The 139,628-nt window shown below is 62.4% G+C and overlaps 1 protein-coding gene, 1 long non-coding RNA gene and 1 pseudogene across 31 annotated transcripts; 1 reads left to right on the top strand and 2 right to left on the bottom strand.

Annotated features, from left to right (window-relative positions):
• Positions 1–33,880: 33,880 nt before the first annotated feature.
• On the bottom strand, positions 33,881–129,856 carry TSNARE1 (t-SNARE domain containing 1). 30 transcript variants are annotated; one of them, XR_014842897.1, is made up of 18 exons: positions 129,776–129,856; positions 102,888–102,974; positions 102,072–102,195; positions 96,354–96,503; positions 95,010–95,507; positions 92,203–92,398; positions 91,469–91,732; positions 90,830–90,907; positions 89,975–90,044; positions 82,156–82,246; positions 79,579–79,653; positions 79,051–79,110; positions 68,667–68,828; positions 54,318–54,390; positions 52,638–53,096; positions 49,673–49,755; positions 47,729–48,447; positions 44,084–45,195 (listed from the first exon to the last, which is right to left on the bottom strand). XR_014842897.1 is itself a non-coding variant. In XM_085020999.1 (17 exons), exons 8-17 carry the CDS (start codon positions 90,897–90,899, stop codon positions 44,659–44,661), a joined length of 1,680 nt encoding a protein of 559 aa, XP_084877125.1. In that variant the 5' UTR covers positions 90,900–90,907; positions 91,469–91,732; positions 92,203–92,398; positions 95,010–95,507; positions 96,354–96,503; positions 102,072–102,195; positions 102,888–102,974; positions 129,776–129,856; the 3' UTR covers positions 44,084–44,658. The 30 variants fall into 30 exon arrangements, 17 of the variants coding, with proteins under 17 accessions (XP_084877121.1, XP_084877122.1, XP_084877126.1 ...); XM_085020999.1 differs by lacking the exon at positions 47,729–48,447; XR_014842889.1 differs by lacking the exons at positions 91,469–91,732; positions 92,203–92,398.
• LOC146403636 (spastin-like) lies at positions 58,610–60,922 on the bottom strand (annotated as a pseudogene).
• A 192-nt stretch (positions 129,857–130,048) lies between the features above and the next one.
• On the top strand, positions 130,049–132,093 carry LOC146403635 (uncharacterized). Its single transcript, XR_014842898.1, has 2 exons — positions 130,049–130,961; positions 131,195–132,093. It is a non-coding gene; the product is annotated as an uncharacterized LOC146403635 (long non-coding RNA).
• The last annotated feature ends 7,535 nt before the right edge of the window (positions 132,094–139,628 follow it).

Below are 139,628 nucleotides of genomic sequence, written 5' to 3'. Positions count from 1 at the left end.
CTGGGGCCACCTGGCCCTGGATAGCCATCTGGCTCATGGCCTCCCTGCCGCTCCAGACCGCGCCGGCTGAAGGTCACTCTGACACCTCACTCTCGGGTGGGGTGGCTCAGAGTCCACTGCTGCCAACGTCAGCAGTGTCACGGGTGTTCTCCTCCTGGCCCCACGCTGCCCTCAGCCCGCCCGCCTGAACTCCTCACCCTGGAACACCTGCTCCCACCAGGGCCACCGGAGCAGTGCTGACAGGGCCAGCCAGAGTGCTGGGGCCCTGGTGCCCACAGGGAGGGGCCAACCCCCAGATGCTCCAAGGTCAGGCAGCTGAGCGGGAGCAGGGGCAGAGCTTGACCTCCTCGTCCCCTGCAGCCCAGCTCACCCCCACCCCCAGTAGGCAAGCACCTTCTCTGGGCTCAGGTTCCTCACCTGTAAAATGGGGGCCACAGCCTTGGCCCCTAGCCCTCAACTTGCTGGACCACAAGCCAGTGTCCTTAGGCTCCCTGGCCAGGCAGGAACAACTGGACAGGTGCTCTCCCTCCACCCCCAACCCAGTCGCGCCTTGTCTCCAGGGCTGCCCTGTCCCTGGCCGAGCCCCTTCCCTCAGAGCCTGGCTGGCAGGTCAGCCTGTGGGCTCAGACCGTGCAGCCACTGGCACCGTGTCCTCCAGCCGCCCCTCGAACCGCCAGAGGGCCCGAGGTCGCACCTGCAGCCGGGGGCGCAAAATCCAATCTGCTCCCGACACCTCCTCCTGTGCTGTGGCCTGGGCAGCCAGCGGCCACCGAGGCAAAGCTGAGGCCTGGGGGTCTGCCAGCCCCCACCTGACCCCCTGCCACTGCCCACACCTCAGTGGTGTCGCATTTCTCATGTCCTGGGGAGGAAAGCGTCGAGAAACGCAGAGCTTCACAGAATCATTTATCCTGTGAAGCAGCCTTTGGGACAGAGCAGCTTGGATCCGGATGATTTAGAGCCCCCTCCACACAAGACGGGGGAGGGGGAGGCGGGAGGGTGGGGGGAAGGGCCGGGGGAGGGTCGGTACTAGAGGCCGGAGGGGCCACCTGAGCAGGAAGCAGCCTCCTACGGACTGCTCTGAAATTTTTGAGGCCATGGACTCTGCCTACGCTGGGCGTCTGGGGTGCAGTCCCCACCCCATGGGGCCCTGAGCTCTATAGAGGCTTGGGAAGGGCGCTGCTGACCCGAGCACCACGCTATAGGGCCCGTGTGCCAGCCTGGCACCCACCCCACCCCAGAGCAGGGGGGGCTGCCTACCGCCCCCTCCCTCCCACGGGGCCAGGCTGCTCCCAGGGGCCTCTGGCTCCAGCCCCTCCTATTTAGCGGTCCCTACCCCACCCTCTCATTCCTGCGGGAGAGGCAGAGCCTGGGGGCAGCTGGGGCCAGACTCTTCTGCCCAGGACACTCTGCTCCATGCCTGTCCCTGGGCAGGGCACCAGGAAACAGAGAAGATATGATGTCACATGGGGGGGGCCTTCCTCAGGTGAGCCAGCAGGCGGGGAGGGCGGGGTGGGGCGGCACCAGCTGGGAGGCACCCCGGGCCACAGGCCAGGCGAGCTGGGCCACCCATCTCACGCTTCACGCCCACTTTGCCACCCTCACACGCACACAATGCACACACCACTGCCACCCCAGCCCAGCCCTGACTCAGGGGTCCTGGAGCCAGAAAGCTGCCTCTCACCCACAGATGACAGATGGGGCCGAGTGTCCAGCGTGACTGGCTAAGTGATGGCACTTTATTTGGAGGGCTCAGCAGGGGCTGCCGGCGCAGAGGTGGGGCTGGGGGGTGGGCACACAGGTGGGAGGCAGGCAGGTGTGAAGCTCTGCAGGCCCACACAGGCCAGGTGACAGCAGCGATCTGCAAAACAAGAGGTGCCATCAGCTCCCTGCCACTGGGGGGGCAATGGCGGGAGGCCCCCAGTCTCTTCACTAGGCCTCCCTCCCTGGAGAGCCAAGAGCTTTCCCACAAGCAGGGCTGGCAGAGTGGGGGTCTCCCTGCTCATCTGGGGGCGGAGGCTGGGCAGTGAGTTTCAAAGTAGCCAAGATCTGCCCAGGGAGGAAGGACCTGGATGTCACAGATGAGAAAGCAGAGGTCCTAGGAGGCCAGCCGCCACGGCCACGGATGCCAGCGTGGTCAGACTGCCCGGCCTCGCTGCCCTCCCAGCCTAAACGCCTGCCCCACCCTGCCCCACACTCCACCCTGCCCGCCCCACTCTCTCCTGCTCCTAGTGTGGGCACCCTCTTCCACCTGCCTCCAAAGCCGCACACCTGGAGCTGGGAGCTGTCCCTGTCCCCTCCCCACCCCCCCCCCACCGGCTCACTGCCCATGAGCTCCCGTGCAGCCTTGGGGTCTCAGCCAATTGGCCCTCTTCCTGACATCTCCCCCGCAGCCCCATCCCATGGCCCCTCCAGAATCTCGGAGGGTTAGGGGTTAGGGTTAGGGTTAGGGTTAGGGTTAGGGTTAGGGTTAGGGGACGGAGGGCCACCTGGTCCCACACAAGCCAGGGGCACCCCCATGCCACGTCGTAGCCGGGGGCCAGCGGGTGAGGGTGCCTTCTGCTTTCTTCTCTGGACCTTTCCACGTCGTCTATGTTTATAGGGAGCATGTCCTTTTAATTTTACTTTTTTTTGGCTGCACCTGTGCCATGTGGGAGTTCCTGGGCCAGGGTTCAAACCCCCACCACAGCAGTGACTATGCCGGATCATTAACCCACTGCTCCACCAGGAAACTCTGAGCATGAATCGCTGTTGCACAAACATAGACGTCCTTCCAAAGGAAAAAACCGAGGCCCCTAAGAGGTCCAGCCAGGACGCAGTGCCTGCCGCCTGGCCACGGACAGAGGTGGCTGGAGACAGAGCTGTTGATTCCCCGAGGTCACGAGGCCAGGCAGGTCTTCTTGCGGGAGAGGCAAAAGGAGGGGGACCCCACAGGACTCTGTGATGACACCAGCTCCTGGCAATTGCCAGGCCCTCCTCCCTGTCCATTAGACCAGGTTAAGGCCAGGCAGTTGGGGCGGGGGCAGTGGGGGGCAGGGGCTTGGCTGTGCTCTCAGATGCCCCGTGCTCTGAGGCCGGACGGCCACCAGGAAAGTGGACAAATCTGCCTGCCTGGGTCCCACCATCTTGCCCAGCCCTTGGGTTAAGCATGGCCTTTCCAGGCTTCTCTTAAAATGCCAGTGCCACACCTCTGCAGGCTGGGGCAGGGCCGGGAGCAGGGAGGGTCCAGAGGCATCAGATTCAGGACGGCTGACAACAGCGCAGGGACGATGGCCCAGAGCTTTGGGGAGGAAGGATGAGGGCGCCTGGAACTGGGTGTGACTCAGGTCCACCGGCCCTTTCCGGCTGCCCCTGCGGCCGCCCTGCCGGGGGCCTGGGTCAGGGAGAGCAGGCGGACCCTCCAGGCTCAGACAGAGTGATCTGAAGCAGATCTGATCTCTCCCATAAGCCCCCAAGCCAGAGGGTCACCCCGGCCTCCCTTCCCCTCACCCCCGTCCATGAGCGAGGCCGGCGGCTCCATCCTCCTGGCGCCGCCCCGCCACCTCGTTTCTCGGCAGCTCCCGCGGCCATTGTCCCAAAGCGGAGCTGATTAGAGCACCGGTCTCATTGACAAAAGCTGGCTTTGCGGATCAGGGGCCTCTGTGCCACTCACAGCCCTTCCCAGAGGTCTGGGCACAGGTACTCGCAGGGTGGTGGGAGCCCAGGCCCACCGGGGGCCTGTGCAGAGCCCGCCTAGCCCTCTGCCCTGCACGAATGGCCCTGTGCAAGCTGGGAGCTCAGAGGAGGTAGGGGACTCACCCCCTTCCAGCTCCTCCAGGGCCCTGGCAGCTTCCCGGACCGGCCTCCTCATCCCCAGGGCCCAGGGCAGAGCAGCCCGCAGCCCGGGCACCCAGCCAGAGCCCCTCCACCCCAGCCCCCAGGCGCCCAGCCCACCGCTCCCTCCTCTGCAGACAGATCCTCGGCCATGTGGCACTTCAATGGATGCCACCGTGGAGACCTTTGGACCTGAACAGATGGGCGGATGCTGATGGAATTTGGAAGGTGCTGGGGGCCAGGAGTTGGGGAGAAGGAAGGCAAGGCCGAGGTGCTTCCTTGAGGGCTGAGCTGCCAGCACCAGGTGCCGCCTGGGCTGAGGGTCTAAGGGACATCTAGAAATGGCACCAGCAGGACCACAGCGTCTGCAGACAAGTGCCAGGCCGTTGGGGCAGGAGGGTGTCGTCTTTCCAGGTTTGCGCAGTCCTGCCCAGCCCCGACCCCGACTAGTCAGTGGCCTCGGCAGCCCCTTCCCTCTGCGAGGGACACCCCTCGGCCGCCCCTGCCCGTGGCCCACCCCCTCGCCCTGCTCTGGTTCCACCTCCGAGGTCCACCAACCCTCGGAGTACCCTCCCGCAGAGCCACCTCCTCCTGCCCTCCCCTCTGCTGCAGCCCCTCCCCGCCCGGTGCCCTGGGTCCACGTGCTCCGCCCCTGCCCAGGACAGAGCCTGTAGCCAGGGCCCTCGACCTGCCGGGGTGATGGGCGCTGCCTTCCCGCCCCTCCCCCTCTGTCCTGTTGAGAGGGGCGGGGCTGAGCCCTGGAGCAGCTGGCTCTGGATTCAAGTCCTCACCTTCCCAGCTGTGCGTCCTGTGAGCCACAGACCCCCCCGCCCCATGGTTCCCAGGCCTTTAAATGGGCAGCTGTTTGGTGGGACACTTTTGAGCTATTTACTCTCCCCCGGAGCAGCAAATAACCCTGAGCAGCCCTGGGCCACACGCCAGCCGGACACACAGACTTGCAGCCCGATGAAGTCAGCAGGGAGACGGTCAGTGAGGCCTCACAAAGAAAGTCCCCGAAGGAGGGGCCTGAGCAGCCAGCTGGGGTCCAGAACCAGGGAGGGCGCGGTCGGTGGCTGGCGGGGCCACTGCCTGTGGTGCTGCGGGCAGAGCGCCTCTCAGAGCTGGAGCAGGTGGCCGAGGGCTGGGCAGGCAGAGGCACCAGGAGCACCGGGTAAGTGGGTTGGGGGCTAAGGGGTAAGCAGACCCCCAGCCCCGAGCAGCGAAGTACATATGACCCATGGCGACAGTGGCACCCTGTGACCCCCGGAGCTGACCAGGGCTCTGAGCCTCATTCTCCCCACCCCGGGGTGTCCTCCCCAGTGGCTGACCAGGGACGGGCTGTACCAGCCACAGGTGGGCCACTGGGCACCCCCCTGCCTGCCCCACAGACCCTCCTCGCCCTGGGCACACGGCACCTCCTGGTCCTGCCTCGCCCTGCCTCCTCAGACCCCAGCTCCCTGCAGTGGCCGCCACCACGGGGCCAGTGGGGCCTCACACTGCCAGTGTCCCTCAGACACGTCATTTTCTCACCCACTCGCCACTCTGCCGATAGTGCACCCACCCTTGGTGATGGGCACCCCCAGCTGCCACGGAGACCCAAGCCCGGGGGCCCAGGTGTCCTCCTCCACCCCCGTGCCTGGATCCGCCGGCCGCCTGACAGCCAGACCGCGGCTCCCTGGGCGGAGGCCGCATGTGGGTCAGTCCTGCCCTGGGTGGAGGGTCCGGGGACAGCCAGGGCCTGGGGAAGGGGCGGGGGGCGCCCAGCGCCGACAGTCCGCTGGTCCTCACTGGTGATGCTCTCTGAATAGCGTATTAGAAATTCATACTGAATTCTCTTCTGTGGATTTAGCTTAATTATTCAATTTATTATTGTAATTACTGAGAGGCCCCAGGAAGCAAAACTGCTTGCTTTGAGCAGGAAAACAGTCGGGGTGGGAGTGGGGGGCAGGGGGTTCTTGCCAAGTGCACCCCCTCCTCAGAACACCCGCTCGCTGGTAGACTTTGCCCGGGGGGGTTCCTCCTGCCCCCGCCCCGAAGTCTCTCGTTCTGCAGCAAAGCCCTCTTTCCCCTGTCGGGACAGGCTGAGGACAGCCCTTCCAAGGGTCTGCCCTGCAGGGGGGTCAGGGCCCCTCATCGGAGGGGCTCCGGAAGGCAGGACCCCGCTTCCTTCTGGAAAAGCAGGAGGAGGACGGGGGAGGAGGAGGAAAGCCACCCGGGGCTCAGCTGCCTGCGGGGCTCTGACCAGGGCCCGTGCTGGAGCTCCCCGCGGCCCCCCAGCCCTGTGCCGGGGAGGGTGGGCTGGCCCACCTCACGGTCTGATGCCGAAGTTGATGACTTGTCCTTGGCCCCCAGGTGGCAACAACTGCAAGTAGGGGTTCAAACCAGGGCCAGCTCACCGCACTGACAGGTCTGTCCCTGCGCCTGGCCTCCTGCCCGGCTGTCGTGGGCTCGCACCCCCGTGGAGCCGCTCCCCCAACTGCTGTCTGTGTCCCAGGAAGAACAAAGGCCTCGGGGTCGGGGGGACGCGGGACAGGGTGGCTGGGAGGGCTGACCCTGAGCCCTGCCCCGATGAGGCCTCTGAGCCTCAGGAGATGCCCCCGCCCTGCTGTCCCTGAGGGCCTGGCATCCTGGTACAGCCCTGGGTGGCTGTGTGTCTTCAGTGGTCATTGAGAGGACAGTGTGACCCACTGGACGGGTGCTGGCTCAGAGCCAGGAGTCACAGCACCAAACCCGAGGCCAGTGCCAGTCGGGGAGTGGAAGGGTTGGGGGATGGATGGCAAGGGCCACGGGCTGCCCCAAGGCCACGGCGGCACCATGGCTGCCTCTCCAGGGGCTGGGATGAAGTGGCCCCCAGGACAAACCCCCCGTGGAGCCACAGGACCTTCAGGGACCCTCCCCCCCAGGCCACACTGTCCCCTTCTGGGTCAGTCTTGTCATCTGTGTGTAAATGGGACATACCTGCTGCTCCTTTGGGGGCTGCAGTGAGGATGAAATGCGGCCCACCCATGTAAAGCTCCTACTGTGCGCTCCAGGAATGACGCACGCGTAAGAGCACAGCTGCCCCACCCTGCCACGGTGACGTGCTTGTCCCAACACAGCAGCCTCTGAGCGGGGAGGGGGCGCTGAAGAGGGGTCTCCCCCCACACCCCCGCCACCTCGCCATGTGCACATACCTGCAGACCCACGACACACACCCAGAGACACACACACAACACACACAGATGAGACACATGTGCAGAGAAGCCTGGAGGTGAGATCCCACCCTCGCCTCCCAAATGGAAATCAGTGGCTTCCAGGTCGATATTTCACGGCTTTCAGAAAACATTAAAAACATGATTTGCTATGAGCCTCCATTTAGCCCCTGAAATTTTTTGTGCTCATGAAAAATACTTCATTGATTGTTGCCCGGATACTGCAATTTTCTATCTGCCGAGGCTCCGCCTGCGACTCCAACAGGGAGCCAGCGAGGAGCCAGGCCTGGGACCCAGAGAGCTCCCGTCCCACAGTAGGTCCACAGCGAGCCAAGTTCAACTGCAAAGAGGTGCTGAGGCCACAGGCGCTGCAGTCGTGGGCGGCCAGGAGGCTAGAGGGGCGGGGGCCCTCGGACCCTCGGACTCGCCTCCCGCAGGCTCCGCAGCCCCGCCCTGTAAGAGCCGAGGGCAGCCGGTCCCCCGTGCGCTGGGCCTGCTGCCCCCGGGGATCGGGGTGCTGACCGCCCTGCAGCCTGGCCCCCTCTGCCCCGCATGCCCAGGACATGGCATCCGGGTGGGCCGTGCCGCGGGCAGTGCTGGGGACCAGGCTCGCCATACCTCCCTCTTCCTGGCCTCAGCATGGGTTCCCGACCCCGCACCTTCATCTGCAGGATCCTCGGGAGGAGCCCAGCCTGGAGGTGCTTCTGGACTTTGCCGAATGGAAGAGGGTGGGCTCCAACCCAGAGACCCGGAGTCGGGGCCTGGAGCCGGCTTCCCAGGGGCGGGCGCGCTGGCTTGTGCTGCGGGGTGTCCCAGACGCTCGCCAGGGCTCAGGAAGCCCAACCACAGACCAGGCTTGGATCCTGGGCCCACATGGAGTCCCGACCGCAGACACACTCTGAACCTGACCCTGGTCCCAGCCGAGCCTTCACGCTCTAAACTGAGCAGGTGAGTGAGGCTGGCCGGGCGCCACTCCCCGACTTTGGAGCATCCCCGTCCTGAATGCCCACCCCGACCCCCGGCCCCTGTGTGCAAGGGCAGGACGTAGCTGAGCCCAGGCGGGTCATGGCTGTGAGTCGGGTAGGGGTGGCCAGGCCATCGGCAGGGGTGACGAGGGGCTGCACCCCCGTGGAGCTCCCTGGAGGCCGCCCCCCCCACCCAGGAACAGGCTGGTGCACTGTGGGCGTCTGGGCCCCTTCTGCGTCAGGGAGCCCGAGCCCCTCCCTCGGGGACTGCTTCTCTCTGCAGAAATAATAACCCCGCCTTTGAATAGAGCTTCTCCCTCTGCAACGTGCTGTTTATATTTAGCCGTTATCCGCCTCTGTCCTCAGAGCAACTCAGCAGCAGGGAGGGGGGCAGAGGAGGGCCCCACAGCTCTGCTGAAACCCACCCGGGAGGGGCGGGCCCCTGAGTCCCCCTGGAGCCCCGGCCACCCGCCCGCCGGACCTCGGTCCCAGAGCGCGTCTCTGGGTGTCGGGGCCGGGGTCTCTTCCGGCTCGGCGACCCCGCTGGAGATGTGTCCCTGCGTGGGCTCAGGGCTGCCCTGTCTGCACAGACACCCACAGACCCCCCTCCCTGCAACCCAGATGGCCTGGGGTCTGGCGGGTGGAGCAGGAACTGCCAGCTGTCCGGCCAGGTCTCAGCTGCCCCGCTCTCTCCCCACCACTCGCCTCTGAGCCGCTAGGCGCCCGAGACCCCTCTCGCCCTCTGTGCCCAGGGTGTCCTGTAGGGGGCCACTGTCTGGCCATGTTTCCTGGGCCTCAGCCTCGCCGTCCATCTCCCCAGGGGAGGGGGCCGTGGCTGTGGCCAGGCTGCTCCAGCCAGGGGACTCTGGGGAGAGAGTTCAGCTGTCCCCATGGGGTCTCACTGAGCTGACCTGGCCCTGGGGCTCCTGGCCAAGAAGGCCTCCTGGGTTCTCTCTGGCACTGGGCGGGTTCAGGGTACAGAGCTACCCTGCCCTGGGGTGGGCTCAAATCTGGGTGTGCGTGTGGGTGAGGCCAACGGAAGTGGGAGGGCTGGGTGGTCCCGACTGACCCCCAACCCCGGAGAAAGGAGGGCGGTGGGGAAGTCTGAGGAGGAGAGGCTGGAGGAATGGGGAACTCAGGCCAACCCTGCCCCCACCCCCTCCCCCACCCCTCCCCCTCCCCCATTGGGCCTGTGCTCAGGGAGCGTTCCCGCCCCAGGGCGCAGGCAGGGAGCCCCATTCCCACCCCAGGGCACAGGAGCGCTGGGGCGGCCCCTCCCCCTTGCCCAGCGCCGGCGCCCAGCAGGCCTCCCCGGGGCATCAGCACCTTTCCTCCCTCTGGCCTCTGGAGCCCACCAGCCCCTTCCCTACAAGGACATGGGACATGGGACATGGCATCAGGACACTGAGGTGCTCCCTGGGGCCCTCCCTGCCCTGTCAGCCTCTTTGGTCCCTTCTTCGGACCTCAGCACGTGAGGGACCCCTGGCTGGGACGCTGCCCTGCCCTGCATACAACGTGGGCCTCAGTTTCCCCTGCAGAACCTGGCAAGGAACACGCGTGCCACCCTCAGGCATCACACACAGGAAGTGCCACCAGTGCCCTGGGGCTGCCGTCACAAAGGACTCGAGCGGGGATGGGAGGGAACCAAACAGCGACGTCCTCGCCGGCTCTGGAGGCCAGAATCTGAAATCAGGCGTCAGCAGGGCCCTGCTCCCCCCAGAGGTTCCTTCCTGCTCTCCAGGCTCTGGGGGCTCCTCATGCTCCGCGGCCGTGGCCCCGTCCCTCGGGCTCTGCGTCCGTCCCCTCGGGGCCTCCTCTCTTGTCTCTGAGTCTCCTCATCTTCCCGGGACACTGGTCATTGGATCTGGTGTCCACCCTGCCCAGCGTGACCTCACCTTAACTAGTGACACCTGCAAGGACCATTTCCATGGAAGGCCACCTTCTGGGGTTCCGGGGTTAGGACAGTTTGGGGAGACACAGATCCACCTGCTACAGGGGTTGTTGCTGTTGCCATGGTCACCACTGCTCCCACAATGGCTAGATGGCTGGCTTTAGGCCCATGGCCTCGGCAGCACGGGCTGGGGGCTGCGGGGGCGGGTGGCCTGGGGGCGAGGCAGAGCTGCGCCTGCCTGTCTGCACACAGAGCCACACTGGCAGACTTGACTGGGGAGGGGGCCCTCAGGGACAGGCTTCCATCCTGGCCCCCACACCCAAAGCCCCTCCAGCTGCCCTATGGGCTCAGCCTTCTCCTCAGGCTAATGTGCTCCAGCCCCGGGGGCCTGGTAGGAGGAAAGGGAACAGGTCACTGCTCCTGGGCCCTGGCCAAGGGCCACCTGGTCTAGGGCAGGAAGCACCAGCAGGATAAGAGTCAGTCCTGCAGAGGGCATCATGCCTGCCACCTGTGCAGCCACAGCGCCTCTCAGGCACACGGCAGGCGTGCCCCTGTCCTGCCCGCATCCTGCCCCCATCCTGGCCACCCCCTCCACCCCAAGGTTCTAAGCCCCAGGAGTCCTCTTTGCTGGGCCTAGACTTTAGCAGCAGGAGCTCCCTGTGTCTTGCTTCATGTTCACGCCTGGAAGTCCTGCAGCACAAGATGGACAAGCTGACCACAGGGACGCAGGGGACACGTAATAGCCAGGCCACACCCCGCGCATCCCTGGGGAGACCTGAGACCTTCTGAGTCCAGGGCTCCCACCCATCTCTGGAGGCGGAGAGGACCCCTCAAGGTCATGGATGGCAACGCCCACGCACAGCAGCCCGGCAGTAACTGGGAGTCTCCCTTCCAAGAATCCAGCCCCGAAGTTCTGTGCAGACCAGGAGCTGGCTGCTCGCCTCCTGGCGGGTCCCAGGCCAGCCTTGGGGACAGTGTCATCCATCCACAGGCAGCCCAGCAGGAACAGGGCTCTGGACAGCATGGCAGATAGGGCTCCCACCCAGAGTTTGCATCTCAGCCTCCTCAGGGCAGCTCCTGCCATGGGGTTGGGGGCCCTTCCAGGAGAAGTCTGGAATCCGGGAGCCCTGGCCTCGGGGGCCAGCTGTGTAGCGTGTCCTCTGCGAGGGCTCCAGACTGTAATGACTGTCCATGGGGCTCCCCTTCTGACCCCACCCCAGACACTGTCACAGGCTATGGCGGGGATCACAGGTGACAATGGCAGGGTACGCCCGCCGGTGGCCACAGAGCTTGCCTGCTCCTCCCGAGCTGGACCCAGCACTGGACACCAGGATGCCCGGAGGAGACACGCTGGGCCAGCGCGAAGCTAGACCCCCAAGGCACCCGAGCCCTGACCGCCCCTCCAGCCACTGCCGCAGTCCGCCTGCTGTCTACCTCCCACCTGGGGGCCAGGAGCCCCAACCCCTCCCTCACCCCTCCCTGCCCCTGTGGGTGGCTTGGGCACAGAGCCAGCGTCGCAGTGGGGCTGGATCTGAGGGAGCAGCAGAGCGAGGGTGGCATCGGCCTGGCCCTCCGGGAGCCCTCACTCTGGGGGAAGCTCAGAACCGGCCCCTCCAGCCCCGGCAGGGCCTCAGAAGATGCAGCCCGGCCGACGTCTGTCTGTACCTCAAGAGACCCTGAGCAGCGCTGCCCAGCTGGACTGCCTCCCAATTCCTGCCCCGCAGGAACTGAGACAGTAAACGCCGTTGTTTCAGCCACTGAGTTTTAACCTAATCCCCTCATCATTACGGGGCAGCGATCACACAGACACCTGCTCAGCGCGCGGGCCTCAGCGGTCACTCAGGCACTGCACGCATTCTGTCCCCGTCAGCGCCCCAGGCCCTGGCCCCGCCCCCCGTCCCAGAGGTGTCTCAGCACCCCTTCCCTCCCATCTCCAGGAGCCCGGGGAGCTCCCTGACAACCCTCACGAGGGGCCACTGCCCACCCTGGGCTCCCAGCACGGCCCCTGCAAGGCCCCCCATGCTCTGCTCACGACTGTCCCAGGTCCCTTGCCAGCCATGACCTTGTGGAAGTCAGGGCTTCCCCAGGGAGCGTCAGGCGAGCCCAGCCCAAGGCTGTGCGGTCCAGGAGCACAGGGCAGCCCCGCCTTGACCACCACTGGCCGCCAGGGCCTGGCCCGCGCTGCCACAGACAGGGGACGCTGAACGGAGGGGTACAAGGAGGGCGGGCGGGCGATGGATGGGGTGGGGGCGGGGGGCGCTCACCCCAGGGCATCACTTTCGGGCAGAGGTGGTGATGACGAGGCTGACGGCCCGCAGGACGGTGACCCCGGCCGACAGGAAGTAGCACTTAAGCTTGCGTCTCTGGAGCTGGGAGAGAAACGGGTAATCCTTAGGCCTTGGCCCCCAGCCCCAACCCCGGGGGCTCGCAGGGGGCTGGGCCCACCCTGGGGAAGGGCCCGGGCAGAACCTGACCCCTGCGGGGGGCCCTGGGCCGGCCCTGGAGCCAGGCGCATCGGAGGAGGTGGGAGCCCGTGGGAGGGACGCGGCCCCGGAGGCGGCGGCCGGTGTTCGGTTCCCGGCTCGGCCTGGAGCTGGGGGTTTAGGCACGTCCTTTCTAGGGCCCTGGATTCTTCTGAAAGCTTAGGATGAGGCCACGGGCTCCGCGGACACGTGGAAGATGAAGATGACGCTTGGACCGAATGTGGCGGGGGTCCCCCATTCCCGTGCGTCACTGTGGTTACCTACTCACTGAACCACTCACGGGTCCCCCGTGAAGGCGGAGAAGACAGAGCTGTGCAGGCGACCCACGGCGGGGGCGCTCGGTGAAGCGGGTCATGCCTCCTCTAGGCCCCGGGCCGAGGGGCTGTGACTCCCCAGACAGGCCAGGAGCGGGCAAGAGACCCAGGGAGAACCTGGGGCTTCAAATAATCTGGCGGGTCAGCAAGGGGCCGGAGCAGGTGGGGGCCGGGGAGGGAGATGGGGGACCGGCCTGCCGAACACAGAGGGGTTCAGACAGCACCCCTGAGACACAAGAAGGACGGTGAGGAATGTGAAGCAGGCGTGTGACAGGTTGAGAGCGTCAGCGAAGAGACCGCTTAGGAAGCAAAGAGGAGGACGGGCGGGAAAGGGGAGACCGACCCCGGGAAGGACAGGCGCCTGGAGCAGAACCGGGACCTCGGGGGGGCAGAGGCCAGACCGGGACGGAGTCCTGAGAACCTGGCTGAGATGGGATGTTCGTGGGAAGTGACACAGCAAGGCCGGTGCCCAGGCTGCCCACCTGAGCCATTAGGTGGCTGCTGGGGCTGGTCACTCACTCAGCATCCATTATTCCATCCGCCCTCCATCTGCCTGTCTGTCCACCTGCCTGTCTGTCCACCCGCCTGTCTGTCCACCTGCCTGTCTGTCCACCCGCCTGTCTGTCCACCTGCCTGTCTGTTCACCTGCCTGTCTGTCCACCTGTCTATCCATCCATAGGTGCCTCCAGACTCTAGGGTGCCACCCACTCAGCCGCGGAGAAGCGGAGAGCGGGGGTAGTGGCGGTTCCTGGAGCAGGGGGCGCTGCCCTCTGGTTTGGGGGGCATTGGGTCCAGGGTGGGGTCTCAGATGGCTGACCAGCCTCCATCTCAGCTGCCTCAGGGTCACTTTGGGAGCAGTCCCGACTAGCCCAGCCATCATCAGAACAGCCCTGGCCCCAGCCTGGGAATAGGCATTGCCACCTGTGCTCTGGGCCAGGACCCGGGGCTCAGGGAGGTTAAGTGACCTGCCCCGGGCACCACAGCCAGTGTGAGAGGACCTGAGGTTCAGGCCTCCCTGTCCCTCCCCGCCCCCAACTACTGTCACAAGGCACACTCTGCGCAGACATGCCAACTGTGTGGGGGGACAGGGAGGGGCCTGAGGGACCCAGACACAGCCCTCAGGGAGCTCCCAGCTGGGGCAGGAGGTGGGGGTCAAGAACCCCAACCATCCAGGCAGGGGAAAGGCCAGGGTCTGGCCTCGGAAAGGGACACTGAGGCAGGGGCCCTTCAGGACCGGGGACAGCAGGACAGCCTCTTTTTCACTCTTCACTCACGGGCCATGGCCCGACGGCATGACAGTGGCGGGTGGCAGGGGTGGGGTCCTGTTGGCACAGGACGGTGGATGCCCAGAGAATGGGCAGGTCTTGAATTGCAGAGTCAGGATTCAAACACAGCGCCCAGCAGAGCCCGTGGGTAACAGTCCACACAGCTCCCAGAGGGGCCAAGAGTCCAGCAAGATATGTCCTTGAGTGTCCCCAGCCTCTTCGCGTACCCAGGTCCCCAAACTAGGACCCACGTGGACGGAGCCCCCGTGAACCACCCGCGCTGGGGTCAGGCAGGGCCGGCTTCAAACCAGTCCTCAGTCACGGCTCCGGGGTCCCAGCTCCAAATGTATGGCCCAGGCAGAGCCCAGCGACAGGACCCGGCACTGCCTTGTCCTCACCACCTGCCAGCCCAGGACTCTCAGGCCAGCCCTGCGCTGGCTGACAGCCAAGGGCCTCCTGGGTGTAATCCGTGCTCGGGCCTGTCCCTCCCCGGTCCCCCATGTGACCCCTCCATGCCCACCTCCAGGGTGAAGAGGAGGGAGGCAGGGAAGCTGGGAGCCGAGCGAGCAGCTGAAGGGACCCTGGCGGAGTGGAGAACAACCCCAGGAGAGGCAAGAGAGGCCACCTGAGAGGAGGTGGGCGGCAGGGACATCCCAGGGCCCTCGTGGCCAGGCCCAGCCTCTGCCAAGCCCCCGCCACCCGCAAAGCATGCTGCGTTTCTCCACTTCAAGGGGAAGAGGCGGGCAGTGGATGACAGGCAGGGCCCAGGGGCCGCCAGATGCTCAGGCTAGGACATATGGTGGGGGCAGAGGCAGGCCTTTGATGAGGCGCTCTGCAGCCCTGGCCCCCGCCCCTCCTGGCACAAGGCAGATCCCCTGCCTCTCTGCTCCTGCCCCCCAGCACCTGCCGCTTCCCCCACAGGGAGGAAGCTCCTGCGGGGGAACCAGCTCCTGCGGCCAGAGCTGCGAGCGGCATCCTCAACCCAGCGCAGCCCCAGCAGCTGAGCAGGACGGGGCGGGGGCAGGGCGGGGGCAGCCAGGCCCTTCCGCTGGCCTGGGCGGGGGCAGAGGCCCCACCTGCTCCCCCAGGAGCAGCCAGTGAGACCGGAGCCCCTCTGTGAGCTCCCGGGAGCAGGCGGCCACCTCCGGACAGCACCTAACTGATGGGTTGACCTTTCCAGCCCCGAGGAGAATGTCCGGACCACGTCCGTGACCTTGTGGTGAAGGGAGGAGGACGTGCGATGCGTGTTCCTGGTGACAGCGCTGCCCCACAGCGGAGAGGGGCCGGGAAGGGCCGTCAAGGCGCTGGGAGCTGGCACAGCTCATCTGCACGGCTGGAGGCCGGGGGCCCAGGCGGGGGCTGCGGGGTGGATGGGGGGCCCAGGGTGGGGTCCAGGCCCCCAAACCCCTCCCCTCCCCCTGGGAGGCCACCTCAGGCTCTCATGGCCTCACCCAGCGGGCACTGCCCAGCCCAGGGGTCAGAAGGACAGAGAGCCGAGAGGGTCGCCAGGACACAAACAGGGGCGTCCAGCCTTACAGGCTGAACTGTGTTCCCCAGACAAGTTGAAATCCTAAACCCAGGGCCTCGTTTGAGGATGGGGCCGTTCCAGGGGTCACCAAGTTAATGAGGTCACCTGACGGCGAGGTCACCTGTCCTTCCGAGCAGGGCAACGTGCGCTACACAGGGAGCTGGCGGTGAACACGCGGCCGGCTGCCCACGAGCCAGGACAGAGGCTGGAGCAGAGGGTTCTCCTCCCCGCCTCGGCAGCACCCCCGCCACCCCCGCCACCGTGACCTCGGCCTCTGGCCTCCGCCGTTTCGGCTACCCTGTCTGTGGCGTCGGTCACAGCAGCCCAAGCTGAGTGACAGACGGGTCCACCCCCTCCACTGGCCCCGGGGAGCAGCGACGGTCCCAGTGCCAGGGGCCTTCTGACAGTTCGCGGGCCCAGCAGCATCGCGGGCTTTCTCCAGTCCAGCCCTGGGTGCCCCCCCTGGAGCGCATCTGCCAGTCCACCTCCACCCTGCTCACCCCGGGCTGCCCTGCGTGCCCTCAGGCCCTGCTCCTGCCCTCCCAGGAGCTGGGCCGGGGGTGCGAGGGCCCAAAGGCCAGTGGGCTTGCGGGTCCATCACAGCCGTCACGTTCTGCAGTGGAGGCGGCGGCCCCACAAAGACGCTGTCGCAGCTGCCAGTGGCTCCAGAGGCGGTGAGCCCTACCCTGGGCACGCCCAGCCAGGGCCACAGGTCACTGTGGGGGAGCAAGCCTGGTGGACGGCCCAGAGTCCCCCAGCCCCCTGCCCGGGGCCTGTTCCCACGGGGAGGCCACAAGGGCCGCTGGGGTACACGCTCCACGCAGGGGCTCCCAGGACACTGAGCAGCCCCGTGGAGAGGTGCCGGGTGCTATGCGCTGACCACACCCTCAGGACAGCCCTGCGGGGGCCCGAGCACACCCATCTCAGAGGTGCAAACGCCGAGGCTCAGGAAGCACAGTGGGACCACGGTCCTCGGCAGTGACGTGGGGGCAAAGCTGCCTGGGGACCTGACAGGAGGGAAAAGCGGGGAGCACCCATGGGACGGGGCGGGGAGGCTGCAGGGGGACCGCAGCCCTGCCTCCTGCCCAGCTCTCCGCACACCCGGCTGACAGCCGTCAGCCAATTAATCACCCTTAAATGACAGCCCCACGCTGATGGATGGGGGCTGGCGGTGGGGAGCCAATTAACCTGAATTACGCTCTTGACTGGGGCCCAATTACTTCAGCTGTGTGGGGTCAGGAGCCGTCCTGGTGCAGTAATTGGTGAATTAACTCGATGGCTGGGGAGTTCCCCTCGTGGCGCAGCGGAAATGAATCTGACTAGGAACTATGAGACTGCAGGTTCAATCCCTGGCCTCGCTCCATGGGTCAAGGATCCCATGTGGCCGTGGTTCCAGCGTAGGCCGGCGGCTGCAGCTCCAATCGGACCCCTAGCCTGGGAACCTACATATGCTGCGAGCACGGCCCTAAAAAGCAAAAAGCAAAAAAATAGTCGCTGGCTGAGTAGAGCAGAGATGTCAGTGAAGCCGCGGCCTCCTGCCGGTCCCACCGGCCTGGCCTGGCTACCCAGCCCTGCCCCACTGTGGGAAGGGGGGTCCATGTGTGGGCCGGGGAAGGGGGCTGGCTCAGCATGTCCCACCCTGCGGGGCCTTCCACAGGTCCCTCCCTCTGCCTCCTCCCCTAGAAAACTCCTGCTCGCTCTTCAAAACCCCACTCCAACATCGCCCCCTGCAGGATGCCCCAGGCTGCACTAGGGCCTGGTCCGGGGTTCCTGGCCCCGCCTCCCTCTGCACAGAACTGGCCTTCTTCCCACTACAACTGTTGACGGTGACATCAGGACGATTGCTGCCCCGAGCCTGGCAGGGCAGTGGGAGTGAGATGACCAACAGGAGCGAGCGAACCAGCCATCCCGGCCATGGGGTCCGTAGGGCTCTGCGGACACGGCCCGCAGGCTCCACAGGCTGTGTCCACAGCAAGGAAGGGTGGACATGCCAGCACATCCAGTGGGCACACACACAGGTGCCAGCTCCCCCTCCCACGGAAACGAGTGTCCGGGATTTGCACCCGGGGAGGCAGCAACTAGGGCCTGGAGGCTGTAGGGGGTGGGCCTGGCTGAGCAGAGTAAGGAGGTGACCCTGGGGCCAGCAGAGGGGCTCGGCCACCATGAGAATGGGGACCTGGCTCCCACGGCCCCAGTCGAGCAGGGCCCGCAGGCAGGGAAGGCAGGCGGGCCAGGCTGCTCCCTCTCCGAGAGCCAGGCTCTGGGACCCAGCCCTGGGGGTCAGAGCAGAGGTCAGATGTCGGGGTGGCATCAGCCTCATGGGCCCTCAGCCCTGGCGGGAGAGCTTTCTCGAAAGACCCACCGGGCCAGGGAAGGCGTGACCCCAGGAAAGCTCACGGCAGCTCACAGCCAGGGACGCGGCATGCTAGCGCCCCGGCTGAAGTGTAGGCGTACACCAGGCACCCCAGACAGCTGGTGCGCACCCTCATCCCACGGGATGCGAAAGGCAACAAAAAGAAACAGAGTCGGCGCAGGGCACGGAGGGAAACTTCTGACAAGTAACGGGGTCCTGGGAGAGGACGAAAGCAGCGCCGGGCGGCACCCCCGCGAGCGGTCACAGGGGACCTGGAGGTGGTGGGGGCGGCCTCCAGGGAGACCAGCGCTCCAGGGTCCCCAGTCCCTCCAGTCCCTCCAGCCCCTGCAGCCCCCAGGCCCTGCCCCTCCACCTGCTGGCTGCACCTGCAGCTTTGCTCCCCTATGGCAGGAGGCACCCCTCCGCGGAGGTCTGGGATGGGCCTGGCGGGCGTGGGGTGTGGAGTCCAGCCCTTGTGCTTCCCCCACTCCCCATCCCCACTCTGGTGGCCGGACCGGCACTGGGAGTCGGGGAGCAGGGCCTGGAAGGTCCCCTGCCAGCTGCTCTCCAGCTCCTCAGCCACAGAAAGTCCTGGCCTAGTAATGGCCACGTAAAGAAAACACACACCCAGGGACACAGAGAAACAACTTGGAGGGCGATGGGAGGGCGCTGGAGGGCGCTGGGAGGCTGCCACCCCACCCTGCCAGCTCCCCCAGCCCCACCCACCCTCTTACTTCCTCCAGGGTAACCCACCCTGGGCCCAGCTCTTCAGCCCCCACCAGCCCCTCTGGGCTGCCTCGGGCAGTCACCTCCCCTCTCTGAGCCCTGATGTGACAACTGAGGGGGATGCCTCCCAATCCCCCAAGGTTCTCTGAAAGTAGATGCCCGCCTGGAGCCAGCATGGCTCATTTCCTTGTCCCTTCAGCCTAGAATTCAAGGGAAGCCTCTGTCACAGGTGTCCCAAGTCAGCAGGGCCCACGGACGGCAGGGTGCACAAAGCCTGGACCGCTTCCAGGGACCAGGGCTGGAGGAGGAGGCCTGGGTCCTGCCCCGCCTCTGGCATATGCTGAGACCTCAGGCCGCCTCGTCTTTCTGGGCTCCCTGCCCTGTGATCTGGTGGCTAGAAAGCCTTTGGACCCTGGAGTCCCCAACTCCAGCAGCCAGGGAATCCAAAGGGGTGGGGTGGGGGGGAGCAGGGATGGAGGGGCGGGGTGAGGAGGGGAGGGCACCGTGGACTCGGTGGGATCAAGTCCCCCCACCAGCCCTGCCCACCATCTGCAGGAACCCTGGGGGCTGACCCCCAAGTCTTTGGGAGGACAAAGCCCAGAGAAAGGCAATGACTCACACAGGGTCCAACCGAGGGGACTGGGTGGCACACCGTGCTGATCTCTGTACCCCAGTCCCCTGTATCCCTGGTCCCCTGTACCCCTGTATCCCTGGTCCCCTGTACCCCAGTCTCTTCAGTTCCCTGTACCCCGGTCCCCTGTACCCCTGGTCCCCTGTACCCCTGTATCCCTGGTCCCCTGTACCCCAGTCTCTTCAGTCCCCTGTACCCCAGTCCCCTGTATCCCTGGTCCCCTGTACCCCTGTATCCCTGGTCCCCTGTACCCCAGTCTTTTCAGTCCCCTGTACCCCGGTCCCCTGTATCCCGGTCTCCTGTACCCCTGGTCCCCTGTACCCCTGGTCCCCTCCTCAGAAGCCATCCAGCTCCCACCTGGTTTCTCAGAAGCCACTTCTCATGCAAATGTATGCAGAATCCATGACATCTCAGAAACATCTATTTGTATATATTTAGACTCTATTTCAAAAGAATTATTCAAAACCGGAGCCATTTGGACGGATGGGTGTGGAACGATTGTTTCTTAAGTGTTAGCATCAAAACACCATGTTTTCTAGGTGGACTGCGAACACTGTCATTACGAGATGGGCACATCCTGTGGGGGAATTTCAGAATTATAACTTGATTTAGGGGTTCTGTGTCCCAGGACACACATCCTGGGCAGTGTGGCCAGAGGGGGCCGGGCTCCAGACCCCGCTTACTGGGGTGAAGGGGCCAGGAGACTGGCCTCCGCGCGGCCCTCGGGGTGCCCAGGGGCACAGTATTTGTCAGGTGCCAGGCCCGCGGCGGGCGCCCCGCTAGTCGGCCCCTCAAACAGAAGGTCTTGCCGGTGAAGTTCACCCGGCCTGGTACCCAGGTGTGGCAGCCGCGAATCAGCCTGGCAGAGGCGCAGAGGCAGCTGGTCCAGGCCTGCCGTCAGGGCGCTTCTGCCGTCGGGGGCGGGGTCCACCGGCGGGACCTCCTCTGGGTTCAAAGGTGCCGGACAACAGCCAGCAGGCTCCGAACGGGCTCCTCGGCCCAGCAATCACCGGGGGCCCAGCAATCACACCGGGGGCTCCACGGAGGTGACAGGCACTCTCAGATGTGCCCGAGGCCGCTAACTGGGAGTGGTCAGGGCACAGCCGGCCGCCGAGCCCCCCGGGCCATTGGCATTGTCAGCCATGCTTCCTCTGGAGGCAGGATTATGGGGAACGTTCTACTTGATTTTGGGGGTTTGTGTTTGGGCTGCAAAGAGCGTCTGTAACAAAGACAAACGTGCAAACAAGGCAGCCTTTTAGGCGCTCGCTCCCGCTGGCTGCCGGACACCTCAGCCCTGCGCCCTGGCCTCTCTGCTGACACAGACCCCACGCCATGCCCGACGTCCCCTCTGCCCCCCACTCCTTCATCCCCCACTAGCTGACCCCCGCCCTGGTCCAGAGCTTCCCCAGCCAGTGGCTCGGCCCCACCCAACAGGGGCTGCCCAGGCAGGGCTGAGACAAAGGGAAGGGGAGAAGGGACGCCCTGTGCGGACACTGCACACCTGCCCTTGGCTCCCAGGACCCCTCTCCCCCTGGGAGGCCCACCCTGCAGAGGGCCCAGAGGCTGCGCTGCTCCCGGCACACGCCCACACCCCCACGGGCTCCCTCTCCTCTGCCCACGCCCAGAGCGACCTCCTCCCCCGGCCTCTCCTGCCAGAATGCCTGCCCCGCCCTGCTTCCTCTCAATCGCACAAACAGCTCCAGTGGCACCTTCTCCAGGAAGCCTTCCCAGACTCCGGATCACCAGCCAGGGAGGCACTGGGCTGCTTGAGCTCTGCAGACTCCACTCCTGCCAGGGCAGTGCTTGTCCAACTCCTCCGGGCCCCGCAGACCCTCGGGGAGGCTGGTCAGTGGAGGCACAGAATTGCCGGGCACTGGCCAGGCCTGGGGATGGGACAGGAGGCACGGGGCCAGGAAAAGGGTCCCTGAAGGAGATGCCAGGGCCTGAGGGCAGGTGGGAAAGGGGGCAGTGGAAAGGCCAGAGCACCAATCCAAGGTCCTGCAGAGCCTGGGGGTGGGGCACTGTCCAGGCCGCCCAGGTCCCAGAAGGAGCCTTCGCCACTGGGTGGGAGCTGGGGCTCTGTCCCCTCGCGGCTCGTCCCCGTTTGGGTTTGCTCCTGCTCTGCTGCCAAAGGTCACCCTGACTTTGTCCCTCAACCGGCTCGCGCCCAGGCCAGCTCCATCCGGAGAGAGCCGGACATGAGCTCGGGACGAGGGTCCCATCCCATTCCCCAGGGACAATGGCCTGTCCTTGCCACGTGTGAAGCCCTACTCTGCCCCAGGCCCTGGGCAGAATCCTTGAGAAGAGTGACAATAAACAGCATCCGAGACAGGCGCTGTTGCAGGCTTGGGGCACAGAGTGAATGCGAGGGGCAGCGCTGGTTGCTGGGGGCGAAGAGGGGGGCACATATGAGCAATAAACACAATCCATAAGTCAGCCCGAAGGGGGGGGTGCCAGGGAGGAAGACAACGGTGCCCCAGCGAAAGCAGAGGTGGGGCGGGAGGGCGGGTGGAGGACTTCAAAAGGCCCCAGGGTGGGGGCCCCTGGGAAGACATCTGGGCCGAGGGAGGGCCTTGGGAAGCATGGCTGGGCAGCGGGAACAGCCAGAGCAAAGGCCCTGAGGCAGGCGCACACAGGCGCGAGTGAGAAGCCCCGAGGAGCCCCGGGGGGTTGGTCCCCGTCCAGTCCCTGTGCCAAGTGTGAGTCCTCAGAGCCCCCGCAGCCTGGCCCCCTCCCCCAGGAACCCGGCCCAGAGCACCCAAAGGTGTGAGCAGAGGGAGAGGTGCCCTGGCAGACGGCAGGCTGCGCAGCGAGCCAGCTGCCCTGCACCTCCCGACGGCGGCCCCAGGCTTCCACTCGCCTGCTGGGGACGACCTCCAACTGGGGACCAGCCGGGCCGCTTCCTATAGCTCCGTGACCCTGGCCGGTCTCGAACGCTGAGCCTCAGGCTCCTCTCCCAAACGGAGGTCACCGCCAGGCCCAAGCGCGCGCTCTCGGAGCGCTGAGCCCAGAGCCGGGGGCGGAACGACCCCCGCGGGATGAGAACGGAGTCTCTCGGAGACAAGGACTCTTCCTCCTCGTCCCCATCACCCCCCACCCCCCACGAGGGGCCACATCGACCCCCCCCCACCCTCCGCCCCATTCAAGGAGGAGAGCAGGGAAACAGAGGGGCCACCCCTCCCCTGGACCCGCGAGGCCCCGCCCCGGCCTGCTCGCCGCAGCCAGAAGCACACTCTCCGGGGGCTGCCTCTGGCTTCAGGTCAAAAGGACCCAAGGGGAGTCCGGAGTCTGGGGAGGGAGATGCAGCGCCCGTGATTTACAGACGTGCTCATGACACGGCAGTGGCCCCGGTGGCCGGCAGAGCAGAAGGAAACGCTCACTGGAGGAGAACCGCCCCCATTCCGGCCAAGCCAGGCCACGGACGCATAATCGAACATCACCAAACAAGGACGAAGGCAGACAGGTCAAGACATAGGGTAGACAGCGAAGACGACGGAAAGGGGAAGCCACGGCCCGGATGTCTCAAGGATGCGGGATACAGTCCTAAAGAGGCCACGGGGGTCAGGAAGAACAAACAGGATCTGAGCAAGAAACGAACCCTGAGAAATGAAAGCCACAATTTTTGACGTGAAAGAGAGCTGACAAGTTACGCAGAAGATGCGACCCAGGTGTACACTGACAGGCGTGTCCCAATGAATCAGCCGCCGTCCCACAAGACACACGGCGGCCAGAAACAGGCGAGAGATGGAGAGGCTCGGGGTGCAGGCGGGGGGATAGCCGGCCCGTCAGCCCCCGGAACGACCGCTGCCGCTCTCTCACGCGCGTAGGCCCCCACGGACGCGTCTTGGGAGACTGCGAAACACTAAATACAAAATCCGGATCGCCCGCCGACCGGGGAGAAAAGCCAGACCCTCAAACATGAAGGCAGGTGGACACTGGGCTCCTCGAGAGCAACCCGGGAGCAGCCGGCCCTGCAGGGACAAGAGGCCCTCACCGGCACCCCAGACCTGGCACCCCCGTGCGGAACGCATTGAGGACAACAAAACCGGTCACCGTGATGCCAGGGAGACTTGTCCCAAAGGACAGCCGCCAGAAAGAACGAAGAGCCAGGAGGTCTGAAATAAAGGAGAGACTGGTAACGGGTGACGTGACCCGGGCCGTGTCAGCTCCGACCAGCACCAGCGGCTCACGTCCCAACAGCCCAGGCTCGGTGAAAAGGAAGCCCTCCGGGGGGCCGGGACAGCAGGGAGTCCAAGGCGGCGACCCGAGCTCAAGTGCTGAGTTCACCACCAAGGCAGGGCCACACTGTCTGTCCTTAGACTTTGTGGCAACATTTCAAGGGAAACAAACTAAAGATGGAAACAAAGTATAAGAAAAGACAAACTAATTTTTTAAAACTCAGTGGGTTACAGAGACCACACAAGAACCTGGATTCGAATGCTGGTCGTTAAAGAATGTTTTTGGAATCATCAGACCCCTTGAATGGAGTCAGTGATTCGACGGCAATATTTGATCAGGGTCAAATTATTGGCTGGACGGTTAGGCAGGAGGGCATCTGGGCCCTTGGTAATGCCAGGCTGAGGTGTCAAGGGTCGATGGGCATCATGGCCATTAAGTGATTCTCAGGCAAAAACGCACCAGGGACTGGGGAGCGTGGCTGAAGGGACAGGGGAGTTCTGTGGCCTAGCTGGGCCCTGTTTATGGAATTCGAAAATTTTTTCCAAACAAAAAGCTAAGAACTTTAGTACTAAAACATAAAGCAACTATTTCTTTGCTTTTCTCTTTACAGCCGCACCTGCGGCATATGGAAGGTCCCGGGCTGGGGGTCGAATCAGAGCTGCAGCTACAGGCCTGTGCCACAGCCACAGCAACACTGGATCCAAGCTGCATCTGTGACCTACACCAGGTCCTTAACCCACTGAGTGAGGTCAGGGATCAAACCCGCATCCTCACAGGTGCTATGTCAGGCTCTTAACCCACTGAGCTGCAACAGGAACTCCAAAGCAACTGTAAAAAATAACCAGAAATCAAAAAGATGAGGGAATTCTCCTGCGATGCAGGGGGTGAAGGATCTGGCATTGTCCCTGCAGCAGCTCAAGTGAGCCCTGGCCCGGGAACTTCTGCATGTCACGGATGTGGCCCCAAAAAAGAGCAAACAGATCCACAAGGACTGAAGCTCAGCCAGGGAAAGAACAGGTTGTCACACTGGATTTTCACATCCAGCCCTATGTTATTACAAAAGACATATCAAAAGCATAAAGGCACAGAAATACCAAGAATGAAAGAATAGCAAATATATCACGAAAACATTCATCAAAAGAAAGCTGGACGAGATCCACTGATGGCAGACGAAGTGGATTTGCAGATAAAGAGCACCGTGGGGGATGGACAAGGTCGCCTCGTAAGACGAAAAGCTTCAATTTACCAAGATTATCTCTCCATCCTAAACTTGTATGCAACCTAGAAAAAGAGCCGTGGAATACATAAAGCAAACATTTACGGGGCTGCAGGGAGACATTTACAAACTCAGCAAGGTTGCACAAGATGTCAACATATTTCTCTCAATTTATGAGCGGCGAGGCAGACCCCAAAAGGGAGAGGTACGGAAAATGTGAATCACCAAGTTAATAAGCTTGGTTTAGTGGACACCAACAGAACCGTCCATGTCTGTGTATTTCAAGGAGGCACCGTCTTCTCAAGGACGCATGGAAAACTTACAGAAATGGAACGCTCTGAGCCATTAAGCAAGCCCGGATGAATTTCACACGCGAGCAATGCTCTAAATAAAATGCATCTGTTGGAAAATAATGAAAAAGCACTAATATGAAATCCCCATGCATGTAGAAATTTTACCATTCATTTCTCGATACCTCCTGGGTCAGAGGAAAAGCAAGATGGATAATCATTTTAAAACTGGACAGACAGCAAAGGCATCATGACAAATCACAACATTGGGGTGGCCCTCCAAGGAGGACGTGGCCACTCGAGGTGCTGACGTCAGAAAGATGGACAGGCTGACCGTCCACGGGCGGAGCGACCACCTTTAGACATTCGGAGAAAGAACGAGCGGATAACGCAGAAGCGGGGCCGTGTGAGGAGCTGATAACAAGCAGAAACCCCTCGAAAAATCGAAGCTGCGCAAAAGAGAACAACGACGTCAAAGAGCCTGATGACCGGGGCCGACCTCTGGAAAGCCTGATGGAGGCAGAAGGGACCGGCCAGGCAACGCGCGGATGAGAAGGCACGGGCTCTGGGTGGCGCGGAGGCTTCCGCCACCGCGGACGGCCAGCTCCCTGTGCCACCACGGCCGAAAACCTGGACACGCGGAGAGGTCCCTCAAAACACAGGACCTCACAGAACAGACTCGAGAGCGACAGAGAAGCGGAACGGCCTTGGGCTCGGAGAGCGTTTCCTGTGGAACAGAGGATGCGGAAGAGAGAACGAACCCTGACTCATTCCTTGAGGCTGATGGAAACGTGCTATCGAAAGCAGACAAGGTTTGGGAAAGGAAGGAAACGGATTAATAAAACAGTGTCAAGTCCGGGCCTTCATCGTCAGTGTTCGCTATTACAGCCCTGGCACGAGTGGCTTCACGTGAGAAACTCTGTGCCTGCCATGCACCACACTGACAGATTTAAAGAAAAAGACTAAATAATCACCTTAACAGATAAAATTTATATATATTTGATGGAACTAAACACCCCACCTGAATTTAGGGAAAACAAAAAAAAAAGCTCTTAAACCCTTAGCAAATTTCCTTCATCTGACAAAGAATACAGTAAGTCCAAAATTAACATCCTTGATGGGGTAAAGCTGGAAGTATTCCTTTTAAACCTGGAGCCAAACAAGGATGCCCATGGCCCCTCTTACTAAGTCAGCACTCAGCAAGCTCCCTGCCCACACAGGGATCAGAAAAGAGAAATTAAAGGCACAAGTATCAGGACGGAAGAAATAAAGCTGTTATTATCGGTAATAACAGGATTATCTTCAAAGGAAACCTAACAGATTCTTAGGCAAAGCAGGGACATAACGAGACATTAACATCTGGCTGACGACACACTCAATTCACAAAAAGCACACACATTGCTATATGCCAGCAACACGCTGTGACATGAGCCATTTATAGAAACAAACAAACCAATATGCCTAGGAATAAATATTTTAAAAGATATGAGGTCTATATGGAGACAATCATGGTTTGAGTGTATTTTAAAACATTTTAAAAGACATAACTAAATACACCATGTTCACAGAGAGGCGGTCCCAGCATCACGAGGGCTTCAGCTCTTACCAGCTCAAGCCAGAGAGTCAATGCAATTCCAGTAAAAAATGCTAATGGGGCTGTTTATGGACCCCAGTAAGGTGATCCTAAGATCCGTATGGGCGCACCAAGGGCCAGGAAGACCAAGGCACTGCTGGGAGTCCTAAGGGTGGGGTCCACCCTCCAGGCAGCGTCACTGAGCACAAAGCATGGGGAAGCAATGCGGTCGCAGGATCTGCAGGGACCACGTACGGAAGCCGTCCTGGGACAGAGGCAGACGGACAAGGGGGCTCTAAGGACACAACGAGGCCACTGACTACCTGCCAGGATTATGAGAGCCGGAGATGGGTAGGAGAATGTGTCCCGTCCTTGGGACGGGGGTGGTCACGAGCGTGCAGAGAGCCCAAGAGGTGTCAGGAGACCCCACAAATGGGTGGTGGGGGGTGGGAAGCAGTGGTGGGAGGGGACATTCACAGCAGGAGAACCAGCAGTGCTACATACAGCATGCAGATTGGAGCGTGTGCACGCACGTGTGTGTGTGTGTGTGTGTGTGTGTGTACACATCACCAAGGAAGAAACACAAACAATCCAATTTTTTAAATGGGCAAAAGGCATGAACAGACTTTTCACAGCAAAGGAAACATAAATATAAACATATGAAAAATTCCAACCGCGTCAGTAATCAAGGAAATGCAAATGAACCACAATTAGACACTCTGTTACGCCCACCAGGCTGGCGAAGACTGGGGGCTCTGCCGCTACCAAACACCGGACCCCCAGAGCCCACGATTCCCTGGTGGGGGGTGACGGCCGACACCCCTTGGGGAGACAACCTGGCCTCACCTGGTCCAAGAGAACCATCCACGTGCCCAGGACCGGTAGCCCCGCTCTCCGGTCTGGACCCAGGGGAACCTTCCCCTGCTGGAGCGGACCTGGTGGAAGAGAGGAGGGATCCAGCTTCAAAGCAGGCACACTGGGTAACGTCGGCAGCGGTGAAAAGTGTGAACCAGCCGGGCACGAGCACGTGGGTGAGTCTTGGACATGAAGCAGGTGAAACAAGAGCAAAGCCTTGGGAAAAAGCGTGGCGAGTGTGGCTTGGTTTTTAAAGAGATTAAAGAAATAAGCACAACTAAGCGATCAACATGTTACCGATATTGTCTGCATAAAAAAACCCACAAAACTCTCTAAAAAGCAAAGGAATCGCAGACAGGAAGTTCAGGGCAGTGGCAGGTGGGGTGAGAACAGGGCGGGAGGGGCTGAGCTCTGCCCCGGCTTAGGGATCCCTCCGGCTGTCGTCTGAGGAGGCGGCTCGTGGCAGTTCAGTGCATCCCTAGGCTTCACATCCTGTAAACCTCGTGTTAAGTATCAAACACCGTATTAGAAAAAGATCATAAAAACGACGCTGCTGAGACCAGCTGGGGGTTTATAAGCTTTCTAGCTTTAACCACGCCAGCAACTTCACTGTCTGTGTACACAGTCCCCAGTCCCGCTGCTCAAAGATTCTGCCACACCAACACCATGGTTCTCGTTGTCCAAAGGTACCGTAGGAAGGTAGGATCCTGGCTTCCCCCAAACGCTGTGCCCCCCAGGCTCCAAAGTCCCCATCTCATAGAGATCCCAGAGGGTGTGTCCACTCGCTAAGGCCACCTGGGGTGCATCCTTGTTGGCCAGAGCCATGCCTCTCTCACCCGGAGCTCACAGCCCCTCTCCCCCGAAGAAGGCGGCCCCCAAAGTTGGCAGGGCTGGGCTTCTCTAGTGCCATGCTGTGCAGGTGGCCGGGTCCCTTCCCAGCTCCCACCTCTCAGTCCAGCGGCCGGTCCCCCCCCTCCACCAGCCTGTCCCCAGAGCATCGACACCTTTGCCCACCCCTGCCCTTCACCCCTCCCCGCTTCCCAGCCATCTCCAAAGTCCTGGGTCGGGATCTGACCTCAGAGGAGGGAGGCAGCCTGACGGGCCCTGGCCTGGGTCGGGCAGGAGGGCCCCCGGTCAAGCCTAACTGGGAAAGCCCCGTAGCCACGCTGAGCCCTGAGCCTGTCTTCCGCCCCGGCTCATGCGGGACCAGCGAGGGGGCGTCCTGCACACGGCAGAGGCTGGTGATCCTCAACCAGAAGCACGCGGTCCTCTCACCTTCCTGGTGCCTAACCCTCCTCTCTTCCCAAGCATTTCTGCCAACCTGTGGGAGCACTTGCTAGGTGCCAGCATGCCTTGGGCGTCTGGGCACAGGATGAGCCAGGAAGTGACAAAGGCTGCGGCCCAGTGTGGCTTCGATCCCCACGTGTCCACCTGCCCACCAAGTCCACTCACTTGCAATCTGCACCTGTGCCTGACAGTGCTCTGCACACGCAGTGCTCCTCCCTGACCAGCAGGGGCGCTAGTCCTGGCCAAAGCCATTCACGAAGCCCAACCTGGGGGGCCAAGGGGCTGGTGGGAGGCCGGGGTGGGGGCGGCGCTCCCCCAGAGGCCCAAGGCCCCGCCTGGACCAGAGACAGAGGCCGGGACTTGACCAGGGCCAGGAGAGGGCTACAGAGGGCGAGGATTCAGGGATGCAGCAGGGCTGGAAGCTCCCCGGGCAGAAAAGGCCTGGAGGAGGCAGTAGATGTGAAGGCAGCCGCTGGGCAGGACAGGCCAGGGGCAAGAGGAGAGGCGGTCCAACCCCGCGGGTCGCTGAGGTCAGCGTGTGACTGGGGCCCTCCCGGAGCCCGGGGAGTGGAGAAGCGGGGCGGTGGCTCCCCAGGTCCCGAGGGAGGGCAGGGCCTGGGCAGAGGCCAAGAGACGGGGGCATGATGGAAGCTGGGTGCTGGGGGCTGCTGGACCTGGGGCGCGATTCTGAGGGTGTGGCAGGTCCCAGCATCCTTCAGAAACGCATGGCCTTCTCCCAGCACCTCTCCCTCCCTCCTGCAGGACTAGGCACAGCAGCCCTGCCTGCCGCCCGGGGCCTGGCCTGTGAAGTGCTTGGTGGGTGCAGCACGGCAGGGGGTCACGCGCTCCCAAGCAGACACTGTCAAAGCTACTGTGCGATTCGACCCCGCTCTGGTCTCTGGCGGAAGCCTGGCAATGTCTGAGGGGGGCTGCCCATCGGCCTGGGTCCCAGAGTCAAAGCTCAGAAGCAAGCCACCTCCAACCCACTGTGGGCATGGCACAGGCAGGCACCCAACCCGGCCTTGGGCTCTTTTGTTACTGCAGCCAAACAGCCTGTGCTGACTGATTCAGGAAGGAACAGGACGAGCTGAGGATGCGAAATCCTGCTGCTAACTGCTGCACGATCCTCAGGGGCCCTTGAGGTTTCTCGGGCCGCTCACTCCCTTCTCCAAAGGGGACAGCGAGGCTCTGGTGGCCATTCCCACAGGGGACCGCTGGTGCTGAAGCCGGCAGCTGGGTGGGTGTGCGCAGCCGTTAGCGCAGGCAGGCCCCGAGTTAACAAAATGCACACGGACCCACTCACACTCCCAGCCACGTGCTCCCCTCTGATTTTCACATCTATTCTCCTGCCAGAGGCAAGAACATTCGGAGGGAAAAATGCAAATTTGGGGGGCATGGCGGAGCTCTTCGCCAGGCTAAAAACGGCGCAGTAACGAGGCCTCCCTTCCCCCAGAGCAGAAGCAAGTTGAAATTCCCTGAGCACTAACATTGCAAGTAGAGGGGCTCCAAGAGGTAACCCCCAAACCCTTTACCCAGCAAACAGTAATGGAGGCTGGACCAGCAGGAAGGGAAACAGCCATGAATGCCAAGGGCCACCAGCATGGCAGGAGCCTTGCTCGCGGTGACAGCATCGGGCCGGCTTAACAATCCCTGGATCACAGCCGCTCCCTTGCTCTGTCTTCCCTGCAGCGCCGTTTTATCTGCTCTGTTGACAGCATCATTCATGAGCTGTGGTCGGACATTCCTGATCGGCAGGGAAGCAGGGGGTGGGGGGTGGGCACGGAGTCAGTGTGGTCCAGGAACGCACTAACGTGTGAGGGAGGGAGCCGAGGCTGCGGCCAGCTGGGCCCCAGGCACTCGTGGTGCAGGGGGAGGTTCGCGGGATGCTGCCCACTTCGTGATGGGGCTTGCAGAGAGGCTCACCTGGGAAACAGGTAGAGCCTGGCACAAGGCGGGCCGGTGCGTAGTGACTGTCCTTTCCCTCCTCAGACGGGCAGGGTGACGAGGGGAAATCACTGCCTCCCAGGCCTGGGGTCTGAGCCTGGCAACAGAGGGCACAGGGGACCCCGAAGGAGGACTCGGGGTCCTGCCACCACGCCACTGCCTGTGGGGCTGTCCATGGTGCTGCCACTCAAGCCCGCCACTCCTGCCGTCAGCCAGAGCGCTCGGTCCAGGCTGGGAACATGAGGCCCGGGAACGCAGCGCGGGCGCACGATGGGGTCAAGCCGTGCTGTTTGGGATGAGACCACACTTCCCATCCAACCTCAGTCAGATCCCTGCTCTCCAGCTTCCGACCCCGGTTCACAGGGACTCATCCGACCGCACCTGCCGGGGCCTCTCAGGGCTCAAGATTCCCCCTAGTAAGACCTGCAAAGGAGAAACCAACCCCCCAAAGCCACAGGCAAGGAGGAGAGCTGGGCCCCCCTGATTCTGAGGCAAAGATGCTGAGGGGCGCAGAGTTCAGGGACCAGGGAGCATGGGTCCTGCTCAGGCCCTTCCCCGCCCACAGCCCTCACATCCCCTGGACGGCCCACCAGTCTTCCAGTTCGGGTGCAGCTCGTACCTGCCCATTCTGGGCGGCACTGCCTCGCGCCCCTGCCTTCTGAAAGCATCAATTAGGCCCGGAGCGCTCCGCCCTGGAGACAGGTCCACGGCTCGCTGCATGGCTGCACCCTTCAGTCACTCGGCAGCCGTACCCCGCCCCCCTGCATTCTTCTATCTGCAGAGCACGCACTTTGAGACACAGCTTGTTTGATGTCTGGGCGGTTTGTTTGGTTTAATTTTGTTGTTTCCCCTCTCTGCTGTCAAGAGGTAAACAGACACGCTGCTTGTCTTCCAGGGAGGGCTGGATTAATAATGCACTGGCAGCAGGTGGAGGCGGACGGCTGGCACTGGGGCACCCGGGTTTTCATCCAGGCTGTGCCACCAATAGCCTGTGTGACCCAGGCCCAGCCTCTGAGCCTCTCTAGGCCGCTTCACCTTGTGTGCGCATCGGGGCTGGGACCCTGCCTCGCCCAGCAGCTCAAGGTGGTGCCCATGGCGGAGGCACTCAGCGCCAGCAGGGACACCTGCACACGCCGGGCTCTGGACATGCAGGTGTCTCACCAAACCCCCCCCCCCAACCCGGGGAAGGGGATCTCTGTGGACACGTGAAGGACGGCTCAGAGATAGCACGTAGTTTCATAAAGTCACACAGCAGGTCCTAACGCAGCCGGCATGCAGGCTGGGGCATTGCCCCCACTGGAGCTGCTCAGGACAGAGCCCACTGGCACCCCTGTCGCTCCCTGCCGTCACAGCTGTCATTACTCCCGAGTGCAATGCTTTGGGATAGCCCTGGGGTGACCTCAGCACAGAGTCCCCAACCTGGCTCCTCCTTGCACTGGGTCCCTCAACCTCCCCGCACCCCAGCTTTTCATCTGTGTGGAGGGCACGCTGCCTGCACCACCACCCCACCCCCGCAGACAGCATGTGACCCCTCAGGCAAAGGAGGACCCCAGACCAGACACAGCCCCTCCCAGGGTGGGGGCGGGGGCGGTAGGGGGACTGGGCGGGGCGGGCAATGCCAATGACAGACTCGGTGGCAGCACAGGCTTGGAAGCCAGACAACCAAGGTACGAGCCCCGCCACTGCCAGATGTGACCTTGCTCGTGTGACGTGGCAGCAGCGGCAGCAGTGACACGAGCAGCACGGCTGGAGACAGGACAGGGGTGGCAGAGGTGGGAGGCCTCAGTTCACCCCACCATGGCGCCCACTCACCCCTCATCCTGTGGCCTCCAGACCCCTTAGACGTGAGGCTGGACTGGTGCAGGGGGAGCGGTAAGAGCCGAGCCTTTCCCAGAAGACAGAAATCCATTGCACGCAGAGGTCCCTGGTTTCTGGCTGAGGGGCTACGCCAGTCTGGGTCTCCCGCCCTTCTTGGCGGGGAAATGCAGGAGAGCCGTGGCCCCGCTCCTGTCGGCCTGGCAGTGCTGAGGTTTTTCAATGAAACCAAATCTGTATCTGTTTGCAGAAGGCAGGGCTCGGCCAACTCGATTCCACTGTGTTCCAAGCCGCAGGGCCGCAGCTGGCTTCCCGGCGCCCAGCATGCTGTGGGTCCCGGCACGGGGGCTGCCCCACGCCCCAGCCTTTCCCCGCCTACGCTCAGGAGCCACCCTGCCCACCCAAGCCCACTGCCCCTCTCCAGACCACCCCCACCTGCTGGGGGCGACAGCCGGGCCAACCGTTTCGAGCTTCCAGGGAGCTGTGTGGGAGTGGGGGTGGGAGGTGCCTCATGGGACCACTGCCCCGTTGCCCTCTGGCCACCCCCTCTGGCTCCTGCAGAAGAACCCCTACTCTACCACAGCTCCCCGGCTCTGACAAAGTCTAGGTGCACAGAAATGCCCGGGCGCCAGAAGCCTGGATTCAGATCCTGGCTCTGTCCCGTGCCAGCGGCACGATTTGGGGCAGGTGCTAGCTTTCTTGAGTGTCTGTCCTACCCCCACAAGCTGGGCAACAATGGGCTGTCTGTCACGGCATTAGGACAGGGGACCAGCTCCACACCCTAAGGTGTGGGCCCTGCCTCCATCTCCAGGCACTGCCCCGTGGGAAGCTCTGAGAAGGCCAAGCAGGCTCGCTGGCAGGAGGTGGACACTCACCCTGCACTCAGCCTTGTGCCACCTGCCAGGATGGCAGGGAGGGGCAGCCGTGCCCGCCTGGGGGAGCGGGGGGCCAGGTTGGAGGGAGGCCCGGGGCCTAACGTATCAGAGGTGATGCAGAACCTGTGGGGCTGCTGCCAAATGGAGGACCGGGTGTGTCCTGCTGGCGGCCAAGAGGCCGCGGGAGCATGGCGGCCCCGCAAAAGCAGGACCACACCCGTGTCATCCTCCCTGTGCTCCCCCCCCGCCCCCCCACCTGGCGCCTCCCTCCTGGCTCAGCAGAGGCTCTGGAAAGGAAGGGTCATAGACCAATGTCACGGCCACCCTGAGCCAGGCACACGGTAAGCCCTGACAGGAGAGGTGACAGTGGGCAGCGTGTGGAGAGTGGAGCTCTTGGGACAGAGGCCTCCCGGGTCAGAGGCCAAGGACACACGTCAGGACATGAGCCCCACCCTGCGGAGGCCTCTGAAGGAAAAACGAGCATCTCCGAGACGGAGACAGCTTTTCTCCGCCGTTCTCCCAGGGCCTTGCACCTTGCCCTCGCTCTCGTCCCCACCACCCCCAGCCCATCACCGAGGCCCCCACTCGCCCCCGGCAGCAGCAGCAGCAGGACCCCCACCACCCCCACCCCCACCCCCATCAGAACAAGTCGCTGTGCTAAGTGCTTCACGTGCAGCCTCTGAGGCATCGCGGGCATGTGTTTTACAGAAAAGGGAGCCAGGGAGCCGAGAGTCAGCGATGGGTTCAAAGTCACGGGCAGGCGATCCCTGCAGAGCTGGGGTTAGAACCGAGTCTGTCCTCGTCTCTTAAATGAACAGCAGCGCCGCCCTACTCAGCACAGCCTCTGAAGAAGGGGCCGCTTGCTGTGAAGGAGACGCTGGGCTGCCTCCGGCCTCCAGAACACTGCTGCTCTGGGCCACTCACTGGGGCTGGAAGGAAAACAGGTTCATTTGCATTCCATTTGCATACAGCTGCTGAAAATGAGCCCAAATTCCCTACCACTTCAAAACTGCATTGTTTCTGCCTTGAAAGGGACCTTCCCACGCACACAGCCGCCCCCCAGTCACCCCACCACGAGGCGGTGTCCCCTTGTCACCTCTCTGAAGGAGGCAATTCCCCACTCTCAGCCCAGCCCCCCCGCTCAGGGGTGACCTCAGCCAGGGAACAACCTTTCCCTGGAGAGGCAGGGGTTTCCACGGCCTCCAGCAGAAGCCATGGTGCAGGGCGGGGGCAGGGGGGCGACGAGCCCTGCAGGGAGATGCTGAGAGCCACGGGGCAGGGCAGGAGTCCCCCGTGAGCCCCATACCCTGGACAGCTGTCCGGCCAGTCCCAACATCCGGACTGGACCCGCCAGGCACCGCCTCTGGGAGCCTCCTCCAGGCCACTAACTCCCAGATGGACTGGCCCCGCAGGTGGGCGTTCAGGGGCCCTGTGGACGGGGCTGGGCTCTGCAGACCCGCCCTGGAGAGGGGTCCACACAGTCAGCGGCTGCGAGATTGTGAGGCGGTGAAGCCGGCGCCCCGGCCTCCTCTCGCGGAGGATGCACGGCTCAGGGGCTGGAGGCCTGGCCCCCGGGGTGCCCCTCTGCCCTGTGCCCGGCTCCCTCACCTGCCTCCCGCAGACCAGCAGCCACCAGAGGAACCCTTCTGGCTACTTGGTGCTCGTGTCCACACATGCCTGCATGCGGGCGCACACGCAACACACACGTGCACACACGTGAACTTCGTGCACCGCACTGCAGTATGTCCAGAGACAGGCCGCACCCCCCAGGGCCTGTCCACACCCATGTCCCCTGGGCTGTGAGTGGCCGTATGTCTGGCGTCTTGGACGAGTCTCCACTGTCTGGCCTCACAGGACTCATGTGTGCAGAGCGTGAGAAGGGAGGAGGTCCCCTCGGGGGGGCAGGCACGTCCAGCTTTAAGGAGGCCTCTCGTCCCTCAGAGCCAGTTTCCTTCCCTCCTTGGGGCCCAAATCCATCTGGGCCACGTTGGTTTAACCTCTGCCCTGCTATGGCCCTCAGGGCTGGCACTTAATCAGCCACCTCGGCAGCAGTTTCTCCCGGGCTGTGAGGACACCCCGACCTGGTCTACAGAACAGGAACGTGCCCCCCACCCCGCCGCCCATCCATGCCCAGCTGGACCCCCGCACCCACGGAGACACCACCTGCCTGAACAGCACAGCAGGGAGAACACGGCAGGGCCAGCGGTCAGGGCTCCAGCCACTCCCTGGTGTGGCCTGTTCTCCCTCTGAGCCGAGATGTCCCCACGGGTCAGGACAGGCGATGAGGCCTCTGCTGGGAGAGGCTGGGGGAGAACACAGCGGACCCTCCCCACTCAGCGCACCGGGCACCAGGGCAGCCTGAGCACAGCCCCAGGACCCACGCTACCTCCCTGTTGCCTGCCTGCAGGGTCCGAGTGCCACTGGGTCTGCTCCCCGCGCCAGCCCAGGAGCAGGCACGTGGTCCCACATCCCCCGGCTCAGGGGAGCGGGACAGCCCGCAGAGTCACGCGGAAGCAGCGGCACCAGCTCAAACCCAGGCCCACCTGGCCCGAAGCTGCCAGGACACTGGGGCAGGTGAGGCACAGAGGGGGAGTGCAAGGGCCCCCCCAGTCCCTCTGCCCTGCGCCCGTGACCTCTGCTGTCCGCACCCAGGGTGGGGAAGAGGCCAGTGGTGCTGACCCCCAGGCGTGGGGCTGGTACCAAGCAGACTGATGTAAACCTTCCCCTCGGGTCATTCGGCTGCTGGCCTTCCCTCGGGGCAGACCTGGTGCAGAGCTGCTGCGGGCAGGCAGGGGCACGGCATGGGGCGGGGGCCTGAGGCCCCAGTGCACACAGGGCCACCCTCCCACCCCCGGGGCCCCACCCACTGTCCCCCACAGCGCCTGGAACCCCATTCACTTGTACATGTCTCAGCAGATGGCGGGGAGACCCTGTAACAATTTGATGATGAAAATGAGGCTCTCCGGTGCTCTCCACACCCCGGGACTGGAGCTCACTCAGGCCTCGGCAGATCCAACTGCGGCTTATCTACCCCCCTCGACTCCCAGGGAAAAGGCAGCTCCCCACCCCACAAGGAGGCTCCCAGCCTGGCCGAGACAGCAGGCCCATGGCCCAAACAGCCTGGGGCGTGGCCTCTCGAGCTCTCAGGTCACAACAGCCTGTCCCGAGAACAGGTTGAAGGGCTCTGGCCAGAGAGCCCCCTCATCCTGCCTGGAGGTGCACACCAGCCAGGGGCTGGGCCAGGGTGCCGGCTGGGCTCATAGCCGGTCCTGCCCTTTGCTGGACTGGATGAGCTCAGAAGCCCAAACTCCCCAGGCCACCGTCTGACCCTGGCCCGGCCCACTAGAGAACTTCCTTCTTTCTGCATCTCCTGTCTGGGGACCCGCACCCCAGCCTCGCCTCCCAGATGCCTCGGACAACCAGCCTCATCAATGCCTGGGCGGGCTCAGGAGATGCAGGCTATCCAGAGAGAGACAGAGACAGAGAGACAGAGAGAGGGAGTGCGGACCCCGTGCTGGGCGCTGTCCTAGGTGCTGCCGCAGCCGGAGCCCTGCCCCGGGAAGCTCACCTGCTCAGAAGACAGCACTTACAGGACGTGGGAGGGAGGCGGGGTGAGGGGGGGGGCGGTGAGAGGGATCAGGGCATCCTCTGATAAGCGCACGTCTGAGTAAAGCCCTTCAGCAAAGGAGCAGATAGGACGTGGGCAGGATGCCGGAAAAAGAGAAGAGGTGACCTTGGCTGTGCACCTGCCGGGAGCCAGGACAGGCGATCCCTGCTCTGCTGCCGCCTGAAGCCGATCACACAGCTCTCACTGCAGGGCCCTGTGCCACTGAGGGTGTGAACCCGCGGGAAGGGCCTGGGACGAGCCTCGGGGTGAGGGCTCGCGTTGAACAGTGCCGTCATCCTCGGCCTCACAGCAGCTCCACAGGGCGGGGGCGGGGGGCGTTATTTCCCCCAAAGCCAGTGGTTTCCTGGGCTTTCTGCTAAATCACCAGCTCCGAGAGGCAGACTCCGCGTGGTCCACTCGTGCGGTGCTGGGATGACGACGTCTGTGTCCACGGGACGGACGGGTCCGTGATGTTCCCGCCCCGAACAGCGTCTCTGATTCGACCTCAAGTCACGTGTTTAGGAACTTCCCGTTTTTCTGTTCTCTGGGGAGGTTTGGACAGGACGGTCTTATCCCTGAAATCTGGGGAGAACTCATGAAGGGACCTCTCGGCCTCGGCGTTTCCCCGCTGTCTTTCCAATCCTTCCGTTTCTTGAACGGTTACGGAATCGCCGACCTACAGTCTTGAGTCAATGATGGCAAATGGGACTTTTCTGGGAATCCAGCCATTGACTTTCCAAGTTTCCAAGCCTGTGGGGCATAAGATTGTTCACAGAATCCTCTCACCACTTTGGAATTTCTGCTCTTTTCTGCCGGATCCATCTTACTGACGGTTTGTCTATTTTCACGGTCTTTCCACAGAAGACTCTCGGCTTCAGGCAGGCACTCTTATTATTTAATAGATTCTGCATTGTCTCTATAATCTTCTTCCTCTAATTTCTCAAGGTTTATGCCGTGGCCATTCTACTCTCATTTATTTTTTTTTAATATCTTAATTCATTCATTGCCAGCTTGTCTTCTTTTGCAGAATAAGCATTCAAGGCTATTGATTTCCTTTGCAGTACCCCCCCAGATTTTGATGTGCAGTATTTTCATTATTATTCAATTATGTCTTTTTTACACATCCATTCATGATTTCTCCTTTGACCTCCCAGTTATTTAGAACTGTTTTTATTTTTTTGCCTTTTTAGGGCCACTCCCGCGGCATATGGAGGTTCCCAGGCCCAGGGTCTAATTGGAGCTGTAGCCACCGGCCTACACCTCAGCCACAGCAACACCAGATCTGAGCCGCGTCTGCGACCTTCACCACAGCTCATGGCAACACTGGATCCTTAACCCACTGAGCGAGGCCAGGGATTGAACCCGCAACCTCATGGTTCCATGATTCGTTAACCGCTGCGCCACGACGGGAACTCCAGAATTGTTTCTCAACGTCCCAACATACAAGGAGCTCTTTCTTTACTTTTGTGCTACTAGCATCTAATGGCTGCATGTTCTCATAATTGCTGTCTTTCATGACTTCCAGATTCTTTGAAAGCTGTGGACACTTTGCTTAACGATCCACGTTGGGGACACTATCGGCAGCTGCGCCTGGAGAGGACTAGTTCTTTTGCTCAGTACAGGCTTCTGTCTGAGTGTCCAGTGAGCGTGATGACCACGGCTGGGCTGTCTCCGTGAACTCCTTGTCTCTGTGCACGAGAGGGAATCCTCCACTATCGCGATAGAGCCCCCCTGCGGGGGGGGGGGGGGCTCTATTTATCTATTTAGAGCTCTTTCAGGGGTACCGACATTGAGGGATTTTCTCATCTGCCTGATGAGCTGAACTGGTCACGGGGTAATCCCTGCTGCCCGCGTCGCTAACGCGTTTACATACGCTGCGTGCGGGCGGGCACACGTCTGTCCAGATGCAGGCACACTGTCTCCACGTCCCCTTCACACGCAGCCGGCCCCGCCGCCCGCGCCCTCCCTCCCTCTCTGACCAGCGAGTTTCCTGTAAACCTTCCCCTCACGTCCTTATGTTTTACGGACTCTCTTGTAAATGGCAGTGGTATTTTTCTCCTGCAACCTGAAAATCCTTGACATTTAATGAGCTCTTAATTCACATTAATTTATTTACTGGATATGATTCCAAAAGCTTGCCTCGGGGTTTCCGTTTGTCCTATTTTTTCTTTATTACTATTTTAGTTTCTCTTTTTTTCCCCTCCCTTTCCTTGTTCATTCAGAAAGGACTTTTGCCGGCTTACTTACAGTCTTCTCTCTCTTGCCCTGGTCTGGAAGCTATGTACACAAATACTCCTCTTCTAGAGGTTACTGGAAACTGCCTGAAATGTCCCTGCATTTTCCACCGCTGTCCTGTGTGCATGTGGGTCTGGGAGATGTTATCTCCGAGGCAGATCCTTGTAGCGACCGTGCGAGGGGGTACAGAGCTGCTCCGACACCTCAGGGCTCCTTGTGCTGCCCTAGAGCCGCACCCCCACCAGCCCACCTCCCGAGCCGCTTCTGTCTCCACAGTCTCGTCCCCCAGGAGGGCCAGGCCCATGGCGCCGCACCGCGTGGGACCTGGGAGCCGGGCTCCTCCCCTCAGCAAAGTGTCCTCAGGACCCTGCACCCTGTGGGTCCATCCTCACTGCGGGGTGGTATCTCCTGGCGTGGATGCACCCGTTTAATCATTTAGCCACAGGAGACATCTGGTTCCTTCCAATTTGAGGCTGCTACAAACCAAGATGCTGTGAGCATTTATTTGTGTGAGGTTTCGGGTCGACATGCCTTTTTATTTCTCTCGGATAACCATGCAGCAGTGCAGCCAACGGGAAGTATTTTGAGTATGGATTTAACTTAAGAAACTACCAAAGTGTTCTCCAGGGTAGCTGTACCATTGCGTGTTCCCGCCAGCAGGGCATGAACGGTCCGTGTTCTCTGGAGCCTCGTCTCTCGCTCCAGCCGTGCTGGCAGCCTGCGGAGCTATTGCTATCATTTCAGTTGGCATTTCCCTAAGGGCTGGCGATGCTGAGCATCTTTTCAGCTACTTACTTTCTATCCATATAAATCTTCTTTGATGAAGGGTCTGCTCAAACTTTCTGCCCATTTTCCAACTGAGGTGTTTGTTTTCTTACTGTTGGATTTGGAAAACTCTTTATATATTCAGGATACAAGTCCTCTGCTAAATATGTGATTTACAAACATCTTCTCCCAGGAAGTAGTTCGTCTTCGAATTCTCTTAACAGGGTCATTTGCAGAGCATACGTTTTTCATTTTGATGACAGAACCCTTGAGTTTTTACCTTGTATAGTTACTAACAGATGCCAAGATTAATACATATTTAATTTCCCTGTAAATGAGCTCAGAATAATTTAATCATTATTCATAACTAATTTTTTATCATTGTCCAGTTGTTCTGTCCTTTCTAAAAACTTATCTCCACAAATCAGACATTTAGAGTCATCATTTTTTTTTCTTTCATGACCACACTCACAGCATACAGAAGTTCCTGGGTCAGGGACTGAACCCGCGCCAAAGCTACCACCTGTGCCACAGCTGCAGCAAAGCCAGGTCCTTAACCCGCTGAGCCACAGCAGGAGCCCCGGTCGTAGCTGCTGTTCGGTGTGAAATGACTACGGTTTCCCGCAGTCTGCTCTTGGATCTGCCCCACGTTGACCGCTGTCTCCCCTCACGGCCCTCGGCCCTGATTTCCTTCGAGGGTGACTCTCCATCCTGAGCTCTGACCCTCGGAAGCACTTTTGGGGCAAGTCTCTTGCTTACATTTTCACTCGTATGACTGCATTTCACCCTTGTTCCCAAGAGATGGTTCTGCGGGGGGGAGGATTCTGGCGACAGTCCCTGTCCTGTGGCCTTGGTAGGTACTGATCCGCCTTCTCTGGCCTCCACCGCTGCGGCAGTGACTGAGCTGGGAGCAGGGCTGTCACCCTGTCCCTCCTCCAGAGGCTCCTCCTTGCTCCGGACACCTGCGGCTGCTGGTGCCTGTGGATCAGTCTGCTCAGGTGGGGCCTCTTCCCTCTCTCTGCCGCTGGCCTCCACCCACACCCGTGCGGAATTTGATTCTATCCTCTGCCACCCTTTCCAACTGCTTTTCCCTTTTTATGGCTGCACCCACAGCATATGGAAGCCCCCAGGCTAGGGGTCAAATAGGAGCCGTATCTGCTGGCCTACACCACAGCCACAGCAACACCAGATCCGAGCCACATCTGCGACCTACGCTGCAGCTTGTGGCAACATCAGATCCTTAACCCACTGGGCCAGGCCAGGGATGGAACCCGCATCCTCATGGACACTGTGTCGGGTTCTTAACCCGCTGAGCCGCAGCGGGACCTGCCCCCCTTCCCAGACTCCCCCTCCCGTCGTGCTGCCACTTCTGCCCCCACGTCTCCCAGGTGGGCTCTCACATCCTCTGGGACCAAACGGGCTCCCTGTGCCTCCACCGAGTTCGTTTCCAAAGGTTACCACTGATCTTTCCTAGAGGCGCCGGCTCACTCTTGATAACCTCCTTCCTGTGACTTCATCTTATCTTTAAATTATTTCCTGTAGGAACAACCTTACGTATCTGATTAATTCCGTGGGGTCTGCATGACTCCGCTGCGGCGCCCACAACATGGGACACGGACCGGGCAGCTCCAACGACTCGCCCAGCCCTGGAGGCTGGAGGTCCAAGACCAAGGCACAGCAGGGCTGGCTCCTCCTGAGACCGCTCTCCCTGGTGTGGGGACAGCCGTCTCCTCCCCATGTCCTCACGCGGTCGTCCCTCTGTGCGTGTCAGTGTCCCAATCTCTCTTTATAAGGGCACGGGTCACACTGAATAGAGGTCGTGCCGGAAACCTCACTGCACCTCCATCTAAAGGCCCAAACTCCAAACACAGACACCTTCTGAGGCTCTGAACTGAGGACACATGAATTTTAGGGGGACCTAACTTAGCCCTTCAGGGGTCTAGAGCTGTGGTTTTGTCACTTCTGCGATGGCTGGACCTTCCTCCTCCCGTTCAGGCCACAGCTGCCCACCACACACTAAGTGTCTCGGACTGTGGGCTCTTCCTGTCCTGAGGGTCCCCAAGGCCCGCGGGACTCTCCTCCAGCAAGGATCCCTGACCTCAGGGCCAGCCTCCCATCCGCCTCCCCCTCAGCGCTCTCCGCTGGCGTGGCTGGCGGGGGGGTGGGCAGGGACCAGCCTGGTCATTTTGCCCATCCCCTGGCAGCCAGCAGAGCAGCCAGCACGCGTTCTTCCACGTGGAGCTGTCTCCTAGCGGGGGAGCGGCTCCGTCTGCCTAACCTGCAATTCACCGTCAGCAGACCTGCGAACCCCCGACCCTCCTCGGCTGCGGCTCCTCCAGGCCGGGGCCCTGTCTTGCCCGGAAGGACGAGGCTCACGCACTTGCCGAGGGGAAGGGCATGAACCTGGCACCCTGACACCAGGGCCCAAGCTGTGCCCGGCTCTCACCACGACCCGGACGTCACCCCCAAGGCCACCCAGCTCTCACATCTGCTTGTTGCACGGGGTTGGGGGGCGGTGACCTGGGGCCTCCTCCGGCCCTGACAGACGCCACCTCAGCCACCCTCCAGCCTGCGTCTCTGGAGCACGGAGGCCTTGCAGTCAAGGAGCACTTGCCACAGCAACGCGGCCTCTGCCGTGGCTGCTGGGGGCTTCTCGGGCCCCGGACCAGGGTCCTTCTGTCTCCACCCCAGGCCCCTCTCCCTCCTTGAACTTCCCCAGGCACTTGCTACTCAGCCACCACGGGCCTCCTCCTCTCTGCTGCCCTGTCCCCAGGCTCCCACCTGGTCCCAGGTCCTCAGAGCTCTGTCCTTGTGCCCTGCCTTCCTCGGGCATGGAGCCGCCAGAGCTGGGGGGCACTGCGCGGTCCCCCGAGCCCCGCACTCAGCCCTCCAGGCAGGTGGCTCTCCTCTCCCCCACTCCCATCCCAGGTCCACCTCGTCCTGGGCACCCACTCAGAGTGTGGGCAGAGAGCCCAGAAGGGCATCGAGCGGGGTCTCACCCCCGCTGGAGCCCCTCCAGCAGTCAGAAAGCTCCCCGCCGCCTCCCGCGCTCACTCGCCCGGACTCTCCCCCCCAGAGATCCCATTCTAACCGGCTCCTATTTCAACCAAGACCACGGCCTCCTCCTGAAGGGACCTGCCGGCCACTCCCACCCCATTCCCAGGAGAAGGGGCTTCCAGAGCCCCAGGTCTGAGAGCATAACAGGCAGCCTTGGTCCCCTTCCCCGCAGGCAGGCCCCCTCCCCGCCGACTGCCACCCGAGCTCCCCTGTGCACCCCAGACCCACGGCCTGACTGACACTCCCTGTCCCACGGGGCTCTGGTCGCGGGGGAGGCACCCCGGGCTGTGGAGGCAGACAGACCTCGTCTGTCCTGGTGGCTCTGTCCCCTCAGCACTCGGTCTCAGTACGGGGCCCAGCCCGGGGAGGCTCCCGACAGGAATTAGGGAACAGGGATCAGCATGGGACCGGGGTCAGGGTTCAGAGCGGGACCAGGGTCAGGGTTCAGCGTGGGACCGGGTCAGGGCTGGGCTGGGAGCAGCGTAGGTGTTGACCAGGATGAACCAATAACGCGGGAAAGCAGCATTCAGGCCGCAGAGAGGCGACAGCCGACTTCGGCAGATAAGCAGGATCTGCCCCTTTCACGTGGACTGAAGCTCTAGGAAGACCCCGGGGTGGCACCGAGCTGGCCCGGGCTTTGAAGGGCAGAAGGAAAGGTGGCCACGGGGAACTCATGCAGCCATCCGGCCGCGGAGGGGGAAGGCGCATGGGCAGCCAGCAGACGGGGCGTGGGCTTGCGTCCGTGGACAAGAGTGACTGCCGCGCTGCTGGTTCCACCGTCAACACCAGGGAACACCCTCCCACTGAGCTGGCTCTATCCGGCCTCAGCTCCCCCGGGACCGTGCTGTCCTGGGACCAGCACACGGTCCAGCTCAAGCCAAGCCCTCCGCCTCCTGCTTCCGGAAAAGGCGTTCATCGCGAGTCTGGAGCAGAAGGAAGAGGCCAAGCTGGAAGCGGGGGGAGGCCAGGGCTGTGAGGACGCCGACGGCCACCCAAGCTGTGCCGCTGCAGCCCAGTCCTGCCTAACGGGGCCAGGCATCAGGCCGGCCCCGGGGTCTGCCCAGGGCCTGCCCAGGGCCAGGGGCAGCGGGCGAGGCGGCTCTGAAACCCGGGGAGGGCTCAGGGCCGGGGCCGAGGGCAGAGATCCCGCCCGCGCAAGAACGGCACAGGTCAGTGCGGTCTCGTTACCATCGGCATCACCCCGTTATCATCACAGCCTTTCTGGTTATTTTATGCTTATGTAAGAAAAATATTTTTTTCCAAGAAAAGTCAACAGGTACAAACCGGCAACCCCCCGCCATCCAGTACCGAGGAACGCACGCACGCACGCGTCAACATGCCTCACACCACGACACAGGGTTAGAGAAATGCCCGCAAGCCCGGGCCGTGGTCCCCTCGGGCCAGAACCCTGAGGATGCAGGGCCCGCGCCGCCCCCGGCTGTACACCCGCAGAGGAGGGGCTTCCAGGAGTCCCTCCTTCTCGGTGTCCCGCCTCGAGCCGCATCTCCAGGGTCCTGACACCCGAGGCAGCGCGCCGAGGGCTCTGTGGCCCACATGCTTCTCCCTGTGGCTCCGCGGGTCAGACAGAGGAAGATGGGCACGGGCCGGCGCCGCCCCCGTAGACAGGCCGTCCCCGAGCAGCTCTCGGAGGCCCCTCCGCGCGCGTCGCTCAGCCCCACTGGCAAGGGCAGGACCAAGGGGACAGCCCCAGGTGGATGTCCTGTGTCCGCGCTGGCTCCATCCCGTCTCCGCCCTGCACGCAGCCCGAGGCCGGACCCTAGACCCCCTCCTCCACCTTCAGAATCATCCCTGAGAAGACCTCCTGGGAGCCTCTGGCCGGGCCGCAGGCTGTTCCGCCCCCAGGGCAGCTGTCCGGGACTGCGGGCGAGGCACCCCGGGCCGGGCGGGCCTCCACCAGCCTCTCCAGGGTCCGGTTGAGAGCCTCGACGCCGTCGGCCAGCCGCTGGCTCTGCTCGGCCAGCCGCTGCAGCAGCAGATTCTGCTGCGCCATGAGCGCGCTCTGCTGCTGGGACCAGGACCAGAGCAGGGTGCCCTGCCGCCGCTGGGCGTCCAGCAGCCGCTGCTCCAAGTCCGAGGCCTCAGTCCCCACCGGCTTCCCGGAGGCCTGGGGTGCTGCCGAGGAGGGCGGCGAGGGCCGGGAGGCCCCGGGGAAGGTGGCTGCCGCGGGTGCTGAGGCCGGGGAGGCGGGCGGAGAGGGCGAGGAGGTGGACGCAGGGAAGGCCCCTCGGAGGTCCAGAGGGTCAGCTTCAGGCAGGCTCGGCCCATCCAGTGTCCGCAGGGGTAGCCACATGCAGCCGGAGCCCTCGTCCTCCTCGTCGGCTAGCAGAGGGAGACAGGAAACGTGAGCCTTCGCCGGCCAGGAGGGGGCGACACCAAGAGGTGCCCCCTGAACAGGGCCCTCTGCATGGGCAGCTATTTAGGTCTCCAGGGGCCCCCCTGCAGTGACCAACAGCACCCTCACTGGACGCCAAGGCTCAGAAGGTGAGAGACTTCCTCCAGCAACACCGAGATTAAACCTCAACCTGGTGGCTCCAAAGCTGAGGTGCCACCGCCACGGTACCTTCTGACTGTCCATCCGCCCACCATCAAACTGGCCATTTTCTTACCCAGCATCCTGTCTACTCATCTGCCTACCTATTCATAGCCACCCACTCATCCACCCCCTTATCTATCTGCCCATCGTCTGTGCATCAAGCCCATCTGTCTACTCACCTCCTTCCTTCCTTTCACCCTCCTTCCTCACGTCCATCCCTCCATTTGTTCATCTCTCAGCCATCCATCCTCAAACCACCCACCCATCCATTCATCCAAGTATGTGTCTGTCCACCCATCCACCATCCCTCCATCCACCATCCCTCCATCCACCATCATCCATTGATCATCCATCCATCATCCATCCATCATCATCCATCCATCAAAACATCCATCCTCCCATCCATCATCCATCATCAATCTATCCATCATCCATCCACCATCCCTCCATCCACCACATCCATCCATTCATCCACCCGTCATCCATCCATCATCCATCCATCCATCAAAACATCCATCCATCCATCCATCATCCATCCACCATCATCCATCTACCCCACCCATCTATTCATCCACCCGTCATCCATCCAATCCCTCCATCCACCCACCCATCCATCCACCATCATCCATCCATCATCCATCCATCATCCTCCCATCCATCATCCATCCACCCATCCATCCCTCCATCCACCACCATCCATTGATCATCCATCCATCCATCATCCCTCCATCCACCATCCCTCCATCCACCATCATCCATTGATCATCCATCCATCATCCATCCATCCACCCCATCCATCTATTCATCCACCCGTCATCCATCCACCATCATCCATCCTCCCATCCATCTATTCATCCGCCCACCCATCCATCCATTCATCCACCCGTCATCCATCCATCATCCATCCATCCATCAAAACATCCATCCATCCATCCATCATCCATCCACCATCATCCATCTACCCCATCCATCTATTCATCCACCCGTCATCCATCCAATCCCTCCATCCACCCACCCATCCATCCACCATCATCCATCTACCCCACCCATCTATTCATCCGCCCACCCATCCATCCATTCATCCACCCGTCATCCATCCATCATCCATCCATCCATCAAAACATCCATCCATCCATCCATCATCCATCCACCATCATCCATCTACCCCACCCATCTATTCATCCACCCGTCATCCATCCAATCCCTCCATCCACCCACCCATCCATCCACCATCATCCATCCATCATCCATCCATCATCCTCCCATCCATCATCCATCCACCCATCCATCCCTCCATCCACCACCATCCATTGATCATCCATCCATCCATCATCCCTCCATCCACCATCCCTCCATCCACCATCATCCATTGATCATCCATCCATCATCCATCCATCCACCCCATCCATCTATTCATCCACCCGTCATCCATCCACCATCATCCATCCTCCCATCCATCTATTCATCCGCCCACCCATCCATCCACCATCAATTGATCATCCATCCATCATCCCTCCATCAAAACATCCATCCTCCCATCCATCATCCATCCATCCATCATCCATCTACCCCATCCATCTATTCATCCACCCGTCATCCATCCATCATCCCTCCATCCACCCACCCATCCATCCACCACCATCCATTGACCATCCATCCATCATCATCCCTCCATCAAAACATCCATCCTCCCATCTACCATCCCTCCATCCACCCATCCCTCCATCCACCATCATCCATTGATCATCCATCCATCATCCACCCATCCATCCATCATCCATCCACCCACCCCATCCATCTATTCATCCACCCGTCATCCATCCATCCACCCACACCTCTATCCGTCCATCCAGGTATCCACTCACCCACTTGTGTACACATCCTTCCATTCTTTCAGTCCATCCACCTATCCACCAAGTGGACATCCTGAAAAGATGAGTGAGTGTATATAAAAGCAGAGCTTCCCCAGGGCAGCAGGGAAAGCCAGCACTTGGAATCTTACAAACTGGACTCCCAAACCATCTCTGCCTCTTGACAGCTGTGTGATCTTGGGAAAACCTTTCTTGTCTCTGGGCCCCAAATCCCTAGTCTGCAAATGAAAGACCCGGCTGAGGGATCCCTAACCTTCCAATTACCTGAGCATGAAGGGTAAGTCAACCAAGATCCCAGGGAAAACCCACTGGGCTTGAGCCCCAGGCTGTGGTGGCATCGTCTTGCTGGACACTCCTGACGTGCCGGGTGGAACTGCCATGGAGCAGGAGGACAGTACTACACAGTGGAGACTCTGGGCCCTACCTCCTGGGTCTAAGCCCCACTCACCTCATCTATGGCACAGGGCTTCCTGCTTTGTGATGGGAAAAGGATGGTGACAGCACCACCCCGAGGGCTGGGCGCACAGGCTCCCTGGGAGCAGACAGAGGTTCTGAGCCTGATGTGTCCATGGGCACAGGGGGCTTTCTGAGCTGCCGCCACCTCGTCCTCGTCCTTCTGCTCCTCCTCTTCGTCCTCCTCCTCACTGTCACATCCTCCTTCTGTGGTCCAGGCATCGCTGGTCCAGGAACCTGCTGATCCTTCAGAACTCACGGCCCCGGATGCTCACGGGGGGAGCCTCTCTGCAGCTTCCTCTCAGGTGAGGCTTTCTGGAGGGGAGGGCCCTTGGCCAGCCGGGCCCTGGGCTTCCGGTGAGTCCACCTTGCTTGTCAGTTGGAGCCTGTACCTTCCACTCTGGGTGGCCCTTAGAGGATAGAGCGTGGCGGAGAGGTCGCAGGGGAGGCCGGGCCCCACTCCACGTGCTAGAAGGTGGGGGCCATGGCTGGGGCAGAGCCCCGAGCTGGCATCAGCAGACACGAACTCCAACCCCCTTCCCCCACTGGTGCAGCTTTCGTCAGCTGTTATGTGTGGCCGACTTTTGTCACCCAGACTTAAGAGTCTGGTGGCCACCGACAGAGAAAGAGGGGCCAGCAGCGGGCCCAGCCTCCGCCCTCACGATGCACTCTCACAGAGTCCTGCAGCTGCCAGGGCCGCGTGTGTTCTGCCATCTGGATGCCCAATGGAGAGGAGGCAGAGGAAGAAGCACGCACTGCTGGGAGGGCTGCTCGGCCCCACGCGGCCCCGCCCACGCCCTGCTGCCCGTCGTCCTGGGCCGGCTCCTCCCCACCAGGACCACCGGAGCCCTTCCAGGCGCAGCTCTGACCCCCCCGAAGCCTCCCCCCTCCCCGGGAACGAGGACATCGACCACCATCTCTCCCCAGCCCCCTCCCCACTCCCGAAGGCCCCCACACAGCTGTCCGCACTCTGGCCGGCGGTGCCCTGAGCTCCCCTGGGCAGCCCTTCCTTTGGCCTCTGTCCCCTCTGCCAGGAGAGCTCCCGCTGGGCACTCCCCCGGGAAGCCCTCCCTGCCTCAGCTGGCCCAGGGCCCTCGTGTCACCGGACTGGACTGTCCTCCCATCCCACCCCAGGACGCATGCGCCAGGAGGGCTGGGCTCTGGGGTTCCACTCTGCACTCGGAGGGCCAGCGAGAGACTCAGAGAAAGCAGAAGACGGCTGTTGCACACGTGCACACAAACACACACACACATGTGCACACACACACACACACGTGTGTGCACACACATACACAAACACACCCTGCTGACTGGACCCAGGCCTCAGGCTGCCTGCTCCAGGCAGGGGCTCGCGCAGTGGCTACAGGTCAGCAAGGAGGCCCCATGTCTGGCCCCAGGGCTGCCCTAAGTGCCATCTCAGGCAGGCAGAAGTCTGCCCCTCGTCCTCACGCCCCCGGAGCCAGTCCACTGGTCCCATGCCCAGTCCTGCCCGCTGCAACCACAAAGGGCCCTGCCAGCTCCAGCCAGGGTCAGGCCAGGGGCACATGAGCCACACGCGGCCTAGCCAGCAGGTAGAGGAGCGGGAGGCCAGGCAGCCCCTCCAGGGCCCAGCCCTCCAGGAAGGCGGCAAGTACCAACACCACCGTCCTGCCCTCAAGGCAAAGGAGAAGCCGCAGGGCTTCTTGTAGCAGCGGCTCAGGGTGCCGCACACCTGGGAGCCATAGCCGCGAGCCTGGGCAGCGAGACCCGGCTGGTGGGCGCTGTCTCTGCTGTGCCCTCAACAGGGGTGGAGACTAGGGGGAGGCGGTGCCAACCACCCTAGGCCCGCAGTCCCCGCAGCCCCTGCCTCTCCCTCCCCCACAGCATCCCCTGGACAGGCAGGCCCCTCCCAGGCGCGGGCAGCGGGGGGGCTGCAGGCTGTCCCCTCGCACTGACTTACTTGGTGCCGGCTGGCCCCAGCCAGGAGCTCGCTGGCCGCCTCTGCGTGCGAGGACGCAGCCTCAAGGCCGGCTTCAATACTGTCTGCAAATCAAGACAACAGAAGCAATTACAGAGTGGGGACCCCGAGGCCACCCGAGGGCGACCCCGGGAGCCCAGGCTTGCGGGCGTGGGGAGGGCGTGCACAGCATCTGCCCTGCTGGTGGGCACTCGGAGACCTGAGCGGGGAGACCAGCCTCCCGTGGAGCAGAGGCTGGGCACCAGTCCCCCACCCAGCGTGGGCAGTGGCCGGCCCGAGCTTCAGCACAGAGAGCCTGGACGTGGCCCTCGGCCGGCAGCTGCCAACGTGGGAAAGGGTGCGAGCCTGGCTCTGCTGGGAATCTGCACCGCGGGGGCGACTCCGCACTTAGGGATCCTTCCTGGCCCTGCCAGGGCCGCAGGGCTCTGCTGGAGGGCACGCGGGGCAGTGGTGAGTTAGAACAGTGGCCCTGGACCCCAGCAGGAACTGGGTTTGAAGCCAGGTGGGACCCCAGGACAACTCTGTATACTGTTTCCTCATCTACCAACAGGAAGACCCCGGCACCGCCCAGACGAGCGGGCGAGTGACGTCTGCCATGGGCAGGGCCCTGGGCACAGGCCAGCTACGGCCACTGCGGCTGACGCGTCAGACACAAACACGCTTTGAGTAAATTCTCCCATGAAGAGAACGTGCTCCGGGTTCACGCATTTTGGTGAGAACCCTGGCAGCAGAAATGGCTACATTCATGCATCTCCCTGGAACACCGCACACCTGCGTACCACCCGGGCCTGAGGCACAGAAGGTTCCCGTTACGGCAGGTGCCACCTGAGCACAGCGTCCCCTCGGTCCTGTGGGTGTGCTCCAGGGGGCATCTTCCTGCGTTCCCTGCCCCACGGTCTGAGTCCGGCCCCTCCACGGGGACCCCGTTAGGAGAGGATGTGGCAGCCCCTCCTGAAGCTGGGGCGCCCCCACTTCTCCCTGCGTGCAGTGCTGCCCACCCCCCAGAAGACCAGAGCTGCCCACGGCCCGTCACATGGAGGGCACTGCCTCCCCAGCCAGCCCTGGCAGAGGAGGGGAAGGAGGGCGGACAGCAGTCTGATCTGTCCGTTCACAGCTGCCCCGAGGCAGGACCCACCCTGTTTCCTCACCCCACCCCTGTCAGCACCACCTTACAGGAACAGGAACCACCTGTGCCCCAGACCCAGTGGGCAGAGGGCAGGCCACGTCCCATCACAGAAGATGGCAGAGAGGCAGGAACAGTGCCCTGTGCAGGGGAGGGCAGCAGTGTGGGGCCGGCAGGGTGCTGGCCCACAACCACGTGCGTGGGGACCCACCCTCAGACCCGCAGGAAGCCCTCAGACCCGTACGGGGGCGCCCACAGCACAGCCAGCAGTGGGGAGAAGCCCGAGCTCTGCAGCCCAGGCAGCCCCGGGGCCCTGCACTCTGCCCACCGGCTGCCCTCAGCCCTGCAGCGGCACTTGCCCTGCGGCCTGACCCTGCCCGAGCCCCAGGGCAACCCGGAGGGAGAAGCACCCCCCCAAAGAAGGCACTGCCGCCACTTCCTCGCCTGGTCTCAGCCCCACCAGGGCGGCCCTGCACCACCCTCTCTCAGTTGTTCAACAAACCTCACTGTGTCAGCACTGGGCCCCTCCCAGGAGCTCACAGCACCAAGGGACAGTCAGCTGGCCGCCCTGATGGAGGAGAGCAGGGGAGCCGTGGGGTCCAGGAGAGGGGGCACTGGCCCCGCAGGGTGGGTGGGTACGTCTGGGCTGGGCTGGGCCTCAGGAGGGAAGCTGCGGAGCCACGCACCACGCACAGGGCCCACCAGGGCAGACCCGCCGGCTCCTGCCTCACTCCAGGCCTGGGGACTTGTGGGACGGGTCCGAGCACAGAGCCACACCCATGCCACCCATGCCAGGTCCCGTCGGCCCTCACGGCGTGTCCACACTGCAGCAGCCCCGACTCAGGCCTGGCTCGGCTGAAGGAGAGCAAGCGGCCTCTCCTGGACTAGCAGGCAGGCCCTGACCCAGCCCAGGGTCCAGGCCCACGACCGAGTCCCGCCCAGGGCACGGCTGTGTCCTGGGTCCTTGCGCATCCGGGTGGGTCCAGGCTCACTCTGTGCAGACCCCCCACTAGAAAGTCTGCTGGGGCCTCTGCTGGGGACGTCTGTGCCCCGGCTTGTCCCCACAAGGCTGAGTCCTGCTGTCCAATCTGTGGCCCTCAGGAGGGGGCTGGTCCTGCTTCCGGCTTCATCCCCAAAGTCCGTCCCGCGGCTCCCGGAAGGAGGCAGAGGAGGGCCCAGGGGCTCCGCTTCAGCAGGTGGAGCCGCCGTGACAAACGGACAGTGGGCGAGGGCGCTCTTGACGGACATTCAGCGGCGTCTTGAGGAGGAGGACGCAGACGAGGAGAGGGCAGGAGGCGGCGCTGGAGGCGGCAGAGTCGGCCCAGCCGAGCACCCAAGGCTTCCTCACCAGGCACAGAACCTCCCGCCAAGGTGGGCCCTGCCGGGGGCTCCGGGCTCAGCACACGCTGGGAGGCTAAGAGCCAAGACCCCCGGCCTGGTCTGGGGGCTGAGCGGCCCGGGGAGGAGGACCCCCACAATGAGGGCACATTGGGGGGACAGAAGGGGGCCCCCACACCCAAGACAGGGCATGGTGGGGGCTGGGGGTGAGCTGAGCTGGGCGCTGGCGGAGGAAAGTATGCCTGGCTCCCACGCCCGGGATTCAGCCGGACCTCAGCTGCTCCAGAGGCAGCGGGTGGGGCCCCCCAGACGGACCCCGCGCCGGGGCCAGGGCGGGCCTGTCTCTGAGCCGCAGCTCCCTCGGGCGCCCCCACCCCGGTCTGGAGCCTCAGCTCCCCGTCTAGACGCAGAGGGGCCTCGGCGCCCCCGGGGGCCTGGCTCTCAGTGGTCACACGTCGCGGCTCCACGGGCTGGGGGGCCACTTACTTGGCAGGGGCTCGGGGGCCCGGCCCTCGCCTGGGGGGCCCAGGGCCGTGAAGGTCTCGGCCACCATGCGCTCGACAGGCGTGAGGACGGGGCCGGGGGCGCGGGGGCGCTCGGCCAGCTTCCTGCGCACCGCCCCGCGCAGGTCCCGCCACTTGTGCTTGACGTCGCCCAGGTCTCGGCGGCAGTAGCCCAGCGCGTTCACCGCCTGCAGGATCTTGCTCCACACGCGGTGCTTCCGGGCGGGTGGGCCCCGCAGCGCCCCAAACAGCAGCGGGTAGTGGCGCGTCACCCTCCGCACCAGCACCTCGGTCTCCTGGGGGCTGAAGTTGGGCTTCCGCGTCTTGGTGCGGCAGTGGGAGCCCGGCCGCAGGGGCACGCAGCCCGGCCCGGGCAGCAGGGCCGCCACGGCCGGCTCGGGGCTGGAGCTGTGCCGGCCTGTGGCCTCGCTGCCGCTGGACCCTGGAAAGGCACCGGGGGCTGAGGGGCGGGCCGAGCTGCCGGGCGGCTGGCAGCAGGCGGCCCGGGGGGCGGAGAGCAGAGCACCCCGCCCCACAGCCATCCTCCTGGAAACAGCCGCACCAGCTGCCCTGGTCCCCAGGTGCCACCTCCCCCGCAGGGCCCCGAGCACAGTCAGGGCAGGTCAGCCCTGGCCACCTCTCCACCCTGGAGACGCCATCACTGGGTCCGAGTGACCGTCTGGATGACACAAAGCATTCTGTACACCACGTCCCGAGACGGAGACAGAGGGTCCGGCGAGAGGGGCCTCACGGGCGGCCCAGCTCAGAGTGGCCCAGGCCGAGGAGCCCAGGCCGGCAGGCAGGTAAGGAACGGGCCTCGGCTAGAGTCACGGACCAAAGCCTGCGGGCGCTGCGGCCCGACCCTCTCTGGGCTCCCTTCCCCGGGGGCGGGGGGGTCTCCCCTCTCTGGGCTCCCTCCCCCACAGCAGGAGGAGGACTCCATGGAGGCGCAGCACACAGGCCTGAGAGGCGGGAGGCTTATTCTCGGCCCCCGGGGGCCCCTGGGGAGGCCACGGCTCCGTGAGGAACCTGGTGGAGAGGGTAGGTGGGCGGGTGAGCCCCAGGATCCTGCTGGGAGCTGGTGGCCACGTGGCTCTGGGCACCAGGAGATGCCTCACTGTCCCAGGAAGAGGGCTGCAAGTCCCTCCCTGCATCCCAGGGCACCCGGGCACCTGGGAAGCAGCAGGAAGAGCCAGAGGCCGTGGGGTGTGGGCGGGTGGGGCGGAGACCCTCACAGGGAGGGAACGTGGACGCAGCAGGGACACCGGCTCCTCCTGAGCAGCCCCGTCCCGTCCCCACCACACACATCTCCTGGAAAACGGCTGACATGGAGCCCTCAGCACAGCACCCCGAGGCGGCTCCCGGCAGGGGTACCCGCAGCAGTCCGACCCCCGTCCCACCCAGGACCACCTGTCCTCATCCTGGGGAGCCCCTGCTGGGGAGGAAGGCCCGGGGGGTGGGGGCTTGCAAGCCGGGACTCTTCAATGGGCGGAACGGGCAGGCCCCCTCCTGGGTGAGCCTCCCATGCCCCGGGCTTCCTGAGGGGCTGCGGGACCCCTGAGGAGATGGGGAGGGAGGGCAGCCCCTCCAGAACTGGCCTGGCCTCGCCTCTGCCCACACCTGGGGGGGGGGCGGGTGCTCGCTGGGTGCTGGGGGTACCCACCAATGACATCTCCTTGCTCGGACACCATGGAGGCCAAGTCCTTGACAATCTGGTTCACGTCCAACAGGTCGCTCTGTGGAAACGAGATGGCAGCCATTAGGTCTCTGGAAGCTGCAGGTGCAGAGGTCAAGGTACGGCCATCGGGATGAAAAGGGAGAGCCAAGAGCCAGAAACAAGCACACCGTCACCTCGCAAGTCAGAGACAGGCCTGGGCTCTGTTATGCTGTCTCCTGGCCCCAAGGCCAAATCCCGCTCCGAGTGGTCCAGGGCCTTGTGCTCCCTCAGTGGGTACGGAGGCCCAGGGTCAGCTTCCGGAAGGGCGCAGCGCAGGGCTGTGTCCCCAGCCCCGTCCTGCAGGCCTGCCTGGAGGAGGAAGAGGCGGTCCAGAGCAGGGGCTCCGTCTGCGCTTCCCACAGGCCGTGGGCCTGCAGACACCTCACTCCTCACTTCCTCCCGGAGCCTCCTTGGCAGAAGAGCCCACCTCTTCCTCTCTGCACACCTGGCACCTCGTCTGGGCCAGCACACCTGGGTGGGTGGTGGATGGATAAATGGATGGACGTGTGGATGGTGGATGGAAGGATGGTGGGTGGATGGTGGATGGATGGATGGATGGATGGACAGATGGATGGACAGATGGATGGACGGTGGATGGACGGTGGATGGGGGATGGATGGAAGGATGGAAGGATGAGTAAGGGGATGGACAGAGGGACGGAAGGATGAGTAGGAGGATGTGACGGATGGGTGGGTGGATGAGCAGATGGATGGATGGACGGTAGATGGGTAATGGATGGCGGAGGGATGGCAGACAGATGGGTGGGTGGATGGCGGATGGACGGCAGATGGAGAGATGGACGGATGGACGCCTGGGGCTGTGCTAGGGGCACATCACACATGGCTACCTTCACACCTGGGAGCACCAGCGAGGGGAGGTCACAGCACCCATCTGACAGTGGAGGTTTTGGGGGCTCAAGAAGATGCACGACCCTGAGACCTCGCAGAGAGGGGCGGGCTGGGGTTGGCACCAATGTCTGCTGACTTGAGGCCTTCTCCCTTCTTCTTGGCTTTTTTTGTTTATTTGTTTTTTGTCTTTTTTTAAGGGCTGCTCCTGGGGCATATGGAGTTTCCCAGGCTAGGGGTCAAATCAGAGTTGTACCCACCAGCCTACGCCACTGCCATAGCAACAGCAATGCAGGATCCAAGCCGCATCTGCGACCTATACCACAGCTCACAGCAACACCGGATCCTTAACCCACGGAGCAAGGCCAGGGATCAAACCTGCGTCCTCAGGGATGCTCGTCAGATTCATTCCGCTGAGCCAAGACAGCAACTCCTGAAGCGCTCCCTTCCTGACTGCCACCCTGCAGCAAGCGGCTCCTCCACCTGCCAGCCAGGTGACCCTGGGCAAAGCTGTTCACCTCGGAGCCAGGTTCCCTTACCTACCAAGGAGCAAGTCCGAACCTCCTCCCTCAGTGCCCGGGGCATGGGTGAAGCCAGAGGGGAGACTCCCTCATGCCTGTGGGGGGCGCACCTGCCCCCCAGCCCACACCCTGCAGCTCCTCCAGACTCCAGGCTGATTTTCACAACGGTCACTTCACCCCACTGCGAGATATTACAGGGAGATTCATTTCCTTTTTAGGAGTGTTCTGGGAAATGAGGCAATTAGCATGACCTTAAACCGACATATACCATCAAATGCAATTCAATTCCTGGCTCACACGCGGTGGAGCCGGCGGCTCTCTGCGGGAATGGGGCCCACGGCCGGGAAGGTGCTGGTGAGTGTGGGGCCTCAAGTGGGTGCTGGGTAGCCCTGGGCCTGGACCCGTTTCTGGGATCTGCATCCCCAAGGCCTTCCCCGGGTGAGGCCTCCGGTGGGGAGGCCAAGCTTAGGCTTCGCCCTAAGGTCCAGACACCAAGGTCACACATGAGAGCTGCGGGCTCGCCGGGCCCACTGCCTCAGACTTGCAGGCTCCTGCCCCAAGCCCATGAGACACTGGGCACTGACCGTGACCTCAGCCATTGAGCTTGCCCAGGAGTGCCATGGACAGAAGCATCTACCAACAAGGCTGGCCTGGAGGCCCTGGGCCTGGCCTTGGGTGGACTTGGCCTCGGGGACTCAGGCTTTTCCAGGGCAGCCCGCCTCCCCCTGCTGTGTGCTGGTGCCCCCACTGCACGGACCGGGCAGACGGGGAAACCCAGTCCCCAGGCGCTGAGGGACCCTCTCCAGGACAGGAGGCCCGGAAATACTGGCCTCAGCATTCACGGCCCCCTGGCCCCACCTCTCTGGGTCAGCATGGGGAGTGGTGACCCCTGCGGTCAGCACACCCGGTCAGCGCCTGGGGACAGCAGGCTCCTTCCAGAGAGGCCACGTGCCACAGCCGCAGGCGCCTCCAGACTCATGTGCAAGCATCTCTTCCCAGGGGCACACGGCCAGAGCCTCGGCAAAGGAGGGCAGGGAGGGTGACGCCAACCAGGAGCCCCAAGCCCCGTGCCCCCGGAGGCCCAGGGCCCCGGCTGCCTGCCAGGCGGGGTGAAGCAAGAGCCGCTGAATGCGGCCGCGGCCTGGCCTTGGCGGGGACATGGGAGTGGGCGTTTCCTGCCTAGAGCAGCGGTAATCCCAAAACCCAGGACAGCCGGGATGGAGAGGGGTCCCCAGTCCAGCTCACATTCTAGGCTTCTGGGAGGCGCCCCTGGAGCAGCAGCAGCCAAGGCAATTCTCCAGCTGCGGCAAACACGGGGACCTGCTGCGACCAGCTGGACACACCGCCATCCCCACCAGAGCCTGGCTCCTCCCCACACCACGTCCCGCAGCAAATAGCCCTCAGAATGCAGTCTGCGCCGTCACCGGCCTGGCCGTCTCAGGCTGAGGGTGCACCCAGGCCCTGCCACCCTCCCGCCACACCTGCAACACCTGCCAGGATGCACATGGGTCTGTGGGGAGCCAGGTGGGTCGCTGCCGGGGTGCTGTCCACTCCCGGCTGGACCAGCAGAGAGGTGACCAGGAGTGGCAACCATCAGGCCCAGGGCATGAGCTGAGATACCCAGGTGCCCACGTGGGCCTGGTCCCAGAGCACCAGGGACACTACAGCGGCACAGAAGTGGGGCCTCACACAGGTGAACCACCCAGGACAGAGCCCCCAGGGGACTCGCATCCCAGCCTCCCGAAGCTCGCCCTGGGGCCACCTCTGGGGGCCTCCATTCAGGGGCCTCTTGGAAGTGACCTGACCTTTGACACAGACCCCCTTCTTCCTGTCCCGCCTCTCTTTTTTTTTTTTTTTTAATTTGTATACTTTAATTTATTTTATGGTTCATCTTCTGGGGTGCACAAATAACTTTAAGACTCTGAAAAGTCCTGCAAACTCAGGTTGAGTGTCTGCAGCTGACAAGTATTCACTGAAGATGGTGGGCCTCTCTTTGGGAAAGTCGACGTTGTGGCGTCGCCAAGGTCCTTGTTCCACGCTTCCAAGGTGTGAGGGCTCACACTGCGCTTCTCTCTTCAAGGACTCAGTGAAGGCAGGTCATCTCCCTGGCAGGCGTGTTATTCCTGTTCTGGTTTCAGTTCTCGGGTAGAACCCAGGGCTGCATCTTTTGCCAGAGCTGTTAGATTACTTCCTGAGTATCCGCTGAGGAATCCAGCAAGTTGGGCTAGTTGTTTTTGGGTCGGTGGGCTTCCTTGTTTACATCATAGGAGTTTTTGTGGCTTTGGGTGGGGTTTTTTTTGTCATTTTAGGGCTGCACCTGCGGCATATGGAGGCTCCCAGGCTAGGGGTCAAATCAGAGCTACAGCTGCCGGCCTACACCCCAGCCACAGCAACACCAGATCCGAGCTGCGGCTGCAACCTACACCACAGCTCACGGTAACACCGGATCCTTAACCCACTGAGCAAGGCCAGGGATTGAACCTGCATCCTCATGGGTGCTAGTCAGATTCGTTTCCACTGAGCCACGACAGGAACTCCCATAATAGAGTTTTAATAAAAAAGTCATGTCTCTTCATTTGGCAAAGACACATAAGCCCGCTGGATGAAAGCCTGAGAAGAGCCCAGGGAGCTCCTGTGGCCTCTTAGCGGCACCCATCACTCTGTCGTCTCCAGCAGACGGTTCGCCATCCCGTTCCGCTACAAACGCAGTTTCCAGGGTCCACTAGCATCGCGTTCTCCTTCTCGTCTCTCACACAAAAGGCTACCAGCTTCGTCGGTCACAATGACGGGAGGCTACACATTTTGAAGTTCAATCTGCAGCCCTTACATCAAAGAAGGTGGCATTGGCCTCTGCGGGGGCTGCTGCCCGCGCTGTTGTCCCACTTCCAGGCGGGCCGAGAAGGAGGACCACCCTCTGGCAGGAGCGCTGAGCCCTGAGAACCGCTCGGAGAAGGCGGACCTCTGCGGGGCTTGTCCGCAGCTCTGGCCCCGTTAGAGCAGCAGCGTTAAACGGCTGCTCCCCCGCCCGCAATTTCGCCCACTGTAAGGTCCGCCGGGTCCCCATTCCTAAAAGTCTTCAGGCCGCTCTTCCCCCGGGCAGCGGCTGTGGGGTGGGAGGTTGGCTCGCCCCGCTTGTCTCTGGCACGAGCGGCAGCTGCAGGAGCGGGCCCCTGTCGCACTGCGGACACCGTGGATAAAGCACCGCAGCCAGGCGCTCGGGGGGCCTCAGAGGCCTCTGCACCCAGTTTTCATAACCGCTTTCGGACGAGGCGGTGAGTGACTAGGGGGTGTCAAGGGGTCTTTTCTTTTAGGCACAGCTCACTCCACTTTCTGCCTGGAGATGCCAGGTTGGGGCTCTCATGATAGACGTCCCTTTGTGACTTGGAAAACTGCAAAACGGTTGCAGCTTCTCGAATAGCTGGAAACGGTCCTTGGCCGTGACCAGGTGCGTCGTCGTCTGAGCGTGAAGGCGTCTGGCCCTTTCACGCTGGCTGCCTTGTCCTGTGACTCCAACAGCGAGTCCTTCCTCTGGTTCAGCATCTCCCTTCCACCACCCACAGCTCGATCCTTGAGTCCGACCTCCTCGGCCATGCGCAGGGCACTCAGATGTACGCGAAGGCCTGTTAGTGGCAGGCTCATTCTCATTCGGCCTCCCCGCCTGGCACCGGTGCCCGGGACGAGGCTGAGGCTGGGACCAGCGCAGCCCAGGAGCTGCTCTTGGAGACCAGGCGGCCGTGGGAGAAGCCCCGGCAGAGCCGCACGAAGAGCAGCGCGGGTGGAAAGCGACCGGACGCAGCCGCGCGAAGCCTACGACCAGCGGACAGGCAGCGGCCTCCTTTCAGGACGCTGAGACTCCGACCTACTCGGGCGCCTCTCGGCCGACGGCCCAGCGGACCCTCGGGGGCAAGGCCAGCCCCACCTTCGCCCTCGGCAGACCCCACGACCCTCTGGCTGTTCAGCCACGAGTAGGCATCACCCGCGGGAGGGGAAGCTGGGCTGGGCTCCTGGCCACACCCTCTGTGGTTCAGAAACTGCCCTCTCTCCGCAGAGACCCCCGCCCCACGTGAGTCAGCGCCCACTCTCCCAGGACGAGGCCAGACCCAGACCCCTAACCCCCCTGTGCCTCTCACACCCCGACCCCTGGGGACAAAAGGCGCAGTGGCCAAGCTGGAGCTCAGCGCCTCTGCCCCCACCTGGGCCCCCGCAGACGCCCCGGCCAGCGCCCTTCCAGCCCCGCTCACCCTTCCTGCGGAAGAGAACCCCGCTTCCCCGACCCCAAGGCGCTCCCACAGCTCAGTCACTCGAGAGCCCCCAGCCCCAGAACGACGCTTGTGAGTAAGGCCTCGCCCTGCTCAGAAAACACGGAAGCCATGCTGGGGACAAGGGGTGAGAGCGGCCGCAGCGCCCTAAGCCCCAGCCAGTCTAAGCCGGGCACAGGGGAACGAGGAGGGGGCGCTGTCCGAGCACCAGGCCAACCCATGGGCACATGTGCGGCCTGACCCTGACTGAGGTCACGCCAACCTCGGGGTCCCCGGAGCAGCCTCCACACAGACGAGACTGCAGGGAGAGGGTGGCAGGCAAGCCGGGGCCAGGTCCTCCTGGGTCCGCAGAGGGCAGCCTCCTAGGGGACCTAAGAACAGGTCCGACTGGCTCCAAGGGCTGCTCACGGCATGGGGGCCCCAGGATCCCAGCACTCGGCCACATCAGCCTGTGGGCTCACAGCGCCCAGCCCCCCAGAGACGGTCTGGGGCAGGAGCCCACCAGACTCTGCGAAGCAGAGCAGACGTGGCTGGATGCCAGGGTTCTGGTCCCACCCCCAGCCCCAGGCCCCCTGCCCGGGCTTGTGCCCTCCCTCCCTCCAAAACCACGGCAGGTGCTGGGGTGCGGGTGTCGCAGGGAGGCCTGATGATGGGCCAGGAGGGAGGGGCCGGGGGAGGGGCAGCACACAGAGCAGATGCAGGCGACTGGCATGACCGAGGGTCCTGGACCGGCCTTAGCTCCCAACAGAGCCAAGGGCAGAAGGGACTCAGCCCCCAGACAGGTTCGGGGGGGACGCACCAGAGATCCCCCCAGGAGCTGGGGCCTTGGTCCTGGGGTACAGGGTCAAGGCTGGGCTGGTCACGAGGGGCCAGGAGCCCAGGAGCCCCCAGAACTGCTGTAGGAGGGAGCCCCAGCTGCGGTGCATGAGGGCGGCTGGCACTGGAGCTGTGTGCCCAGGCGTGGGCACCAGAGAGCGGGAGAGACGCTAAAAACACCTTAACTCAGTAAATGTTTAAATCATGCAATTATTTTCCTGACTGCTTCTAAAACTAGAGCTCATTAAAAGCCCTCACAGATCCTTCTCTCTTGTCTTACTGGTGCCATGGAACCACAATCCTGCACAGGACATGACAAAACCCCGGCGTGTCATGCGTTGTGTTGCGTGTGTGTGTGTGTTGTGTGTGTGTTCCCTCCACTTTTAAGAACGAAAAGCAGGAAAATTCCGCTGCATTTTTCTCTATCATGAAACCTCGTCTCATAATTAGGATCTTGGCAACCATCCACCTACAGAGACGACTGTTCCCGTTAACGGAATAGCCAACTTTACTTATTGACGTATTCACGGATTTATAGCTAGATATTGGCCAGACCTACCACCGCCCTGCGTCACGGCTACACGATGCCAGCTACAGGGAGGGCGGCTGGGCCCCCCGGGCTCTGCTAGGCCTGGAGGCCCCTCCTGGGCCCCTCCTCACCCCAGCTTCCTCCCTCCCCAGCCTGCCAGGTAGCCATGGCAACCGAGCAGCTGGTGACTCCACACCTGGGTCAGGTGATCTAACAGCTCAGGAGGGGAGCACGGAGCACGGCTCGCAGGTGAGATCAGGTGAGACGGGCTTGGCAGACACGCAGCCCATGGCCAGGGCAGGTCTGGCCGGGAGCCGACAGGTGACTCTGGGCCAGCCCAGTCAGCCCAGCAGGTGCCTGGCAAGCCCACGACGTGCAGGCAATGGCTGGGGGCATGTGCCATCTCATTCGACCTACCCCCTACCCCCTGGGGAGACCGGGTACCACCCTGCCCTGCAGGCAGGAAAAGCCACCTCAACCAGAGCTGAGTGACCAGTGACCGGCCGTGGGCGGGCAGAGCTGGGCTCCTGGACTCCGCCGCTGCCCCGAGGGTGTGACCTGCCGCCTCCTCCTCATCTGGCGAACAGGCGTCTGAATGTCGCCGTCAGCACGGCCTGGGACCCCGTCCCAGCTCCGCCACACGCAAGCTGCGTGGCCCGGCCAAGTGACAGGACTCCTCCCAGCCCCCACTCCATCTCTGGTAAAACTGGAACATGGGGAGCTCACTCTCACAGGGCTTTCGTGTGGGCTGATGAGAAGATGCACATAAATAAAGACACAGAGCGCTTTTCTTACACCTGCATCTTGGTGGCGTCCCAACGCGGACAGCTTCTCATCCATTCACTCGCCCCCCATCCCCGTCCACCCCTCCCCCGTCCCCCACCTACCATCCTCACCACCCATCCATCCCCCACCCATCCATCTGCTCTAGAGACAGTCACCGAGTCCCCAGAGTGTCCCTCGCCCTCTGGGACGCCAGGAACACAGCAGTGACGAAACAGACGTCACTGTCTCCGTGGGGCTTACGCTCTCCTGGAGGAAGAGCCACGGCAAGACAGTTAACTAAACCGCACGTCAGCCAGTGCAGAGGGCAACTGACAGTGCAGATAGGGAGCCTCGGGGTCAAAACCTGAGGATAGAAGGACCTGAGCTGCCGGGGTGTCTGAAGAACGAGCTTTCAGGATCAGGACCAGCGCAGGGGAGCCGGACGTCCTGGCAGGCGAGGAGGCCAGGCGGCTGGGGGGAAGGGCTGGGGAGGCCAGGGGCCAGGAAACGGCCCGGGAGCGTGGCAGCGGCACCTCCCTGAGACGGCCACCCAAGTACCCCATCCCACATGCTCTTCCTGCAAGGTGACTCCTCCACCTAGAGGGGGGGGACCGTGGCACTCCCCGGGGCCTGGACAGGCCTTCCTCACGGCCTGACCCAACACTGTGACAGAGGAAAAGCTGCATGGCTTCTGGGGCTGGATCACTAAACATCCTTGGCTTAGTGATCCAGTCACATCAACATCTGGGCTCCCAGCCCAGCCTCGGCAGCACCCGTCCAGCGGGTCCGGGGGGGGGGGGAACCCAGCACAGCCCCACCCCTCCCTCAGCCTGGCACTTCAGGTCGGAGTCCCGCCTGGCAGTTAAACTCCTCACCTGCACTTCCACCTTTTGGCCAACAAACGCCTGTCACATTCCAGGTAACGCTGGTATCGTGGTGCCCACTTTACAAATAAGCCCACCGAGGCTTCCGGAAGAGACCCCTTCAGCTTCCCATGCCAGGCAGTGGCACGGCTGGGCCTGGGCCCCGGGGCCAGATGCCCCCTTTCCCTCTGCAGCCAGAAGGCACCCGAGGCCAGCCAGCCTCTCTCCCCACAAGGGGACAAAGAAGCTTTCCTCTGTGTCCAGAGCAGCCTCCCCTCCTCTGCCGTCCGTCCAGGCTCTACCCTGCCCGCCGTCGGCAAGGACTGCTCTGCCCACTGGAAACCCCCCCACTTGGGTGACGAGCCCCTTCAGACCATGGGTGGTCTTGGCTGACTGGGTCCTGTCGGTGGCCGAGGCAGTCTGTCCACAGGGGTTGGGCCAGGGGGTGGGGACACGCTGGCCCGATCCCAGCACTGTGACCGCGGCCGCATGCAGGGAGGAGGGGTGGACAGCCCACCTAGGGGTCAACGAGGACCCTGGGTCTGGAAGCAGGACCAAACCGCCCCAAGGCTGGAGACCTGGGAGGCCGTGGGCCCAGGGCTGGCCAGAGGGACAGCACAGGTGAGGGCAGCAGGAGCACAGGAGCACACGGGCCTGGCAGAGCAAGGGGCAGCCTCGCAAAACGGGGGTCCCCTGTTAGTATTTGGGCAAAAGTGAAGGCCCTGATGCCCCATGAAAGGAGCCGACCGCAGCCATGGGGGCACTGGGCGAGCCACTGGCCCGAGGGAGACCTCAGGCTCTGGGGGCACCTTGACCCCAGGGGAAGGAACTCCGCCTCCTGCCCCCTGGAAAGACGGGCTGTCAGGGGAGGGGCCTCTGCGGCAGAAGGCTGTGGACCTGCACGGCCCCCTACTGCCCCTCCAGAGGTCCCACCCTGTCTCCCAACCCCCAGGGCGGCCTGCAGTCCCAGCGGTCACCATGGCACCACGGATGCCCCACCTCCCTGTCTGCCAAGCACCCTGCTGCCCATCACTGAGGATCCCCCACTTCTGACTGCCCCACGGGACTAAGAGACGGGCTCAGAGCAAGGAGCTGAGGCCAGGAGGAAGGGGCGGGGGAGGACAGGGCCCCGCCGTGTGTGGAAGGGACCCCAGCCCTCCTCTCTGGCCCCATGTGCCCAGCTGCAGAGGGCAAGGGATGGAGGCTATACAGCCACCGAGAATGGGCAGTGGGCACCGGCCCTGAAGGCAAGACTCCAGGAGGGGAGGACCGAGGCCACAGAGGACCTGGGGCTAGTGGACGCCACCTGCACCGGCTCTGGCACAGCTGCGGGGGACGGGCAGTGGACAAGCCTGGGGACAGAACTGCTGGCCGCCTGGAGGCCCGCTGGCCGACAGTGAGGGGCGGGGGGAGCGCTGCTCCTGGGCACGACTTAACTGGGAGCCCAGACACCTCCTGACACCCCAGCAATCCTGCTGCTTCCTGCCCATCCTCGGCCTCCTGCCACCCCTCACAAACCCAATTAAAGCCGATTCTCTCAGTAACGAGGTGCACACAGACCTTCCCTCTTCTCTGCAGACAGGGCCGCTGGCCAGGAGGCTGCGAGCTGCCAGCACCACCCCAGTGGCCTCCATCCCCGACCCTCGGGGTCCTGGGAGGTTTGGGGCCCCTGAGGCCTGCCCTGGCTGGGATCAGCGTCAGGGCGGTGCCCTCGGCTGGAAGGCCAGAGAGCAACCACCTCCCCCTCAGGGCAGGTGAAGGAGCCCCAGAGGGAGCCCGGGGCACAGCGGAGGGGGAACCTGCCACAAGCCCCTCCTGCGGGGGTGGGCAGCAGGCCTGGCTCTCACATGCCCGGAGCCCACCTCCGCCGGGCACAGCCCTCCCGAAGCGCCTTGCCCAGATGGGGCCACGGCTGCCCATGGTGCCTGGGCCAGGGCTCAGACCACGTGGGCCCCAGCCACGTGGCCGGCCTGCCGAAGTGAATGCCGGCATCCTGGCTCCATGTGAGTGAGTGCCAGGAACACGTGTGCCCTGGACTGGCGAGGCTCTGCCCTCGGGAGGTGCTTCCCTGCTTCTCTGGAGGGAGGGGCTATCCAGAGGGTCCCTTGCACCCTAGGAGACTTCAGGGCAAGCACAGCCATCCTGGGCACAGGAAGTCAGCCACTGGACACCAAAGAAAGCTCTCCATCACCCGGGCCACCTCCAGAGCTCCAGGCAGAGGGCAGAGCAGGGGAGGGGCGGCAGCCAGCAACGCCCAGGGCTGGGGAGGAGCTTCCACACAGCAGGAGCCAGGGCAGCTGCGGGCAAGGTGCCTTCTGGGCATCACTGGAGCCGGGGGTGGGGGGGGGGCGGTCTGTGGGGCAAAGGAGAAGAGGGCAGCAGGGCCACCTGGGGGGTCCAGGCCAGGGAAGGGCCACGGACATCATGCCCACGAATAGGGAGCCCTCAAAGGGTCTGCAAGGACCCTCTGGGCTGACAGAGAACAAGCTGCCCGGGGAGCTGGGGTGGGGGTCTTCACAGCGTCTCTGGGGCAGGACACCCTCACTAGAAACCTAACTGAGCAGGTCTGGTGGCCACAAGCTGGGGAAGGGCCCAGAATGCTGGGGGGGGGGCACCCTTGGGCGCCTGCCCGTCAGCACCTGATCCCTTACAGGCACCCCTTGGCCCTGACCACCCCCACGGGCCATCTGAAACGGCAGGGCCCCCAGAGGGAGGCCATCCTTTTCAAGGATGAAGTGACCGTGACCGTGACCGAGGCGAGAGGCAGGTTCAAGGTCACCCAGCCAGTGGGTGGAGACTGGGCCTAAAGCCAGGACACGGCACCCCAGGCTGGCTCTGTGTCGTGTCCCAGAGGATGCGGTGGGGCGGGCGGAGGGGAGAGGGCAGCGCCACCAAGACCTGCAGCTCCACACCCCCAGCCCAGGGCGAAGGGGCCCCATAAATGCCCTTCCCGGGCCAGGAAGCGGGAAGGAGAAAAGCATGGAGGAACCGGGGGTGGTCTCCCGCTGTCATGAGTTCAATTCCACCTTCCGGGCCTCGCTTTCCCCTCCCGCCCATAGCCCCCACCTCTACCCAACCACTAAGTCCCAGGGGCAGAGCGGGGCCTCCAAGGGGCTCCTCGGGACCGCCAGCCTCACTCCAGTGACACTGCGAATGCATGCAACCAAGCAGTCGCCCCAGGGCCGGAGGGCCGCAGGGTGACAGGTGAGGGGGCGCCCTAAGGAGCTCGGCATGGACGCGGCCTGCAACCAGCCAGGGCGGCAAAAGCCGCCGTGTCTTCCAGAGGCGATTCCCACAGCCCTGCCCCTGCCGGCCTCCAGCTCTGGGCCGAGAGCCCCCAGGAACCTGAGCACCTGCGCTCAGGCCGGGCCTGGAGGGGGCCCTCATAGCCCGCGGTCCTGGCGGGGTGTCTCAGCCCCTCCCCACAAGTCCCATCTGAGATGCCGTCACCAGGACAGCTGCCAACCTGGGGGAGGGCTATTTAAAGCCTAATGACAATTTGCGTCTGCTTCTCCAAATTCCAAAGAGCCGAAGGAGGGAGAGAGGGAGAGAGGCAGTGGGTGAGGTGCCCTCCGCAGGCTGCCTCCCAAGACCAGCGGCGCTGCCCCTGAGCTCCCTGGGCAGGGCCGGCTCCACACTCCACAGCATCACCCGAGCTGCGGAAGAGGGAACAGCCAAACCACGAGGCTGGCCTCAGTCCTACCCACGGCCCCCGCCATCCCCCAAGGGCCACAGACAAGGGCCACACTGAATTCAGGCCGGCCCCGCGTTAACTGAGGTCCCAGGTGGGCCCAGAGCCCCACTCCGCCCTCGCCAGCCTGGGCCCTCCAGCCGGGCTGAACCAGGGAGTGGCCTCCGCGGCCCCCAGGTCCCCGGTAAAGCCCCCTCCCTGCCTGTACTCACTTCTCACACGCATACCAGCTGGCAGTGCCTGAGCCTCCGCGCGCCTGAACCCCACCCCGGCCCACCTTCTGCTGCTCGGCCCCCGGAGGCTGTCCACGGCGCTGGCCTCCCCAAGGCAGCCCCACAACCCTCCTGCAGCTTCGCTCTCAGAGCCGGGCCCCCACTGCTTGGCGCTCTGGGCCTTCCTGGGGGTGGCCCTCACCCCACTCCCAGGTGCCAGGCCAAGGTGAGATGGATTCCAAGCAGCCCCTTCACCCCACATGCACAGGCGGTCCCCCAGGGGCTGCGGGGACCCTTCCTAAGAAGGAGCTGAAGGAAGCTGGTCCTCTGCCCGTCGGGCCTCCCAGTGCCCTGAGCTGCTGCGGCAACGGCCCCTGACCATTCTCAGCCTCCTGGGGAAAGGGGGTCTCGCCGGGTCAACAGCCAGATCGAACATCTCGGGGCGTCTGTCCTTCCCTGGACCCGCACAGCAAGAGGGAGAGGCCATTCTGGCCAGACACTCCTGCGCTGCCTCCTGCCAGGTCTGGGGCAGGGGTGCCCCCAAGGCAAAGCCTCTGACAGGGGCTCCACTCTGCCAGGCCCCAGCGGGAGGGGGAGCAGCCCGAAGTTAGGGGGTCAACGCCCTGCCTCCATGGGGGGCATCCTCAAAGAGTGTAAGACCTGCCCGCTGCAAACATGATGGCAGGTCCTGAGCCAATGACTCAGTGCCAACCTGCCCTTGTCCAGACACCTGCTCCTGCAGCTTCAGCGCGAGCGGACGCTTCAGCTCCTCCCCTAGCAGGTGAAAGTGGAACCACCCATGGGGGCTCAGGCTCACCACCCAGGGCCACACACACCCAGGGGCCTGGACACCACCCACAGAGCCTGCACGTCCTGCATCGGGAGACGGGAGACCCGCTCGCACAGCCGCCTGCTGGCTCGCACAGCCGCCTGCACACCCACTCAGGGACTCGCACATCTGCTCCCCCACGCCCACCTCAGGGGACGCAAGCCTCCGGTTGTCACAGATTATCTGTGGCTAGAGAGCTATTCGACAGGAGTAGCACACACGTGCCCACCTCAGAAGGAAAAACCGCAGGACCCCCCAGCCGCATGGTCAGACCCCCCAACACACCACTGCCACCTGCTGGCAGCACCACCAAATTGCAAGTGCAGTTCTGGTAGTTCCTTCAACCACGTGAACTGCTCTAGGCGCTAAATGACCTCATCAGAGGAAACACCCTTCTGGAAACCTCTGAGGGCAACTGGCACCTGCCTGCCAAGCACAGGCCCTGGGCTCCAGGCCAAGGGCTGGGCTCCCTCAGGGACTCGGGGGCAGGGGATGAGACACAGGGTGAGACTGTTCTCCAGGCTCCGCTCTCCCCACGGCAGCCCAGACGCGAGGAGAGGCAGTCGGTTCAGGCCAGGCCCCTGGGAGCCCAGCTCCGGCCCCTCTGGGAAAGTGGGGGGCCAGCCTCAGTCTGCTGGTCACAGGGCGAGTGGCACCAGCACTGAGGGCCCAGCCGCCACCGGTGGAGACCCCACAAGGCCACGGCCGGGAGCCCGAAGACACCCGAGTGCACACGAGCACACACGCCCACGCCGGCCTGCACAGGCCCACGCACACGCACGCACGCACAGGCACAGGCACACGCACAGGCACAGGCACACGCACAGGCACAGGCACACGCACACGCACAGGCCCACGCACATGCACACGCACAGGCACAGGCACACGCACACGCACAGGCCCACGCACATGCACACGCACAGGCACAGGCCCAGGCCCACGCACACGCCCACGCCGGCCCGCACCTCGATCTGCAGGATGACCTCCTCACGCAGCCGCATGGCCTCCAGGTCCTCCTCCGTGATCTCCGGAAGCAGCGCCTGCTCCTGGCTCTGCCACGTGCCGTCACCGCCGTTAAAAATCTTCTCGTCATCAGCCAGCTCGGCAAAAGCGGCCCGCGGACTCTGCTGAAGACACAAACCAAAGTTAGCAGCGCACAGCTCACTGCGCCAGGCCGGTCTCACCGCAGGCAGCCAGGACCCCCAGGGGTCTGCGTGCCCCCCAGCCTGGGCTCTGCAGCCCTGAAGGGGCGGGGGTCCCGGGCCTCACCCTGTCACTCAGGGCACGTCCCCACAGGGCCATGGGGTGCTGGGGCTGCTGGACACTGTGGGCAGGGACCAGGGACGGGCAGACACTGGCCCCCTGACCCTCAGCCCGCATGCCCACATCTGGCCATACCGGGCCTGGCTGTGGGGAGCACTCGGCAGGACCCCTGCAGACCCCGAGCCAGGGCCACACAGAAGACCCTGCAGGGCACGGCCGCCATGTTTACAGCTCTCGGGGGGGGTCACGTACCCCTTTGTGAACCCCAAGAAAATGTCCCAACATGCACCAAACCCAAGCTTCTCATCTGGGGGCTATGAACCCCTGAAAGCCCATCCCGGAGCTAGTTACACTTCTGGGGGTGCAGCTGCCGGGGGTGGGAGGTGGGCTTTGGGAACAGAGGCATGGATGCCGGAGGCAGGGACAGCGGGGACCAGACCACGTGGCAGGGAAGCCCAAGGGGTTTCCAAGTTGTTTTCTTCTTTTCTGACTTAATCGACCAAATTTTAAAGCATTTCAATAAAACAGTGGCTTCTCCCTTCAATGAACTCTTTGCTCCCTGAAGGGACAACCTGGGTACAAGCACACTGACACCCACCTCTGGGGGGCCAGGTACCCAGTGGGATGCAGGTGCCGGGGGGCTGGGGGAGCCTGTGGAGGACTAGGGGTGTCTTGCGGGGCTGCAGGTGCCAGGGGACTTGGGGTGCCTGTGGGGACTGGGGGTGCCTTGGGGGACTGAGGGTACCTGAGGGGGACTGGGGGTGCCTGGGGGGGCTGTGGGTGCTGGGAGACTGGGGGTGCCTGTGGGGGGCCAGGGGGCCTTGGGGGACTGTGTCCACCCTGCATCCCCAAAGTGAGAGAGCAGAAGCCATGGCCGGGGGCCCCCCAGAGCCATGGCTTCGCCTGTACAGTGCTTCCAATTTAACTGGAACCTTGCAGCGAGGAGACAGGACCTGCCCCAGCCCCATCCACCCCCCCTCCCCCTCCCCATTCCGTCAGGAAGCCAGGGACGCACAAGGCCCTCCTCCCACCCCCAGGCCAGCAGTGGCTTCTCTTCAAGTTGTGCTTGTGAACAAGCACGTGTGCGCATCCGAGAGAAAGGCGACGGGGACAGCGTGGAGGATGGACAGGACCCCGCAAGGCCGGCCTGGCCACCAGGGCCCCTCATCCCCCACGGAGTCAAGGCTCCTTCGAGCCGCTATCCGACAGCCCCGATGGCCTTGCAAGGAGCAGCCCGGAGCCCGCGTTACCGAGGAGGCCACTGAGGCCGAGGGGAGAGACCAGGAGACCCAGAACAGCCAGACGTGTGGCCGGGGCTCTGGGCTGTGACCCCGCAGGGGGCAGCTCCAGGACAAAAGCCGCGAAGCAGGAGAGAGGATGGTGCCTGGGGCGCTGAGCACACGCCCTCCCAGCCCCAGGCCAGTCCTGTCCTGGGGCAGGGGGCCGGGGTGGGCACAGACCAGGGTGGGGGGCGCACAGCACCGCTCTTCTTGGGCCCCCTCCCAGAGGTGTCTGGACGATGGGGATGGGGTTGAAAGGCAGGATGGCCCCAGACTGGCCCAGAGAGCGGCCCTCCACCGGCTCCACGTCCCCAGGACACTGGCGTCGGTCACTGGAGGAAGGCAGAGCAGCCACTTGCCTATTCTCGGTTTTCCGTCCATCACAGGCCCGTCTGCCTGCAGTGAGGACCACCTGCCCGCCCTCCTGGGCGCTCAGGGTCATGTGGCAGAGTCCTGGCCACACAGATGCCAACTGAAGTGACCCATGGAACTCCGGGGGCGGGGGGCTTTGGGGTCCAAGCTTGTTCCCCCAGCAGACCCCGCTCCCTGCGGCCCCCACACCGCCTGCAGGAGGCCCCCTGGGTCGGCAGGACACAGCCCCGTCCGCACCCCTCCCTGCGCGTGTGGCCCGAGGCGGCCGCCAGGGCCAGGCCCGGGGGAGCCCTGGGCACAGACCTGCGCCTGGGCAGCCCTGCCCGTGGGTGCCGGGGGGCGAGGCGTGATGTCTGGGGCCACCTTTTCTCTGACTGCTTGCGACACTCCCCTCAGAGGTGCCGGGTCCACACGTCCCCTGTCCCCTCCCAGAGCTGGCACTCTCCCTGCAGACCGCACTGACACACACGGCCCCTCGTCCCGGGAGTCAGCAGAGGCCTTTAAATAAACAAATACGTGGATGGATGAATATAAAATAAAAGATCTAAAAATCTGTTGACGAGCGCTGCATGTCCAAGGCAGCAATTATCACCTCCCCCTCCCCGTGTGGGCGGGAGGAAGTGAGCAGCGCCAGGCGGGCAGGAGCGGGCTGGGGTGCTGGCCCCGCGCCAGGCCCCGCGCCCCGCTGGCTCCCATTCTGCAGCTCCCAGCCCCCGCCTAAGCTGCAAAGCCGAGCCAGGTTCCGGCCCAGCCCTGGCACCACTGGAGCCCTGGGCCGGTCGCACACCCTCAGGGCCTCTGCAGAACGGGAACCCAACCCACACCCCATGCACAGCAGCCACCCTGGCTGCCCCAGGCCCGGGCCCTGGCCTGTCCCCCTCTGTGAGCTGCCCGGCACGCTCCTCACTCCCAGAAGGAGGGACAGCATCTGGTGCCCTCATGGATGGGGTCGCATGCCCCGAAAGCTGAGCTCCGTTGTGACTTTCTAGCTCTGGGATCCCGGCAAGTCCCTTAACCTCTCCAAGCCTCAGCCTTCACTTCCTTAAGACGGGCTGACACCCCCCCTCCCCGTGTCCCCAAGTCACAGAAAGGAGGAACTGGGGTGAAGGTGAGGCCCCAACCAGGAGGCACAGGTGAGAACAAGATGCCACTTAAAAGCCCAGGTGGGGACCGCAGTGAGCTCTGGGACACAAGACACCCGTGCCTGGGTGGGACACGAGGCCACTCCCCGCCCAGCAGTGGCGGCTCCAGATTTGGCCCAGCCCGGCCTCTGCCGGGCTGGCTCTACTGCCCAGCTCCATCAGTGGAGGGCGCCGCCTGGGCCGGGGCTTCTAGAAGCCTCCCTGGCACATCTAACAGCCCCTGCGGGACGAGCCCTGGCCCACACACCCTGGTCGGAGACGCAGAAGCGTGCACCTCGACACGGTCAGAAAGCAGACTGCAGATGCGTGGGAGCATCAGGCACAGCCGTGCGCCAACACCGGGACTGGCAGACGGTCACCCGGCAGCGAGGCCAGGCACAGGCGGTCACTCTTGGCCTCCTGGAGTTTGGGTTTTGGTGGAAGACCCCGGAAAGCCGAAGCAAAGGCTGCAGGAGTGAGTGGGCAGCCTGCCCTCCCCAGGGGCTCCGGACCAGGGAGCAGGGAGGGAGAGGGGGCTGAGACGCTGACCGGCCACAGCTCTCCCCCAAAAGGACCAGAAAGCACCCTTTCTTCTCCTCACAAAGCCTCAATTTGGGTCTTTAGCTCCGAAGCTGGGATTAGGATTTGCTGGCAAGGCGCTGGGCCGGAGTGGCGGGGACAGCCGTGTGATGGCTTTCCAGCTTGCGGGGCGGCCAACAAAGGCGGCTTTCTCTTCGTTCCAAGGCCAAGGGCTTGGGTCCCGTCCGACACGTCCGTTAGAAGCTCCCAATCCAGCGTGACTGCTGGAGGGCAGGCCGAGCGGGTTCCCGTGAGAAGCGATGGAGCCCGAACGGGGCTCGGGGAGGCCGGGAGGGCGCATGGCGGGCGCCCTCCGGGGGGGGGGGGGCTAGTGAGCAGCGAGGCGGGACCCAGGGTTCGCAGGGGCTCTGGGAGACGGGCCGCTCTCCCGTGTCCTCCGACGCCAGGCTCCGCTGGGAACATCCACCACCTCGGTGGGGGCGGGGGCGGGAGCAGAGCCGGTCCCACGCTCGGGCAACACAGCTCCTGCTCGGCAGCCCGAGAGGGCCGTCCATTCCTCCAGCTGGCAAACAGCTGTGCGGCAGCTGCGGGACGTCTCTGGAGGCTCGGCTACACAGGACGCAGAACACATGTCCGCTGCCACCCTTCCCAGCCCCGCATCAGCTAAGGGAGCTGCGGCCCTGGCGGAGCCGCACGACTAGGGACCCCCCAGCTGCCATGGAGGTGCGGTGGTCTTCACCGCAGGGGCCGGGGGCAGGGGGCTCTGGGGAACCCGCTGAGTCGGCGATGGCGGCACACACAGACTGGGGGGCGTTTCTGGCGCAGGACTGGGCAGTCCTGCCTTGGGATGAGGCCACCCACTGGCTGGGCCTGACCTGGATCAGAGGCAAACCCAGAACCCAGCCAAAAAGGCCGAGTCCAGAGAGGCTGACCCACCCAGGCCCATGCCCAGCACTCGGCACAGAGCAGAGCCACCAGGCGGCGGGCACCCCTGCTCCCACCAGGACCACCCGCCTGTAGGTGGCAGCCCTGAAGTCTGGAAGCAGCACCACGGCAACACCCCTGGGTTGAATCCCGCAGTTTGTCAGCTTGCAAAATTCCTGGGAATAATCTAATCTTCCCCAACCTCTCCGAAACACTACTGACCATCATCTTCAAGAAAAACTCTGCCGGAAACGGACGTCAACAGCTGAACACGCGATCGAAGGGTGCAGGTCTGGGAACTGCAGCCAACGAAAGACCAGGCTCCGATCAGGCACCCCAGCCCTCGCCCACTAGCCCGCCCCCAGCCAGGAGAGGCCGGCCGGCTTCCGACCCTGCCTGTCAGTTTGACCCCTGTCCTCTTTGGTCTCGGCTGCTCGGGCTCAGCCTGTGTTCGAGACGTCACCGGAGCCTTGCTGGCCGCAGGGCATCCCTCCTCCTGGCCGGGTCTCCTGGCCTCGGCTCACACGCTCTGTCCATCCCACCCAGGCTGGCTCCCCCACCCCCGCCACGTCCGCTACTGTTCTTCAGTGTGGCTTCCGGAGATCACACACGTGTGACACTGGGCACACACTTGGCGTGAAACCGCAAGGCAAACACGTTTCACGGCAGCATGCGCGCTCAGCGGCCAGGGTGCGGGCTCCACTCACACGCCCGTCCAGGGCGCGGGATCTCCGGCTGCGCCGCGGCCTCGCCGGCTGTGGCATTCTCCCACGTTTCCGCTCGTTCCTTGTAGCTGTGTTGGCGGGTACGAAGTGTGCAGGGACGGGGCATCCTGGGTTCCCTCTGCCTCCTTCTGACGACACGCGTTGGGCACAGCCATTCCGACAGCCCCTTTTCAGGGTGCCTGACGGAGGAGTTTGCCCTTGCACGCTTGTGAGTTGAGTTGTCTGCCTTTTTCCCGTGGATTTGTAAGAGATCTTTACATGTTACGGATATGAGTCCCTTGCAGATACGTGTGCAAACGCCTTCCCTCACTCTATGGGCTGCTGCTTCATTCTCTTGGGAGGGGGGTACAGACGTCAACAAAGGCAAGTTTATCGCTTTCTTCATTGTACATTTTCATCTGCGTAAGGAACATCTGCTTGCCATGAGGAAGTGCAGACAGCCTAAGGCAGCCTCTAGAAGCTTCGGTGCCATACGGTTCACACGCAGGCCTCTGCTCCAGTGAGGTGTTCTGAGCCTGGGTGAACCGAGGTGAAGGGTCAGGAATGGCGACCTGCCAGCAGTGAAAGGCCAAGAGGGGCCTCACAGCCTGAGCTGGCTCGTCCCCTCAGTGGATGTCCTGCCCTGTCTCGGACTCAACACGGCCCCTTCCTCTGCCGGAGCATGTCTGTCAATTGACACCGGGCCGCCTCACTGCCCCATCTGTCCCCAGCAAGGAGGGGACAGGGTCCCTCTTCTGCAGCACGAGAAGGATGCGTGCAGGCCAATGGCCCTACACCGGCCACCAGACGGGCACACGGGCCACAGGGAACCACGCCCTCCACGGACGCCGACCTGCCGTCTGGGGGTGAGCGGAGCCCACTGCATCTCAGTGACGTGGACACCAGGGGGTGGGGTCTCAACAGGAGCCCTGGCCCAGCACAGCCTCCAGCGGGGCAGCATGAGTCCTGCACGAGTCCTGCGTTTCCCACCATGCAAACGTGCACCTCGCACAAACCAGGGAATGACGCGTGTGTGCGTCTGCGTCTACGTGCAAGTCTGTCCCCACTGCGCTGCTGGCTGAGCCGTCACCAAACAGCGCGCTGTTTAATTTCTACAGCTTTACAGCCGCTCCTCCACCGGGAATGTAAACCCTCCACGTCTGTTCTTCAGAACTGTCTTCACTCTGTGCGGCCCTCCGTGTTTCCATACACAGGTTAGCATCAGCTGGACAAGTTACACAGACACACAGACACACAGACACACAGACACACACACACACACACACACACACACACACACACATATATATATATATATATACTCTAAACCCCTTGGGATTCCATCTGGATTGTACTGAACCTACAGACCCGTTTGGTGAGACCTGTTATCCTTACATAGCAAATTCTCCAATCTATAGCCAATCTATAAATACGGTACACCTGCCATTATCTAATCTTCTATCACCTCTCAGTAATGCTTTGCAGGTTTCTATAGAGAGGGTTAAACAGTTTGTTAACTGCCGAGCCATGAAGGGAACCCCCCAACTGTTGGCTTTTAAAGATACCCTGCATCAGATTAAAGGCACTCATATCTCCTCCGAGCTTGCTGAACCTTTTGAGCCCCCCTAAGCGAGCGCTGAATTTTACTGAATGTTCTTCTGTGTCTGTTGAGATAGATGCTCAAGTCTATTTTCTTTTTTTCTTTTTTCTTTTTTTCTTTTTTTTTTTTTGTCTTTTGTCTTTTAGGGCCGCACTCGTGACATACGGAGGTTCCCAGGCTAGGGGTCCAATCGGAGCTGTTGCTGCCGGCCTACACCGCAGTCACAGCAACGCCAGATCCAAGCCACGTCTCTGACCTACACACAGCTCACGGCAACACTAGATCCTTAATACATTGAGCAAGACCAGGGATCAAACCTGCGTCCTCATGGATACTAGTTGGGCTCGTTAACCACTGAGCCACGAAGGGAATCTCCCTCACTGATTTTTTAATGTGATAAATTACTCTGATTGCTCTGAATGTAAGCCAACCTTGTATCCCTAGAATAATGAGAATCCCACTTTATACTGATATATTGTCTCTGTACAAAGACATACGAAGTATATCTTTGTATAAAGAACATAATGAGAATCCCACTTTATAACGATATATTGTCTTTGCGTATATTGCTAGACTCAGCTTATTAATATTGTGGTCAGGATTTTTGCTTCTGTGTTCGTAAGCAGACATCCTGTGACGTCCTTTTAAGAGTCTGGAGGCGAGGAGTACCAGCGTCATAAAGAAAGGTGAGCTGTATTCCTTCTTTTTATATTCTATTACAAGAGTTTGTCTAAACCGGTGTTCTTTAGCTATTTATTTTGCTTTTTAGGGCTGTGCCCATGACATATGGAAGTTCCCAGACTAAGGGCCGACTCAGAGCTACAGCTGCCTTCCCGCACGACAGCCGCAGCAATGCAAGATCTGAGCCGCGTCTGCGACCTACTGCGACCTACACCACGGCTCACGGCAACGCCAGATCCTTAACCCACTGAGCAAGGCCAGGGATTGAACCCACATTCTCATGGATCCTAGTCGGGTTTGTTACCACTGAGCCACAACAGGAACTCCCAAAGCTGGTATTACCTATACCTCAAATATTTGGGAGAATTCACCAGTCAAGTCACCTAACCTGGAATTTTCTTGCTAGGATGTTTTGTAATTACGGATTTCATTGAATAAGTACTGTATTTCTAGATTTTTTACACATCTTGGTAAGCTACGTTTTTCTCAAAAAAATCTGTATGTCGTCTAAGTTGTCAAATTCATCGGCATTAAGATGTTCCTAACAGCTCATCACTTTTTCAGTCTTTGAGGTCTATAATGATAGAGCCATTTTCATTTCTCTTAGTAGCAGTTTGTATTTTCTCTCTGCCTCCTGATCAGTCTCACAGGAGGTAACAATTTATTCGTCATTCAAGAGAATCAAGTCTGGCCTTGGTGAATGTGTCCACCGTGCGTCCATTTTATTTCACGGGTTTGTGCTTTTCTCCCACGCATTTTCTTTGAATTTAATTTTTTGTTACTATTGCTGTTTTTCTAGCACCTGAGACTGAGAATTAGATCCCTGATTTTCACTCTTTTCTAAAAGATGCATTTAACGCTATAAATTTCCCTCTAAGCACTGCTTTAGCTGTACCCCAAGTTCTGATCTGCTGCATTTTTTATTTTTGTTCAGCTCATGATTAGTTCTAATTTCCACCGTGGTTTCTGCCTCGATCTGTGGGTTATTTCAAATTGTATTCTTTACATTCTCAGTTCCGGTGGTTTCCTGCTACTAGATTCTAGTTTAACTGCATTCTGGTTAGAGAAGGCACTGAGCACTACATCACTCCTTTCGAATTTGTGGAGACTTGCTTCACAGTCCAGCATGTGCACTGTATGTACTTGAAAGAAAAATACATTCTCCTGTGGTGGTTCCAGTGTCATAAGTACAGATTAGGTCAGTGTATTAATCTGCAGTATTGGTGGAAGCTTTTATGTTCTCACTGAATTTTGTCAGTTTATCGGTTGTCTAGAGAGATATTGTCATAATTTCCAACTAGGACTGTGGATTTGCTATTTTCCTTCTATTATTGTCGGTTTTATATTTATATTTCTGAGGCTATATTAGGCACGTGTCATTTTAGTGTGACATCTTCATTCGAAGAAACTTTTCATCCTTACAAAATGTACCTTCTGGATCTCCACTAATGCTTCTTGAGATGAGTCTACCGACCCTGATATTAACAGCGCTGCATCGGTTTTCCTCGTTGACGGCTGCACACAATGTATCTTTTCCCTTCCTTTTACTTTTCACGGTTTTCTGGGTTTATGTGTAAGGTCTGTCTCTTGTAAGCACCATACGGTCCTTCCTCTTTTAACCAAGTCTGATAATCTGTGCCTTTTATTGGCGGCGTCAGTCCATTTTAGTTTAATGCAAGTGGTACAAATCAACCACCTTACAATTTATTTCCTCTTTTTCCTATCTGCTTTTATTGACGTTCCTCTTTTTTTATTTATTTTTTGCTTTCAAGTTGATCAAGTTTTTATCACTTCATGTTCCTCCCAATTTACCTTACAGTTTCCTTTCACCACCCGCAAGGTAACATACACCCTGGCTTATCACGGTCTACTTAAGTTAGGATTGTTGCCACTTATCTGATAAAGAACTTCACAACTAGGCACCTTCCACCTCCAGTGTGGCCTCTGTGCTGCTGCTGGACCCGTGTTTTCATCTGCCCCCGTCTGAAGCCTCCCAAGTCAGTCTTGGCACTGGTCGACCACCACACGCCTCTAGGTGTTTAACCGTGTCCGTGCCCGGCATTCCTTCCTCTGTCAATGTGCTCTGTCGGGGGTTATCTTCCTTCTCCTCCTTTTTAGAGAGTTCTCGGATGAATTCTCTCCAGTGTTGTTTTTCTGAAGATGTTTTCATGTCACCTTCACTTCGGAAAAAAATGTTTTCAGCAGATGTAGAATTCCAGGTTGGTGGTTAGTTTCTTTTCATTGCATGTCTTTCCACTGTCTTCCGGCTTCCACTGTTTCTTTTAAGCAGTCGTGCGTAAGCCTTACTGCTCTTTTAAAAATAATGTTGCCTCTAGGGCTTTGATATGCTCTTAAGCTTTTTTTTTCTGGTTTTAGTCTGCTTTTAAGATTTTATTTTTGCCTTTGGTTTGCAAATTTTTATTATGATGTGACTAAGGTAGCTTTTAAGAAGCAGGATAAACTTATTCCATTTGTCATAGAGCCTCTCAGTCTGTGGCTTAAAGTATTTGGGTAGTTTTGGAAAATTCTCAACCACTACCTCTTCAAACACTGTTTCTGTCCATTCTGTCTTCCTCCTGCTCCCTAGGACTCCGCTTAAACTCTCCTCTAGATTTTCTATCCACTCCTTCCCACGGGAGGTTAGTCTGATACGAGTTAGTCCTGCACAGCAAGCAGAACTGTTGGCAATCATGCCTCTATGTCAGGCCCATGCCAGGCACCTGAGGGCAAAGCAGCAGTTTCTTAAAAGTCTGTTTGTCAAGGTGACGCCCTCGGGCCTCCCTGCTCTCCCCGGGGCCCCAGGGGCTCCATGTTCTCTGCCGTCCCCTAATGCCCACTGGCCCCAGTAAAAACTCAGACCCTACCTGCTGCTTGCCGCCCCTCTGTGCTGTGGGAAGCAGTGCTCTGGACTTCTCCGCAATTTTCTGTGGGATAAAGTACAAGAGAAGGGAGATGGGAAGAAGAGAAAGAGTGGGAAAGAGAGGACAAATGGTCAGATAAACACGAAGCGCTAGACAATGACCAAGAGCAAAGCACAGCGTCAGCTCTGAGAACGGAGCTGCCACGGGACTCAGGAAGACCGGGCGCTTGGATGGGCGGGGGCACGGTCTGCTAGACGGCTTCCTTCCACACACTCAGGCTCCCTGGGTCTCGGTTTCCTCACCTGTCAGAACAGGTGACACCTGCTCCTGCCACCTCCCAGGGGACTGTCACAAGGACCCGCCTGAGCAGTGCTGCAGAGGGCAAAGACCCCGGCCCCCACACACTGCAGTCCCACCAGCTGGGTCCTGGCCACTAGCAAATGTTCACAAGGCTGGCCCTTCGCCTGCTTTGGGGGGTGGGGCTGCACCCATCCCCAGAGTGGGTGCTCAAGGGACCTGTGGGTGCCTCACCTTTTGCACCACTCCATAGCGCTGGATGGCATCTGAGAGCTGAGTTTTCAGGCGGTCCAGCTGAAGGCGCTCCTGCTGCAAAGAGAGCATGGGCTTCAACAGGTGGCTGAGGCCTCACCCTGCCCTGCAGCCCCTCCATCCCTGGGCACTTCAGTTCGCTCGACCCGGGTGCCCCTCCTGTTCCTCCAGGCAGCACCTGCACCACAGCCCCTGATCCATCCCTCTCCAGCCTCACACACAGCCTCTGTCCTGCTGGAATGGGACCTCGTCCCTCGTTCACCTCTGTGCCCGTGTCCAGAATGCTCCCCAGCACAGAGACGGAACTCAAGACATACTGCCAAACGAAGGGACTGGCAAGCCTTGGACCCTGGCACTGCCAGGCCATCGGGAGCTCCACACCCTCCTCTCTCAGCAGACATCACCAGGGCCAATGGAGCCACGCCAGTCCCAGGGTCCTTAGGTCAGGATGCAGACACGGGCTCCTGAGCCCCTCCTGCCCTCAGCACCTCTCACCAGCTCCCAAGAAGGCCCTGGACACTCCCCAGACCCTGTGTCTCAAGTCACAAAACCTACCCCTTGCTGCCACCATGCACCCCATGCGAGCCCACGGACGAGAAGGAGCCACGGGTGCACCAGCAGGCTGGCCACGTTTCAGTGAGACCAGCTTTCCAATACATGGCCTTCAAGGGCATTTGGCGGGATTGGGCCTCACAGTCCCCCGTGTGGCTGGAGCTCCCTGGAGCCTGTTTCAGGGTCTGGTTTGTAGCTGACACCGTATGTATGCCCCAGGATAGATCTAAGAGCCCGGGGAGCTATTGAGCACTTTTGAGCAAAATACTTCCAGCTCCCCAGCCCACGTGATCCGCCGTCAGCTCCAGGTGACCGGCACAGCCTTTTCTGCCTGAGAGAGGCGTGAGCCATGCCAGCTCACCCGGACAAGACGCCCTCCCACGGGACTGCGAGAGCCACAAAGGGGACCTCATCTGTATCCTCCGCCTGGCATCGGGCAAGGTGAGCGTTCAACAAATGTGTGTCGGTTCTCAGATGGGTGGATGGAGGATGGGCAGGGGTGGTTAAGTCCCTGGATGGGCAGGTAAGCAGACAATGGACAGAAGGATGGACAGACAGAAGGCTGGTGGGCCAGCGGATGTGAAGGAGGAAGGAGGCATTAGGCTAAAAGCGATCCCTCTGGAGTCCCAAGGGGCTCGGCCCTGATTTCTAGCCCTTGTGACACACACAGAGTCGAGAACACGGGTTCTGGACCCAGAAAGACCAGGACTCGAACCTAGAGGGGCCCCTCCCAGCCTGCAAGGCCTCGGACAGGACAGGAGTGCAGGAATAAGGCACGAGGCCCCACGGGAAAAGGTGCATGAACACCAAGGCCTCAGCACCGCTGCAGACGCCGCCTGGGCTGCACGAGCCCTGGGCGAAAGGCCATGACCAGGGGCCAGCCTCGGGCCCCAGCAGCCAGGCCGTGATCAGCACATGGCAAACGGAGCAGCTGCTTCTTCCACCGAGATCTCGGGTACACTTGCCCATCCTGCCTGGGGACACCCATCTCCTGCTTCCAGAATGTTTCTTTTATTGCTTTTTTTTTTTTTTTTTAATCAAAGTGTTAAGTCCACTTTTTTTCACTTTCATTACAGTGTAACTTAAGTTTTATTAGGTAAAATGCACCCACTTAAGTGTACAATGAGGAAGTTTCAGTGGCACAGCCGTCCCCACGAGCTGGTTTTGGAGGGTTCCATTTTCCCCAGAGTCCCCCAAGTCCTCCTGGGACCCGTCCTGCTCCCGCTCCCGCCCAGGCCACCGCTGTCTGCTTTCTTGCTCCATGGAGTCATTCCAGGCACCTCAGGTGAACACAACACACCTGCTCTTTTGCCCCGGCCCCTCTCGCTCAGCGGGAGCTTGGAGCTTCAGCCCGGCAGCAGCAGTTCCGCAGTCCATGCCTGCCCACTGCTGGACACGTCCGCGGGGCCGGCCACGGGCCTGGGGCTCCCTGGCCAGAGGCAGGGCCTCTCTCCGCAAGGGCCACACTTTAGAGTTTAGGATGCGGAGGCCAAGCCACCCTGGGCCACGTGGAAAGAAACGGGCACCAAGTCCAGCTTCTCTCTCCCGCCTGAGGCTTAACAACACTTAACGTTCCGCGACGCCCTCCAACCTTTGGGGGTGGGTAGGGCGTGGGTCACAGGGCCAGCCTGTGCTCACCTGGCCAAGGTGGGTGCGAGGTGAGAGGCCAAGGGGGTGGGCAGCAGCGATGGGGCAGCGGCCTGGCGCGTGGAGGCCGGGACCGTGGAGAGGAGCCCAGTCTGAGTGCAAGGGCTGGGAAGGGGCACTGGAGCTGGTAGGTGGGTGAGGGGCACACAGAGCGGGGGGGAGGGCATCGGGCTGGCAGAGGGGGGCGCGCTTGTTCGGGAGCCCACAGTGCCGACACCACCCCCAGCCCGTGGCGGTGCCCAGGGAGTGGCTGAACACGCAACCTCTGCTGGCGAACGCAGGCCAGCCCTGCGGTCAGCTTCCGTCCCTGTACCCAGTGTCCCAGGCCCCTGTCCTCGCCCCCGCCCCCAAGGAACGTACCCGGGAGCAGCCCCGCAGGAGCTCGGCCGTCTGCTTCAGGGCGCTGGTGCTGGCCACGACGGTCTGGTTGGTCTCCTGCTGCGCTGCGTGGCTGGGCGGGGAGGGGACAGAGACAGGGAGCAGGCGGGGAAGGACGGGGATGCAGAAAGGGGGGGCGACACGGAAGGGAGGGCAGCAGAGTGGGCAGGGCCATGGAGGGAGGGGCGACCCCAGGAAACACGGAGCCGGGCAGAGGAACGAGAGCGGACAGGAGGAAGGACACACAGACATGAGAGGGGCGGGGCCAGGGGAGGGGCAGTGACGTGACATGGTGAGCTCGGGTCAGCATCCCCGGGCCCCCATCCCCCGTGGGCCCCGCAGACCCTGCACACAAGCCGCGGGCTTGGCACCTGCACCATCAGGACCCCGGCCAGGAGCCCTCCCGGTGGAGAGGTCCCCGGGGGTCAGCACTGGTCGGGCCCCAGCAGGTGGGTGGCCGCAGAGATGGCCGTGGGACCACAGGCCTCTGGGGGCCAAAGTGAGACTTTCGCAGGGAGGCCGGGCCCAGGGTCTCTCCCAGCCTCTTGGTTCACAATTCTGATCAGGACCCGGAAGAGGCTGAGGAGACCAGCCCCCGGCCAGCTTGGGGCTGAGCACTGTCCCCGTGGATGCAGTGACATGGCAGTTCCTGCCCTCAGGCCTCCTGTGGGCTCACACGGCCAAGGAAGGGAAGGACCCCGGCCTGGCTCTGGGCCACAGGCACCAGAGCCCCTCCCGACCCTCGAGCTGCAGCACGGAGGCCCCTCTCCGGCCCCCGCAGGACCCCCAACAGCAGCAGCAGGTGTGGCCCTGGGCCCTCCCAGGTTCAACAGGGGGAAGCTCCTGAGAGGCAGCCATGGAGCCGGGCCCCGTCTGCCGAGGCGGACCCTCGCAGGGGCAGGCAGCCCCAGGGCCACGTGGGGCCGCAGCAAGCAGAGAAAGGGGCAGCTACCCTGCGGGAGTGGGGAGGAGACCCTGCAGAGGGCGCGGTCTGGGGGCCCCTTCCTCCCAGGCTCCCAGCAGACCCCGGAACCAGCAAGACACGTGCGGTCCTTCCCCCTCGGGATGCGCTCTCGTGGCCACTGGTGCCACTGGGCCCGCCCTCCTCCTCGCCACGCCTGCCCGTCCAGATAAGGAAATACGGCAGTCACGTATGCCAACAAACCTGACAGCTAGGATGAAAGAGAACTCCCTGAACGCCGAGAATTATCAAAACTGACTCAAGAAGAAACAGAAAACCCAAACAGCTCTCTATGTACTGAAGAAATTAGATTTTTTCTTAAAAACGTTCCCCCAAACACAGGTGACTTCGCTATCAAATATTTAAAAGAGAAGTGATATCGAAACCACACAGATTCCTCCAGAACACAGACAAGAAAGGACACGTGCGTTTTAGGCGGTCAGCATGACCCTGACCCAGAACCTAAACAAAAATCCAGAAGAAAAAAGCCGCCAAAACCCTTCCCAAGATGTGAGAACCTTGGACCCAACCGTATACCAAGAGAATAACACAGCATCCAAGGAGGGCAAGGTCAGGGTAGCAGCCAACGTCGACTAAAGGAACCCTCGCCTTAACAGAACAAATTTAAAAGGGAGAGAATCGTCTACAGAGACTATGCAGAGAAAGCACCCAACAAAATTCAACATCCATTCCTGATAAAAGAAAAAAAAAAAAAAAAAAAAACACCTCTAGGAAAGCTAGGAAAGAGAAGGGAGCGCAATCAACTGGATGAAGAGAGCCTGCAACATCTGACCAGCGTCCTGCCCCGCCAGGAGGGGTGGCCCCGGACTGCCACCTCCAGCAGCCCTTCACAGTCGGACGACAGTCTAAGCTTCCGAGGACACGTCTCTGCCACTGTAACGGGACAAGAGAGGAAGGCAGCACGGGGACGCAAACCCCCGCAACTGCCCGGGTCACAGACGACAGGCCCGTCTGCAGGAAGACCCAGGGGACGTGGAAACAGACCCCAGTTCCTTGTCGTTTGTCCCACCTTGCAGAGGGCCGAGCCCTTCTCACTGATCTGAACAGGCTCAGGATGGCCCTGACCGAAGAGGATGGCAGAGGCGACCCTATGCCTTCCGAGAAGGCGCTAAGAGGCAGAGCCGCCTCGGCCGTCACTGCCAGAGGCCTCCCCAGGGAGCCCTGAGCCGCCACCTGACAAGTTCAGCTACTGTGAGGCCGCGGTGCCCAGAGCAAGGGCACAGAGGCTCCGGGTGACCCCCCCAGGGCTCAGCATCTGTCACCCGTGAGGCTTCCCGGTGCTCAGGCCGGCTGTGGCGTCGCCCAGGCTCCGAGTGGTCCCAGCCGAGGCCCAGACATTCTGGAGTCGAGCAGAACCCAAGGCCAGCTTCTACCACCAGCTCTACCACCTGTGACCCCTCTGGCCTTGGGTCTGGCCCTGGGGCTGTGTAAGGTCCCCCCAGAGAGGAAGCCAAACTTCATGTCCAACTCGCCACAGCGACTCCCGGGCCCCAGGTGACAGGCGAACCCCACCCCGAGGTCCTAGGGACACTCCACAGCTCTGCTCTCGCTCGGTGGCCCCAGGAAAGCCCCTCCCTCTCCTGCCTCAGGTTCCCCATGTGTTAAGGGGGACCTGGTCTGGTCCGCTGGGAGGGCCCGGGTCGTGCCCTGGGCTCCAGAGGCAGCTCTGACAAGTCAGCGTGAGGCCAGCCCAGGGACCAGGGCCCCTTCCACCCAGGACGACCCTAAGCGCAGACAACGGCGGATGGCCTGGGGGGACCTACTCTCCCCATCCTGGTTCCTCAGCACAGCCCCGGGGGTCTCTGCGCGCAGGCGCGTGCGGTCGCGGCGGGGCTGGGATGAGGGTCCATGTGGGTCTGATGCTGCTGGTCTGAGCTCTGCGAGGCGGAGAGGAGACGGCCCGGCATGCGCCCGGGCTCTGGGCGCTAAGCCGCTCCAACAGCCGCCAGGCCACGCAACCGGATCAGCCTGCCTCGTGCCTCCTTCGTCCTCTGATGTGCAAGTCCTCTGCCAAGAAGGAAGAAAGGCACGGCTCACACCGACCAGGAGCCAGCCCCGGCCCCCGGCACTGCACCCCAAGACCCCAAAACTGCACCCCAGACCCCGACAGTGCACCCCAGGACCCCGACAGTGCACCCCAGGAACCCACACTGCACCTCCAGGCCACAGCACTGCACCGCAGGACACCAGCACTGTCCCCCAGAACCCTGATACTGTACCCCCAGACCCCAACGGTGCACACTAGGACCCTGACACTGCATCCTCAGACTCTGACACTGCACCCCCAGGACCCCGACAGCGCACCCTGGGAGGCAGGCTGGGCAGACACTCCGCAGTCCCCTCTCAGCCCCCCTCAGGGCCACCCAACTTGCACGCCTGGCTCCTCACGCCCACAGGGAGTGGTACACCTTCAGGCCAGAGAACTGCTGAGGAACCCGCAGAAAGGCCCCTGCGTCACACACGAGGAGCGGGGCGGAAGCCTCCTGGGAAGGAAGATCCGCCCAGGCTGCACACACCAGCTCCGCTTCAGCGGGGAGGCGAGGGGCCCAGAACAGAGGGATGCGACCACGTTGCGGGGGCAGCCTTCGTGGGCACCCCCTGTGCCGGTGCCTGGCATCCTGGGCGGCGGGCACGGGCCGTTTCCCAGGGAGAGGAGGAGCTGCCAGCTCTGCACCCGCCCCCACCCCCCGCCAGAGGCCGCACATGCAGGGACACGGGCCACCATCAGAACCCCGGCCACCCACCTCGGGCGGTGTCCCCGCCTCCCTCAGGACGGCCTCCGAGGGAGGTGGCCTTCAATGGGTTCCTGGGGGAAGAGCTGCCCGCAGAAGGGGCTATGAGAGGGAGAGGCCCCCATGGGCCCCCGAGGCTGGGGCCGCCCGCCTGCCTGTTTCCTGCTCCAGGGAACCCAGCCCGCTGCAGGCCCCCTGCCCCCAGCACCACTCCCCAGGGACACCCGCTGCACCCTGAGTGAGGCTGGGACCCCCAGGCCCTTCACAGGAGGGAGCGTGAGAAGCGGAGGCCAGGGCTTCTCTGGGGCCACCAGGCCCAGCCCACGAGGGGCAGCACCCAACCCCGCTGTGGCCTCCGAAGGCTGCCTCTGGCCTTGCAGGCCCCTCTGTGCCTGGTCCCCATCGCCCAGCAAACTGTGACAGCTGGCGGGCAGCGAGGGTGAGGCACAGGGACACGGGCTAAGGCAAGAACCAAGGCCTCGCAGGGGCTGGGGTGGGGCGAGAGCCAAGCAGGGTGGCCCAAGCAGGGTTGGGGGGGGCATGATGTCCGGCGGAGCTCCAGGGAGCCGGCCCTCCTGCCTCGTTATCTGCCCTGTCAGGAGCCAGGAAGCCCCACTCTCAGCTCTGATGTCTGGGTGCACAACTGATGGCCTCACCCAGAGGGAAGGCGACGGGAGTGGTCCCCACCAGTGCGGGGTCAGGCCAGAGCAGGACGCCCTGAGACCGGAGAGCAGGGACCTCAGCCTGGACGGGCCTGCAGCCTGGGCCCCACAAGGAGCCTCCCTGCCTCCCTGCATGCCCCCTCCACACCCCAGCTCCCGTGGGGACCTGACGTGAGCTCCATGCCCCAACTCCTGTGGGGGCCCAACGTGAACCCCTCCATGTTCCAGCTCCTGTGGGGGCCCACGGGAGCCCTGAGCCCCCATCTCCCATGGGGGCCCAATATGAGCCCCTCCCCCCAGCTCCCAGGGGTGCCCAATGTGAGCCCCCACAGCTGCTTGGAGGAGCAGGGGTCACAGAGCACCAGGGCCGGGCACCCCCTTGACCTGCAAGCCCGGAAGGAACCTCCCTGCCTCCCACGGACACAGGCTACCAGAGCCGGGTGTGGGTTCAGCCACAGCTCAGGCCCAGCCCCGGCCACACCCATTGTCACTGACCCGCTCAGGGCCCCCTGCCTTGCAGACTCCGAGCTGGGCTCCGAGGCGGGGGTGACAGGGCCCCTGCCCACTGGCCGGCTTCTTGTGTGGAGCTCCTGGAGGGACCGTCTGCTCATTCAGCCACGACCCCCGAGGGCTGACGCTGACAAGCAGAGGCTCACGGCCGCCAGGCCTCGCCGTCACTGACAGCTCACCCGGGCCAGCCTGGGAGCCCGTGCTGGGGGGCCCGGGGGGTCCGGGACAGGGCCCGCTCTCAGGGGCTGACAGAAACGACGGAGCCCACTCCTGTCTCGTGCGAGATAAAACCAGCGCGATCCCGTGGGGTCCCGAGGAAGCTTATTTATTCTCTCGGAAGGACTGTCCCTGCTCCTGGGGTCAGACCCCACCCGCTCCAGAAGCGCCGTCTTCTTTTTTAACAAAACCACGGCAACAGGGACGCATGTAGTTTCTTTCCAACATCCCTACTCGGGAGAACAAAAAGCTGGCAACTGTCACTGTGGGGCAGACGCAGACGTGACTGCCTTACTCGTCGAGTCACTTTTTATTACTTGAGTTTCTTCGGCTGCGCCCGCGGCACATGACCATTCCTGGGCCAGGAAGGCACCACAGCAGCGCCCCGAGCCACAGCAGCGACAATGCCAGATCCTTAACTCACTGCCCACAAGGGAACTCCTCAAGTCATTTTATTTTACTTATTTTGTTAAGTCATTTTAAAACGCTAAGGGTCCATGAGGTGCGTGACTCCCCTTCAGCACGGGGTGATGGAACACTCCAGAAGGTCATGACAAGCAGGCCAGGCAGCCTGGTTGCAGCTGCCCTGCAGGGTGGAGGCGCCAAAGGCCAGGGGGTTCTTGAGGGGACAGGAAGGCACTGAGGGAGTCTGGAGGCCCAGAAGCTGAGGCTGGGAGGGGGGCAGACCCACAAGGGTGACAACATCCTCCAGCCACCAGGTCAGGCAGCCCAGGGCCCTGGGGACGCCACCCCGGGGCCCAACCGAGAGGCAGGAAGCAGCACAGAGACTGCCCACAGGTTCCTGCAAGCTGACCCCAGTGCAGAAAACAGGACGGGCCTGAGAGCGGCCCAGCATCTCTGCTCAACGATCACGCAGAGGCGACAGCGCTGTCCGTGCCTCGGAGGGGCGGCCTGTGACGGGGCAGACACCCCCGGCCTTCGGTGTAAAAAGCGGGATCCGGACCAACAGTTGCTTAGATCCAACGCTGCAAAACGCCCGTGGACGTGAGAGGAGGCTGGCAGGAGGCAGCAAGGGGCTAACGGCGCTCTCCCGCAGGCATCCTGGGCACCCAGGTTTCCTACAATGAGCATCTGTTACCTTCACCACTGGAAAACCAAACCTTACTTTAAAAACATACGTAAAGAAGAATTAAACACACAAAATCTGCCAAGGGTCCTTTGCTGCCTCGAGCTCTGGACCCCGCGACTTGGCGGGGTGGTCCCGGCCTGCCTGGGAGGGTAGCTTTCGGCCTGGCTGTCAATTGAGAGAGGCATGGCCTGAGCCACACAGCCGCGTCTCAGGGCCGCAGGGTCTGCGTGGGGGAGACGGGAGCTGAGGGCAGGAAGCAGGAGCTGCGGGCAGGGCCGAGCCCCCCGGGGAAGCCCAGTGCTGCTGCACGACGGCTGATTCCAAGGCACCAGGGATCACAGAAGACTGGCTCAGACTCAGAGCCCAGCCGGGCACCCAGCCGGGCGCCCCAAGTCATCAGGCTCCCTGCGGGAGTGCAGCCAGGCACCTGTGTGGACGAGGGCAGGCTGGGCACGTACTGAGATCCAACACGCGCATCGGCAAGCGCTGGTCCCCAGGCATTCCTGCGCCACAGGACTGGCCCTCGAGCTTGTACCCGCAGGACGGGTCCTCTTCCAGCTGCCACCACCTGCTCCGGCTGCCCAGAGCAGAGGTGGGGAGGGCTGGGGGGCCACGTGCTGTGGGGCGCCCTCTATCCCGGGAGCACTGTGGTTCACAGGGAGGGGGTGGGCGGGGGCTGGGGGTGCAAGGTTGGGCGGGACCAGGAAGGTCCCTGGGTTCAGGCACAGCGCCCAGGGCAGCTCCACGGTGGGGCGGCAGGGGTGGGGGCGCCCAGCTCAGCTCTGCCCCAGCACCTCCGGGACCCAGAGGCCCCCAGAGCCTCCTCTGAGCCAGACAGGCTTAGGACGGCCCCCCTCCCGAGCCACCCCAAGGCCCCGACCTCTCCAATGGACGTCAATGCCAAGAAGAGACACGCGGTCCCCCGCCCATGGCTCCCCATCCCCGCAGGATGGCTCAGGCTCAAAGAGGCGGCCTGACCGGCCCAGGGTGCCCTCAGGGAGGTGGCAAAGGGGACAGGGGTTCAGGTGCAGGCCTCAGGCTCCCCCTCAGTGCCCCCCACACCCCATGCCAAGGGCTGGGGGCTCATGGGACCTCCTGAGAAGGGCCTGGAGCCTTGGCCTGAACACAGAGCTGCCCCTGCCCCAAGCCGGGCCCCCTGCAGAGATCTGCTGTCCCCCCTCACTCTGGGGTCCCAGCACCTGAGGGGCCTTTCTGTCGGAAGCTAAACCTCATCCCAGACCAGCTGCCTCACCCAACCCAACCCAGGGCAGGCCTCTGGGCGACCCCAAAAGGAGAGCCAGGGGGACCCCACAGGGGCAGAACCGAAAAACACACGGCCCCAGTCCTGCCAGCCTGCGTGCCCGCCTCCTGCAAACCGCCGTGCGGATGGCACACTCATGTCATGCCATGTCCCCATCGGTGCGTTCACAGCCCTTCCTGAGCTCTGGTGTGTGGCAGACAAGTTTGCGGGCAGTGAGTGGGGCAAAAAGTGAGCAAGAGATGCTCACCCCACCACCCGTGCCCCGTGGAGGGGGACACCCATGTGCGAGCCCAGCTGGCTGGCAGGCTGGTGTAGGGACGGGCACACCCATGTGCCCTGCACACTCACAGGCTGTCCCGCAGCTCCTGTGTGTCATCTGGCGTCCCCAGGGACTGGAGGCTCTGCTCCAAGGAGGTCACTGCCACGAGAAGGGGGACAGGAGATAAGAGACCCCCTCACTGCGCGGTGCATCCCCTGCGCTTCCTCTGCCCAGGGACCTGGGTGCCAAGTCCAGGGAGCCCACCTGAGTGACCATGCTCCCGCCAAGGAGAGGCTGGGGGGTGCAGAGGCCTCAGAGCTGGCGCAGCCCAGGGCCACCCCCCAGCCTCAGTCACACCCCCAGCAGAGCCCCAGGACAGCCCTCTTCCCAGGTGTCCAGGGACAGATACTCAGGCCCACGTGGGGCTCAGGGCTCTGCCAGCGGCCTTCAGTGGGCCTCGCCCTGTGTCTAAGGAGGGGGCTTCTCTGACCTGGGAGTGCTCAGGGTTCAGGGCAAACACCAGTGCCCCCCAAGGGGACAAGGAGCCCTGCCTGCCCGGTCCCTGGGTCCTACCGGTTGAGCCCTAGCCTCTCGCCCCAACCCCAGCCTGGTGACCTGTGAGTGCGCTGGCCCTGCCAGCCTGACGGAGGCACTGCTGCGCTCCTCTGGGGTGGGGGGTGGCATCCAGATCAGGGTGTGCGGCAGGGGAGGGAGCAGTGGGCATGGGGGCACTTGCTGGGAGCACCACCCGGGCTGGGGTGGCTCAGGACACGGCCCAGCCTGACACCACAACACGGGGTCATGCCCCCGCCACTGCTGTCCCAAGACCCCAGGCCCGGGCCACAGGCCAGCCTCGTCGGGGTGGCCACAGGCACGCCTCCCGCCCCCGTCACCCCGGCCTCCTGTGGTGCCCCTGCGGCCTGGGCCGGCGGGGGCAGACTCACCGTTGGAGTTGATTCGGAAGACATGGGCCGATGTCTCCTGGAACAGCTCCTGGAGGTCCCTCGGGTCCATCTGGGTGGCTGCGGGGAGAGGGGACGGGGACACACCTTCATCGTGGGGCCTGCGGGGGCCCAGTCCACCGTGCTCAGGAGGAGCCCCCACCAGCTGTGCCCCTCGTGCCCGGCGGAGCCCGAGAGATGGGACAGGAGCCACCGGCCGCCCACGGCGCTCAGGGAGGGAAGAACGGCAAGGAGGCAGCCCCTCGGCCAAGGCCCCCCGCCCCTCGCCACTGCCCGGCACAGCTGAGGGGCAGGAAGGGAGGCCCGCTGTCCCCCAGAAGACAGAGAAGCCCGGCGACAGGCTGCCCCGGCCTCCCGAGGCCCCAGTGTGGCACACGCTGGGGTGGATCTGACGGGCGTCACACGGGGACAGACCCGGGAGCAGGTGGCATGACGGGGCCGGTACGAGCTCCAGAACGGAGAGCAGTAACCAGGGCGCCCTAGGCCTGGGGGCGGGTGGGGAGGGGGCGCTGGGCGAGGCCGTCCCTGTACGCGGACGGTGCGGGGGACCCACCGGCTCACACTCATTGGAGCCCCTGAACCACAGCCAGGACCAGGCGCTTCACGGCCCGTGCGTTTTACCTCGAGGGAAAGACAAAAGTGCATCCTTCGGAGGAAGCGTGCGGAGGCCACGGTTCACTCTGAAGCGAGTGAAGACACGAGGGCGGGGGGAGGCGGCGGAGCCGGAGCTGGAGCCCGAGCCGAGTCGGAGCCGGAGCCGGAGCCGGGCCGGGAGGGCGCGGCCGGATGAACACACACACCCGGCGGTGGCGAGCAGAGCGCCACTCCGAGGACGCGGGCCGGCGGTAAATCCAGCAGGGACGGGGGACGTCCCAAGTCAACGAGCTGGGAGGCCCGGATGAACCCCAAAGCGGAAGGAAACAATAGAGAGGTCGATCAACTCGACACGGGCGAGAACACGGATGACGCGAGTCGAGGCCCCGAAGCAGTCAAGGAGCTCGATGGACTCCGGCAGCCCCGCTGAGCTCAGCGCGGCAAGACGTGCGGCAGCAGCCCGCGGAGGGAGAGGGGCGCACGCGGCAGGTCCCACGGGCCCTCGGACGACACGGAGGAGCCCCAGGAACCACCCGTGCCAGCGACTCTGACAACGGACAGCAACAAGCACGTCCCTCGAAAGACACCACACAGAGTGGAGCGGCCACGGGCGACAGCCTCCCCCAGAGAGGGCGCGGGCTCGGGCAGCTTCTCTGGTGATTCTGCCTCATGTCCAAGGAGGCGCAGCACAAATTCTCCAGAAACCCTTTCAGAAGGCAGGAGGGGCAACGAGTCCCTGCCCAGGGCAACCCCGACGTTACCGTTTCCGTGACCAGACGGCGTGGACGTCAGCAGAGACACAGGCGGACAGACACACGAGAAGAGAGGCGCGCAGCTCCCCGGGTTCAACCAACGGGGCGGACGACGGCACGTCCGGGAACCACGGCCCCAGATCCACGCTGCTCAAAAACCAGCTCAGCGTGGGCCAGTCTGCACTCCAGGGGTCTGACGGGTTCCCTGTATCCAGAATGAGGACAGAGCTGACGCAGGGGACAGGCCAGCAGCCCAGCAGGAGGCAGACGTGGATGCGAGCAGAAACCGCACGGAAGAAGATGATGAATGGACAGACAGCGTGGGCGCAGGAGCAGGCTGAAGCTGCAGCGGGGCTCCTCGCCACCCGCAGAGGGTGGCGAAAAGCAGCAAGAGAGCCGGCAAGGAGGGCTGCTCACAGCTGCCGCGGGGCCTGGAAGCAGTACAACCGCTGCGGACGACGGCTCAGCAATTGCCTACAAAGCCAAACGCACAGGATCTGCAGCTTGCCTCTCAGGTATGCATCCAACCCCTCTGCGCCCCCCGAGAGCAAGGACGTGCACCCACGCACGAACATTCTCAGGCCCTCACTCGGCCAGAAGCTGGCGACGAGCGGCCCACCTGGACAGGACACCAGGTGGGCCACTCGTCTTCCTGAGCAGTGGCAGGAAGAGCTATGGGCACCCAACACTGCCGCCGATCCTCAAACATACCAGGATGGGGACAGAAGGCGGAACCAAAGGAAGGCAGCCCGCAGGCCCCGTGACACAGGGACCCTGCCAAGAGAAGCCCCCACAAGGCCAAAGGCCAGGGAACACTGTCCCAGGCGGGGTAGCCCGTGTGGGGGTGCAGGGGACCAGCAGAGTCACGGGATGCTCAGCCCTGAGCTTCCCCGCGGGGGCTCCCGGGCACGTCCGGTAGCTGCATCCTTAGGGGACACGCTGTCCTTACACAAATTACACTTGGATGAAGCCGTGTTCTGGGTTCCATGGCGCACACCTTCACCCCCGGGGCCCTCGCCCGAGGCCACCACACAACGGTCCTCCAGGGGCCAGGCCCCACGGCCGGGCGGCCTTCTGGGCAAGCTCGAGCCCATCACCTCTCCCCCGGCACAATGTTTTCAGTTACATCTGCGGAGCGCCACACTCAGACCGCTGGGAAGGCGGACCCCTCGGCAGTCTCGGTGGCTTGGGGTCACAGCCTGCCCCCCGCCGGGGCTCTTAGGTGCAGGACCCTGCACAGAGCAGGGGTCAAGGACCAGAGATGGCAAGTGAGGGCACATACACAAGAGCACGACCCCAGCGACCCCCGGCCCCCGCAGGTCTGGGCGGCCACGGGGTGACAGGCCACACGTAAGAATCCCGAAGGCAGGGCAGGCGGGCTCTCGCTGGTGAACAGCAGAGAGCAGCCCTGGCGCCTGCGGATGGGACTCAAGGAGGGACAGCAGGGACGGGCTCGGAGGCGCTGGTGGTCCCGGGGGCGGCGGCCAGCACCTGGGCCCTCAGGGCTGGCTCCTGGGGCCCGGGTTAGGACAAAGGCCCAGGGGACCCGAGGCTCGGACACGAGGCTGGACAAGGGAGAAGCACGTCACCCGTGCCTGCCATCCCCACTCAGGGAGTCTCCGAGGCACCATCTCAGGCCTCAGCACACACCATCCCCCCCTCCCGGGACACACGTCCTCGGCCTGCGCAGCAGAGGGCGAGGGCGAGGCCGCGGGCAGAGATGGCTTCCACGCTCCGGTGCCACAGGCCCAACCGCCCAGAGTCCGCGTTGGTACAGACAGGCTCCCAGCCCCCCGCAACCCCCAGCACCCGCAGGAGGCTGCCCCACTCAGGGAGTCTCCCAGGCACCACTCAGGCTTCACCCCACACTGGCTGGGAGCGAGCAGAGTGGGGCCGGGGTCTGAGGGGAGCGAGGGCCACCTGTTGCAGCCCAGCTCTAGGCCAGCCCGGCCCACAGCAGCTCGGAGACATGACCCATGCAGCAGGGAGCCAGCACGGGGACCGGGCACCTCACCCTCCTCCAGCTCCACGGCTGCACCGCAAAGGCCGCCCACAGCAGTTCTGTGGCCCACGTGCCGCTGGGAGCCTGTCCCAGTCGCATAGCAGCCTGTCCCAGCGCTCTCTAGGCTCCCAGATGGCAGGCCTGTGCGAACCCTCCCTGACACGCTGTGCCCACCTAGAGCCTCCGTGGGGCATCAGGCCCCACAGAGCGACGCTGGCGAGCCCAGGAGGGGCTCTGCCTGAGCCTGGGAGGCCGCAGGTAACCCAGGTGACCGGGCCTCAGGTCCCCCCCACCTGCCATCCTGATGCTGCAGGGCCAGCCCACCCGGGCCAGGCCTCCTCCAGACTCTGAACGAGCAACAGAGCCGGAGTTCCAAGCCCAGCTGACCCCTGGTCATGAAACCGGCTCAGAAAGTCAGCACAAGCGTGTCATTTAACGGAGGAGACAGGAGAGAGAAGAGCCAGCCTATCTGGGCCTGCAGAGGCCAAGTGTGGAGGGGACCCTGTGCTCCGGCTGGGCTGTGCATGTGACAGGTCGGGACATGTCCTCCAACTGTAGGTCAGAGGCTGGAACTGGGCGGCCCTGGGAAGAGAGCCGCGTCGTGTCCGTGCTCGGCTCTGCACGGGTGGGGACGGGGGCTGAGCACCAGGGGAGGAAGCCAACGTCCCCCCTGAAGCACCTCAAGCTTGGGTGCTGTCGCATGCAGGATGGGCAGTGGGGCAGAGGAGGCAGGACAGGAAGGGTCCGAGACCGCGGCGGGGGAGGGACAGCAGCCTGCAGCGGCTACGCGCTTCTCGCCGGGCGAGGCACTCACCTGCGGGTGGCTCGGGGCCAGTGCCCCCCGACGGCAGGGCCTGGCAGGAGAAGGTCTTGGCCACCGCCTGCTCCACGGGCGTGAGGGCCAGGGCCTGGGGCCTGGTGGGGTCCGGGCCGGGGGCCGCCCCACGCAGCTCGCCCAGTTTGCGCCGCACGACGGCACGCAGGTCCCGCCACTTGTGCTTGAGGTCCCCGATGTCGCGGCGACAGTAGCCTAGCGCATTCACGGCCTGCAGGATACGGCTCCACACGCGGTACCTGCGGGCAGGCTCGGCCGCGGGCCGCCCAGGGCCGAACAGCAGCTGGTGGTGCCTGCTGACCTTGGCCACCAGCACCTCCGTCTCCTGCGGGCGGAAGTTGGGCTTCCTCTTCTTGGCCCGGGTGATGCCAGGCCCCGCCACCCGGCCACGGACGCCCGCAGCCAAGTCCTTCCTTGGGCCGGCCGGCGGCGAGGTGGGCTCTGGCGTCCCGCTGCCCTCGGTGGCGACCCCTGGCCCTGGAAAGGCACCAAAAGGCGGGTGTTTAAGGCCCTGGCCGGTGGGGTGGTGGCTGGGGTGGCAGCTGCCAGGCCGCCTCCTCTTTGCCTTGGGTTCAGAACGCTGCCACCCGCTCCCGTGCACGGCCTCTCCCTGCTGTGTGTCCAGCGGCCTGGGTCCACGTCCTGGCTGCTGCCTGGCTGGGCGCCGTCCAGCAAGGCAGCTCATTTCCAGACGCCAGCATTCATCAATGAGGGTCACCGATCCCCGCTGCCTCTGGCAGCACAACCGCACAAAGGGGTGAGAAGGCCGGGGAGGCTGTCTCCTGCCCGCGGGGACCAGGCCAGGGCTGCTTGCCTGGGGACAGCCCTCACCACGGACACGCCAGACAGACTGACCAAGAACCCCTCAGGACGCCACTGACCCCTGCCCAGCTGCGGAGTCCTGGCCTCGGCCTCCCCCCAGCCAGCCTCCCCCTACAGCAACACACCCAGACCTGCACTCCCCCACTAGCCTCCTCTGGGGGTTTCTGGGGCCAAGGCGCCACGGGAGCTGGCCCAGTCCTCCCACCCCGTCTGTCCTGCAGGGCTGGCCTTGTCCCTGGAGCCCATAGGGCCATGACAGCCTGGCAACACCCCTCCTGCCCGGGTCCAGCATGGCCACGCCACCCACTGTCCCTGGGGAAGGGAAGGGCTAGTGGGGGAGGGTGGGGACAGCCCAGGATGCCTGCTCCAGCCTCCCCCAGCACCACCAGCCTGAGCCTCTGGAATTCCCGCCCGCCCGCGTGCTGACCCGCCCTCCTCTGCACTCAGCATCTCTGGGTGGCCTTCCCTGGACCCCGCATCCCGGCATCCCAGTGGAAGTACCTCGCTTCCTGGCCCTCGGGCCTCTGAGCGTGCCCGCTGGCCCCAGATCGCCTTCCCCTTCCTTGCCCACACATGCGTCCTGCGGGTGGCTCTCTGGAGACGGGCAGGGGAAATGGCGGATTCCATATTCAGTCCAACATTTAGCGCACTCTACGGACAGCAAGGGATAGTCACAGTTATGCCCAGCCTGCCCACAGAGCAGCTCAGGGCACTGCTAGGGAAGCAAGGCTCTCACGACGGACAGAGAGAGCCCCAGGCCCTCCGCGCATCCACGTGGAGAGTTCCACTCGCTTAGACCCACCTCCTCCAGGAAGCCCTCCCTGACTGCCACCCCCTCCAGAACGCCCCTTTTACTGAAAGCCAGTACTACACACGGAACTTGACATTTTCCAACTCTTCCTCTGCACTCTAGCCCCCGAAAGGGGGTTCCAAACCAGGATGAGACCCCTGCGAGCAGAGTCTCAGCTGCGGCCCACATACCAGGCCAGGCCTTCGACGGGCATCACCTGGGTATGAAAAATGACGCACAGAAATGGAGAGAGGGCCTTGGGAACAGTAAGGGCAACGTGAAATCGCCACAACACCGACAGGGGGCCATTCCCTTGTATTTTATAAAAATATCATTTATGGGAAGTGGAAATATCATTATGGGAAGTGGAAATTAAAAAAAAAAACCCGGAGTTCCCGTCGTGGCGCAGTGGTTAATGAATCCGACTAGGAACCATGAGGTTGCAGGTTCCGTCCCTGCCCTTGCTCAGTGGGTGAAGGATTCGGCGTTGCCGTGAGCTGTGGTATAGGTCGCAGATGCGGCTCGGATCCCGTGTTGCCGTGGCTGTGGTGTAGGCTGGTGGCTACAGCTCCGATTCGACCCCTAGCCTGGGAACCTCCATATGCCGAGGGAGCAGCCCTAGAAAAGACAAAAAATAATAATAACAAAATAAAATAAAATAAAATAAAATATAAAAAATAAAAAATAAACCCATTCCCCTGACACGCGGCTGCAAAGCCCCCAGCAGGCTCAGGAGCAGGTGGGCCCCAGGAAGGAGAGTTTTCTCTTTGATGGTTTTCATTTGTCCAGAAACACTTCCTGGACAGGTTCATTGGAATCCCTGAGCCCCAAGAAATACAAGGTAAAGGCACTGACACCTCTGGAACCAGGCTGCCTTCCGTCCGTGGACCTTGGGGTCAGCAGAGGCAGTGGTGCCAGGCTGGGGCCACACGCCAGAGCCGAGAGCTGCTTGCGGGCCCTGCTCTGCCCGGGCTCCCAGGAGGAAGGCAGGTTCCAGAAGCATGCTCCGGGGAGACGCTGGGCCCCACTGGCTTGGACGCCGTCCGACCAGGTCAAGGGCCGAGGAAGTCCTGGGGAGCGATGGTCCCGGGCCCGTCCCGGCGCGGAGCTCCACGTCCGGGTGTGCCTGTGGCTCGAGGGTCCAGGTCAGGGCCCATCTCGCAAGAGGCAGGACCGGGGGCTCCCTCTCCCCAGGGGCTTCGTGGGGAGCCTGCAGGCAGGGCCTCCTCTGCAGGCGGACCACCCCGAGCCCAGCCCAGCGACTGCTGCCCGGCCCGCACCGTGGAAGCAGGAGGCAGGGCTGCCGGGCACCCGGAGAGGGGTCCCCATCTGCCTCGAGGCAGCAGGGAGGCCGCGGGCAACCCTGAGAGCGAGGGGCTCCCGGGCCTCGGCGACGGTGGCGCGGCCTCCACCCCATCCTGCGGGCTGTCATCTGGGGGTGACAGCACGGGGCACGCGGGCGTACGGCCCCGCGGCAGCATCTCCGCCCGCCCCTCCGCTGCTTCCTGACGGAGGGGAGGCCCGGCTGGGCCAGGGGGGCCGCGGCCCCCGCCAGCAGCCCCGAGCAGCCCGCCGCACACCCACGGGGGGCCGTTCCCGTCTCCCGGCAGCTCTGGCCCGACCGGATGAGGATCTGGAGGTTTCCCTTGTTTTGTGTGAGTTCGTCCTGTGCTCGTCCTCTGCCACCTTTGGCCGCATCTGTGACGGGATCGGCGACCAGGACCCGCGACCAGGACCTGCCCTGAGCGCGGCGTGATTAACCTGCGGGCCCCTGCGGAAGCCGTGACCCCCCGTGCCCGGCCCCCAGCAGGTCCTGGCGACGCAGCCGCCCCACACCTGGGGCCACCCCTCCCTGGGAGCCTTCCTGGTCCCCCCCCAGAATCACAGCCAGCAGCCCCGGTCTCAACAACTGTCACCAACTCAGGACAACGCAGACCCTTTCCTGACAGAAAGGTCGTTACCTCAGAAATCGTTTTCCACAGACGGCCAGAAAGAAGGAACCTACTGGGGAAATGAACTGTAATGCTAAACACGTCCTGGGTCAGAGAAGAAATCCCACCGGAACGAAAATATTTACAACAAGACATTCATTTAAAAATACTGTATGTTCTAAACGTGTGATCAGCTGGACATTTGCAATCTTAGGTGCTTTTATTAGGAAGGCAGAAAAACGGAATGTGAAGGAGGTAAACCTCCAACTTCGGAGTTAGAAAAATAACACAGCCTCAACTCAAGGGCGGGAGCACAGTAATGTGAAGATATGGGCGGAAATCCACACCAAATTTTAAAACGAGCATAGAATACAGAGCGAGAAAGTCAAGTCAGGTCTCTGGAGACGCCACGTATCTGTCGATAGGGATTTATAAAAGAAGAAAACAGGGTGAAAGAAACAACACCAGGGATACACAAAGAAGAGGGGGCTGGCCGGTCAGTGAAACAGCGGGAACCCGCCCGGCCGAGCGCCCCCCTCCCGGCGGTGGCGGCCCGGCCGGGAGGTGGCAGAGCCGCGGTGGGAACCAGAGCTGTGCCCTTGACCCCGCAGGAAGGCCGCCCGGGGCCCCCGGGCAGTGCCACGCTGCTGCGCGCAGGTGTCTCAGCGAATTGGAACATTCAGATGAAGCAGACGTACGTCCAGGAAAACACGACAACGGACCCGAGAAGAAACGGGCAGCCTGGCAGCTTCCGCAGACGGGAGAGGGACAGGCCACCCAAAGCAACGTGAGGCCTCGGGCAGTGACCCGAGGGCGCGGGTAAGGCTGCACCAGCCACGGAAACCCCCACGACGCCCAGGGGACGGCCGGCCCTGGTTCCTGATATCACTGTGTCTGCTTTTCTGTCGGGAATGTTCCACGTTTAGAATGTTAAAATATAAGACGTAAAAATCAAATAAAACCCCTGGACTTTGCTTCTTCAAAAAAACAGCTGCACCTGCAACAAAGACCTGGAAGATGTAATTTGTTCCACTTTTTTTTTTATTATTATTTAAGGCCACACCCACAGCAAGTGGACGTTCCCGGGCCGGGGACAGAATCTGAGCGGCAGCTGCGACCTACACTGCGGCTGCAGCAACGTGGGATCCTTTACCCACTGGGCTGGGCCAGGGAGCAAAGCCCCACCTCCACAGCGACCCAAGCTGCTGCAGTCAGCCTCCTAACCCACTGCACCACGGCAGGAGCTCCAGAATGTGCCATTTCTAGCGGCATCCTTATAAGAGCAGCCAGAAAAACACGGGTTTTCATTTTGTGAAATTCAGTGAAAGGTATGTAAGCTCTTCATGGAGAAGATGATAAAACTTTACTGAAAGACGTCAAAGACCCGATAAACACAGAGGGACACACTGAGGGTTGCAAGACTGAGGAGGACAAGGGACTTCGGGTTTCACACATCTCAGTGGAGGCCGAGCCAGTCAGGCGACGAGGCTCTAAAATCCGTTCAGCCACGAGAGGCCAAAGCACCAAAGACACTTCCAAGGAAAAGCAGGTAGAGCGACGGGCCCTAAAAACCACCGGAAGTGACACCACCTCAATGAAAACTGGGGGGGGGGGGGTGTTGCACAGGAACAGAAAAAGTGACCAAGAGAACGGATACGGGACGTGCCCTGATGGCAGATGGGGCACCGCCGGTCTGCAGGAACGGATGGGACCTTGGAGAGGGGCCAGGACAATCCGTGACTCTGATCTGTCCCCAGCCCTCCTCACGCCGTGCACAAGACCCAATTCCAGGCGACTGAAAGACCTCAGTGTGAAAACATCACCCAAGCTTGAGAGGAAAGCGAAGGTTAGGGCACCGTCACCCGGTGGGTTTACTCGGCTGAACAGGAAGAGGCAGGCGAGACGGAGGTGACGGCGAGACTCAGGTGACCTCAGGTCGTAACTAAGAACTTACAGACCAAAAAAAAGGGGAGTTCCCGGCGTGGCTCAGTGGTTAATGAACCTGACAAGGAACCATGAGGTTGCGGGTTTGAGTCCTGGCCTCGCTCAGTGGGTTAAGGGTCCAGCGTTGCCATGAGCTGTGGTGTAGACGCGGCTCGGATCTGGCATTGCCATGGCTGTGGTGTAGGCCGGCGGCTACAGCTCCGATTCGACCCCTAGCCTGGGAATCTCCATATGCTACGGGTGCGGCTCTAGAAAAGACAGGAGACCAAAAAAAAACCAAACTTGCCCTCATCAGCTGGCACCACACAGAAAAGCCAGCAGGCGGGACAAGGGTTTCCTCTCCAGGACACCCACAGAAAGCGACAAACTCAAGAGAGAGGTGCACCGACAGAGTCACCAGGAAAGAGCCAAATGCCCCAAATCACATGGAAACGGGCCAATCCCATTAGTTACCGGACGAACGAGAACTCCCACCAGGAGCTACCAAAGCCTGTCCACAGATGGGCAGAGTCAAAGCCACCGCCGTCTGGTGCCAAGAGGACCCGGGAGCAGGGGCAGGTGTGCGCGACCACCAGCCAACAGGCTGGCCCAGCTCCCGCCAGCACCCCTGACGCAGGGCGAACCCACAGCACCGGCACCCACAGGTCCTCAGCACCATCGCACAACACGGCCCAAAATGGGTGCCCGAACGGCCCCCTGCCCATGGAACAGGTGCGCCTGCCATGGCCATGCAGAGACCAGAGCAGAGACGGACGGGCAGCCGAGCAGATGGCTGTGACCTGCGGGCAAACCAGCAAAACCAGCCAGTGGCAGAATCTCACAATCGCACAGTCCCGCGACACGCAGGCTCAGCAGGGGCTGCTTAAGGAGGTGACGCGTGGGAGCGAGACCACGAGGCAGGGACGGAAGCCGTGCCCATGCTCGGGGCGGAGGGCAGGCCACGGAGCCAGGGGAGGCGCCCTGGAGTCTGTGCCGCCAACCCTCGGACACTCACGTTTCACTCCGCGTGCACACGCACTCCTGCTGCCACGCTCACTCACACTCGCATCTGCCCAGCGTCCCCAGGGACGTGAATCGGGCAACGCAGCCACACGTTCTGCCCCAAACCCCCTTCACACGGGGAAGCAGGGTGGCGAGGGAGCGGGTGCGCGGTCAGCCCGCGGGTCAGACAGCTCAGAGGACAGAGCAGGGGCTCGGCCCCCAGAAACCTCGAAGAAACCTCGGCCACAGCAGCTGCGTGGCCCGGGCCACCGCCTGCCAGCCACGCGCCTCCCGCCGGGGGCTCCCACCCTGTGCTCTGGAAGGCCGCTCACTCACCACGCTCCCCTGGCGGCCCCAGGCCACCACAGAGGGACGGCAGCACCCAAGTCTGCCCCCATGGCAGGGCCGTCCCTCCCGGTGCTGACACAGTGCAGCACCCATGACCCTGACCCAGGGCCAGCATCACCCCGGGTCTGGAGTCACAGGCAGCAGTGGCCAGAAGGACGGAACCAACACAAGACAGCGGAGCCCCGCCCACCGCCGGCCCTGCCTCCCCGCCCCCGCTGTCCTTACCCAGGGGCTGATAGGCTTGACCGGAGGGCCCCCCAAAGGGGCTGCGGCTCCCCAGGCCGCCACTGCCAGCCATGGGCCCATAGGACATCTTCTCAGATGGTGGGGCTGCCACCCTCCTGTAGAGCTGGAGGCAACAAGATGGCGGGGGGGGTTAGTGCTGGGATTCGGGGTGCTCTCTGACCCCCCCACCCCCAGCCTGACTCCAGAGCCAGAGCTCAGCTCAGCCAGGGAGCCCCTCCCAGCTGCCCTCCTGTCCCTCTAGCCCCGCGTGGGGACCCTGGGAAGGCTGCCTCCCCGCAAGGACCCCTCACAAAGATCCCAGCAGCCCCGCTGGAGCCCCAGCTTCCCTGCCCTCGCCCACCTGGCTTCTGTGACTGCTGGGTGCCCCACCCAGGGTGGCACCCACAACCCCAGGGGGAGCTCAAGCACCATGCCGTCCAAGAACCTGCAGGGCCCAGGCACCTGCCAAACTTGTCTCCAGCCGGGCCCTCCCAAGCCACCAGGGCCGGACCGGCTGGGGGCAGGCTGCCTGCAGCTGCACTGCCAGGGCCACATGCTACCTTCGTGGCTGGGGACAAGCCACGGGCTCTCTCGGCCCCCCAGTTTCCCTACCTGCAAAAGCAGGGTCTCAAAACAGTCCCCCCAAGCCCCTTCCCAGGAAAGCCCTAAGGACAGCCTGTGAGACCAGGAGAGCGTCCAGAATCAGCAGGTGCCGCCTGCCCAAGCAGGAGGGCAGAGGACGCTGCGGCAAAAGGCAGGGAGCCCAGGGTGCGAGGGGGCGCGGGTGCGGGTGAGAGGGCGGCAAAGAGAACTCACCTTACACGCCAAGAAACGCTGTCGAAGCGCTGAGAGAAATCAAGCAGCAGCAACACAGGCGCGACATTCAGACCAGGTCAACGACCTCTGGAAGAACCAGAAAGCAGCTGAGTCGTGGGGGGGGGACTTTTTCCTTAATTAACCACAGAGTGCTCGCCTATTCTCTAAACTTCACGCATGTATAAGTCTAAAATATTAAACCTTCATTTGCAAAACTCCAGTGAAATCATCATCCAGAGAGATGAGCCTGGAAATAGCGGCGGCTGCAGGGGTGTCTGCCTTGAGCAGACGAGATCCGGACGGGGACCCAGCATCTCCTCAAATCTCTGAAAGGCGGCCCCAGAGAATCGCCAGCCTTGTCCAGCGCAGGGACCCAGGAGGACTCGGCCCAGTTCCACAGGCCCAACTGTGACCCCCTGTGTACCAGGTGCAGTGTCCACTGTGGACAAGGGCCTGGCCTCAGGGACCTGAGCACTGAACGGACTCGGCTGGACTATCCTGCAACCAGGCCTTCACCAGGAGCTTCCACAGACCCAGGGGCCCAGCCAGAGCCCCCAGGCAGCGGCTCAAACAGGATCTGAGTCAGGAGCAGCGAGAAGGTGACCAAGCCACAGCTTGGAGGGGCGGGGCAGCCAGGGAAGATGGCAGGGACAGCAGGTCAAGAGCCCCACGGCCACCTAGAGCACGTGGCAGAGGCTGGGGGGGCACTGGGGCCCTCCAGCCCCAGGGCCCACAGGCGGGCCTCAGGTGGGCAACTGGAAGGTCGGGGGTGGTGCGGTGAAGAGCACCTGCTGTTCAAGGGGCGAGGGCAGGCAAAGGGGCTGGCACCGGGGCGGGCGGGCAGAGGGGCTGGCACCGGGGCGGGTGGGAGGGCCATCAGGGGAGTGGTCATGGGCAGGCATGGTCCACCAAGGCGGGAAAGAGGGAAGAGCCCAGCCCCCACCTCATCTAACCTGCTCAGGGACCAGACAGAGGCCATCCCACTGCTGGGCCCCCAGAGCCACCCAGCTGGAGGATGCGGTCCAGGAACACGAAACGCCAGGGCGTCCTCTGCCTGCTGCTCGGTGCCACCCGGCCAGGGCTCTGGGCCTGGAGCCTGGTGGCCCTGTCCGCCACGGCTGGGAGCCCAAGAGGGGCCGCAGAGCTCGCAGCTGCCCACCCAAATCCCCAGGCTCCCCACGTGCCCTGCGGCCTGGCTGTGCCCTCAGCCTCCTCCCTGCTGCTCCCGCCATCCACCCGCAGCCAGTTCACGCCCTCGCTTCTCCCCGAGGTATCCCCAGCCAGTGAGGGCAGACGGCAGGCGACCCGAAACCAGAAGAGCGGAGGGAGGGAGTGACAGACAAAGGCTTCAGGAGCTGCCGGCAGCCCAGCAGGCAGGCGGAAGCTGCGGCCGAGCCAGGCCAGAGGGCTGGGCATGCTGCGGGGCCGCGGTGCCCAGGAACAGCCCCGGGCAGAGGCCAAAGGAGCCACGCCTGCTCCCAGGGAGGCCGCCTACCGAGCGCCTTCCGCCACCGCCCCCGGCGCTGCCAGCCTCCTCTGGCCTCGTGTCCCTGGCTGGCTCTGGCGCCAGGCGCTTCCCTGGGCACCTGCCCCCTCAGCAGCCTGAAGGGAGCCGTCTGTCTCCATATGGCCCAGATCCTGTCCCTGAGGCCCCAGAGGAAGTGTGGGTGCCAGAGAACGCCCCAGCCATGCAGTCCTGCCCGCAGGACAAAGCCCCAGGCCCAGGAGGAAGGGGCGGCCGGGCGGCAGGACACCACTGGACGCCAGCGGAGGGCACGCCTGGACACCGCTCGGGCTGGGCTCCAATGACCCGGGCTCCAGGGCCAGTGCTGAGGCTGCAGCAGGGCCAGCTCTGCCCTGGACAGGCTCCCACGCAGGACGTGACCTCGGCCTGCGGCTGTCCTCTGCCGGCCTGGGCTCTCGGGGGCAGGGAACCTCCGAGACCAGCCGAGCCTCCCAGCAGACAAGGACCGGGACTGTCTAGACTGGGGCACCCAGGATGGGCCCGCCCCCACTAGGCGGGGGCCGGGGATGGCGCACAGGTCCTTCTCAGGTAGGGAAGTCACTTCACACCCGGTCCTGTTCTCGCACCTTTGAATGGGGCAGCACGCCCGCCCTCAGAGGCTCAGAGCGAGGCATCGGTCAGTGGCCTTCAGGAGTGGTGACATGGGGACAGCAGCAGCGCTGAGGCAGCCTGGGCTGGAGGCCGGAGGGGAGCCCCGCAGGCCAGAGGCAGGAGCAGGACCGGTTCTCCCTGCCTCCTCCTGCCCTCGGCCTCCGGAAGGCCTGCGCTGACCAGGAGACGCGCCCGGAGCCCAGAGCAGGAGGGGTGCGGGGACCCCACAGGTAAGAGCTGCTCCCTGCCCAGCACCTCCTCCCGCTGGCGCCTCTGTGAGGCCTCCCTGGGCGCAGGCATCCTCCCCGCCTGACGCCCGATGCCTCTGCCGGCCTCACGGGGCCCAGTCCTGAGCCTGCCCCACCAGCCCTGGGGCGCCGTCCCCAGCCAGGACCCAGTCTCCTCCCTGCAGGAGGTACCGGGAAGCAGCGGGGGTGGCGGGAGTGGGGAGGAGTCAAGCAGGAGGAGGCGTGTGGAGAAGGGCACCCTCACAGCACCTGGGCCCACACTTCCGGGGCCCCCCTGCACCCCTGCTCCCACCCTAATGCCCACAAGTCCCAGAGGCTACCACGGCCGAGTCTCCCAGGCCTGTGGCCCCACACCCATGGAAGGGGGCTCAGGACCACCCAGCCCAGGGGGGACGTGGGGCCGGGGGAGGAGCAGGCAGCCGCCGGACCACAAGCCCGCAGGGGAGGTGCACCAGCCTTGCTGCAGCCCCGGCCTGCATCCTCCAGGAGACGCCTCAGCACCTGCAGGGGGCGCCCCTGGGGGGGGGCAGCCAGAGGAGGTCCTGGCAGGGTCCACCCCTCTCCAGAACCTCGTGCTCCCCACTCACACCCAGACCTTGTCACTGCTGACAGCCCTGGGGACCTCACCCCTGTGGCCCAAGCTCTGGCCATGGGCCCTCCAATTTCCAACCCAGCACCTCCTGGTCCCTGTCCTTCAGCCCCGCGTCCCCGCTTCTCTCCGTGCTCCGCATCAGCCCCAGGGCTCACCCCTCCCTCGCTCTTCCTCCCCCGCCCCAAGCACAACCCCGGTCCATCCGGCTCTCCAGGTACCACAGATGGGTGTCGGGGGCTGCAGCCCACCCCAGACACACGGTGAGGCCAGGAGGGACACGCAAGGCCAGGCTGGGGGCTGCGCTTCCAGGAGATGCTGTGCCACTGCTCAGAGATCCTCTGTCCCCCCCCCCGCCCCCCGCTGACCCTCAACAAGGAGAGGGCAGGGCAGTGGGACTGTGGGAGGCGGTGGTCACCACCCGGCAGGCCTGGCAGGGCCTCCTCAGCCCCAGCTCCGTGTGGAGGCAGGGCTGGCAGAACAGAAGGGACGCTGGCAGCCCCCCCCCCGCCCAAGCCCTCCTGCTGCGGCTGCCTTCATGCCCTGGTCCTGCGCCCTCCTGGGGGGCTCTGTGCTCGACTCCGCCCCCACGCCCCCTGGCTGGGGGAGGGTGGGGGGGTGCAGACAGGAAGCCCTGGGCTGCGTGGCCTGGAGGCCAAGAGTGACATGGGAGGCAACAGCGCTGCCCAGTCCCGCCCACGCTGCTCCAGGTGGACGCTGAGGGGCCCAGGCTGCTGCCCACGGAGGGCACAGGGCACACGTGCGTCGGCCGCACACGGCCCCCGAGCTGGACCTAGGACTCCCCCACTGACCGCTACCCACGGTCCACCCCCTGGAAGCCACACCAGCCTGGAGACCCCGGGATGAAAGGCGCAGGCAGGCAGCACACAGGCCCCGCGGCTGGTCGCGCCCAGCACCCCACCCGGACGGTTGCGCAGAGAAGCCGTCCGGGGTCACAGGGGCCCTGAGGACAACGGGCACCCAGCGCAGCCCAGGAGGGTGGAGGCACCGGGGAGGCCCTGGCCTCCCTCAAAGCCCAGGTGGGTTTTTCTGGCCGCGCCCGCCGCACAGGCACGTTCCCAGGCCAGGGATCGAATCTGAGACTCGAGCAGGGATAAATTTAAGGGCAAAGACCGGACACTGAAAACTACAAAACAAAGGAAACGACGATGGAGAGACAGGAAAGCAAACAAGCCGAGGGGGGGGGGCAGGCGGGCTGGCGGGCTGGGCCCCCGCGCGGCCAAGCCACCAGGACCGGGCCCCGCGGCAGCGGCAGGAAACCACCACGGTCCTCCGGTTCCTAAAAGAAGAAACGACTCTTGGAGAAAAACGGAGAAATACGCACCAAAAGGGTGAGACGCCTAAACAAACGCAAACTGAAAACACCACGTGGAAAATCAGTAAGACACGTTTAAAGCAGTAATGAGAGGAAAACACTGGACGTTTCGCAGAAAAAATGGAATCAAATGGACTTCGCTCTTCGTGCAAAAGGCTGGAAAGAGAGCCCAAAAAAGGCAAAAGTAGCACAAGGAAAGCAGCAGCATAAATAAAAGCTGGTAACGTTAGTGAGGTAGAAAACGGAAAAACAAGAGATCTAATTTATTTTTAAATGATCCATTTTTTATGAGTTGATTTACAATGTTGTGCCAGTTTCTGCTGTACGATAGACCTAATCTGTAAACCCAAATCCTGCTTTCTAAAAAGGACTAATAGGAGTTCCCGTCGTGGCGCAGCGGAAACAAATCCGACTAGGAGCCATGAGGTTGCGGGTTCGATCCCTGGCCTCGCTCAGTGGGTTAAGGATCCGGCGTTGCCGTGAGCTGTGGTGTAGGTCGCAGACGTGGCTCAGATCTAGCGTTGCTGTGGCTGTGGTGTAGGCCAGTGGCTACAGCTCTGATTAGACCCCTAGCCTGGGAACCTCCATATGCCGCAGGTGCAGACCGAGAAAAGGCAAAAGACAAAAAAAGAAAAAAGAAAATTAAAAAGCACTAATAAAAAAGACAACCAAGAGCTAACTCAGCCCAAAAAGAAGGAAGAAGCACAAATGCGCAACATAAGGAATGAAAAGGGAGGCAAATCCCTCAAACAAAAAAGTTCAGGACTCGCTAAGACTCTACTTTCAAATCCTATGCAGATAAAACTGTAACTCGCGGATGAGACGCATAAGCCCCTGGGAAAATGAAGCTCACCCAAAGACACCCGCAGAGACAGAAAGCTTCGACGGACAGAGTTGGCTCAAAGACACAAAAACCGTTCTCATAAAAAGCGCCCCACAAAAACACCAGGACCAGATGGTTTTGCAGGGGAATTCTGCCACGTTTCCAAAGCCAAACAGACCCAGAGCTCCATAAATTATTCCAGAGTGTTGACGACGCAGGAAAACCCCGCTCGCTCCTGAAGCACATATGACAAGGATCCAGAAGCCTGGAGGCAGCCCCCCAAAGACAAAGTCACACACAGGTATTGGCTGTGAATACTGATACCGGAACACGAAGCAAGAGGCTGAGAAACAAACTTCAAACCTGAGTTGTTTCTCCAGGAACATGGGGCACATCCGGCATTAGGGACCCTATTAACGTGATGCCAGGTTAACGGGCAGAAAAGAAGGGCATTTGTTGAGTTTCTCCATAGAAGCTGAAAACAGCAGCAGCCACACTCCTGGTGGAAAGCCTCACGTGTCTTCCTGAAAAGGGGGACACCTTTTAATCCTAAGACGAGCATCTACTGACAGGGTCGCACTGAAAGCGGTCCCCAGAGCGCCAGGAGAGGGCAGAGGCGCCCAGCCCTGCTCTGGGGCAGCTGGCGAGGCCAGCGAGACCCGGGAAGCAGAAGCAGGGTCGATGCTGGCTGCCAAGGGCACAACAGTAGCTGGGAGACCTAGAGACAGGGTGAGAAGTCCAGAAGTGAAGACTCTGGCCGAGAGCAGGGTTTAAAATCCACGTGCAGAGAGCAGGAGCCCTCCTGCACCCAAGGAGCCAGCAGGGGACAGCGCTCCCGCCACCAGAGCAAAGCAAGACAGGGCGGCCAGGAAGAAAGCTCGGGCGAGATGGGCAAAGCTCGGCGTGGCAGCTTTAAAACACGGCAGAGCAGGAGGGAGCACGGACCACGGGGAAAGCTGCCCTCCGCTGGCCCACCCTCCTCTCAAAGACATCCCTTCTCCCACGGCGACCGGACGCCCGCGAGCACCTGACCCCCGGACGCGCCGAGGGAGCTCCCACGGGAAACCGCCAAACGCACCGCGAGGCAAAGCACCCCTTCCCGGGCCCAAGAGTCCCAGACAAGGAGGTGCCACCGCTGCCACAATGTGGATGAGAACTGGGAGACACCACTGCCAGACACAGAGGCCACGCGGGCAAGGCCATAGATGTGACACGTCCACCACAGGCGGGCAGGCGACGGGATGGGGGCAGGTGGCTGCCGGGGTGGGCAGTGGGCAAGAGAGGCTGCCAAGGGACCTGGGGCTTCTTCCAGGGGGTGAAACGTCCCGGGCTTGGATGCAGTGAGGGAGCCACAGCTCTGCGAAGACGCTGGAAACTCGGCCAACGGGCGGGCTTCAGGGCACGCAAGTGACAGCTGGACAGAGCTGCTCTAACAACCGCTAGCACCTCCCCGTGTGTAAAACCAAGAACCAACATGGAACAAGATCTGCAGCTAGACCTGCAGACCAGGCACCCTGAGGGGCACATCACACGTCAGAGGGCTTCTCGGGAAACCCTGAGAAGCTGGCAGATGTGCACGGCCACGTGGGCACACGGAGTGCACAGCACAGCATAAAGCAGCACACGCCAAAGGGACTGTGCTGCCCACGGAGAAGAGACACAAAAGCAGCCGAGAAAAGAGGTCCCTTCCGACCTGTGCCCGGAGAGCCTCCTTAGAGGACTCGAGGACAAACCCACAAAGGAGACCCACGGCCCTGGCCTCCTCCTCCCGAACGGGGCTCGACCACGCACGGCCCCCAAGGCTGTGGAACGTGGGGTACGGGAACCGCGTCAGACGGCCCCGCAAACCCGAGCTCCTGCCACTCCCTGCCCTTCCTGCCCCGCCACCTGGGGCCAAGCGGACACCTACTCACCAAGGCCACACGGCCTCTGCCCCCCCGGGCACCTGCCCGTCCCCACCCAGCACTTCCCCAACACCCCCCGCATCAGCCTGCTGAGACCCAAGCCCCCCAGCTCTGAGAGGAGGCGAGGGGGCTGGCACCTGGAGCAGCCTGGCTGAGTGCGAGCCCCGGGAGCAGGAAACCATCTGGGCTTTGAAGGAGCCACAGGGCTCAGACCCGGCCATGGGAGCAGGCGGAGGCTGGGCACAGGCACCTTCAAAGGACCGCCGGGCAGGCCTCAGGGCCCTGCGAGCCAACGCCTGGCCCAGTTCACACGGCTGGACACCGGGCAAGCGCCCACCCGGTGGGAGGCGGCGACACGCTGAGGCCCCGCCCGGACACCTCACCCGTCACTCGCCCGGGACGTGAGCCCTGAGGACGACGTGACTGCCATCCTGCAGCAGCCCCGGTGGCCTCAGGGCTCCAGCCTGCACTGTCTCAGCCACAGCCCCCAGGACCTGCCCCGGCCCCTGCCCGGCAGAGCAGCACTGAGCCCCGCTCCCTTCCACCGGCCAGCCCAGGGTCTGCCCCAGGCCAGGCGAAGGGAAGCTGGGCAGGCCAAGGAGGGACCTGGCAGAGGACCAGCCCAGGAACCCGCCAGCCACCTGCTGGGCCGGGGCTCCAGCGCCAGAGAACCTGGGCTGAGCCATCGCAGCCCAGCAGGGACGAGACCCCTCCAGGCAGGGACGGGGGTGGGCCGTGACACACAGGCAGTAGAACACAACCCGCGTGATGACAAAGCAAAACGCAAGAGCCCGTCTGGCCTCCTCTGAACGCGCAAAGGCACAGGTCTCCCCAAAACCTTAGCTACAGAATTCAGGGAAGTGAAAGCTCAGGCGCTGGGGACTGGCTTCCAAGCACATCACGTTAGAAGTGGGAAGTCTGTGAATTCAGGCCCTGCAGGGTTCTCTCTGATGAAAACAGTGGGAAATGGGGTGGGGGGAGGCCCTGAGACAGAGCGAACTGGCTAGGCCACAGAGGGAGCTCTGGGGAGGTCCCTGCAGCTCGTCTCCCATCAGACTGCTCAGCTAGACAAACCCACACAGGACGGAACCCGCAGAGGAGCCAGCACCCAAACACCAAGCGCTCCCCAGGAAGGTGACAGGACAAGTGGAAAGGCGGGGCCCACGTTCAGGAGCTCGGCCTCCAGAGCGCGCAGGGGCGGTCCCGCAGCCGAGTGCACCCCAGGGTCCACTGTGGACGGGGTGGAGGCGCAGAGGCTGGGCGGCAGGCACCAGCCTCACACACACCTCCTGGGGTACCGAGCAGCACCGGCCCCTGCAAACTCATCCGCAGAAGGCAGCCACCCTGCACCCAAGAGTTCTGCTCCAAGTCAGCAGGCAGGACGTGCTCCGAAGCCAGAAACACGACAAAATGAAAAACAAAAAGCTCGAAACCACCAAACAGCCGGCCGTGAAGCAGTGACTACATCCCACGGAGAGAGTACGATGCGGTGACTTAGCACAAATTCGCTTGGGGGGGAAAGGCTCACACTCGGTGCGAAGGTAAAAAACGCCACTAGAAAACCACTGGACGCAGCCCCCCCGAAGAGCGAGCGTCCCGGCTGCGGGCACAGAGGCACCCCCACTCGGGGGAACCGCTCAGAGGTTTCTCATAGACACACCCCCCTGCACCCCGTCACCCAACCTGACACCAGCCCAGACGCACACAAAAGAAGGGACACGCGGGTCCACCCGTCCGCGCGGGCAGGACGTCAGAATCCTGAGGTCAAGGGCGAGAAGCCAGAGCAAAGAGCCCCGCGGGGCCGGCGGGTCCTCCGGCTCGTAGGACAGACCAACGGCGAGGTCCCGCTGCAGAGCGCAGGGGACGCCCTCCGGTCTCTGGGGACAGACGCGACGCAAAGGAACAGGAAGAAGAGCGTGTGTGTGGGACGGGCCACCGCGCTGCGCCGCAGGTCCTTAAAACAGAGCCCCCCACGCGACAGTGTTCCTGCGAAGCCCCAGAGAAGGCAGCGCTCATGGGGCTCAGACGGCAGCAAGAGGACGGGGAAGCTCCTGGGAGCACAGCCCGGGCCCGCTGCCCGCGCAGACCGGCGCCGGAAGGAAACGCTCCCGGGGAAGCAGCCCCCACGGGGGACGCGGTGTCGGGTCCAGGGGAACCGTCAGGACCGACCCCCCCTACCCCCACCCCAAGCAGGACGTGGACGGCCCCGCGCGCAGGCCAGAGGCGGGAGTGGGAGCGGGGGCCGGGGCACGGGGTTCCCCCCGCGGGTGAAAAAGTCCTGGAACCGGACAGCGGTCACGGCTGCACGAGGCCGCAACGAGACGAAACCCCACCACGCTGTGCTCTGCGCACGGGCTGCGGAGCGTGTGACCGACAGCTCCGAGCGACGGCACCGCACGGCTGCTCCGCCGGCTGCAGGCGGATGAGCCGGCTCGGGGCCCAAGCTCTCGGCCAGGCACGCACGTCACTCTGGCATCAGGAGGAACGGAGATGGATGTGGTCCCCAGGCCAGCCGGCGTTCCCGGGCTGAGGCGCAGGCCGGCAGGTGGTCCTCCCCCAGGCCTGGGCTCTACGGATGCCCTGGCCACACCGCGCACAGCAGGCCTCGCCCAGACGGTGGCAGCCAAGGAGCCTGGGCCACAAGGGCAGGGTGGCAGCCGATCCACACAGCTGCGCGGGGCTGGGAGTCAAGCTCCCCTCACGCCCCAAGACTTCTGGGGGCCGTGGGGTGGATGGAGGAGGATCAGGGCCAGAGGGGGAGCCGGGGCCCCATTCTCTCGGGCACGGCCCGCTCGGGAGGGAAGCCCGTCCCTGTCGCCAGACAGCCCAGGCCCTGCCTCCCCGCCCACGGCCACCGCTGCCGTAACGGCACGGAGGGGGCCTCTGCTGTCACACTTCTCAGCTCGGCGACGTTAGGACCTTGCCCAGTGAGCCCCGTTGGTGGGATCCAGACCCAGGTCCACCTCTGGCTGAGGCCCGTGCTGGTCCCGCCGCCCTTGGCCGTGGCCTGGTCAGAGCAGCGGCATCAAGGCTGGAGCTCAGGCCATGCCCGGGTGTCACAGCCCAGCTCCCCCAACAGAGGCCAGCAAGGGAAGGACGGCAACAGCCATCCAGCAAGACAGCAGAGGCCCCAGGACTGCCCCCACCCCTCTGTGGGCAGTCATGGGGCCGAGGTGCTGCCATGTACCTGCCATGTCCCCATGTCCTGAGGACAGGCTGGCTGAGGGCACCGCTATGCCCACCTGTCACAGGGAAAGTGGGTGAGTATGCAGCTGAAGCCTCGATCCTAGCGGCACAGCCTTCCTGAGCCCCACACCCAGAGCTCCTTCTCCCTGCGGGGAGGCGGCTTGGCCCCACAGACCCTCACTGTCCGGGGCCAAGATGGGCCACGCTCACCGAAGCTGGGCGAGTACAGAGGGCGCGGGGAGATGGCGGGGGCTGAGCCTTCTTCTGGAAGGTACCATCACCACCCAGGCATCCAGGGTGCAGCTCTGCCCCAGCCTCACCGTCACACCACACCATCGGCCAGAGGCTGCACCACCAGCAACACAATTCTACCACCAGGAAACCTCCAGCAGCACGGCCAGCCCTCAGCCCCCCAGTGGCAGCATCGCCAGGCCGACCCTCTGCGGCAGCCCTGTCCTCCCAGGAGCCACCAGCCCTTCTCTCTCGCAGATGATGGGATGAAGGGATGCTGACGGGGCAGTGCTGGGGACAGCTTGTCGTCTGTCTGTTGCTTTGAGGGGAGAAGCCTGAGCAAGTCAACTGGCTGAGGAGAGCAACCCTCCTCCCACAGGAGGGGGCAGCGACGGGAAGATGGGGGGGCCCTTCCCACAGCTGGAAGAGTTAAATCCCAAGTGTCACTGCCCAGAGTTCAGGCAGGAGACGTGGGCTGGAGCTGAAAGTGCAGACCCAGCAGGAAGGCCCTGGAGAAAGCCCTCGCCCTCACCCAACCCAGAGCAACGCCTGGCAGCCCCTCCCCGACCGCCTGCCACCAACCCACTGGTGCCGACTGCCAGGTGCCTCCAGTTGCTCACCCCAAGGCCTGCAGGAGGCGGTGTCCACGGGCGGGATGGGCTGCAAGATGCAGGCCTGGCCCTTGGCGCTGTCCGCGGTGCTGAGCACAAGAGGCCCCAGCCCTTGCGGCCGGCCTCACCCGCGCCCCACTCCGGACCTGGTGGGTCTGCCTTCCCCCAGCCTGGGGCTCAACCCTGCAGAGCCGGCGGCCCTCCTGTCATGGCAGCTCAGAGCAGGTGTGTGGTTAACTTTCGCGCAGTGCTTACCGAGCCCCTAGGAAACGCGGGCACCAGAACAGGCATCTGGACCAGGCACCCCCTCTCCATCCCCACGGCTCCAGGAGATGACAGACGGGTACAAAGGTGGCTGCCCATGCTAGCAAGTCTCCTCCTCTTTCCTTCTAGAAATCACACTAAGGCAATGAGAATGACTACCCAAATAAACAGAAAACCCAAGGAGTTCCTTCATGTCAGCCGGTTAGGGATCTGGTGGTGTCACTGCTGCGGCTCTGGTTGCAGCTGTGGCTGGGGTTTGATCCCTGGCCTGGGAAGCGGCCAAACTTCCATATGCCGCTCGTGCGGTCTTGAAAAGCAAACAAAAAGAAAATTTTTTAAAAAGCCACCAAAAACTTAAAGCTTGCGCCTCCTATTCAGAGACAGTAGGAAATAAAGACGATTCACAGGCCCCAAGGCAGGGAAGGGCCACCTAGAGCGGGTGGAAGTGGGTGGACGTAGCACGGAGGTCACGAGGGGCAGGGAACGCGGGGCAGCGGTCAGACCTCGGGAAGCACGTGCAGGAGCATCTCGGGCTGACCTGGACCTCAGCCCTCTTCACCACGCCCCTGAGCAGCAGGACCTCCTGCCAAGTCAACCTGGCTCAGGCGACAGAGGAGGTGGGACTGCAGCAAGCAGCCTGCCTCCATGCCAGCATGGAGGGCCACAGCCCCTGAAAGCCACTGGCCTCGAAGTCCCCATCCCCACCTCAATCAGAAAAGGGGGCAGGACTCTTACAAAGGGTTGATCCAGGAAAAAAAGATTTATCCCAGATTGACCAATAAAATTCTGAAAGAGCTAAAGCAATTCTGAAAAACACCAAAGTTGGAGGCATCATACTTCCTGGTTTCAAAACTCACTACAAAGCTACAGTAATCAAAACGGTGTGGCACTAACATAAAGACAGACACACAGCCCAACAGAGGGGAACAGAGCCCAGAACAAGTGCTCACGTATGTGGGCAAGTGATTTTTGCCCAGACTCCTAAAACCATTCAACGGGGTAAGGACTGTCTTTGGAACAAACGGTACTGAGGAAACTGGATGCAAAACACGCAAAAAAGTGAAGTTGGACACTTACCTTACACGGTAAAAAAAATAAAGGCAAAAATGCATCAGAGACCCAAAGAGGTAAAACTACAAAACTCTTAGAAGAAAACATAGGAGGAAACATCCGGACATTGGATTTGGCAATGACTTTTTAGGCATGACACTAAAAGCGCAGGGAAGAAAAATAGATAAATTGGACTTCATCAAAATTTAAAACTTTTGTGCATCAAAGTACCCTATCAACAGTGAGAAAAGGCGACTCACAGAATGGGAGAGGGCATTTGCAAGGTGTATCTGGTACTCTCCGCAGTATAACAAGAACTCCTAAAACACATCGACAACGACCACAACAAACACCCCGTGAAAAAGTGGGCAAAGGAGCCAAGCAGACATTTCTCCAAAGAAGATAAGCACCTGAAACCATGCTCCACGTGACTGATGGTCGGGGAAATGCAAGTCAAAACTCCCCTGAGACCACCTCACCCCACCTGGACGATTTCTATCCAGAAAGAAAAAGAAAACAGCGATTTGGGAGGAGGTGGAGATACGGGAGCCCTTGGCACTGCTGATGGGAATGCCAAATGGTACAGCTGCTGTGGAAACAGGATGGCAGTTTCTCAAAAAAGAAAAAAAAGGTGAAACCAGAATACCCGTAGGATCCGGAAATCCCATTTCCCAGAACACACCCAAAGGATCGGAAGGCGGGTCCGAAGAGACAGCTCCCACCGTGTTCAGAGCAGCACTCTTCACAACGGCTAAGAAGTGGACACGACCCAGCGTGGGGACGGACTCACGGATGGACGGAGAGGCACCGCGGGGCGTCCGGGCAACGACGCCTTCAACCAGCCCCAAAAGGAGGCGCACTCTGAGCCCCGCTTCGACACGGAGGAGCCGGGAAGACCTCCGCTGAGTGACATAAGCTAATCACGAGACGACAGAGCCGCAGGATGCCATTCCCACGAGGTCTCTAGAGTCAACAAACCCGCGGAGACAAAGGGGAGGTGGGGCGGACCGGGAGTGAGGGCCCCGCGGGGACAGAGCTTCAGGCCTGGACGATGGCTGCACGACACAAAGGGACCTCACGCCACAGGGCTCTGCATCTCTAAAGAGTAAGAGCGATCAACTGCCTGCTCTGTGTGTGTTATCACACACACAAAAAAGGATGCGAACATTTTTCAAAAAGAACGGTGAAGAAGAAGTGGCCCAGCCTCGATTCAGAGATGCCGCGGGGTGGGGGTGGGGGCCAGAAAAGGGTGCAAAGACCCCTCCTGGAAGCAGATGGCGAGCAGCCCGCCCTGGGCCCAGAAGCAATCCGAGCCTTGGCCCTACAAAGCGGAACTGCGAGAACTCACCCGGGAGACGGACGCACGGCAGAAGGTGAGCCTAAGCTGGAAGAGGGCCCCAGACGTGAAGACAAAACTGCCAAGAGCCTAAGGCAGAAAAGACCCTTCGGGGGAAAAGCATCCCAGAGGGACAGAAACCAGGAAAGTGAACGCACCAAAGTGGGAAGAAAGAAGTTCAGCCATTCGGGGAGGGAGGAAGAGCCACGCTGGCCTCAGATCTCCCCAAAGCAACCCTCAGAACCAGACGACAGCACATGAGCCCTGCAAGAGGCTCAAGGAGTGACGGTCCGAGCCCCAGGTGTCACCAGCAGGCAGACCGTCCTCCAAGCCCGGACACCCAGTTTTGGGAGCCACCGATCCCATGAGCCACTCCAAGAGAGCACCTGCAGGCCACCCCAGCCTGTCCAAGACTGGCGGAAGAAACTCGACGCCGAGGGCCGTCGGCGAGCCCCCAACGCATTTCCCTGCAGGTACAAGACTGAGACAAACGTGAGGCTGGAGCACAGAAGCCAACGGCACAGCACTCTGACCACAGAGACAGGACCCGACTCGCGAAAACGCGGCGGGGAAGGGAGAAAAGGCGAGGCAGAAACATGAGCTCATGGCCTCATCGGGGAGAGCTCGGGGTCCAGGGATACCATTTACAGCTGACATTTCCCTACAGAAGCAGCGGCCCGTGTGACAGGACAAAGACAGACACTGAGAAAGGTCCTATTTGACCAAAATGAGGTGCCGGGAGGAGGAAAACAAGCTGTGTCGGTTGCATAGCGACGCACAAAGGGTGTACGCACTTCGTGTCGCTGCCATACCGAGTCGCCACACATGTGGCAGCCGAGCCACACAAACCTGCTGGACGCGCTCGGCCTTAGCCCAGGGCCCGGCGGCCACGAGGCTAGGGCGCTGGTCCCCTGCCGCTGGCCGGCTGGTCGGCTGGCCGACCCCAGCCCCCAGAGGCCCCTCTCCGGGCCCTGCCCACGGCCCTACGGGGCAAACCCCTCTCAATCCTGGGTCTCCGTGACGTCCCTCTGCCCCGTGGCTCTCGCTTCTCGCTGGAGAAAGTTCTCTGGGTTCAAGGGCTCCTGTACTTACACTGAGCTCCCCGAGCTAAATCCGGGAGCATCCCTTTCCTTCAAGGTAACTCTGCATCTTCAAAGCCCCTGTCCGCCGTGTGACACGGAGCACACGCCCAGGCCCCCGCGAGCAGAATGCGACAGAGCAGTGGGGAGGGGCTGGGGCCGGGGGACAGGGGACGTGGGACTCCGCTGACACAGAGGGTGGTGAAAAGCGGCCCCCACGGAACGCGGGGGGCACCTCCTGACACAGTATTACGAAGGCACCTGTAGGACAGAGACACACGCTCCTGACACCACAGGACCTCCGCAGGCTTTTCCTAATAAGTAAACACACCACACAGGACACGATTTTTTAAATCTACACACATGTGACCAAACACGACAGAATGAACATCAAATACATCTGACCTATCAATTAACCCAAATGCGCTTCACTTCTCAAGGCGAAGGAGAAAAGACCTCAGACTGAATCGCGAAGCCAAGCCACCTAACGTGTACGCGGGCAGAAGGGGCACGGGGTGATGGGCAGGATGATGAAGGGCCACCAGGCAAGCGGGGACAACGCGCCGTGACCCCCAAGCCAGGCAGCACGGGGCCGAGACAGAGGGCGCCGCCCAGGAGCAGAGAGAGCGCGGAACCGGGGCAGCCCGCGGCCAGGGGCACGGGAGACACGGACAGAACGGGGCCCTGGGCAGGTCTGCGGCTCCTTCTCTCGGTCCACAGCAGAGCAGGGGGACAGAAACCGAGACACACGTGACCCAGGACACGGGTCTGGGTAGCTGACTGGCATATACATGGACAGCTGTCCTCCCCAAACAGAAAACCGAGCTTCGGAGTTCCCGTCGTGGCGCAGCGGAAACCAATCCAACCAGGAACCATGAGGACACAAGTTCGATCCCTGGCCTCGCTCCGTGGATTAAGGACCTGGCATTGCCGTGAGCTGTAGTGTAGGTCACAGATGCGGCTCGGATCTGGCGTTGCTGTGGCTCTGGTGCAGGCCGGCAGCGGTAGCTCCGATTCCACCCCTAGCCTGGGAACCCCCACACGCCGCGGGTGCGGCCCTAAAAAGCAAAAAAAAAAAGGACAGAAAGAAAACCGAGCTTCTTCTCAAGCACCTGTGGAACGAGAACGAAAAAGTGGCTCCATGTTAGACCCACAAGTGAAACCTCATAAAACTCAAAAAGTTCAAAAGAGAATCATCAACATTCTCTGATCAAAATGTAATTAAAGGCAGAACAACAAAATGGAGAAATCAAAAGATGCTTTTTAAAGCTGCTCCTACACAACTCCTAGACCAAAAAAGAGACGACAAACCAAATTACAGCACCTCCCAACAGCACTGATAAGGAGAACGCACACTGTCAGAACTTAAGGACCAGCCTTTAAATACGGAACACTTTTCTGAAAAGAACAGAAACAAATCAATCAAGCATAAAAACACCTAGGGAAAAGGATGATGAGATAAAGGGAGAAAAGGCAAAAGCAATGATTAACTATAAGCAAAAAGAAATGCATTAAGAATCAAGAAAAAAGGATAACGAATTTAATAAACAGTATCCACAAGGTGAACCTTTGAAGAAAAATAAAAACAACACAACGGAAATGACGACCTAAGGCAACCAGGGCACAAAAGGGAGAAAGCAAGAGGAAAAGAACCCCGGAAGCCAAAAATTTAAGAGACCAGCGAGAGATAATTGCACTCAAGTCCATATGAATAAATGTGACAACCTGGATGAAATGCAATTTTCTAGGAAAATATAATTTACAAAACTGACTCCCAAAAGAGAAACATTTTAAAGGACTTTCTTCCTCGAGATTAAAAAAAAAACTACAACAAAATAAAAAGGGTTTAAAAGTACCAGCGCCCAGGAGTTTCACAAACGCTGCCACCCCTTGAAAGACAAGTAATTCAAGGCTCTTCAGCTACCGGAGAGAAGGCATCAGACAGAAGGGGGCTAAGCTATTTTCATGAAGCAAGTGCCACACTGGTATCAAAATCGTCTTTAAAAAGAAGCCCACGCGAGAGTTCCTAGGATGGCTCGGCAGGATGAGGCCCCGACCGGCATCCGTGAGGATCCGGGTTTGAGCCCTGGCCTCCCGCGGCGGGTCAAGAATCCGGGGTTGCCACACGCTGCTGCACAGGTCACAGATGCGGCTCGGATCTGGCGTCGCTGTGGCTGTGGCGTAGACCAGCAGCTGCAGCTCCGATTCAACCCCTGGCCTGGGAACCTCCATACGCCGCGGGTGCAGCCCTAAAAAGACAAGAAAAAGCCCACACACCAAAAAGAAAAGGCGAGGCCGCGCTGCCTCAGGACCCACAGCTCCGACGCTCAAGCAAAGAGCCCGAGGGGCCCACGGCGGCCCCGCAGCCCGCGGTCACGACGGCACGCTGGGCACCGCATCGCCGCCACTGAACGGACAGGCGACACTCTAGGGGGCAAAGCCACATGATGATCCTACAGGCGATTTTTTTTTTTTTTTTTTTTTGGCTGGGGCATGTGAAAGTTCCTGGGCCAGGAATCCTCTCCGAGCGGCAGCTGCCCCCGACACCCCAGCTGCGGCAACGCCGATCCTCGGCCCACTGTGCGGGGCCAGGGATCGAACCCTCTCCTCAGCAGGGACCTGGGCCACCACAGAGACAATGCTGCATCTTTAACCCACTGTGGTGGGAACTCCTAGAAAAGGAACTGACCAAATTCAACAATGATTTTGTTTGTTTTTTTTTTGTTTGTTTGTTTGTTTGTTTTTGCTGCAATTGCAGCAGGTGGAAGTTCCTGGGCCAGGGATGGACCGTGCGTTACGGCTGCAACCTGCACCAAAGCCAGATCCTCAGCCCGCTGTGCCACGTGAGAACGTCCAACAGGGACTCTTGATTTTTAAGAATTTGTAAGAATGAGACACTCAATTCAACGGACAGGACGATGGGCAAGGCTCTTCCTTGACATGCAGAAGGCGCCAAGCTCATTCCACAGCAACATCTGCCCAACGGGGACGCCCCAGAGTCCCTGAGGAGGTGCCCGGCACAGTCGCGCCTGCTGCCCACTGCCCTGAAGGGTTATACAACTAAGCAACAGGAGGAAGCCAGAACAGAAAAGCCAGCACGGAGAAGGCTAACTCCCAGGATGCGCAGCCGCCGCAACTGGATACCCGGAGAACGCAGGGGACAAAGTGACCAAGAAATGCAGAGTATTCACACACGGGTGTCCAAACAGGATGACGCAGAAGAAGAGACCCCTGGCAGGAACGCTAAAAAGGAGGAAACGCCTCCAAATAAAGAAAACCTGAAAACACTGCAGGACACCTGCGCATTGGGAAGAGGAAGCCCGTTAGGAAGATCCCATGGCATCACGACATCATTCTTCCTAAGTTCCTTTAACCCAATGCCAACCCCACACCAGTAAGGATGTGGAAAAACCGAAGCCCTGTAAAGCGACAGTGGGAATGCCAATGGCACAGCCCACGGAAGACAATATGACGCTTCCTCCAAAACTACAGATAAAACTACTAAAGACAAAAAAGGTGTTCCCGTCGCGGCGCAGTGGTGAACGAATCCGACTAGGAACCATGAGGCTGCGGGTTTGATCCCTGGCCTTGCTCAGTGGGTGAAGGATCCAGCGTTGCCGTGAGCTGTGGTGTAGGTCACAGACTCGGCTCCGATCTGGCACTGCTGTGGCTGGGGTGTAGGTCGGCGCCTGTAGCTCCGATTGGACCCCTAGCCTGGGAACCTCCATATACCGCAGACGCAGCCCTAAAAAGACCAAAAATACAAAAACCTACCATGCCATCCAGCAATCCCACCTCTGAGCATTTAAAACTAAGACCTCGAAGAGCCACCTCCCCCGCCCACAGTCACTGCAGCGTGACTCACAGGAGCGGAGACACAGAGAGAAGCGAGGGCCGGCGTGCAGAGGGATGGGACGGATGTGGCTCCCGGTGTGAAGGAGTATCCCTCAGCCCTGAACAGGAGGAAAACCTGCAGCCTAGGCGCCAGCACGGATGGACCTTGAGGACACCGTGTCAGTGAAATGAGCAGTCACAGGACGAGCACCGCAAGACTCCATCAATACGAGGGACAGAAAACAGAAAGCGGGCCAGTTCAGGCAGCCAGGGTGGGACACGGCTGGCCGGGTGGGGCCCAGGCAATGAGGGGCCGCTGACCCACCGGCAGAAACCCTGGTCAGCAGCACACAGCACCCCTGCCACCCACGAAGGCCGTCCGTCCCGCCACGTCTGCCTCTCACGACAAACGCATTACTTTAAAGTCTAAGTACAGGAGCCCCTCAGTGGCTTAAGGATTAAGGTGTCACTGCGAGGGCACAGGTTCAATCCCTGGACCAGGAACATCCACATGCAGTGGGCGTGGCCAACAAACAAAACAAAAATCTAGGTACAAATGGCAATTTAGAGCATGACTAAGCTGGAACCTAAAACCAGTAGCAATAACTTGGATCAGACCTGCTGGTACGACATCTGGAAAAAAGTACGATCAAACCCACAGCGCACACATGCGCCAGGATAAAAGACAAGTGAACAAAAACTTTAAAAGGAAATCCAGGAAAACAAGGAAAAACACAGCATTTCTTTTTCAACTTGAAGAAGGAAGCCTCTGTTCACTAGGACTCAAAATCCAAAGGCCACACGTGAAAGTTGACAGACTCCACGGCAGGAAAGCTGCCACGTGACAAAACTGCCAGGACAAGGGAAGGCGGCAGCGAGTGCCCTCAACTCGGCTGCCACTCAAAGAGCTGCTGGCCACGATCTACGCGAAATCCCATCGCAGCTCCTAAAACATGAACAAAGCCAAGGAACAGAAGGCTCACAGAGAGAACACAAATGGCTCTGTGACATATAAAATGATGCCAACTCATTCAGAATAAAGGACAAGATGCAGACGCGTCCCGAGGGAGGGCCCGGGGAGGGGCGCCCGTGCGGATCCCTCTGCAGGACCTGCAGCGTGGGTCTAAGGAGGAGAGGGTGTCTTCGGATCCAGCCCTGGCACCCAGAGCACACCTCCTACAAACACACCCCAAAAGACACACGAACGGGCCCCTGGTTCTGCAGCAGGCGAGGATGGAAAAAATCCGTGTTTCCACCGACGGAAGGCGATTCAATCGATTCTGATACAGCCATGCCTGAGACATCCTACAGGTGTCAACAAGAAAAAGAAAAGCTCTCTGCACAGACGCAGAAACACCCCCAGGACGTTTGGGGGGAAAAACAAAAACCAAGGGGCAGAAGAAATCTGTTATGATAGGACTTGCGACAGAAAAGAGAAAAACAGGACTCCGCGATGAAAAGAAACACACTCCAGATGCACCTGACAACCTTGGGGACTCTTGGGGGATTCGCCAAATGAAAAGAGCCAGTCCCCGGGGCTCTGTGATTCTGCGTGCCTAACTGTCTAGAAACGGCATGAGAAAGGACAGGCGGGGGCTGCCCGGGAGCTCAGCGGAGCAGGCAAGGGCAGAAGCAGCCCATAGTCTGACGGCACCCATGGTGGTACCCAGATGTGACGCCGCTCCAGTCCTGCAAGATGCCACGTTTGGGGAAACCAGTCAAGGTTCACCGGAGGCTCGGAATTACTTCCTACAGGTGCACGTGTCTCAAAAAATAAAGTTTACTAACCTTTCAAAAAGGCACTGCACAGTCTCCATGCCCGAGGGCACCAGGTGGACAGAGCACAGGACATATGCAACCTGCTCTGGTTTCCCAAGCCCCGCCTCCTGAAATGCTGGAACCAAAAGGGACGTGAGCCACCGCAGGGCCCAACCTCTCTGAGCACAAGGGGGTCGCAGAGGAAAGGGGGAGTCCGGGCAGGAAAGGCGGGCTTCCAAAGGCACGAAGCTGCCCAAGGCTTAAGGTGCGGGCACCCGCGGGACACTCTTACCACAGCAAGACCTACCCCATGCCACCGGGACTCCCGCCCATCCACTCACATCTGTGGCTGCACCTGCTGCTGGACATCACGCCTGCCCAGCTGGCCCTCCTAGCCCATGAGACAGAACCCTCAGGCTGCCTGTGCCCCCACACACTGGCCTCCAGCCCCGCCCACGGGTGGGCAGCGGCACATGCCACCAGGCAGAAGGAGGCAGGGCAAGGCTGACCCCTACGGCAGCAAGCACCTCTGGGCTCTGCCTCCCCGTATGTAAAACAGGGCTGGACCAGCTACAAAACCAATTCCTCACACACAACAGTCCTCAGAAGGTCCATGTGAGCAGAGCTGCAGGCAGCAGGGGTGACTAGGCCCCTCCAGTTCCAGGAGCCCCGCAAACACTGGTCCAGCAGCTCTCCCCAGCCCAGGGTGCGGCAGCAGCGTGCAAAGCCCAGACCTAGGGCCGAACGTGCCAGGTCCTACTCCCAGCCGCCCTGCGCTCTGTGGCCTTGGCAAAACGGCCTCAGGAGGAAAGGACGGTCCCACTTCCCTGCTCTGATGAGCAGCACCAACACCCCCACACCCTCCACTTGGCGCCACGGCCACCCCACGTGCCACCCACCTGCAGGGCCCCAGAAGACTCCGTCTCCACGCAACCAAGCCCCCAGCAGCTGTAACCCGCTCTCTGCAAACTGCCACTTCCCTTCTGCTCTAAGGAGTCAGGGCACACATGCAAAGCACCTGCTCACAGCCGGCCCCCCACCCCTATTTGGGCCCCTCACCTGGAGATGCCCGGGACCCCAGCACACCCTATGCCCAGAAGATAGGGCTACAGGCTGATAAAAAGCTCTTTCCAATAGCTGTGCTTGCTAACACGAGCATTTAGTAAGCACCTACGGTGTGCTCTTCCTGTGCTGGGGCCACAAAGACAGAAAAGACAGGGCCCTAGAAGACTACACGGGACCCTGAACGCCAAGCAAACGACCACAAGGCCACGAGGCTGCCATCCCTCCGCAGCCCCTGCCCACCCTGGGCCAAGCCCCTGAGGACAGGGCACGCTTCCACGGCAGCAGGGACCTGAGCCTCGACCCGTCAGGGGAGGTCGCCCTTGGAGCCTGTGCGTTCCAGCCAGAGGGGCAGCGGAGCCGACCCCGGACAGCAGGCCTGGACAGCCGGGGAGCGAGCCCAGCAGGCTGACTAGAGGCTGCAAAGAGTTCAGGTCAAACCGCGAGGGCTGTGACGGTCAAGTGTGCAAGCGGCCGGTGCTGCAGACGGCTGCCGGGCAGAGGCCGGCCCGAGACACGCCAGCGGGGCCCCGGGACACCGAGAGCGGGTCCAGGGGGTCCAGGCGGGAGCTCGGGACCCGGAAGACACAGGGCGGCCTCCCAGGCCCGCCGCCCGCACTCCCGAGCGCCCGGTGGGGCGAGGCAGCAGGGGAAGGAGGTCATGCCCCAGGCGGGCATCCAGCTCCTTGTTAGCACCGCTGCTAAAAGCCTGAGCCAGAGGGGCGGCCGAGGCCAGGAAGGAGGCCGTGGCGCTGTGATCTTTCAATGGGGGAGAGACTGGTTCCGGGCGGCTGCTTGGCAAGAACGGACAAGGGCTCCGGGAGGCGGGCAGCCGGAGGCGGCGGGGCGGGAGGCGGGGCTGCACTGGCGCCGACCCTGAGCAGAGCCCCGGTGACCCTGCCGGGGCCCCTGCCGTGCCGGGCCTGCCCCCATCTCCCCCGACGACACCCCACTCTCCTCCCCATCACCCGCACCCCAGCATCCAGCCTCTGAGCCGGGGCAGCGACGTCTGCGGCCCTCAGACCCCACCCAAGGTCTGGCTCAGGCAACAGGACACACAGACGTGGACACACAGGCGGCCGGGCACGGCATCTGGTCCCAAAGCCCTAAAACTGCGTGCCAAGACGACTGGACGCCTTCCCCAGGTCTGGGACAGGATCCACGGCCAACGGCGAGCTCCCTCCGCCCCTCTTCCGGACACGCGGCAACAGGGAAGCAAGCGGCAGCCCGGCCCCCAGCCGAGTCCTCCCAGGCTCCCCCGGGACCCCAGCTCGTGGTGCAGAGGAGTCGGGGTCGAGGCCCACGACCGTAATCTCACAGCGATGGTCTCCCGCTCCCAGGGCACCTGCCAGTGCGGAAGCATCTTCCTCCCAGAAGCAGCAGAGCAGGAAGGGGTGGAGGGAGGCAGCAGAGGGCTGGGTGCGGCCGAGAGCCAGAGCCCTGGGTTCAGATCCTGGCCGGTCACTTACGGGCCTGTGACCCCAAAGAAGCCCTGAGCTGCAGAATACAAGGAACGAGTAGGTGCTGGCAGATTCTAAGGTGCCATAAACAGTGGCGACCGTCAGGGTGACGATACAAAGACGGTGACAAGGGTCAGTTCTCCTCTTCCCGCTCATTCCCCGCAAAAGCAGGCCGGGGTGAGCCCTCGGGGAAGGGGTTGCTCAGACGAAGGGAGACCACACCCCCTCCCAGGCTCCCTCTGGCTCCCACAGGAGCAGTATCTCCAAAAGGCCCAGAGGAGGCAGGATGAGAAAGGGCTGCGCTCAGGGGCGTGCTGATGAGGGACCGGGTCAGGACCCCACAGCTAAGACACGTCAACGCCGTGTCCGTGAGACCTCGCCGTCCCCCCCAGGACGCTGACACAGGCAGGGCTGGGTCCCCGTCCTTGCCTCGGGGCAGTCACCTGCAGAACACACGACACTCTTGCAGCCACCCAGTTAAGGAAAACAATAAAGGGCTAACGAGCAGGAGCGCCAAGCTGGGGACCCATGGGCCGAACGGCCGCCCGGCCTGCTCTCCGGTGTCCACCTCGGGGAGGGCTGGCCACCCCAGTCCCCAGAAAGGCCCCGCTCGCCCCAACCAGCAACCACTGTGCAAGAGGGCTATAGCACTGCTGCCACTACTGTGGACCCGGCCACACGACACCAAGCCCAGGGACTGCCAACAGCCTGGACTCAGGGCAGTCAGTGGCCCCTCCAGACACAGCCCGAGTGTGACCAGCCCAAACCTCAGACCCCTGGTCCCTGTTCCCCACAGCCCTGTCACCAGGCCTCTCTTCACGCGACCCTTGGCCCTTCCCGGCTCAGCACCAAACCCAGGCCTCAACTTGCCTCCCTAGACCCGCAGCGGCCTGGCCCCGGTCAGACCCGCCTGCCAGGGGCCAGCCTCCTCAGCTCTGCCGCTGCCTGGAACGCCACCTTCCCACACTCCCAGACGACCGCTCAGCTCAGGCCCCGCCGGCACCCAAGCCCCCCCACCCGTAGCCACACACGGTAGGAGCGCCCTCCAAGCCCCATCACTGACCGCTCACAGCGCAAGGCGAGCCCCGAGTGCACCTGGACGAGGCCAGGGAGGCCCAGGGCGCAGCTCCATCTTCCCGCCAGCATCCCGGGCCTCTTCAAGACCCGGCCGGAGGATATCCACACGGCTGCTCTGCTTCTCCAACAGCAGCCCTGACCGCAGAGGCCACGGGTCCCCACCGCCAACCTGTCCTGCTTGCCTGTGAGGCTCCTGCAGGCTTCCCCCTGCCCCGCTGAGGTCCTGGCAGCGCCCACCCAGCCCAGGGGACGGGCTCCAGGCAGTGGTCCAGCTTAAAGCCAGACATGGAAGCTTCCTCCCTTCACTTCAACCCCTTCTGGACCTCAGCAGGCCTCTGACCGACAGGGACAGTCCCTCTGCTGGGACAAGGCCGGGCGGAAAGCCTGCACTGGCTTCTGAGGACAGCCATGGACTGCAGGCCGCACTGGGAACCGAGGCCCCCGGAGGCATCCACGGCCCCGTGGGCTCCACAGGCATCTGAGTGGCACCTGGGCGCCTGGCCTGGCCCAGTGAGGGGGTCCTGGCTGCCCCACCAGAACTCGGCCCAGACAGCTCCCCCCATGAAAGGTTAGGTTGGCTCCACAAGCAGTGCCAACAGGAGGTGTGGTTCATGTCACATGTGTCACAACCCCTGTCACTTCAACAGCCTCTGGGCACCAGGGGTTCGAGCCTGAGCCACCGCTGGGCACTCAGACGGGGCAGGGGGACAGCTGCAGCGTCTGTCGAGGACTCTCAGTTTAGGGCGTGGGGGGGCCTTCTCTCTGCCCCAAGTTCCTCACACAAAAAATAGAAATAACGACCCCCCCGCCACCAGCCCCGTGCAGGCAAAGGGGGCCAGGACGTCAAAGTAAGGGATGGAAGCAAACACAAGATCGAGCTGAACACGGGTGGTGACGTCCCTGCAGCGGCAGGACAGGCCCCTTCACACCGACCCTGCTCCCCCCCCACCCTTTAGCCTTGGGTCACCCACCCGCCCCACCCACCCACCACGGAGCCAGCAAACACCAAAGAGCCAGGCAGCGCTGGGCGTCCTGGCAGAAAACAGGTGAACCTGGGAGGCGGCTGACCTTCACAGCCCGGCCAGTCCATCGTCACCGACAACGCCCAGATGACACCTCAAAGAACAGAGAGAATGACAGCGGGACGGAGCCAGCCGGGTTAACGGCCACTTGCCGCAAAAACCACAACCAAAACAACGCAGTAGCCACAGATCCGCCTGTGCACCCTAAAATAGTCTGAGCCCTGGCCACTGGTTCCTGCCTCCCCACACCAGTCAGAGCCACGAACCCTTTGGTAACACAAGAAGGACCACGTGCTGCGTGTGCCCCGGGCATAAACGCGTGTGTCTTGACCTGGGACGCCGGGGACAGGAAAGCTTCCAAAGACTTGTTGGGGGTTCAAGGCATTCCCAGCGGAAGGCACCGGCGTTCCCGTGCTGGTGACAGAAGACACGGGAGGCGCAGAAATAAGGCCTTGCGCTCAGCTGGGGCACCCGGAGCACGGTGCAGGAGGTGGCTGGGGCGGGAGCAGGAACCAGATCCAGGCCTTCACTCTGCAGGAAGGGACTCAGGGCTCCTGTCTGCCTAGAGCCCCCAAACCCCCGGAGGGCAGTGCCTGGGCCTAGGCCCCCACTCAGGGCCTGCGGAGGAGCGCCAGAGGGGACGGTGGCCTGGGTACAATCAGGCCAACAGGAGGAGAGGAATATGCAGGTGGCCCAGGAAGCTCCACCTCCTCCAGGAAGTCTTCTCGGACTGCCAGTCTCCCTTAGTCGCTAGGGTCACAACGGGGCTCCTGGGCCGGCACTTGCTGCCCTGGCTTTCTACTGAGGACCTGCAGTGTATGAGGTTGAGCCACACAAAAGTACCATGTTAATAGCCCCAAACGCTCCAGTACCGACAAGACTTTATCTTTGTTTCTCCCTGAGGATAGAGGGGCTATAGTGAAGAAAACTCCCAACCCTTGTCTCAGGAGGACCAAAAATAAAGCAGAAAACAGGCAAACAAGTGGCAGCAACAGGACACGAAGTGACGGGCAAGAAAAGAGAAGGAACCTGAAACAGGGCAGTACTAGGCGAGGATGGTGGGGAAAGTGAGGCAAGCCCCCTGGGAGGAGAGAGAGCTGCCTTCCCACCAGGAGCCAAGACAACGACAGGAGGGGGGCAGGTGAGGACGGCAGGTGAGAAAGCAAGAGGAGCCAGGTGTGACCCGAGGGAGCAGACCCAGCTACGCCAGCTGCCCGACCCACACAGCCGGGACCGCAATGTACCACGTGTGTGCGCCACGCGCGGCTAGCAGCCGCCGGGCACACAGAGCCCCCAGGGCAAGGGAGAGGTGAAACGTGAGTCTCCCAACAGCAGCCCCCTGGGAGGCTCCGGCGGGAGCAGCACAGCTCAGGGTCAGCTGGAAGCTGGAAGGACGGGAGCCCACCCCACCCACCCCACCCACCCCGCCCCTTCGGTGCCCAAGGGGGACGTTTTAAGCCGAACGTGGAGGAAGAGCAGGAAGGCAGGACAGGGAGGCGCGTGGGGCCGGCTCTCCCTTGAGGGCTGCCTCCCCCCCGCTGGTGATGAGGACCATCCCTGGCGCCCATCTGCTGGGCACAGCGACCTCAGGGCGAGCTGCGGGGAGACCCGCCGCGGGTGCCCTCTGTGGGTCCCCAAAGCGGGGCTCCCCGACTGCCCCGCCCCTCCTGCGGAGCCCCGCCCCCGAAACCCTAGGCCACACCCCCCAAGGCAGGCCCGCCCCACCCGGAGGCCCGCCCCGCCCCGCCCCCGGCCCGCGCAGGCCCGGCGCACCCTCTCCGACCCCGGCCCCGACCCCAGGCGCCCGTGGCCCGGGGCCGCGCGCCCTCCTGGCCGAGTCCGCTTCGTCTAGCCGGCCCGCCCCCGCCGGCCCAGCCCCGCCGCGCGCCGCCGCCGCCTCACCTGGGCCTGGGCGGCTCGCGGGCGCGCTCGGTGCGCTCTCGGCGGGAGGGGCGGCACGGGGGGCGGAGCCTGCACCCAAACATCACGTGACGCTCCTCCCGCGCTGGCGAGCGCTGCGAAGCAACCCGCCGCCGGTCCCGTCGGCCCCGGCGCCTCGCGCCAGCCAATGGCCGCCGAGCCGCGGACGCGCCGGGGTCGACGTGCGCCCTGGGACTACAAGTCCCATAGTGCCCCGCGGGGGCGGGGGAAACGGCCTGGGACGGCGGCCGGCGGGGACACACAGCCCTCTCCCCGCGGGCGCTTCAGCAGGCTCCCTGGGCCGCGGCCCGCAGGACCCCTTAGGACGCACGGTCCTGGCCGCCCGGGCTGGCCCGAGCCGCTCCGGCCGCCTCGCCGGGCCCGTGAGATGGCCGGCCCACTCTCACCCCGAGCCTCAGTCTTCCTCTCTGTGGAACGGGGCGACTTGGAAGGTGAAGGCTGAGTGCGCGGGGCGGACGGGATCTCACGGCCCGGGAGGCAGAGCCGGGGCGGCGCACTGCCCGTGCGGGGCCCGGGCGGCCGGAGCAAGGACGCGGGAGGCCTGGGCGCTAGCGGCCCGGACACGGGGCCCGAGGGCGGCCGAGCGCTACCAGAAGAGGCGGTGCCCAGCGGACCCCACGCGGTGCTCCGCGCCCGCAGGCGCGTAGGCCGGGTCAGCCCCGCACTCCACAGCTTTGGCACCGAGGGGCGTCCGCCCGAGGGCCCAGTGGTCGGGCCGTGCCCCACCCTCAGCGGGGGCGGAGTGCGAACGACCCCTTCTCCAGGACGACCGCCCTCAGACTCTGCTTGCCACGTACACAGCGGGTGGACGGGTGCCCCTGGCTGCGGACCAGGTGGGTTAGCACCCGGAGAAGCGGGAGAGACGGCCGCCTCCACAAGGACCTTCTCCTGGAAGAGCCGGGAGCCCGACAGGCGAGGGTAGGAAGAACGCTGAAGAGACCCCCAGAGGAAGAGCCGACGGAAGGAGCTGCTGCAGCCCCCACAGGGCATCCGTCTGTTCCACTGCCCTGCACCCTCCTGAGTGCCTGCCGGGTCTTCAGAAGGAGCCTCCATGCAGCGCCTACTAAAGCCGACCCCCAAAATGCTGGCTCTGACCGGGGAAGCCTATGGGCTTCTGCGTGGTTGTGCTGGGGTCTCCCGGTCTGCAGTGAGTGTCACGCCCTATGCCCTGCTTGCCCATGCCCTGCACTCTGGCGCCCAGGTCAGCTTCTCTAGGAGACCAGCCTGACCCTTCCCAGCTCCACCCAGAGAGAGCAGTTAACGCTTCCACTCTGCCCCCCAGCCATCATTGCCCTGGCTCCTAACAGCTCCCCTCTCCCCGCTCAAATCCCGTGAGCAGGTCAACACTGCTGCCGGGTCCCTGTTTGTCCCTACCTCCAGGACCTGTTTTGTTCGAGGCAGCCAGGAAGTGCTGGCCCCAGGGGACAACAGCAGAAAGCAGTCTTCAGGCTCAGAAGGGACTGATGCAGCAGCCTAGCCCTCTGCCTTCTCTCGTCCCAGCCTGGCAAGTGGGCAGGGTCCCAGGGAGAGCAGCCGTTTGGGGGCAAGGGCACAGGCACCAAGCTGAGGACTGGTGGCAGCTGCGCTGGGGAGACTCCACTGCACCTGTACCCCAGACTCTGTCATCACTGGGGAAACAAAAGCCCCCGCTCCCTCCACACAGCTGCTGCCTCCAGAGGGGCTAAGAACCCCGTGCACCCTTGTGACCTGCCCACCATGCGGCCCACTCCTTGAGGGCAGGCCCACGTGTTTGTTTGCACCTGGGTCCTCAGCGGGACACCCTGCACCTGGTGTAGCCTCGGGGAGAAGTGACAAGTCAGTGGGCACACAAGCTGCGCTCACGGGGGCTGAGTGTCCACTCCGTGTCCCCACGTGGCCTGGTCTGTTCTAAGACCAAACGGACGCCTGCGCAGCTGTGTGATTCGGGCCTTCTCAGGGGGTGTTCTCCAGACGGGGCGCTGGCGGAGACAGTGGGTGCTGTGAGCCTGCCGGAGCACGGGCAGGAAGGGCAGGGTGGGAGTGTGGCATTCTGCTGTCTCGTCACCTGTTCAGGGGGCCGTCACAGGAGAACGTGTGCTGTGCAGGGGCTGGCACAGGCCCAGCACCCAGCAGGGGTCTGATGGAGAGGAGAACCTCACTCCCGGCTGTTCCCAGCCTGTCTCTTCACAGCCCCAGGCTCTTAGAAAACCGACTCTACCATGAGACTTGTAACAGCCTCCCAAGGTATTTAACACCAAGCAAGAGTGGCAAAAAAAAAAAAAAAAGTACAAGAAAATCCACGACAGGAGCATTTGAGTGTTTCTTTGCTAATTGCATCCTCAGTGAAAGAGGAGGTCGCCGCCCCTCCTGGGACGCGGCTGAGCCTGCTTGTCCTCCATCCCCGAGGGAGGAGGCCTCTCCGCGCCCCAAGGAGCCCGTCTGGCTGTTCCACACCCACCACCCAGCCTTGCCACCTGGCACAGCGTCCCCTCTCTGCTTGCCAAATCTTATCTCATCCTGTTTGCCACGTTTTTTCATTCAGCAATCTTACTTCTACGCAACATGCCGGCCCTGGGGGCGCCATACAGTTAGATTTGGTTGCTAATGACAAAATCCCAATACGGATGATTCAAACCAAAAAAAAGATCACTGTTCACTTTTATTCAAGTCCAAGTAGGCCATCGGGCTGGGAGGGCAGGACCTTGGACTCCTTTAGTATGCGTGCTCCTCTCATCCCCAAATGAGCCTCCTGCCTCATGGTGCAAGGCGGCTGCGTACGTGCCAGCCATCACATCTGCTTTCCAGCCAGCAGGAAGGCCAACTTGGAAAGGCACACTGGCAGGCTCTCAACCCCAAAGCCACCCTGTTCAGGTCATTTTCTAGATATTGCACAGCCCATGTCTGCTTATAGCACCACCCCCCTTGGCCAGGACTGGGTCCCTTGGGTACAGACAGTTGCAAGAGAGGTTCCTCCCGACAACTGTGTTCGCAGCAGCCGTCTGGGAAGGATGGGGCGCCCCTAGCGATCTCTGCATCAAGACAGCCTTGTCACCACGCTTGCCATCTAGCAGGCAGGCTGCACGTCATACAGATGCACCCTGGGAATGGGCGGAGGCTGTGCAGGAGCAGACCGGGGCATGCGGGGCCCAGAGGGGCTCGGGGCCAGGGAAGGCTCAAGGCGTAGCATTTCCAGGAGGTCAGTTGGGCGCGTCTGGCAGGCAGGCCAGGGGCTGTGGCCATCCGTGTGGCACCATCACACCCTCCTCTGTGAACGTTTCATGGCCTCAGAGCCTCTGCCGCTCAGACCAGCTCTTCTCCCTCAGCCTCAGGCGGGGAACCTGGTCCTGGCTGGAGGGACCCGCAAGCCCACAAGGGGTCTCGGTTGTGCAGGGACCCAGCCCTGTCCCTGATGTCCAGGCAGGGCTCTGCCTCCCCGTTGCACCACAGCCCCCTTGGGGCTGTCAGCGTGTAGTGACCCTAAGATCCTCCATCCTCCCTTTAGGGTGCATAGCACACGGTCTGGCCTGATCATGTGGGCTCCGGGTGCGCACCGTTTGGCAGTACAGCTGCACCGGAGTGAGACCGGACCCTGGCCCCAGGGCCGGCCTCTGGCTCCTCGCTGGCCGCCTGGGCAGCTGCCGTTTCACATGGGGGTGCGTGGCCACAGGATTAGTGGGAAGACAGACATTGGAAGAGCCACCGGGGGCCAGGGGGACCGACCTGGGCTTGCTGGCCCTTCTTTACCCTGGACACAGCCGCAGTCCCCGGCGTGGGAGGCCCCATGGCCCGCCCCAGACCCGGGAGCCAGCAGTGAGGCACCCCTGGTTCTGGCTTCCCCAGAAGGGAAGGGGCCCAGCCGAGGGGCTCCCTCCACGGAGTGACCGAGTTTGAGAGGTGAGGACAAAGGTTGGGCTATGGGAGGTGGACTGAAGAAGAGGCCCCCTGTCTGCGGGCCCCAGGCCTATAGCTGAGCCCCAGGCTGCACTTGGGGGTTTGGGGAAGGGGGGGTGCTTCCCCCGGCGCCGTTTCCCAGGGGATCGGGGAGCAGGGCGAGGAGCTGGCCAGTGGGTGAGAAGGAGCGGGGAGGACAGAGAGGGCAGCAGAGGGCCCCCCACGCATGCACGGATCCGGCTCAGCCCAGGCGGGAGGTGAGCACTGGGCCTGCACCTTGGGCCCATCTGGGGGGAGCACGGTGAGTTCTCTCGGGGTCCGAGGACTCCCCACACGGGACCTGCCACCCCCTTGATTTCCTCCGAGGGGCCCTGTGCACACGGCACCTTGTTCTTTTTCTATCGGGTCTCTGGCGACAGACAGACACCTTCTCCCCCACGGTCCCACTTCTGCCTCCAGCAGGGCCGCCACTCGCCCCGGCCTCCCAGCAGCTCTGCAGTGCCAGCCTGGCTCTACCCCCAGCCAGCGCAAGCCGGCCCGTCAGACACCTGCCCCAAGCCTCGGTTTCCTCGGGGCTGCGCTGCAGTGTGGACCACGGTGTCCCCCCTCCCCCCCGCAGAGTCGACATGAGGCTCCTGTGGGCCAACGCCACGAGGGCTTTAGGCCCTTAGCCTGGGCCTGGCCCCCTGGAGACCCTGGGCACTTGGGAACGTGTGGCCTGTCCCGTTTGTCCTTGATCTCTTGAGGGGGTGTGAGCACCAGGGCTGAGATGGTGTGGAGGCTGCCCTCGGGGTGTCTCAAAGACGCAGAGCGACAGGCCCCAAGGGTCACCTGCTGAGCTGAGGTCTGCTGTTAGAACATTTGTGAGGAACCAGTGCGTTCCTCCCGGGCTGTTGGAAAGGTTTCCCAGAGAAGGGGCGGTTGGATTGGGTGCTGAAGGATGCGTAGGAGTTTGCCAGGCAGGAACAGTATGAATCTAATACGGCTGCTGAAGAAAGTCGCCACATCTACCTCCTGCATTGGTTTCTGCGGCCCAAACCCCTCTTCCAATCGGAACATGTGGGGATTTGCCCAGGCTCCCCCCTCCCCGCCTCCCCTCCCTGCGCACATTCACACAAACAGGCCGACACACTCATATGCACTCACACAGATTCTCACACTCGCAGAGGCAACGACTGACTTCGGTGTCTCCCCACCCCCACCCGCTGTGCGCAGGGAACCGGGCAACGGATGCTAATGAGCAGCGGAGAGAAGAGCATTTTGCGAAATCACAACCCTTTGTGCTTCCAGGGCCCCTCCCTGAGCGTCGCCGGGCCTCACGACAGCGCCACGTGTGGGCGGAAAGCACCCGCCGGCCCCACTTCCCCGGCTGTTGATGGAGTAGGAGGCTCTTCGAGGTGTCGAGATGGGGCGCACGCAGCCCCGGAGGTGGGGGGGGGGGGGGAAGGGAGTGCCCCTGTCCTGCCCGGCTAACGTCCTGGTCTGATTTGAGGCCGCGAAGCATCCCTCTGAGGCCCTTCCCGAGCCACCATCACGCCAAGCACCCTGTGCAGCCTTCCAGGCTCTCCAGACGCCGCCCCAAGCCCAGGGCCACCAACTCTCCAGGTCCATCCTCTTGCCTGTGCCCAGCCAGGCCCCTCTGCCTGGGAGGTGACACCTCCGATCCTCGAGTGCCCCTCCAAGCGCCCCAGCCCTGGCTCACCTTTCCCACGGCACTGATCACACAGTCTGCCCCACAGCCCCCCAACCCCGGCAAACTGAGAGTTCCCTGTCTTCAGGGAGCTCCCAGGGCCGCCTGGCAGTGCTGGTTGCTGGCTTGAGTTATCCCGATGTTGACCGTGTGGCAGACCACGTGGGCATCTCCCGTTTCCATCAAGGTGTGTGATTAATAAGGTGTGATTCCGAAGACCAGCTGAGTGGGGGTCCGGCAGGGTCCCCCATGAAATGGGAGGGCGTGGGGGAGGGGCTGCACACAGCGTTGGGCTCCAGGCCGAGCTCCGGGCAGAGGCACCAGGATAAGCGGCCCTGCAGGGCCCACCAGGCCGGGCGTGGAGGTCAGGGGGGTGAGGGGAGGACCAAGGCCCCAGCGCGACCTTGACTCTCCGTGTCCGAAGCCATATCGGGATGTCCAGACATAACTTTCCCATCTGGAAAAAGAGGGCGCTGGCCTCCACCCCACTTCTCAACTGGGGGTGCCATAGCCTTGGGGGGGCAGGGCAGTGTCTCTGGGCTGGAGGCAGCACGCCTGTCGGTTTTCTCATTTTAGGGGCCCCCTCCCTCCCACCTTCCTTCAGGTTTTGCCCCCAGACCCCTCCTCCATCCGGGGGAGGACCTGCCTCCGGAGGAGGGGCTGCCTGGAGGCGAGGGTGTGGGAGGAGCCTCCTGGAGCCGTGGCCCCGCCTTCGCCCCCAGGAGCCCCTTGTGTTGAGCACGGGAGGGCCGGCCTTCCATGCCAGCCAGCCAGCTCCCAACTCTCCACCCACCCGCCTCTCTGTCTAGCCCCCACCCTCCGTCCGGCCGCGTCCACCCACCCACCCACTCATGCACCCCCTTCACAGACACTCACAGAGGGTCTTCACCGACCCTCAGGGGCAGCAGGGGCTGAAACCAGCCGAGCTCCTGCCCCTTGCGGGCGTGGGGGGCGGGGAGATGACCTCATTCAACCTCCCGCGGGTCGCACCCCCACCTCTCTAACGGGAGAACAGATGCAGAGACTTCAGGTAGGAAAATACCCGACTGACCGGGCATCGCAGCCAAGAAGGAAGAAGGGAGGTGGGGTCTGTGCCCGGGCCGAGCTGAGGGTGAGCCGCACCTCCCCCGAGGCCTCGAGTGTCTGTCCCTCTGCCCCGGGTCCCGGGCCAAGCAGGTGGGCAGGCCGGGGGCGGGAGGCGCTGGGCACGCGGACTGTGTTTGGTGATCACGGCTGTATTCACAGGGCTGGATGGAGATAAAAATAAAGTGAGGGGGCGTCGCAGGAGCGCGGCGCAGTCCCGCCCGCCAGGAGTCAGGGCCTTGGGGTGATGGGGGGGCAGCCACGTGCGGACCGGCTGTGGATGTCCGTGGAGCCAAGCGCCGGCACAGAGTGGGGTCCGCATAACCGCTGCCCCACTGTGCCTCCTACCCAGGCCTCCCTGCAGCCAAGGACTCTGCCTGGGGATGTCCAGGAAGGGCGGGCTCGGACCGGGACCAGGCTCGGGGCTCCGTGGGTGCTCAGGGTTGCGTCTCAGCCTGACCTGGAGGCGAGAGGCCTCCAGCAGTCCCGGAGCCCCAGGCAGGAGGAGCGATCCGGTCCCCTCTGGAAACCCAGGTGGATTGGAAGGCGTCCCCATGGGCATGCCTGGGTCTGGACCCTGGGAGTGCCTCCCAAGCCGCTGAGGCAGCTCTGCGGAGGCGGGTGCCCTGCGGCCCCGCCCTGCCCCAGGCCCCACCCCCATCCTCGGGGGCCACTTCCTCCCCAGTGACCTCCCTGTCATGCACTTTTGCTTTGAGCTCAGCGGCTGGAAGTCAGTCTGTGAAGAGCAGCTTCCCTGTGCTGGCTGCCTCATCTCAACTGAGAATCACACCCCAGCCCTCTCCCTGGGTCTGCGGGGAGAGAAAGGCGATCAGAGTGTGCTCAGGGCGGCTGCCCTCTGCCAGGACTCGGTGATGGGACCTCGGCTGTTGACCACCACCTCCCACCCCCGAGCCAGGACTGAGACGGGATCCCCCTGGTGACGGCCGCCCCCGTCCTGAGTCAGGCGGCGGAGGGGTGCAGCACGCAGGGGACTGCGCCCTCTAACCGACAGCCCCGGGCGGCTTTAGGCCAAACTGCCGTCTGGTTCCCCATGCCAGATGTGGCCACTGTCTGGCCTCGCACGGCTGTCCCTGCCACACAGGGTGCCACCTCACATCCCTCTGACCATCACTGTGCGGTCACCCACACTCGGCCCCAGCGCGGCCCCGTCCACCCCACCCTGGGGAGGCCCCGCCGGCTCTCAGTCCTGGGGGCTCTGTTCTTCCCCTAATGGATGCTTGGCTTTTCCAGCCCTCTGAGGACAGAAAAGGGCGAGAAGCTTTGGAACAGACGCCTCTCGGCGCAAAGGGCCAGCATCCTGAGAGAGGATACGGGCTTTTCTTCAGAGGAGAGGAGAGAGGTTCCCTCTTGGTGCAAGGACAGTCCAAGAGCCTTTGGGAGGTCAGATGAAGGCACCTCATCCCACCCGCCCTTCCTGAACTCAGGATGACTCAGGAGACTCAGGCCTCGTGGTCAGTGATGGCTTAGATAGAACAAGGAAGCCCAAGCCTTGCCTGCCCCATATGTGACCTGGTTAGCTTCACCCTGGCCTTCTGCATGTGAGGCAATACTTGACTTGGTGGGTCAAGCCTAGACCCTCCATAGTGGCCCAGATAGGGGAGCCTATGACTCCTCTGTGTTGAAAAGACAGACAATTAAATGGGGGAACCCCACCCCCTTTGGCTTTGTCCTCCCTTTTGGAGACAGGTGGGTGCCCTGGCGGTTGAGGCCGAGGGGAGGGCAGTTTTGTGTTCAAAGTACCTGGAGGTCTGGTTCTAGGCAGGATGGAGCAGGCACCCCCTCACTGAGTGCGGCTATAAGGGCTGGACAGAGCCCACAGAGCAGCATGCGAGGACTCTGACAAGTAAAGGTTACAGGAGCCTGGAAAGAAGACCACACACTGAAGCACCCTCAACTCCCTGGCAAGTTTCCCCTCTTGCCTCATGTCCTCCAGCTTGGATGGAGGGCAGCCTGGAGTCTGGGATGGGCATCCGTGCCACCAGAGAGAAGCAAGAGAAAATCCCTCTAGTTCTGGCTCAGAGCAGAGGACCCTAACACTGAGAGAGTGTGGGAGGGACACCCCATTTATTTTCCTTTTCTCTGCTGTCCCACGCCCTGCCCTCCATCAGTCCTCGCAGTGACTGGCTTGGCAGCAGCAACAGCCATGGGCCCACGGGCATTCCACCTGCTAAGACAGGAGTGATGAAAGGCTCTCTAATCGGAAGCTGTGCTCTCAAGAAGGCCAGGTAGACCCGCGTTTTCTTCTCTCTCATGCTGTCCTCACTCCACTTGGTCCTGGCTATGGAAAGTACCCCTTGGTACTTGGTACCTGACAAGTGCCCTTTGATAGTTTCCACTTGGGAAGCACACTGCAGAGGGTTCTAACGAAAACCCCACCCTTTGGCCGGAAGGCCAAAGCAAGGCATCCCAGGAAACAGAAAGTTTGGAGAGGACATGGAGAGGGGGCTTCGGAAAGTGACGCCTTATGTGTTTATGATTGTAGAGGATCAACCCCAAACTAAGTGGCAGGGACCCTAAACAGTGTGCCAAAAATTCTGAGAAATCAGCTACAGGGTAGATACATCCAGTCTCAGAATGCCCACTGGAATGCTCACACAGGACGGATCTGAAGAGCACTGGAAGCTTTTGACCTTGGCCCTGACCAAGGAATCACAACCCCTGAAGACCGATCAGAACCTGCCACCTGGACCAGCTGGGTTGATAGCCTGCTAAAACCTAAGTATCTACATCTCCATAGGACTTAGAGCACATCCAGAGCTTTATAAAATAATGTTCAACATTTCTAGGATGCAATCCAAAATGACTTGGCATGTGAAGAAACAGGAAAATCACAACTTGCATTTTGCATGAACAAAACAGTAAACAGAAGCCAACTTGAGATATCGCAGATGTTAGGATGATCAAACAAAGACCTAAAAAGCAGCCGTTATAAAAATGTTCCAACAAGTAAGGGCGAATACTCTTGAAATAAACAGAAATATAGAAAGCCTCAGCAAAAACAAAGAAGACATCAAGAAAAATCAAGTAGAAACCAGACAACTGAAAAACATGTAACCAGAAGAAAAACACTCGGGGTATGAGTTCAATAGCAAAACGAAGATGACAGAGAAAGCCAGTGAACGTGAACGCAGAGTGATAGAAAGTATCCAA

This window comes from Sus scrofa, chromosome 4 (assembly GCF_054392235.1).
Source record: "Sus scrofa isolate SSC_HxYL_T2T_F1_AM1 chromosome 4, Sscrofa_HxYL_maternal_Yorkshire_Landrace_v2.0, whole genome shotgun sequence".
Classification (NCBI taxonomy): domain Eukaryota; kingdom Metazoa; phylum Chordata; class Mammalia; order Artiodactyla; family Suidae; genus Sus; species Sus scrofa.
This window is presented reverse-complemented; position numbering and strand designations above follow the sequence as displayed.

Excerpts from the sequence above, each read along its gene's own strand:
- TSNARE1 (XM_021088794.2), bottom strand. The coding sequence starts at position 102,159 with ATGTCCTATGGGCCCATGGCTGGCAGTGGCGGCCTGGGGAGCCGCAGC. Across the intron at positions 53,097-54,317 it reads CGAGCAAGGAGATGTCATTG|GGTCCAGCGGCAGCGAGGCC; the intron begins GTGGGTACCCCC and ends GTGCCTTTCCAG. Across the intron at positions 45,196-49,672 it reads CTGGGGCCAGCCGGCACCAA|CCGACGAGGAGGACGAGGGC; the intron begins GTAAGTCAGTGC and ends TCCCTCTGCTAG.